The sequence below is a fragment of the Mya arenaria genome, chromosome 12 (genome assembly GCF_026914265.1).
Source record: "Mya arenaria isolate MELC-2E11 chromosome 12, ASM2691426v1".
Taxonomy (NCBI): Eukaryota; Metazoa; Mollusca; class Bivalvia; order Myida; family Myidae; genus Mya; species Mya arenaria.
In genome coordinates this window covers 42,315,431-42,444,445 of record NC_069133.1, presented here as the reverse complement: position 1 = coordinate 42,444,445, position 129,015 = coordinate 42,315,431, and the positions used below count along the sequence as shown (strand labels likewise).

Here is a 129,015-nt window from a genome sequence, read left to right as displayed (position 1 = left end):
TAGGACCTTGAAACTTCACAGGTATTTTGTCTGGATCAGTAGATCACAGCCAATAATGCTTTGAAAACTCTGCTTGTATAATATATTTTCACTTCATATGTTTGATGAAATGGATCAGTAGATGGCATCTATCATTTCCAATGTCAGAGGGTTAAAGGTCAAAGTCAAAGCCACTGTTGCTTTTCACAATTTTATTCAAACAGTAACTTTAGAACAGTTTGATGCAGAAGGTCGCAGTTACCCTTATGTTCATGAATTCTCATGTAATCAATCACATGTTTCTGTCATAACACTAACTTGTTTTTCTCGAAGACATCCTATCGCATTTGCGGATCTAGCCTCCCCCCCACCATTTCGAGTTTGAAATGGCTAATCATTTCTTAGGGGAGTACCCCCCAAACCCTCTTCTCAACCCTTTTAACCATATAAATTTGGTTCTGAGGGAGCGGGGCAAGTCGAAAGGATACTCACCTACTTTGCCTCCTCTCACGCCAAATCCTGGACTCACCCCCGCATCGTGTGAGTGGTATGCAGCCGTTTAGTGGACACACAAACTGTCGATACTAGGTGTTACGTGATCATTCTGGTGCCCAGTTGACTTTTGCATGTAATTGCGCTTCAAGCCAACGTCTTATGGTCCCTGTCAAAAGTTTTATTTCATTTGTGTACTCATGTAGCCCTGTGGACGGAGCGACAGGAGACATCTCCGTGCGCAGCGGCGCTCGACCGGAAGTTGTTCTCCATCAGCAACCAGTGCTCGGTGGTCCTCGAGTCGCCCGGCACCATTGCCAATTTAACCGGAAATAAGTGCACGTACGTTAATCTTTCGGATTTGTTATGTTTTTATTCAGTACATGTATATCACAAGTTGTATCTCGAATTAATTTTCAAACGAAGTTAGAATGTGGTATATTGGAGTCATTATAAGATTGGTTGATGAGTCGGTCTTCGGGTTGGTTGGTTGGTTGATGGGTCGGGCAGTTGGTCAGTCGGTCGTGGAGCAAACTACTTCCACATTGCTTTGGTTCGAGGTACATATGACTATGAATTCAATTAGAACTTAGCCATTTTTTTTCCTGATCGATTGTCATCGTTTCAAAGAGTTACCGTGCGTGTATGTATTATGTTTGTATGTACGGCTATGATACACTTTTTTGTGATGCATGTTCAAGAGGGATTGCTCTAATACTTGTTAATTCGTCTGTTGTTTTTTTTTTAGAGAAAACTATTGAGCTATTGTAAAAGCCTTGGTGTGCTTGTTGGTGTCGAGCAGAACCTTTAATTTTGGGTATACCTTAAAAACGGTCAAGATATTCAAGAGATTATAACTTTGGACTCCAATACACTTGTTCACAGTGCCCCGTTTGTTTACCCAAATGGGCTATTTTGGGCTGGCGGCCTTTCATAACAAATAAACATTTGTATTTGTATTCGTATAGAAGGAAATGAAATTAAGAGACACAGTTTTGTTAACCCATAACATATCAATAGAACTTTTACGATCATTTGACACCTGCTATAATATGTTTTTTTCAGCATGTTTGAAGTGTTTTACCAGTGCAGCTATAACTATATACCATCAAGTTTGCGGTATACTGAGTGTGAACGTCAACACACGGAATTACGTAAAGTAGCGTACAATAACGTCGCGAACGTGGCGAGCAACGTCAACAACGTCCCCTTACTGTCAGACTTCACAGACTGCGTGGGTAAGGAAGTTTTTCATTCTTTAATTTGTTGAAATAAGAAGATATCTGTATCTGGGGGTTTTGCCATGATTTTAGATCGCCTGTTGTTGTTGTTTTGTTTAATTTTCGAGGTTTGTCATATGACGTCATCGTAACATTGATCGTAACTAAAATCGTAAAATCGGCATAGTGTTCTTAGTACTAGTGTATTTTCAACATATGTACAACACAGCCAATAAACCTGACTTTAAGAAGTGTCGTTGCTATGCCTCGGTCTTGACCAGCTTGAATAATGGGCGAGTGTTTTTATTCGTTAGCGGTGCTCTTGCTAAGTTTTAAATATACAAGTTTGTTGATTTTAAGAAATGAATCTGCAAGATGACGCTGAAAATGATGTTTGATTATAAAAAAAGTAATTTACAAATATATATCTGTAAATGTTTTAATCAAATTGTTGATTGCCACCAATAACCAAAACAGTGACTAGTGTGTGTATTCGCGATTCGGTCCACCAAAACTGTATTTGGCTTTGTGTATGTTTAGATCGGCCGGTGGTGACTCCTGGTGACGTTTGTAACAGCCCCGATAAGCTGCTGGCTATCGTGGACACGCGCTGCTACCGGAAGTTCCGTCTCCTTACTGATTCCAACGTCTGTCAGTAAGTTGTCTTGCATAGGGGATTCCAACGTTGGCTCATCCTTAGAGGTTTATATGGGACATATTACATCCACAATAGTATTTCTTCTACTATCAACGCTATATATTATAATGTTAATAATTAGGTAATTTCATATTGGCCTAGTTATTTGTCCGAGGTTAGCTGTATTTGCCTGAGCCCGATGACTTTGCTGATTTTGACATGCATCCTTAAAGTGACATAGCACATACTTATGAATAATGCACTGTACATTGTAAGGAAGCATGTCTTTTCGTCTTAATTTCGTAAATCGTTTGCTAAAACGTCAAATGTTTCACCTTCGTCGTCCATTTTGTTGGTGTACAAAATCATAATAGTCGAAATATCCACCAACGGGTTAAATACAACTGTAATATCAAACCGTACAATGTGGTTCAATCATTCAATAGGTTCAAGTATTCCAAATAGAGTTATACGAAGCACAATTTTTTTAAAACGGAAAACAAAATGGCTACCTTGAAAAATAATTTCTAGCATATTTCTCATATTAGGCGAGTTTCGACAGCCAATGAAAATGGCCGATTTCTCAAATCCTATATTAGGCGAGTTTTGTAGTCAATCAAAACGGAGGAAACCCATATTAGGCGAGTTTTGTTGATATTGGCCGAGTTTGGTCGATATTGAGCGAGTTCTGGCATATTATATTGTCTTCAATTGTCTGGTATTGGTACAACAATTGTCTCTGTATCTCGTCAAATACGTAAACATTTCATATTTATAACCCTAGACGATGCATCTTGGTGTATGTCATTCTTATTCATCAGATGTTTGATAATGATCAATCAGTGTCACGGATAGCACCATCCCTCTGGTGAACGAGAATGGGTGTATGTGAGCATTTGGATTACCTCGGCCATTTCCCATCGAAAACAACCGATGATGTATGCCGGTACATCAGTAGAAGTAGTCCGTCAATTTTTATATAATAGTATTAATACTTCTAGTGTATTCACGTGTATTTTGTATAACTTAGTTTAAATTGATTGCCAGTGCAGTGTATTATTCAATAAATAGTTAAGGTTCCAAGGGTAAAATCATTAAGTTTAACTGCTAAATTGATTTTTTTAATTGCTACGCGATCTACTTGCAGCGTACTTAAATATAAAGATTTCTGACATTGAAAACCGTCTATAAACATCCGAGGTTGATATCGATAGAAAATGGCCGAGGTGTTCCGAATGGTCTTTGAGAAGTAGTAAAACTAAGTTACTGGAAGCCTGCGCTGTGATGTTTTTACGATTATTTTAGATATATACACATGTACTAGTCTAGTGCTCTAGACGGGATTTGATAAGGGCAGGGTGCTAGGTCAGAAAGGGCACTTTTGATGCGCATTGAATGAGCCATGATGGGGCACTTGCAAGGGCCAATGTTCATTTCATACAAAGTGTGTATTTGTTGTAACTACTTTAAATGCTAATACATGTAGTTTGTTATGAATACTTTAGCTGTTATCTTTACCTAAATGTCAAAATTATGTATATATTTTATTTTTATACTTATTTCTGTAAAATTGACTTGACAATATGTCGAATAAATATCAAATATAGTTAATAATAATCAAAGAGGGCTCTGTCAAACATAAGGGCACAGCAGGGCATAGTAAAAAGGCAGCAGGATGCCGGAAAAGGGAAGCAATGTGCTCCCTCTGCTATATAGGCCGAGCTGGAGCACTTCTAGTAGAATGCCGAATATTATCGCATTTGTTTTTTAACGTTACTGCGTATCTCGACGTCGACGTCAAAACGTACGAAGTTTGAAAAAAAACAAGGTGATGACTACTTCTGAGTGTCAAATTTATAATTATATACATATTTTTTTCTGCAGAATTCTCAGTGAGTTTGTATACGAGTGCAGTCCGTTGGTTCTCGGCCAGCTAGGAATTACATGCGCAGACGACAGTGTTATGCACGCACTGACAACGCTCTCTGACGTCATCAAACAAGCATACTACTTAGATGTTGAAAAGTTGCAAGCAGAGAACGAAGGGAAATGTATAGGTAATAAAACTGACTTTAAAGGGACTAGACACCAGATGATAGAGGGAAACTAATGTAAAGAAATCACAAGTATTTTGATAAAGAGAGTGCGCTGTGTATCTTTAAACCACCATGTCAGCTTTGGTCAGTATATTTGTGTAATCACGAAAAAAAAATGCTGGTCGTATAAGGCCTCTTGGGCGCTTCGTTTTAACCTTCGGTTTGATAACGAAAAGTGTCGACAAAAAGATTATGCACCAGTCAATTGTAACCACGGCCCGTTCAGGTGCGGGGTATACCGAGGATAGCCGGGGAATTGGGCCGTATTTTTACCGCTTCCAAGTGGACCCGCAGTACCGGGTGAATGCGGGGTTTTGTCTTCGCCCCCAAAATAGCAGGGAATGGGCCTTACTAGAGTCCCTGGGGTGCGGGGGCATTTGGCGGGGATTTTACCAGCAGTTCGTCCCCGCAGGGCGGGGATTTTACCCGGGCTTGGCTGGACCGATAGTCAAAGTCCCCGCTATTCCCCGGACCTTTGGGGGCCGTTGTTACAATTGACTGGTGCATTACTTCGTTTAAAAACAAATTCATATCAGCACCTGTGAACATTAACAAACATTCAAACTATGCGTTGTAGAGTTGAACAAAAACCGATGTAATAATTAATTTTTATAACACCGGTAACATATCGACGCCTCAATGGTCCAGCTATTAATACCTCGTCTAACAATCCAGAGGGCCCGGAATCGGATCCTGCTTTCGATCTTATTAAATTCTTCCTTATTATTATATTTCTTTCTGAATTTTATGTATTAAATTTCATTTATTTCTAACTTTCATGCTTGCAAGTGTATTTCGAAAAAGAAATGAAACCTGTTATATATTTGATTACATTTAAGCTGATAATTGACATTTGGTTGGTTTAGGAGTAATGATGGTTTTTTGACGTTATACACACATGTTTGACCCTTGAACTACGTACGTATTTAAAACATTTAAAATAAACTTTTACGGTATATTGACGCCAGCTTTAATTCACTACTTTTGACGTTGTACAAACATGTTTGACCCTTGAACTACGTACGTATTTAAAACATTCAAAACATACTTTGACGGTATATTGACGCCAGCTTTAATTCACTACTTTTGACGTTGTACAAACATGTTTGACCCTTGAACTACGTACGTATTTAAAACATTCAAAACATACTTTGACGGTATATTGACGCCAGCTTTAATTCACTACTTTTGACGTTGAACAAACATGTTTGACCCTTGAACTACGTACGTATTTAAAACATTACAAACATACTTTTACGGTATATTAACGCCAGCTTTAATTCACTACTTTTGACGTTGTACAAACATGTTTGACCCTTAAACTACGTACGTATTTAAAACATTCAAAACATACTTTTACGGTATATTGACGCCAGCTTTAATTCACTACTTTTGACGTTGAACAAACATGTTTGACCCTTGAACTACGTACGTATTTAAAACATTTAAAATAAACTTTTACGGTATATTGACGCCAGCTTTACTTCACTACTTTTGACGTTGTACAAACATGTTTGACCCTTAAACTACGTACGTATTTAAAACATTCAAAACATACTTTTACGGTATATTGACGCCAGCTTTAATTCACTACTTTTGACGTTGTACAAACATGTTTGACCCTTAAACTACGTACGTATTTAAAACATTTAAAACATACTTTTACGGTATATTGACGCCAGCTTTAATTCACTACTTTTGACGTTATACAAACATGTTTGACCCTTGAACTACATACGTATTTAAAACATTTAAAACCAACTCTTACGGTACATTGACGCCAGCTTTAATTCATTTTCAGATAAATCACGATTGCAGCAGGCAGGAACGTTGTGAACGGATGACATACTGTGACTTGCTAGAAGCATGAAGCATTTACATTTGCTCAAAAATAGTGCCCATCTTCTCCATGTATCGACGTGTTCATATTATAACTACATTCAAACCCCGTTGGCTCGAACTCCCAGGGATCGGCGATAATACCTCGAGCCTCGGAAAAATCGAGCCAAGCGGGAATGCTTACATTTAGTATAAAGAAATCGGTCCTTTACATAAAGTTCGAGCCAACAAGGAATTCGAGCCAAGCGAGTTCGAGCCAACGGTGTTCGACTGTATTGAGATGTACCTCTGTGACACTGTTGGAAGTGTATCAGCATTAGACCATATCAATGTTATTTATCCTTGTCGTAATGTCCTATATATAGCATGTTATAAGTAATAGTTACCGCAAACACTGCTCGTGTTATTCAAATGATACACGAGCGCGAAGCGGGAAGGTGAACTCTTAATCACGAGGGTTGTTGATGGAGTTGTAATTATTTTGTTCCATATGTTTATGGACAGCATTTAGTAAGTAGTGTGCGTATAAGTGAATAGCGTTGGGGGTTTTCCGCACGTTAGTTATTGCACGGTTAAGCTCCGCCTACTTGGTTACCGTTCCGATAAGGGGGATTATGTATAAATATTTAACTATAAAACACCACCCAATTAACTTATTATAGGCATTGGTTATTCGTAATTTACGATACGTTATAAGCATGGTGTAGCATTTAGCTTAAACGAAACGCATGAGTATTTAAATGTATGAAGTGTACGTCCAGGCGGTTCGTACATAAGCATTAAAGATGTCCGAATTTTACTCGTGGCAATCGGTCATGGGCTCAAACACTTCATTTTCATATCCTCCCGAAATAGTCACCATTTGTTTCATCCAACACAGGACACGGACTAGATGGTGATTGTTATTCTCTCGTGTTATTGTGAGGATCTTACTCCACCATGCTTAACAAATACTTCTTTATTTGACGTATAAACACATTATACTGACCTGCATTTGTGTATTTACATATTCCATACCGCCCTCTTTAAGTGCCGAGTTCTCTTTAGAAAGCCGCGTAGCAAAAGGAGGGAGTTTAATTCTCACAGTGTGCCTGTATCGGTATATAATAATTAATTGTCTCCGTCTCTCTATATGGAATACTCATTAAGTGCTATAAAGTTAAAAACTTTTTTAAAAACCGTTTGGCCTAAAATAATATGTTTGTTTCCGGTTTCAATCCCCCAAAAAAGATTATTATATAAGTCGGAAAATCTTTTTTTATAAGCCATTTTTTTCGGGATGTTTTTCTGTTACCAAAACTAAAGATATAGATGCGATAGATCATTCAGTATTGGCATCGCTGGTATTATTAAACCCCGAAAATACTTCATTATTAAATTGTAATTGATTAAAATCAACCAAATGAAAAAAAAAGACTTCTCATTGACAAACTAATAAAAACGTCCAGGGTCGGGGCAAAACTAGGGTAGGTCGGGAAACCGGAAACAAACATATTATTTCTTTACGCCTTAGTTGTATACTGACTGTATACTATATAATAATATTGTTCATAGTATCGTTGCATTTGTAATATTTTATATCTAGAATGTTTAAATTATGCTTCATACTTAAACGGATTCAAATGTGTGTTTTTTGTATACATGTACTCATAATAACCATTCTTGCAAATTGTCTTACCGAATTGTATTTTTGAAAATGTACATATTTAAACCATATGAAACTCATGTAAGCTTGTAGCTAAATACAAGTTGTCTTCTTTTAAAGTTTGCATGCCGTACTGTTTACCGTGTCGACACAACAATATGTTCGTTGTACACTAAGATTTACAGGGGCACACTATAGGTTGGTGCACTTTTTCAGTTTTAATGTATTATATTGTTTATCTCATTTAACTTGAATGATTAAAATAAAACAAAGTGTGTGATAAGTGTACAAATATCAAAATATTAGCGATATTTTGGCGTTTCATTGTCTAGTGACCACGTAGCTATTAATTGTTATTTTTTTTAAAGACTTATACTTTTAATCTGTACACAACTCGTATGTTGTTGTTTTGATTGTTTAGGTTAAATGAGTTATAGATGCAGTCTCACAAATTGACCGATTCGACTTTTTTTGTGTCTCAGAATCAGCTGATTTGGGCAGCAATCCATTCAATTCAGTCATATAAGATAACTTACAATAAAACATATCACATTGTTTGGTAAATGCTAAATATGTCATTTTTCTTAAACGTTAGCAAAGCTAAAAGCCATAAAACATTAGGTTTCGATGGCAAATATGAAAAACTGCTATCTGATCTTTTGTGAGCAGTCTTATATCACTGGTTTCCTGACTTTTACGCAATTATTGGCTCATTCCAAGAATATTATATCAGAACGGTCAGTCTGTGAAACTGCAGCTTTAAACATATTAAATGCATTAAAATTAAAAAAAAGTATTGTTTTGCTCCACTGATTGATTAAACAAGAGAAATTCAACAAAGTAATTTTATTGACAAAGCTTAAATAACAGCGAGAAATTATATCAGGTTACGTATCATCAGATAATTGCATAGGTTACATTCAACTAAACATATTACTGGCGTTGCATCAACCTATAATGTGCCCCTTTAAGTGTTGAATGGAATGCTCGTTCAAGTCTACAAACCTACAAACCATGTAACATATATTTCTAATTGAATAAAAAAAAAACTGAGTATGCCAAAATGTACCTGTTCTGAAATGACCCCAGCAACAGCAATTGCAGATAACATAATTCTGGAAATTGTTATAAGCTTTGAGGTAGAACCTCTCTGTATTACATATTAATTTATGTCTCAAAACATTCAGGTAAACTTCATGCAATCATCGAAAAACTTATCGTTATTTTAGTCAAATTTCGTGTTAAGAGTTTCTTTGTTCTGCTAGTACATTTCTCTTATTGTATTGTATTGTATTGTATTGTTATACATTGTATTATGACTCTCGTATTTTATATTATTTTCTATATACAGATTTACAATTATTTACAGTATTTTTATTGTTATAAATAAATTATTGTAAATTAAATACTATCTATTCCCTCATTTAACATGAGGCTGAAATAAACATGATTAATGATTTATTACGCCTAAAAAGATTCGTCAACATGTATGGATTTCAATAAAAAAAAACCTGCTCGAAACTGTTTTTCTTTCTTGCTTTTCGGTTTAATGTCGAGTTGAATCAGTGAAATCAGTAATTTGGCCCATATTCAGACCCTTTTATGGTGCGGATGCCTTAAAAAACGAGCAAGGGGACCAATGACACTGTATCCAAGGGTTACCTGGAGGTGTGATACATTCGGGGAAACTGTTAATACTACGAGGATTTTAGTCTGGCCCCGTCCTTAGCCCAACATTATGCGTATATGGGCAATATAAGCCCTATTGACCTCTACCATACATGTAAGACTCGTTCTCGCAGAAACGAGCAAGGGGACCATAGGGACCTATGTCACTGTGTGGCCGAATCCTGGCCCTAGGTGATGGCACATGTGAATACCCAAGGATTTTAGACAGGCTATGCCGGATAGGGACGAACTGACCCGAAACATTTACCTAGGGGACATAACGAGTAAGTGTAGGGATGAACTAGGTCACGAGGCTTACTGTATGATATATTTATATCGCTGTAGCTGTTGTACTGAGTAGCCGAAAATAGAGCTCGAAAATCAAACTTTGCTGCTGCAAAAGCCATTTTGGGGACGGACTGACCCGATTATTGGACTAAGGGGACCATAACAAAAAGTGTAGTTATAAACTAGGTACAGGGCCTATATTATGAACTATAGAGATCTGAGGAGCGTTTTTCTTGAGTAGTCGAAAATAAAACATGAGAATTCGACTAAGGGGACAATAACGAAAAGTGTCATGTTGAGCATGACTCGCTAAATACGCTCTCATGGCTCATGTTCTAGACATTGACACGTTCGCTTAAAATTATCATGGCTATTGCCACTATACTAAAGTGGTCGGCATTTGGAATCACTTCAACCTCAAACAGACCATTGTATTCGGAAAAGTCTGGTTTGAGCACATTTAGCACGTGAACATTGCGTCATGCCTCAATATGCTGTGATGGCTCATGTTCGAGGCATTCACGAGTGTATGTTCAATAACCATGAGTATTGCCAGAGTGGTAGGAATATGGAATCATTTCAACCTCACATAGGCCATTGATCTGGGAAAACTCTGGTCTGAGCATATTGAACGAACATATGGACATTCCTTTATACATCGCTAAGGTTGTTTGAGCACACAACATGAAAATCCCGTGTCAATAGAAAAAACGTTATTTTGGTAAAAAAAAATGTAAATCATTTGTAAATAAAGAATTTTGTTGTATTTTAACAAAAGTTTTTAAAAGTTTGGTCAAAACTACCAAAACGAGAGGGAAGAAAACGCTCTTAGATATATATATATATATATATATATATATATATATATATATATATATATATATATATATATATATATATATATATATATATATATATATATAACTGCATTCCAGGCATATGCAGTGATCTTATTCTGCTTGTTAATGGAGAACACTGTGTTGGAGATTGATTAACACCGGCTTGCAGACATCAGGTTTAAAGCTTAGCATCAGATTTGAAATTGAGGGTGTTTCTAGCACAGTTTCGAATTAAAATTGGCCCTATATAAGAAACAGTCGGAACATAGTACCTGTTCAACAAAAACAATAGCTTTATATTTTTTAGAGACAGATATTGCCGAAATTTACCTTCAATGCCTTATAGATAGAAATTTGGGATCCCCGATTCGCATCTTACGATCAACAATCGAATGATGACCAAACGATTGACTGCTACCGAACATCCGTATTAACGGAGGGTACACAGGGGTAACATTTTGGATGGTATAACAAGTACAGGAGAGTAAACAGTGATTATTTACATGGGAAAAGAGGGGTTTTCGTTAAGCAGTGTTGTTGAGTATCCAATATGTTTACTATGAAACTTCAGTGATAGTTTGCTATTTGCCCTATTTTTTTTGGGGTCAGTAGGTCAAAGTTCAAGCTCACAGTCAACAGTGTTATGAACTATTTGCCCGCACAACAACTTAAGAACGGCTGAGGTAGGACCTTGACACTTGAATAGTAGGTTGCCATGACCCATATAGGTATCAGTAGGTCCCTTGTCTACATCACAACCAATGCTATTTTGACAACTTTGCTGCTAAAATAACATTTTAATTCCTTGAACTAGGACCTTGAAACTTCACAGGTATGTTATACTGGATCAGTAGATGAAACATAATTTTTCACTGTCAAATTATTATAGGTCAATGCCACAGTCAATGCTGTTTTGACAACTTTAATTGTACAATCATTAGATAACCACTTGAACTAGGACCTTGAAACTTCACAGGTATTTTGTCTGGATCAGTAGATCACAGCCAATAATGCTTTGAAAACTCTGCTTGTATAATATATTTACACTTCATATGTTTGATGAAATGGATCAGTAGATGGCATCTATCATTTCCAATGTCAGAGGGTTAAAGGTCAAAGTCAAAGCCACTGTTGCTTTTCACAATTTTATTCAAACAGTTACTTTAGAACAGTTTGATGCAGAAGGTCGCAGTGACCCTTATGTTCATGAATTCTCATGTAATCAATCACATGTTTCTGTCATAACACTAACTTGTTTTTCTCGAAGACGTCCTATCGCATTTGCGGATCTAGCCTCCCCCCACCATTTCGAGTTTGAAATGGCTAATCATTTCTTAGGGGAGTACCCCCAAACCCTCTTGCCAACTTTTTAAACCATATAAATTTGGTTCTGAGGGAGGGGTGCAAGTCGAAAGGATACTCACCTACTTTGCCTCCTCTCACGTCAAATCCTGGACTCACCCCCGCATCGTGTGAGTGGTATGCAGCCGTTTAGTGGACACACAAAATGTCGATACTAGGTGTTACGTGATCATTCTGGTGCCCAGTTGACTTTTGCATGTAATTGCGCTTCAAGCCAACGTCTTATGGTCCCTGTCAAAAGTTTTATTTCATTTGTGTACTCATGTAGCCCTGTGGACGGAGCGACAGGAGACATCTCCGTGCGCAGCGGCGCTCGACCGGAAGTTGTTCTCCATCAGCAACCAGTGCTCGGTGGTCCTCGAGTCTCCCGGCACCCTTGCCAATTTAACCGGAAATAAGTGCACGTACGTTAATCTTTCGGATTTGTTATGTCTTTATTCAGTATATGTATATCACAAGTTGTATCTCGAATTAATTTTCAAACGAAGTTAGAATGGGGTATATTGGAGTCATTATAAGATTGGTTGATGAGTCGGTCTTCGGGTTGGTTGGTTGGTTGATGGGTCGGGCAGTTGGTTAGTCGGTCGTGGAGCAAACTACTTCCACATTGCTTTGGTGCGAGGTACATATGACTATGAATTGAATTAGAACTTAGCCATTTTTTTCCTGATCGATTGTCATCGTTTCAAAGACTTACCGTGCGTGTATGTATTATGTTTGTGTGTACGGCTATGATACACTTTATGATGCATGTTTAAGAGGGATTGCTCTAATACTTGTTAATTCGTCTGTTGTTGTTTTTTTAGAGAAAACTATTGAGCTATTGTAAAAGCCTTGGTGTCCTTATTGGTGTCGAGCAGAACCTTTAATATTGGGTATACCTTAAAAACGATCAAGATATTCAAGAGATTATAACTTTGGACTCCAATACACTTGTTCACAGTGCCCCGTTTGTTTACCCAAATGGGACGCTATTGTTTATTTTTGCGATTGTAAATTGAAACTTTAAATACCTTTATCCCGTGTCAAAGCCTCTTATGGGGGTAGTAACCATTCTTTTATAGCTCTAGTTACCATATTTACCATCCTGTAAACAGCAAGTGATTTTTTTTATCAGGTATATACAATATATAGGGGTTGATAAATAATATTGAGTCTTTTTGTGATAATGTTGGTATGAAAGTGAAACTTGAAAAATCTAAAATTATGTTTTTTAGAAATGGTGGGCCTTTAAGGCAGTATGAACATTGGACATACAAAGGTGATAGAATAAAAGTGGTCTCCTTTTACAAATACCTTGGGGCATATTTACACCGAAGATATCGTGGTCGATGACAAAGGTCACGATGGCGAAGCAGGCAACAAAAGCTTTAATGAGCATCTTTTCATGTCAGAAGCACTTTTTTTATGCCAAAACAGGCATTTAAGCTCTTTAATAGCATGATATTGCCAATCTTGTGTTATTCTGCAGAAATTTGGGGATACCAATACGCAGAGAACATCGAACGTGTTCATTTTAAGTTTTGTAATGATGTGTGTGGACTTAATAAAAATGTGTCAAACTTCTTTGCACTGAGCGAAAGTGGACGATTACCCATTTCAATTACTTATAACCATAGATGCATATCGTATTTGGAAAAACTTGTTCAAATGCTTCCAAACAGATATCCAAGACAGATGTACCTTCTGTTACGAAGTCAAGACTCGAACGGCAGAACAAATTTGGCCTCCCACGTAAAAAGACTGTTGTTTGAGTATGGTTTTGGATATGCATGGCTGGCAAATGACATTGGGAATACAAAGTTGTTCTTGCAAACATTCAAAACCGGATTAAAGACTGTGCGTTACAAAAACTTCAAGCACAAATAAACAATTCGCCAAGGGTATTTTACTACCGTGAATTAAAAACGCTTTTAAATGGCGAACGTTATTTGTTTGTTGATATGCCAAGTATGTATAAACGATGTTTCTCTAATTTTCGCTGTTCTGGGCATCAACTTATGATTGAAAAAGGGCGTCATATGGATATTAGCCGTGAATATAGATATTGTCAATTTTGTTTAAACATGCGACATGTTTATTCAGTAGAAGATAAGTTCCACATGTTTTTGATATGTCCTTTGTATGATACAATAAGAAGAAATATGTTTCCTCCTTCCTTATTGGCTAAATCATTCAGAAACTGTACATTTATTCACCAGAATTATGGCTACTGAAAATGATAGAGAGATTTTCATTGTAGCAAAATTTGTATATGAATGCAGCAAAGTACGAGAAGAGTTCATGAAGGGGTTGATTTCCTAAAATTGTACTTCCAGTTTGTGTTCTCTAACTGTTGTATATACCATAAGATTTATACAATATCATATGTTTTGTGTCTTATTTGCCATTGTATTATATTTACCACTTTTCACATACGTTTGATCAATTATTGTTAATGCCATGTAAAATATTAATCTCATGATAATAGTTTAAACGCTTCAATAATTTCATATATTTTACTCTTGAAATTACATTGTAAGTGTTATTTTCTTTGTGATGTGATTTGTTATTATCATGGATAAACATGTTATTATTATGTATTTTTAACACAAATCTGTCTGTATTTTTGGCTGGCGGCCTTTCATTACAAATAAACATTTGTATTCGTATTCGTATAGAAGGAAATGAAATTAAGAGACACAGTTTTGTTAACCCATAACATATCAATAAAACTTTTACGGTCATTTGACACCTGCTATAATATGTTTTTTTCAGCATGTTTGAAGTGTTTTACCAGTGCAGCTATAACTATATACCATCAAGTTTGCGGTATACTGAGTGTGAACGTCAACACACGGAATTACGTAAAGTAGCGTACAATAACGTCGCGAACGTGGCGAGCAACGTCAACAACGTCCCCTTACTGTCAGACTTCACAGACTGCGTGGGTAAGGAAGTTTTTCATTCTTTAATTTGTAGAAATAAGAAGATATCTGTATCTGGGGGTTTTGCCATGATTTTAGCTCGCCTGTTGTTGTTGTTTTGTTTAATTTTCGAGGTTTGTCATATGACGTCATCGTCGGTGATGCAAACAGCAAGACATTGATCGTAACTAAAATCGTAAAATCGGCATAGTGTTCTTAGTACTAGTGTATTTCCAACATATGTACAACACAGCCAATAAACCTGACTTTAAGAAGTGTCGTTGCTCTGCCTCGGTCTTGACCAGCTTGAATAATGGGCGAGTGTTTTATTCGTTAGCGGTGCTCTTGCTAAGTTTTAAATATACAAGTTTGTTGATTTTAAGATATGAATCTGCAAGATGACGCTGAAAATGATGTTTGATTATAAAAAAAGTATTTTACAAATATATATCTGTAAATGTTTAAATCAAATTGTTGATTGCCACCAATAACCAAAACAGTGAATAGATTGTGTATTCGCGATTCGGTCCACCAAAACTGTATTTGGCTTTGTGTATGTTTAGATCGGCCGGTGATGACTCCTGGTGACGTTTGTAACAGCCCCGATAAGCTGCTGGCTATCGTGGACACGCGCTGCTACCGGAAGTTCCGTCTCCTTACTGATTCCAACGTCTGTCAGTAAGTAGTCTCGCATATGGGATTCCAACGTTGGCTCATCCTTAGAGGTTTATATGGGACATATTACATCCACAATAGTATTTCATCTACTATCAAAGCTTTATATAAGGTTTATTTTCATATTTGGTCAATTTAATATTTTTACCCTATACGATGCACCATGGCGTGTGTCATTCCCATTCATCAGAGGTTTGATTATGATAAATATGTGTCACGGATAGCACCATCACTCTGGTGAACGAGAATGGGTGTGTGTGAGCATTTGGATTACCTCGGCCATTTCCCATCGAAAACAACCGATGATTTATGCCGGTACATCAGTAGAAGAAGTTCGTAAAATTTTAAATATAATTATTAATAATTATTGTGTGTTAAAGTGAGTTTTATACTACTTAGTTTTAAATGATTGCCAGTGCAGTGTAGTAGTTCAATAAATAATTAAGATTCCCAAGAGTAAAATCATTAAGTTTTAACTGCTAAATTGAAATTACTACGCCATCTACTTGCAGCGTACTTAAATATAAAGATTTCTGACATTAAAAACCGTCTATAAACATCCGAGGTTGATATCGATAGAAAATGGCCGAGGTGTTCCGAATGGTCTTTGAGAAGTAGTAAAACTAAGTTACTGGAAGCCTGCGCTGTGATGTTTTTACGATCATTTTAAATATGTACACATGTACTAGTCTATTGCTCTAGACGGGATTTGATAAGGGCAGGGTGCTAGGTCAGAAAGGGCACTTTTGATGCGCATTGAATGAGCCTTAATGGGGCACTTGCAAGGGGCAATGTTCATTTCATACGTAGTGTGTATGTGTTGTAATTACTTTAAATACTAATAGTTTGTATAAATACCTGAGCTGTTATCTTTACCTAAGTGTCAAAAGTATGTATATATTTTATTTTTATACTTATTTCTGTAAAATTGACTTGACAATATGTCGAATAAATATCAAATATAGTTAATAATAATCAAAGAGGGCTCTATCAAACAAAAGGGCACAGCAGGGCATAGTAAAAAGGCAGCAGGATGCCGGAAAAGGGAAGCAATGTGCTCCCTCTGCTATATAGGCCGAGCTGGAGCACTTCTAGTAGAATGCCGAATATTATCGCATTTGTTTCTAACGTTACTGCGTATCTCGACGTCGACGTCAAAACGTACGAAGTTTGAAAAAAAACACAAGGTGATGATTACTTCTGAGTGTCAAATTTATAAGTATATACATATTTTTTTCTGCAGAATTCTCAGTGAGTTTGTATACGAGTGCAGTCCGTTGGTTCTCGGCCAGCTAGGAATTACATGCGCAGACGACAGTGTTATGCACGCACTGACAACGCTCTCTGACGTCATCAAACAAGCATACTACTTGGATGTTGGAAAGTTGCAAGCAGAGAACGAAGGGAAATGTATAGGTAATAAAACTGACTTTGGCGGGGATTTTACCAGCAGTTCGTCCCCGCAGGGCGGGGATTTTACCCGGGCTTGGCTGGACCGAAAGTCAAAGTACCCGCTATTACCCGGACCTTTGGGGGCCGTTGTTACAATTGACTGGTGCATTACTTCGTTTAAAAACAAATTCATATCAGCACCTGTGAACATTAACAAACATTCAAACTATGCGTTGTAGAGTTGAACAAAAACCGATGTAATAATTAATTTTTATAACACCGGTAACATATCGACGCCTCAATGGTCCAGCTATTAATACCTCGTCTAACAATCCAGAGGGCCCGGAATCGGATCCTGCTTTCGATCTTATTAAATTCTTCCTTATTATTATATTTCTTTCTGAATTTTATGTATTAAATTTCATTTATTTCTAACTTTCATGCTTGCAAGTGTATTTCGAAAAAGAAATGAAACCTGTTATATATTTGATTACATTTAAGCTGATAATTGACATTTGGTTGGTTTAGGAGTAATGATGGTTTTTTTGACGTTATACACACATGTTTGACTCTTGAACTACGTACGTATTTAAAACATTTAAAATAAACTTTTACGGTATATTGACGCCAGCTTTAATTCACTACTTTTGACGTTATACACACATGTTTGACCCTTGAACTACGTACGTATTTAAAACATTTAAAACATACTTTTACGGTATATTGACGCCAGCTTTAATTTGCCCCTTTTGACGTTATACACACATGTTTGACCCTTGAATTACGTACGTATTTAAAACATTTAAAACATACTTTTACGGTATATTGACGCCAGCTTTAATTTGCCCCTTTTGACGTTATACACACATGTTTGACCCTTGAACTACGTACGTATTTAAAACATTTAAAACATACTTTTACGGTATATTGACGCCAGCTTTAATTTGCCCCTTTTGACGTTATACACACATGTTTGACCCTTGAATTACGTACGTATTTAAAACATTTAAAACCAACTCTTACAGTATATTGACGCCAGCTTTAATTCACTACTTTTGACGTTGTACACACATGTTTGACCCTTGAATTACGTACGTATTTAAAACATTTAAAACCAACTCTTACAGTATATTGACGCCAGCTTTAATTCACTACTTTTGACGTTATACACACATGTTTGACCCTTGAATTACGTACGTATTTAAAACATTTAAAACCAACTCTTACAGTATATTGACGCCAGCTTTAATTCATTTTCAGATAAATCACGATTGCAGCAGGCAGGAACGTTGTGAACGGATGACATACTGTGACTTGCTAGAAGCATGAAGCATTTACATTTGCTCAAAAATAGTGCCCATCTACTCCATGTATCAACGTGTTCATATTATAATTACATTCGAACCCCGTTGGCTCGAACTCCCAGGGATCGGCGATAATACTTCGAGCCTCGGAAAAATCGAGCCAAGCGGGAATGCTTACATTTAGTATAAAGAAATCGGTCCTTTACATAAAGTTCGAGCCAACAAGGAATTCGAGCCAATCGAGTTCGAGCCAACGGTGTTCGACTGTATTGAGATGTACCTCTGTGACACTGTTGGAAGTGTATCAGCATTAGACCATATCAATGTTATTTATCCTTGTCGTTATGTCCAATATATAGCATGTTATAAGTAATAGTTACCGCAAACACTGCTCGTGTTATTCAAATGATACACGAGCGCGAAGCGGGAAGGTGAACTCTTAATCACGAGGGTTGTTGATGGAGTTGTAATTATTTTGTTCCATTTGTTTATGGACAGCATTTAGTAAGTAGTGTGCGTATAAGTGAATAGCGTTGGGGGTTTTCCGCACGTTAGTTATTGGACGGTTAAGCTCCGCCTACTTGGTTACCGTTCCGATAAGGGGGATTATGTATAAATATTTAACTATAAAACACCACCAAATTAACTTATTATAGGCATTGGTTATTCGTAATTTACGATTCGTTATAAGCATGGTGTAGCATTTAGCTTAAACGAAACGCATGAGTATTTAAATGTATGAAGTGTACGTCCAGGCGGTTCGTACATAAGCGTTAAAGATGTCCGAATTTTACTCGTGGCAATCGGTCATGGGCTCAAACACTTCATTTTCATATCCTCCCGAAATAGTCACCATTTGTTTCATCCAACACAGGACACGGACTAGATGGTGATTGTTATTCTCTCGTGTTATTGTGAGGATCATACTACACCATGCTTAACAAATATTTCTTTATTTGACGTATAAACACATTATACTGACCTGCATTTGTGTATTTACATATTCCATACCGCCCTCTTCAAGTGCCGAGTTCTCTTTAGAAAGCCGCGTAGCAAAAGGAGGGAGTTTAATTCTCACAGTATGCCTGTATCGGTATATAATAATTAATTGTCTCCGTCTCTCTATATGAAATACTCATTAAGTGCTATAAAGTTAAAAACTTTTTTAAAAACCTTTTGGCTTAAAATAATATGTTTGTTTCCGGTTTCAATCCCCAAGAGGATTATTATATAAGTCGGAAAATCTTTTCTTTTTTGAACATTTTTTTATAAGCCATTTTTTTCGGGATGTTTTTCTGTTACCAAAAACTAAAGATATAGATGCTATAGATCATTCAGTATTGGCATCGCTGGTATTATTAAACCCCGAAAATACTTCATTATTAAATTGTAATTGATTAAAATCAACCAAATGAAAAAAAAAGACTTCTCATTGACAAACTAATAAAAACGTCCAGGGTCGGGGCAAAAATAGGGTAGGTCGGGAAACCGGAAACAAACATATTATTTCTTTACGCCTTAGTTGTATACTGACTGTATATAATAATATTGTTCATAGTATCGTTGCATTTGTAATATATTTATATCTAGAATGTTTAAATTATGCTTCATACTTAAACGGATTCAAATGTGTGTTTTTTGTATACATGTACTCATAATAACCATTCTTGCAAATTGTCTTACCGAATTGTATTTTTGAAAATGTACATATTTAAACCATATGAAACTCATGTAAGCTTGTAGCTAAATACAAGTTGTCTTCTTTTAAAGTTTGTATGCCGTACTGTTTACCGTGTCGACACAACAATATGTTCGTTGTACACTAAGATTTACAGGGGCACACTATAGGTTGGTGCACTTTTTCAGTTTTAATGTATTATATTGTTTATCTCCTTTAACTTTATTGATTAAAATAAAACAAAGTGTGTGATAAGTGTACAAATATCAAAATATTAGCGATATTTTGGCGTTTCATTGTCTAGTGACCACGTAGCTATTAATTGTTATTTTTTTTTAAAAACTTATACTTTTAATCTGTACACAACTCGTATGTTGTTGTTTTGATTGTTTAGGTTAAATGAGTTATAGATGCAGTCTCACAAATTGACCGATTCGACTTTTTTGTGTCTCAGAATCAGCTGATTTGGGCAGCAATCCATTCAATTCAGTCATATAAGATAACTTACAATAAAACATATCACATTGTTTGGTAAATGCTAAATATCTCATTTTTCTTAAACGTTAGCAAAGCTAAAAGCCATAAAACATTAGGTTTCGATGGTAAATATGAAAAACTGCTATCTGATCTTTTGTGAGCAGTCTTATATCACTGGTTTCCTGACCTTTACGCAATAATTGGCTCATTCCAAGAATATTATATCAGAACGGTCAGTCTGTGAGAGTGCAAAACGGTAGATCTGTGAAACTGCAGCTTTAAACATATTAAATGCATTAAAATTAAAAAAAATAATATTGTTTTGCGCCACTGATTGATTAAACAAGAGAAATTCAACAAAGTAACTTTATTGACAAAGCTTAAATAACAGCGAGAAATTATATCAGGTTACGTATCATCAGATAATTCCATAGGTTACATTCAACTAAACATATTACTGGCGTTGCATCAACCTATAATGTGCCCCTTTAAGTGTTGAATGGAATGCTCGTTCAAGTCTACAAACCTACAAACCATGTAACATATATTTCTAATTGAATAAAAAAAAACTGAGTATGCCAAAATGTACCTGTTCTGAAATGACCCCAGCAACAGTAATTGCAGATAACATAATTCTGGAAATTGTTATAAGCTTTGAGGTAGAACCTCTCTGTATTACATATTAATTTATTTCTCAAAACATTCAGGTAAACTTCATGCAATCATCGAAAAACTTATCGTTATTTTAGTCAAATTTCGTGTTAAGAGTTTCTTTGTTCTGCTAGTACATTTCTCTTATTGTATTGTATTGTATTGTATTTTTATACATTGTATTATGACTCTCGTATTTTATATTATTTTCTATATACAGATTTACAATTATTTACAGTATTTTTATTGTTATAAATAAATTATTGTAAATTAAATACTATCTATTCCCTCATTTAACATGAGGCTGAAATAAACATGATTAATGATTTATTACGCATAAAAAGATTCGTCAACATGTATGGATTTCAATAAAAAAAACCCTGCTCGAAACTGTTTTTCTTTCTTGCTTTTCGGTTTAATGTCGAGTTGAATCCGTGAAATCAGTAATTTGGCCCATATTCAGACACTTTTATGGTGCGGATGCCTTAAAAAACGAGCAAGGGGACCAATGACACTGTATCCAAGGGTTACCTGGAGGTGTGATACATTCGGGGAAACTGTTAATACTACGAGGATTTTAGTCTGGCCCCGTCCTTAGCCCAACATTATGCGTATATGGGCAATATAAGCCCTATTGACCTCTACCATACATGTAAGACTCGTTCTCGCAGAAACGAGCAAGGGGACCATAGGGACCTATGTCACTGTGTGGCCGAATCCTGGCCCTAGGTGATGGCACATGTGAATACCCAAGGATTTTAGACAGGCTATGCCGGATAGGGACGAACTGACCCGAAACATTTACCTAGGGGACATAACGATAAGTGTAGGGATGAACTAGGTCACGAGGCTTACTGTATGATATATTTATATCGCTGTAGCTGTTGTACTGAGTAGCCGAAAATAGAGCTCGAAAATCAAACTTTGCTGCTGCAAAAGCCATTTTGGGGACGGACTGACCCGATTATTTAACTAAGGGGACCATAACAAAAAGTGTAGTGATAAACTAGGTACAGGGCCTATATTATGAACTATAGAGATCTGAGGAGCTTTTTTCTTGAGTAGTCGAAAATAAAACATGAGAATTCGACTAAGGGGACAATAACGAAAAGTGTCATGTTGAGCATGACTCGCTAAATACGCTCTCATGGCTCATGTTCTAGACATTGACACGTTCGCTTAAAATTATCATGGCTATTGCCACTATACTAAAGTGGTCGGCATTTGGAATCACTTCAACCTCAAACAGACCATTGTATTCGGAAAAGTCTGGTTTGAGCACATTTAGCACGTGAACATTGCGTTATGCCTCAATATGCTGTGATGGCTCATGTTCGAGGCATTCACGAGTGTATGTTCAATAACCATGAGTATTGCCAGAGTGGTAGGAATATGGAATCATTTCAACCTCACATAGGCCATTGATCTGGGAAAACTCTGGTCTGAGCATATTGAACGAACACATGAACATTCCTTTATACATCGCTAAGGTTGTTTGAGCACACAACATGCAAATCCCGTGTCAATAGAAAAAAAAACGTTATTTTGGTAAAAAAAAATGTAAATCATTTGTAAATAAAGAATTTTGTTGTATTTTAACAAAAGTTTTTAAAAGTTTGGTCAAAACTACCAAAACGAGAGGGAAGATAACGCTCTTAGAATACATATAAATATATATATATATATATATATATATATATATATATATATATATATATATATATATATATATATATATATATATATATATATATATAACTGCATTCCAGGCATATGCAGTGATCTTATTCTGCTTGTTAATGGAGAACACTGTGTTGGAGATTGATTAACACCGGCTTGCAGACATCAGGTTTAAAGCTTAGCTTCAGATTTGAAATTGAGGGTGTTTCTAGCACAGTTTCGAATTAAAATTGGCCCTATATAAAAAACAGTCGGAACATAGTACCTGTTCAACAAAAACAATAGCTTTATATTTTTTAGAGACAGATATTGCCGAAATTTACCTTCAATGCCTTATAGATAGAAATTTGGGATCCCCGATTCGCATCTTACGATCAACAATCGAATGATGACCAAACGATTGACTGCTACCGAACATCCGTATTAACGGAGGGTACACAGGGGTAACATTTTGGATGGTATAACAGGTACAGGAGAGTAAACAGTGATTATTTACATGGGAAAAGAGGGGTTTTCGTTAAGCAGTGTTGTTGAGTATCCAATATGTTTACTATGAAACTTCAGTGATAGTTTGCTATTTGCCCTATTTTTTATGGGGTCAGTAGGTCAAAGTTCAAGCTCACAGTCAACAGTGTTATGAACTATTTGCCCGCACAACAACTTAAGAACGGCTGAGGTAGGACCTTGACACTTGAATAGTAGGTTGCCATGACCAATATAGGTATCAGTAGGTCCCTTGTCTACATCACAACCAATGCTATTTTGACAACTTTGCTGCTAAAATAACATTTTAATTCCTTGAACTAGGACCTTGAAACTTCACAGGTATGTTATACTGGATCAGTAGATGAAACATATTTTTTCACTGTCAAATTATTATAGGTCAAGGCCACAGTCAATGCTGTTTTGACAACTTTAATTGTACAATCATTAGATAACCACTTGAACTAGGACCTTGAAACTTCACAGGTATTTTGTCTGGATCAGTAGATCACAGCCAATAATGCTTTGAAAACTCTGCTTGTATAATATATTTACACTTCATATGTTTGATGAAATGGATCAGTAGATGGCATCTATCATTTCCAATGTCAGAGGGTTAAAGGTCAAAGTCAAAGCCACTGTTGCTTTTCACAATTTTATTCAAACAGTTACTTTAGAACAGTTTGATGCAGAAGGTCGCAGTGACCCTTATGTTCATGAATTCTCATGTAATCAATCACATGTTTCTGTCATAACACTAACTTGTTTTTCTCGAAGACATCCTATCGCATTTGCGGATCTAGCCTCCCCCCACCATTTCGAGTTTGAAATGGCTAATCATTTCTTAGGGGAGTACCCCCAAACCCTCTTCTCAACCCTTTTAACCATATAGATTTGGTTCTGAGGGAGCGGGGCAAGTCGAAAGGATACTCACCTACTTTGCCTCCTCTCACGCCAAATCCTGGACTCACCCCCGCATCGTGTGAGTGGTATGCAGCCGTTTAGTGGACACACAAAATGTCGATACTAGGTGTTACGTGATCATTCTGGTGCCCAGTTGACTTTTGCATGTAATTGCGCTTCAAGCCAACGTCTTATGGTCCCTGTCAAAAGTTTTATTTCATTTGTGTACTCATGTAGCCCTGTGGACGGAGCGACAGGAGACATCTCCGTGCGCAGCGGCGCTCGACCGGAAGTTGTTCTCCATCAGCAACCAGTGCTCGGTGGTCCTCGAGTCTCCCGGCACCCTTGCCAATTTAACCGGAAATAAGTGCACGTACGTTAATCTTTCGGATTTGTTATGTTTTTATTCAGTATATGTATATCACAAGTTGTATCTCGAATTAATTTTCAAACGAAGTTAGAATGGGGTATATTGGAGTCATTATAAGATTGGTTGATGAGTCGGTCTTCGGGTTGGTTGGTTGGTTGATGGGTCGGGCAGTTGGTCAGTCGGTCGTGGAGCAAACTACTTCCACATTGCTTTGGTTCGAGGTACATATGACTATGAATTCAATTAGAACTTAGCCATTTTTTTTCCTGATCGATTGTCATCGTTTCAAAGAGTTACCGTGCGTGTATGTATTATGTTTGTATGTACGGCTATGATACACTTTGTGATGCATGTTCAAGAGGGATTCTAATACTTGTTAATTCGTCTGTTGTTGTTTTTTTAGAGAAAACTATTGAGCTATTGTAAAAGCCTTGGTGTCCTTGTTGGTGTCGAGCAGAACCTTTAATTTTGGGTATACCTTAAAAACGATCAAGATATTCAAGAGATTATAACTTTGGACTCCAATACACTTGTTCACAGTGCCCCGTTTGTTTACCCAAATGGGACGCTATTGTTTATTTTTGCGATTGTAAATTGAAACTTTAAATACCTTTATCCCGTGTCAAAGCCTCTTATGGGGGTAGTAACCATTCTTTTATAGCTCTAGTTACCATATTTACCATCCTGTAAACAGCAAGTGATTTTTTTTTATCAGGTATATACAAATGGATATAGGGGTTGATAAATAATATTGAGTCTTTTTGTGATAATGTTGGTATGAAAGTGAACCTTGAAAAATCTAAAATTATGGTTTTTAGAAATGGTGGGCCTTTAAGGCAGTATGAACATTGGACATACAAAGGTGATAGAATAAAAGTGGTATCCTTTTACAAATACCTTGGGGCATATTTACACCGAAGATATCGTGGTCGATGACAAAGGACACGATGGCGAAGCAGGCAACAAAAGCTTTAATGAGCATATTTTCATGTCAGAAGCACTTCGGATTTTTTTTTATGCCAAAACAGGCATTTAAGCTCTTTAATAGCATGATATTGCCAATCTTGTGTTATTCTGCAGAAATTTGGGGATTCCAATACGCAGAGAACATCGAACGTGTTTATTTTAAGTTTTGTAAAGATGTATGTGGACTTAATAAAAATGTGTCAAACTTCTTTGCACTGAGCGAAAGTGGACGATTACCCATTTCAATTACTTATAACCTTAGATGCATATCGTATTGGGAAAAACTTGTTCAAATGCTTCCAAACAGATATCCAAGACAGATGTACCTTCTGTTACGTAGTCAAGACTCGAACGGCAGAACAAATTGGGCCTCCCACGTAAAAAGACTGTTGTTTGAAAATGGGTTTGGATATGCATGGCTGGCAAATGACATTGGGAAAACAAAATTGTTCTTGCAAACTTTGAAACCCCGGATTAAAGACTGTGCGTTTCAAAAACTTCAAGCACAAATAAACAATTCGCCAAAGGCATTTTACTACCGTGAATTTAAAACGCTTTTAAATGGCGAACGTAATTTGTTTGTTGATATGTCAAGTATGTATAAACGATATTACTCTAATTTTCGCTGTTCTGGGCATCAACTTATGATTGAAAAAGGGCGTCATATGGATATTAGCCGTGAATATAGATATTGTCAATTTTGTTTAAACATGCGACATGTTTATTCAGTAGAAGATGAGTTCCACATGTTTTTGATATGTCCTTTGTATGATACAATAAGACGAAATATGTTTCCTCCTTATTGGCTAAATCATTCAGAAACTGTACATTTATTCACCAGAATTATGGCTATTGAAAATGATAGAGAGATTTTCATTGTAGCAAAATTTGTATATGAATGCAGCAAAGTACGAGAAGAGTTCATGAAGAGGTTGATTTCCTAAAATTGTACTTCCAGTTTGTGTTCTATAACTGTTGTATATACCATAAGATTTATACAATATCATATGTTTTGTGTCTTATTTGCCATTGTATTATATTTACCACTTTTCACATATGTTTGATCAATTATTGTTAATGCCATGTAAAATATTAATCTCATGATAATAGTTTAAACGCTTCAATAATTTCATATATTTTACTCTTGAAATTACATTGTAAGTGTAATTTTCTTTGTGATATGATTTGTTATTATCATAGATAAACATGATATTATTATGTATTTATAACACAAATCTGTCTGTATTTTGGGCTGGCGGCCTTTCATAACAAATAAACATTTGTATTCGTATTCGTATAGAAGGAAATGAAATTAAGAGACACAGTTTTGTTAACCCATAACATATCAATAAAACTTTTACGGTCATTTGACACCTGCTATAATATGTTTTTTGCAGCATGTTTGAAGTGTTTTACCAGTGCAGCTATAACTATATACCATCAAGTTTGCGGTATACTGAGTGTGAAAGTCAACACACGGAATTACGTAAAGTAGCGTACAATAACGTCGCGAACGTGGCGAGCAACGTCAACAACGTTCCCTTACTGTCAGACTTCACAGACTGCGTGGGTAAGGATGTTTTTTCATTTTTTAATTTGTAGAAATAAGAAGATATCTGTATCTGGGGGTTTTGCCATGATTTTAGATCGCCTGTTGTTGTTGTTTTGTTTAATTTTCGAGGTTTGTCATATGACGTCATCGTCGGTGATGCAAACAGCAAGACATTGATCGTAACTAAAATCGTAAAATCGGCATAGTGTTCTTAGTACTAGTGTATTTTCAACATATGTACAACACAGCCAATAAACCTGACTTTAAGAAGTGTCGTTGCTATGCCTCGGTCTTGACCAGCTTGAATAATGGGCGAGTGTTTTTATTCGTTAGCGGTGCTCTTGCTAAGTTTTAAATATACAAGTTGGTTGATTTTAAGAAATGAATCTGCAAGATGACGCTGAAAATGATGTTTGATTATAAAAAAAGTAATTTACAAATATATATCTGTAAATGTTTTAATCAAATTGTTGATTGCCACCAATAACCAAAACAGTGAATAGTGTGTGTATGCGCGATTCGGTCCACCAAAACTTTATTTGGCTTTGTGTATGTTTAGATCGGCCGGTGATGACTCCTGGTGACGTTTGTAACAGCCCCGATAAGCTGCTGGCTATCGTGGACACGCGCTGCTACCGGAAGTTCCGTCTCCTTACTGATTCCAACGTCTGTCAGTAAGTAGTCTTGCATAGGGGATTCAAACGTAGGCTCATCCTTAGAGGTGTATATGGGACATCGTACATCCACAATAGTATTTCATCTACTACCAAAGCTATATATATAAGGTTTATTTTCATATTTGGTCATTTAATATTTATACCCTATACGATGCACCATGTTGCATGTCATTCTCATTCATCCGAGGTTTGATAATGATAAGTATGTGTCACGGATAGCACCATCACTCTGGTGAACGAGAATGGGTGTATGTGAACATTTGGATTACCTCGGCCATTTCCCATCGAAAACAACCGATGATTTATGCCGGTACATCAGTAGAAGTTCGTAAAATTTTAAATATAATTATTAATAATTATTGTGTGTTAAAGTGAGTTTTATACTACTTAGTTTTAAACGATTGCCAGTGCAGTGTAGTAGTTCAATAAATAATTAAGATTCCCAAGAGTAAAATCATTAAGTTTAACTGCTAAATTGAAATTACTACGCCATCTACTTGCAGCGTACTTAAATATAAAGATTTCTGACATTAAAAACCGTCTATAAACATCCGAGGTTGATATCGATAGAAAATGGCCAAGGTGTTCCGAATGGTCTTTGAGAAGTAGTAAAACTAAGTTACTGGAAGCCTGCGCTGTGATGTTTTTACGATCATTTTTAATATATACACATGTACTAGTCTAGTGCTCTAGACGGGATATGATAAGGGCAGGGTGCTAGGTCAGAAAGGGCACTTTTGATGCGCATTGAATGAGCCATAATGGGGCACTTGCAAGGGCCAATGTTCATTTCATACGTAGTGTGTATTTGTTGTAACTACTTTAAATGCTAATAGTTTGTTATAAATACCTGAGCTGTTATCTTTACCTAAGTGTCAAAATTATGTATATATTTTATTTTTATACTTATTTCTGTAAAATTGACTTGACAATATGTCGAATAAATATCAAATATAGTTAATAATAATCAAAGAAGGCTCTGTCAAACAAAAGGGCACAGCAGGGCATAGTAAAAAGGCAGCAGGATGCCGGAAAAGGGAAGCAGTGTGCTCCCTCTGCTATATAGGCCGAGCTGGAGCACTTCTAGTAGAATGCCGAATATTATCGCATTTGTTTCTAACGTTACTGCGTATCTCGACGTCGACGTCAAAACGTACGAAGTTTGAAAAAAAAACAAGGTGATGATTACTTCTGAGTGTCAAATTTATAATTATATACATATTTTTTTCTGCAGAATTCTCAGTGAGTTTGTATACGAGTGCAGTCCGTTAGTTCTCGGCCAGCTAGGAATTACATGCGCAGACGACAGTGTTATGCACGCACTGACAACGCTCTCTGACGTCATCAAACAAGCATACTACTTGGATGTTGGAAAGTTGCAAGCAGAGAACGAAGGGAAATGTATAGGTTATAAAACTGACTTTGGCGGGGATTTTACCAGCAGTTCGTCCCCGCAGGGCGGGGATTTTACCCGGGCTTGGCTGGACCGAAAGTCAAAGTCCCCGCTATTCCCCGGACCTTTGGGGGCCGTTGTTACAATTGACTGGTGCATTTCTTCGTTTAAAAACAAATTCATATCAGAACCTGTGAACATTAACAAAAATTCAAACTATGCGTTGTAGAGTTGAACAAAAACCGATGTAATAATTAATTTTTATAACACCGGTAACATATCGACGCCTCAATGGTCCAGCTGTTAATACCTCGTCTAACAATCCAGAGGGCCCGGAATCGGATCCTGCTTTCGATCTTATTAAATTATTCCTTATTATTATATTTCTTTCTGAATTTTATGTATTAAATTTCATTTATTTCTAACTTTCATGCTTGCAAGTGTATTTCGAAAAAGAAATGAAACCTGTCATATATTTGATTACATTTAAGCTGATAATTGACATTTGGTTGGTTTAGGAGTAATGATGGTTTTTTGACGTTATACACACATGTTTGACCCTTGAACTACGTACGTATTTAAAACATTTAAAATAAACTTTTATGGTATATTGACGCCAGCTTTAATTCACTACTTTTGACGTTGTACAAACATGTTTGACCCTTGAACTACGTACGTATTCAAAACATTTAAAACATACTTTTACGGTATATTGACGCCAGCTTTAATTCACTACTTTTGACGTTATACACACATGTTTGACCCTTGAACTACGTACGTATTTAAAACATTTAAAATAAACTTTTACGGTATATTGACGCCAGCTTTAATTCACTACTTTTGACGTTGTACAAACATGTTTGACCCTTGAACTACGTACGTATTTAAAACATTTAAAATAAACTTTTACGGTATATTGACGCCAGCTTTAATTCACTACTTTTGACGTTATACACACATGTTTGACCCTTGAACTACGTACGTATTTAAAACATTTAAAATAAACTTTTACGGTATATTGACGCCAGCTTTAATTCACTACTTTTGACGTTGAACAAACATGTTTGACCCTTGAACTACGTACGTATTTAAAACATTTAAAACATACTTTTACGGTATATTGACGCCAGCTTTAATTTGCCCCTTTTGACGTTATACACACATGTTTGACCCTTGAATTACGTACGTATTTAAAACATTTAAAACCAACTCTTACGGTATATTGACGCCAGCTTTAATTCATTTTCAGATAAATCACGATTGCAGCAGGCAGGCACGTTGTGAACGGATGACATACTGTGACTTGCTAGAAGCATGAAGCATTTACATTTGCTCAAAAATAGTGCCCATCTTCTCCATGTATCGACGTGTTCATACTATAACTACATTCAAACCCCGTTGGCTCGAACTCCCAGGGATCGGCGATAATACTTCGAGCCTCGGAAAAATCGAGCCAAGCGGGAATGCTTACATTTAGTATAAAGAAATCGGTCCTTTACATAAAGTTCGAGCCAACAAGGAATTCGAGCCAAGCGAGTTCGAGCCAACGTTGTTCGACTGTATTGAGATGTACCTCTGTGACACTGTTGGAAGTGTATCAGCATTAGACCATATCAATGTTATTTATCCTTGTCGTTATGTCCAATATATAGCATGTTATAAGTAATAGTTACCGCAAACACTGCTCGTGTTATTCAAATGATACACGAGCGCGAAGCGGGAAGGTGAACTCTTAATCACGAGGGTTGTTGATGGAGTTGTAATTATTTTGTTCCATATGTTTATGGACAGCATTTAGTAAGTAGTGTGCGTATAAGTGAATAGCGTTTGGAGTTTTCCGCACGTTAGTTATTGCACGGTTAAGCTCCGCCTACTTGGTTACCGTTCCGATAAGGGGGATTATGTATAAATATTTAACTATAAAACACCACCCAATTAACTTATTATAGGCATTGGTTATTCGTAATTTACGATTCGTTATAAGCATGGTGTAGCATTTAGCTTAAACGAAACGCATGAGTATTTAAATGTATGAAGTGTACGTCCAGGCGGTTCGTACATAAGCGTTAAAGATGTCCGAATTTTACTCGTGGCAATCGGTCATGGGCTCAAACACTTCATTTTCATATCCTCCCGAAATAGTCACCATTTGTTTCATCCAACATAGGACACGGACTAGATGGTGATTGTTATTCTCTCGTGTTATTGTGAGGATCTTACTCCACCATGCTTAACAAATACTTCTTTATTTGACGTATAAACACATTATACTGACCTGCATTTGTGTATTTACATATTCCATACCGCCCTCTTTAAGTGCCGAGTTCTCTTTAGAAAGCCGCGTAGCAAAAGGAGGGTGTTTAATTCTCACAGTGTGCCTGTATCGGTATATAATAATTAATTGTCTCCGTCTCTCTATATGAAATACTCATTAAGTGCTATAAAGTTAAAAACTTTTTTAAAAACCGTTTGGCCTAAAATAATATGTTTGTTTCCGGTTTCAATCCCCCAGAGGATTATTATATAAGTCGGAAAATCTTTTCTTTTTTGAACATTTTTTTATAAGCCATTTTTTTCGGGATGTTTTTCTGTTACCAAAAACTAAAGATATAGATGCTATAGATCATTCAGTATTGGCATCGCTGGTATTATTAAACCCCGAAAATACTTCATTATTAAATTGTAATTGATTAAAATCAACCAAATGAAAAAAAGACTTCTCATTGACAAACTAATAAAAACGTCCAGGGTCGGGGCAAAAAATAGGGTAGGTCGGGAAACCGGAAACAAACATATTATTTCTTTACGCCTTAGTTGTATACTGACTGTATATTATATAATAATATTGTTCATAGTATCGTTGCATTTGTAATATATTTATGTCTAGAATGTTTAAATTATGCTTCATACTTAAACGGATTCAAATGTGTGTTTTTCGTATACATGTTCTCATAATAACCATTCTTGCAAATTGTCTTACCGAATTGTATTTTTGAAAATGTACATATTTAAACCATATGAAACTCATGTAAGCTTGTAGCTAAATACAAGTTGTCTTCTTTTAAAGTTTGCATGCCGTACTGTTTACCGTGTCGACACAACAATATGTTCGTTGTACACTAAGATTTACAGGGGCACACTATAGGTTGGTGCACTTTTTCAGTTTTAATGTATTATATTGTTTATCTCCTTTAACTTTAATAATTAAAATAAAACAAAGTGTGTGATAAGTGTACAAATATCAAAATATTAGCGATATTTTGGCGTTTCATTGTCTAGTGACCACGTAGCTATTAATTGTTATTTTTTTTAAAGACTTATACTTTTAATCTGTACACAACTCGTATGTTGTTGTTTTGATTGTTTAGGTTAAATGAGTTATAGATGCAGTCTCACAAATTGACCAATTCGACTTTTTTTGTGTCTCAGAATCAGCTGATTTGGGCAGCAATCCATTCAATTCAGTCATATAAGATAACTTACAATAAAACATATCTCATTGTTTGGTAAATGCTAAATATTTCATTTTTCTTAAACGTTAGCAAAGCTAAAAGCCATAAAACATTAGGTTTCGATGGCAAATATGAAAAACTGCTATCTGATCTTTTGTGAGCAGTCTTATATCACTGGTTTCCTGACTTTTACGCAATTATTGGCTCATTCCAAGAATATTATATCAGAACGGTCAGTCTGTGAAACTGCAGCTTTAAACATATTAAATGCATTAAAATTAAAAAAAAATATATTGTTTTGCGCCACTGATTGATTAAACAAGAGAAATTCAACAAAGTAACTTTATTGACAAAGCTTAAATAACAGCGAGAAATTATATCAGGTTACGTATCATCAGATAATTGCATAGGTTACATTCAACTAAACATATTACTGGCGTTGCATCAACCTATAATGTGCCCCTTTAAGTGTTGAATGGAATGCTCGTTCAAGTCTACAAACCTACAAACCATGTAACATATATTTCTAATTGAATAAAAAAAACTGAGTATGCCAAAATGTACCTGTTCTGAAATGACCCCAGCAACAGTAATTGCTGATAACATAATTCTGGAAATTGTTATAAGCTTTGAGGTAGAACCTCTCTGTATTACATATTAATTTATGTCTCAAAACATTCAGGTAAACTTCATGCAATCATCGAAAAACTTAACGTTATTTTAGTCAAATTTCGTGTTAACAGTTTCTTTGTTCTGCTAGTACATTTCTCTTATTGTATTGTATTGTATTGTATTGTATTGTATTATATTGTTATACATTGTATTATGACTCTCGTATTTTATATTATTTTCTATATACAGATTTACAATTATTTACAGTATTTTTATTGTTATAAATAAATTATTGTAAATCAAATACTATCTATTCCCTCATTAAACATGAGGCTGAAATAAACATGATTAATGATTTATTACGCATAAAAAGATTCGTCAACATGTATGGATTTCAATAAAAAAAACCTGCTCGAAACTGTTTTTCTTTCTTGCTTTTCGGTTTAATATCGAGTTGAATCAGTGAAATATCAACAGTGATATTTTCATGTTAACAAAGCAGTGAAAATATGAACTTCTTTTAAAAGTATTTGTAGTTACTTCCCTTAATTAAAAAACTGAATAATTCACTCTCGAAACAGCAAAGTTTGTCAAAATTTATTTAAAAAACTTAGGAATACATTCTTATTTATTATAAGATAAACACATCTTACCATTTAAGTGAAATTAGACTGATTTCTGACAGTGAGTGTGATTGACTGCCGTCAGAAGATGGCGTAAACTCTGACATTGTCGACACATTCAACTATCGGAACTCCTCGGCCAATTTCCATCGAGAACATCCTCGGATGAATAAGGCACATTACACCAATCCGGAAGTGCCTCCTCATTGATACACGCCTTATTTCTGTTAATTAACATACTGTATGACAGTGGACCAAAGCATGGTTTTACCGTCTCAAACCATTGGCTACCTTCCTTATCTATAGGTTTTGAAGCTGAATGGTTTGTGATTTCAAAAACAGGCTGAATATGCTGGATCTACTTCATCTATTGTTTATAGTTAAAACCAATGGTGAATTGCTTACGAAAAGACAGATCTTCTTTTAGCAGCCAGACGTATTTTGCGGATAATTATAGTATTTCAAATCATCAAGAAAAAAAACGCTGGAAGGAGAAATATTCCGAAGAGCTGAAGGTAACCTGCAGTATCCTCAAGGTAATTTATATAATATGCGTTCTGAGCTTGGCTTGATCCTCCGATATTATCTATTTCTGAACTATTTTCCATGTAGTCTGGTATGGTCATTCCTTTCAAGTAATGCGAGTGTAACATAGCAACACATGTTCCACTCCAAATCAAGGAAATCGTCGCGGTACGCTGTGATTAAAGTGCCCTCGCCCTATGTGGTATGACGAACAACAGGACTCTTAACCGTGAGGGAAACCAGAATCCAGTGGAGCCAATTTGTTTGAAATGCTTTTAAAAAGATGTGCGTGAAGTTAGTATCGTAGCACCGTATCACCATATCACCGAGGCGGTGCGGTGCTAGCACCGTATCACCATCAAAATCAAGAGCATTAATCTCAAGAAAACATGTAAGACTCGTTCTCGCAGAAACGAGCAAGGGGACCATAGGGACCTATGTCACTGTGTAGCCGAGACCTGGCCCTAGCTGATGGCACATGTGAATACCCTAGGATTTTAGGCAGGCTATGCGGGATACGGACATGAACTCGATTCCCTATGCCAATTTGGCCCATATTCAGACACTGTTATGGTGCGGATGCCTTAAGAACGAGCAAGGGGACCAATGGCACTGTATCCAAGGGTTACCTGGCGGTGTGATACATTCGGGGAAACTGTTAATACTAGGAGGATTTTAGTCTGGCCCCGTCCTTAGCCCAACATTATGCGTATATGGGCAATATAAGCCCTATTGACCCCTACCATTCATGTAAGACTCGTTCTCGCAGAAACGAGCAAGGGGACCATAGGGACCTATGTCACTGTGTAGCCGAGACCTGGCCCTAGGTGATGGCACGTGTGAATACCCTAGGATTTTAGGCAGGCTATGCGGAATACGGACATGAACTCGATTCCCAATGCCAATTTGGCCCATATTCAGACACTGTTATGGTGCGGATGCCTTAAGAACGAGCAAGGGGACCAATGACACTGTATCCAAGGGTTATCTGGCGGTGTGATACATTCGGGGAAACTGTTAATACTAGGAGGATTTAGTCTGGCCCCGTCCTTAGCCCAACATTATGCGTATATGGGCAATATAAGCCCTATTGACCCCTACCATTCATGTAAGATTCGTTCTCGCAGAAACGAGCAAGGGGACCATAGGGACCTATGTCACTGTGTGGCCGAATCCTGGCCCTAGGTGATGGCACATGTGAATACCCAAGGATTTTAGACAGGCTATGCCGGATAGGGACGAACTGACCCGAAACATTTACCTAGGGGACATAACGATAAGTTTAGGGATGAACTAGGTCACGAGGCTTACTGTATGATATATTTATATCGCTTGAGCTGTTGTACTGATTAGCCGAAAATAGAGCTCGAAAAACTTTGCTGCTGCAAACGCCATTTTGGGGACGGACTGACCCGATTATTGGACTAAGGGGACCATAACAAAAAGTGTAGTTATAAACTAGGTACAGGGCCTATAATATCAACTATAGAGATCTGAGGAGCTTTTTTCTTGAGTAGTCGAAAATAAAACATGAGAATTCGACTAAGGGGACAATAACGAAAAGTGTCATGTTGAGCATGACTCGCTTAATGCGCTCTCATGGCTCATGTTCTAGGCATTGACACGTTCGCTTAAACTTATCATGGCTATTGCCACTATGCTAGAGTGGTCGGCATTTGGAATCACTTCAACCTCAAACAGACCATTGTATTCGGAAAAGTCTGGTTTGAGCACATTTAGCACGTGAACATTGCCTTATGCCTCAATATGCTGTGATGGCTCATGTTCGAGGCATTCACGAGTGTATGTTCAATAACCATGAGTATTGCCAGAGTGGTAGGAATATGGAATCATTTCAACCTCACATAGGCCATTGATCTGGGAAAACTCTGGTCTGAGCATATTGAACGAACACATGAACATTCCTTTATACATCGCTAAGGTTTTTTGAGCACACAACATGCAAATCCCGTGTCAATGGAAAAAACGTTATTTTGGTAAAAAAAAATGTAAATCATTTGTAAATAAAAAAATTTGTTGTATTTTAACAAAAGTTTTGAAAAGTTATATATAACTGCATTCCAGGCATATGCAGTGATCTTATTCTGCTTGTTAATGGAGAACACTGCGTTGGAGATTGATTAACACCGGCTTGCAGACATCAGGTAGCTTAGCTTCAGATTTGAAATTGAGGGTGTTTCTAGCACAGTTTCGAATTAAATTTGGCCCTATATAAGAAACAGTCGGAACATAGTACCTGTTCAACAAAAACAATAGCTTTATATTTTTTAGAGACAGATATTGCCGAAATTTACCTTCAATGCCTTATAGATAGAAATTTGGGATCCCCGATTCGCATCTTACGATCAACAATCGAATGATGACCAAACGATTGACTGCTACCGAACATCCGTATTAACGGAGGGTACACAGGGGTAACATTTTGGATGGTATAACAGGTACAGGAGAGTAAACAGTGATTATTTACATGGGAAAAGAGGGGTTTTCGTTAAGCAGTGTTGTTGAGTATCCAATATGTTTACTATGAAACTTCAGTGATAGTTTGCTATTTGCCCTAATTTTTTTTGGGTCAGTAGGTCAAAGTTCAAGCTCACAGTCAACAGTGTTATGAACTATTTGCCCGCACAACAACTTAAGAACGGCTGAGGTAGGACCTTGACACTTGAATAGTAGGTTGCCATGACCCATATAGGTATCAGTAGGTCCCTTGTCTACATCACAACCAATGCTATTTTGACAACTTTGCTGCTAAAATAACATTTTAATTCCTTGAACTAGGACCTTGAAACTTCACAGGTATGTTATACTGGATCAGTAGATGAAACATATTTTTTCACTGTCAAATTATTATAGGTCAAGGCCACAGTCAATGCTGTTTTGACAACTTTAATTGTACAATCATTAGATAACCACTTGAACTAGGACCTTGAAACTTCACAGGTATTTTGTCTGGATCAGTAGATCACAGCCAATAATGCTTTGAAAACTCTGCTTGTATAATATATTTACACTTCATATGTTTGATGAAATGGATCAGTAGATGGCATCTATCATTTCCAATGTCAGAGGGTTAAAGGTCAAAGTCAAAGCCACTGTTGCTTTTCACAATTTTATTCAAACAGTTACTTTAGAACAGTTTGATGCAGAAGGTCGCAGTGACCCTTATGTTCATGAATTCTCATGTAATCAATTACATGTTTCTGTCATAACACTAACTTGTTTTTCTCGAAGACATCCTATCGCATTTGCGGATCTAGACTCCCCCCACCATTTCGAGTTTGAAATGGCTAATCATTTCTTAGGGGAGTACCCCCAAACCCTCTTGCCAACTTTTTAAACCATATAAATTTGGTTCTGAGGGAGGGGTGCAAGTCGAAAGGATACTCACCTACTTTGCCTCCTCTCACGTCAAATCCTGGACTCACCCCCGCATCGTGTGAGTGGTATGCAGCCGTTTAGTGGACACACAAAATGTCGATACTAGGTGTTACGTGATCATTCTGGTGCCCAGTTGACTTTTGCATGTAATTGCGCTTCAAGCCAACGTCTTATGGTCCCTGTCAAAAGTTTTATTTCATTTGTGTACTCATGTAGCCCTGTTGACGGAGCGACAGGAGACATCTCCGTGCGCAGCGGCGCTCGACCGGAAGTTGTTCTCTATCAGCAACCAGTGCTCGGTGGTCCTCGAGTCTCCCGGCACCCTTGCCAATTTAACCGGAAATAAGTGCACGTACGTTAATCTTTCGGATTTGTAATGTTTTTATTCAGTACATGTATATCACAAGTTGTATCTCGAATTAATTTTCAAACGAAGTTAGAATGGGGTATATTGGAGTCATTATAAGATTGGTTGATGAGTCGGTCTTCGGGTTGGTTGGTTGGTTGATGGGTCGGGCAGTTGGTCAGTCGGTCGTGGAGCAAACTACTTCCACATTGCTTTGGTGCGAGGTACATATGACTATGAATTCAATTAGAACTTAGCCATTTTTTTCCTGATCGATTGTCAACGTTTCAAAGAGTTACCGTGCGTGTATGTATTATGTTTGTATGTACGGCTATGATACACTTTGTGATGCATGTTCAAGAGGGATTCTAATACTTGTTAATTCGTCTGTTGTTGTTTTTTTAGAGAAAACTATTGAGCTATTGTAAAAGCCTTGGTGTCCTTGTTGGTGTCGAGCAGAACCTTTAATTTTGGGTATACCTTAAAAACGATCAAGATATTCAAGAGATTATAACTTTGGACTCCAATACACTTGTTCACAGTGTCCCGTTTGTTTACCCAAATGGGACGCTATTGTTTATTTTTTGCGATTGTAAATTGAAACTTTAAATACCTTTATCCCGTGTCAAAGCCTCTTATGGGGGTAGTAACCATTCTTTTATAGCTCTAGTTACCATATTTACCATCCTGTAAACAGCAAGTGATTTTTTTTATCAGGTATATACAAATGGATATAGGGGTTGATAAATAATATTGAGTCTTTTTGTGATAATGTTGGTATGAAAGTGAACCTTGAAAAATCTAAAATTATGGTTTTTAGAAATGGTGGGCCTTTAAGGCAGTATGAACATTGGACATACAAAGGTGATAGAATAAAAGTGGTCTCCTTTTACAAATACCTTGGGGCATATTTACACCGAAGATATCGTGGTCGATGACAAAGGTCACGATGGCGAAGCAGGCAACAAATGCTTTAATGAGCATCTTTTCATGTCAGAAGCACTTCGGATTTTTTATGCCAAAACAGGCATTTAAGCTCTTTAATAGCATGATATTGCCAATCTTGTGTTATTCTGCAGAAATTTGGGGACTCCAATACGCAGAGAACATCGAACGTGTTCATTTTAAGTTTTGTAAAGATGTATGTGGACTTAATAAAAATGTGTCAAACTTCTTTGCACTGAGCGAAAGTGGACGATTACCCATTTCAATTACTTATAACCTTAGATGCATATCGTATTGGGAAAAACTTGTTCAAATGCTTCCAAACAGATATCCAAGACAGATGTACCTTCTGTTACGAAGTCAAGACTCGAACGGCAGAACAAATTTGGCCCCCACGTAAAAAGACTGTTGTTTGAAAATGGTTTTGGATATGCATGGCTGGCAAATGACATTGGGAATACAAAGTTGTTCTTGCAAACATTCAAAACCCGGATTAAAGACTGTGCGTTACAAAAACTTCAAGCACAAATAAACAATTCGCCAAAGGTTTTTTACTACCGTGAATTAAAAACGCTTTTAAATGGCGAACGTTATTTGTTTGTTGATATGCCAAGTATGTATAAACGATGTTTCTCTAATTTTCGCTGTTCTGGGCATCAACTTATGATTGAAAAAGGGCCGTGAATATAGATATTGTCAATTTTGTTTAAACATGCGACATGTTTATTCAGTAGAAGATAAGTTCCACATGTTTTTGATATGTCCTTTGTATGATACAATAAGAAGAAATATGTTTCCTCCTTCCTTATTGGCTAAATCATTCAGAAACTGTACATTTATTCACCAGAATTATGGCTACTGAAAATTATAGAGAGATTTTCATTGTAGCAAAATTTGTATATGAATGCAGCAAAGTACGAGAAGAGTTCATGAAGGGGTTGATTTCCTAAAATTGTACTTCCAGTTTGTGTTCTCTAACTGTTGTATATACCATAAGATTTATACAATATCATATGTTTTGTGTATTATTTGCCATTGTATTATATTTACCACTTTTCACATATGTTTGATCAATTATTGTTAATGCCATGTAAAATATTAATCTCATGATAATAGTTTAAACGCTTCAATAATTTCATATATTTTACTCTTGAAATTACATTGTAAGTCTAATTTTCTTTGTGATGTGATTTGTTATTATCATGGATGAACATGTTATTATTATGTATTTTTAACACAAATCTGTCTGTATTTTTGGCTGGCGGCCTTTCATTACAAATAATCATTTGTATTCGTATTCGTATAGAAGGAAATGAAATTAAGAGACACAGTTTTGTTAACCCATAACATATCAATAAAACTTTTACGGTCATTTGACACCTGCTATAATATGTTTTTTTCAGCATGTTTGAAGTGTTTTACCAGTGCAGCTATAACTATATACCATCAAGTTTGCGGTATACTGAGTGTGAACGTCAACACACGGAATTACGTAAAGTAGCGTACAATAACGTCGCGAACGTGGCGAGCAACGTCAACAACGTCCCCTTACTGTCAGACTTCACAGACTGCGTGGGTAAGGAAGTTTTTCATTCTTTAATTTGTAGAAATAAGAAGATATCTGTATCTGGGGGTTTTGCCATGATTTTAGATCGCCTGTTGTTGTTGTTTTGTTTAATTTTCGAGGTTTGTCATATGACGTCATCGTCGGTGATGCAAACAGCAAGACATTGATCGTAACTAAAATCGTAAAATCAACATAGTGTTCTTAGTACTAGTGTATTTTCAACATATGTACAACACAGCCAATAAACCTGACTTTAAGAAGTATCGTTGCTATGCCTCGGTCTTGACTTGCTTTAATAATGGGCGAGTGTTTTTATTCGTTAGCGGTGCTCTTGCTAAGTTTTAAATATACAAGTTTGTTGATTTTAAGAAATGAATCTGCAAGATGACGCTGAAAATGATGTTTGATTATAAAAAAGTAATTTACAAATATATATCTGTAAATGTTTTAATCAAATTGTTGATTGCCACCAATAACCAAAACAGTGACTAGTTTGTGTATGCGCGATTCTGTCCACCAAAACTGTATTTGGCTTTGTGTATGTTTAGATCGGCCGGTGGTGACTCCTGGTGACGTTTGTAACAGCCCCGATAAGCTGCTGGCTATCGTGGACACGCGCTGCTACCGGAAGTTCCGTCTCCTTACTGATTCCAACGTCTGTCAGTAAGTAGTCTTGCATAGGGGATTCCAACGTTGGCTCATCCTTAGAGGTTTATATGGGACATATTACATCCACAATAGTATTTCATCTACTATCAAAGCTTTATATAAGGTTTATTTTCCTATTTGGTCATTTAATATTTTTACCCTAGACGATGCACCATGGCGTGTGTCATTCCCATTCATCAGAGGTTTGATTATGATAAATATGTGTCACGGATGCACCATCACTCTGGTGAACGAGAATGGGTGTGTGTGAGCATTTGGATTACCTCGGCCATTTCCCATCGAAAACAACCGATGATTTATGCCGGTACATCAGTAGAAGAAGTTCGTAAAATTTTAAATATAATTATTAATAATTATTGTGTGTTAAAGTGAGGTTTATACTACTTAGTTTTAAATGATTGCCAGTGCAGTGTAGTAGTTCAATAAATAATTAAGATTCCCAAGAGTAAAATCATTAAGTTTTAACTGTTAAATTGAAATTACTACGCCATCTACTTGCAGCGTACTTAAATATAAAGATTTCTGACATTAAAAACCGTCTATAAACATCCGAGGTTGATATCGATAGAAAATGGCCAAGGTGTTCCGAATGGTCTTTGAGAAGTAGTAACACTAAGTTACTGGAAGCCTGCGCAGTGATGTTTTTACGATCATTTTAAATATATACACATGTACTAGTCTAGTGCTCTAGACGGGATTTGATAAGGGCAGGGTGCTAGGTCAGAAAGGGCACTTTTGATGCGCATTGAATGAGCCTTAATGGGGCACTTGCAAGGGCCAATGTTCATTTCATACAAAGTGTGTATTTGTTGTGACTACTTTAAATGCTAATACATGTAGTTTGTTATGAATACCTGAGCTGTTATCTTTACCTAAGTGTCAAAATTATGTATATATTTTACTTTTATACTTATTTCTGTAAAATTGACTTGACAATATGTCGAATAAATATCAAATATAGTTAATAATAATCAAAGAAGGCTCTGTCAAACAAAAGGGCACAGCAGGGCATAGTAAAAAGGCAGCAGGTTGCCGGAAAAGGGAAGCAGTGTGCTCCCTCTGCTATATAGGCCGAGCTGGAGCACTTCTAGTAGAATGCCGAATATTATCGCATTTGTTTCTAACGTTACTGCGTATCTCGACGTCGACGTCAAAACGTACGAAGTTTGAAAAAAACCACAAGGTGATGATTACTTCTGAGTGTCAAATTTATAATTATATACATATTTTTTTCTGCAGAATTCTCAGTGAGTTTGTATACGAGTGCAGTCCGTTGGTTCTCGGCCAGCTAGGAATTACATGCGCAGACGACAGTGTTATGCACGCACTGACAACGCTCTCTGACGTCATCAAACAAGCATACTACTTGGATGTTGGAAAGTTGCAAGCAGAGAACGAAGGGAAATGTATAGGTAATAAAACTGACTTTGGCGGGGATTTTACCAGCAGTTCGTCCCCGCAGGGCGGGGATTTTACCCGGGCTTGGCTGGACCGAAAGTCAAAGTCCCCGCTATTACCCGGACCTTTGGGGGCCGTTGTTACAATTGACTGGTGCATTACTTCGTTTAAAAACAAATTCATATCAGCACCTGTGAACATTAACAAACATTCAAACTATGCGTTGTAGAGTTGAACAAAAACCGATGTAATAATTAATTTTTATAACACCGGTAACATATCGACGCCTCAATGGTCCAGCTGTTAATACCTCGTCTAACAATCCAGAGGGCCCGGAATCGGATCCTGCTTTCGATCTTATTAAATTCTTCCTTATTATTATATTTCTTTCTGAATTTTATGTATTAAATTTCATTTATTTCTAACTTTCATGCTTGCAAGTGTATTTCGAAAAAGAAATGAAACCTGTTATATATTTGATTACATTTAAGCTGATAATTGACATTTGGTTGGTTTAGGAGTAATGATGGTTTTTTGACGTTATACACACATGTTTGACCCTTGAACTACGTACGTATTTAAAACATTTAAAATAAACTTTTACGGTATATTGACGCCAGCTTTAATTCACTACTTTTGACGTTGAACAAACATGTTTGACCCTTGAACTACGTACGTATTTAAAACATTTAAAATAAACTTTTACGGTATATTGACGCCAGCTTTAATTCACTACTTTTGACGTTATACACACATGTTTGACCCTTGAACTACGTACGTATTTAAAACATTTAAAACATACTTTTACGGTATATTGACGCCAGCTTTAATTCACTACTTTTGACGTTATACACACATGTTTGACCCTTGAACTACGTACGTATTTAAAACATTTAAAACATACTTTTACGGTATATTGACGCCAGCTTTAATTCACTACTTTTGACGTTATACACACATGTTTGACCCTTGAACTACGTACGTATTTAAAACATTTAAAACATACTTTTACGGTATATTGACGCCAGCTTTAATTTGCCCCTTTTGACGTTATACACACATGTTTGACCCTTGAATTACGTACGTATTTAAAACATTTAAAACCAACTCTTACAGTATATTGACGCCAGCTTTAATTCATTTTCAGATAAATCACAATTGCAGCAGGCAGGAACGTTGTGAACGGATGACATACTGTGACTTGCTAGAAGCATGAAGCATTTACATTTGCTCAAAAATAGTGCCCATCTTCTCCATGTATCGACGTGTTCATATTATAATTACATTCGAACCCCGTTGGCTCGAACTCCCAGGGATCGGCGATAATACCTCGAGCCTCGGAAAAATCGAGCCAAGCGGGAATGCTTACATTTAGTATAAAGAAATCGGTCCTTTACATAAAGTTCGAGCCAACAAGGAATTCGAGCCAAGCGAGTTCGAGCCAACGGTGTTCGACTGTATTGAGATGTACCTCTGTGACACTGTTGGAAGTGTATCAGCATAAGACCATATCAATGTTATTTATCCTTGTCGCTATGTCTAATATATAGCATGTTATAAGTAATAGTTACCGCAAACACTGCTCGTGTTATTCAAATGATACACGAGCGCGAAGCGGGAAGGTGAACTCTTAATCACGAGGGTTGTTGATGGAGTTGTAATTATTTTGTTCCATATGTTTATGGACAGCATTTAGTAAGTAGTGTGCGTATAAGTGAATAGCGTTGGGGGTTTTCCGCACGTTAGTTATTGCACGGTTAAGCTCCGCCTACTTGGTTACCGTTCCGATAAGGGGGATTATGTATAAATATTTAACTATAAAACACCACCCAATTAACTTATTATAGGCATTGGTTATTCGTAATTTACGATTCGTTATAAGCATGGTGTAGCATTTAGCTTAAACGAAACGCATGAGTATTTAAATGTATGAAGTGTACGTCCAGGCGGTTCGTACATAAGCGTTAAAGATGTCCGAATTTTACTCGTGGCAATCGGTCATGGGCTCAAACACTTCATTTTCATATCCTCCCGAAATAGTCACCATTTGTTTCATCCAACACAGCACACGGACTAGATGGTGATTGTTATTCTCTCGTGTTATTGTGAGGATCTTACTCCACCATGCTTAACAAATATTTCTTTATTTGACGTATAAACACATTATACTGACCTGCATGTGTGTATTTACATATTCCATACCGCCCTCTTTAAGTGCCGAGTTCTCTTTAGAAAGCCGCGTAGCAAAAGGAGGGAGTTTAATTCTCACAGTGTGCCTGTATCGGTATATAATAATTAATTGTCTCCGTCTCTCTATATGGAATACTCATTAAGTGCTATAAAGTTAAAAACTTTTTTAAAAACCGTTTGGCCTAAAATAATATGTTTGTTTCCGGTTTCAATCCCCCAAAAAGGATTATTATATAAGTCGGAAAATCTTTTCTTTTTTGAACATTTTTTTATAAGCCATTTTTTTCGGGATGTTTTTCTGTTACCAAAAACTAAAGATATAGATGCTATAGATCATTCAGTATTGGCATCGCTGGTATTATTAAACCCCGAAAATACTTCATTATTAAATTGTAATTGATTAAAATCAACCAAATGAAAAAAAAGACTTCTCATTGACAAACTAATAAAAACGTCCAGGGTCGGGGCAAAAAATAGGGTAGGTCTGGAAACCGGAAACAAACATATTATTTCTTTACGCCTTAGTTGTATACTGACTGTATATAATAATATTGTTCATAGTATCGTTGCATTTGTAATATATTTATGTCTAGAATGTTTAAATTATGCTTCATACTTAAACGGATTCAAATGTGTGTTTTTTGTATACATGTACTCATAATAACCATTCTTGCAAATTGTCTTACCGAATTGTATTTTTGAAAATGTACATATTTAAACCATATGAAACTCATGTAAGCTTGTAGCTAAATACAAGTTGTCTTCTTTTAAAGTTTGCATGCCGTACTGTTTACCGTGTCGACACAACAATATGTTCGTTGTACACTAAGATTTACAGGGGCACACTATAGGTTGGTGCACTTTTTCAGTTTTAATGTATTATATTGTTTATCTCCTTTAACTTTAATGATTAAAATAAAACAAAGTGTGTGATAAGTGTACAAATATCAAAATATTAGCGATATTTTGGCGTTTCATTGTCTAGTGACCACGTAGCTATTAATTGTTATTTTTTTTAAAAACTTATACTTTTAATCTGTACACAACTCGTATGTTGTTGTTTTGATTGTTTAGGTTAAATGAGTTATAGATGCAGTCTCACAAATTGACCGATTCGACTTTTTTGTGTCTCAGAATCAGCTGATTTGGGCAGCAATCCATTCAATTCAGTCATATAAGATAACTTACAATAAAACATATCACATTGTTTGGTAAATGCTAAATATGTCATTTTTCTTAAACGTTAGCAAAGCTAAAAGCCATAAAACATTAGGTTTCGATGGTAAATATGAAAAACTGCTATCTGATCTTTTGTGAGCAGTCTTATATCACTGGTTTCCTGACCTTTACGCAATAATTGGCTCATTCCAAGAATATTATATCAGAACGGTCAGTCTGTGAGAGTGCAAAACGGTAGATCTGTGAAACTGCAGCTTTAAACATATTAAATGCATTAAAATTAAAAAAAATTATTGTTTTGCGCCACTGATTGATTAAACAAGAGAAATTCAACAAAGTAACTTTATTGACAAAGCTTAAATAACAGCGAGAAATTATATCAGGTTACGTATCATCAGATAATTGCATAGGTTACATTCAACTAAACATATTACTGGTGTTGCATCAACCTATAATGTGCCCCTTTAAGTGTTGAATGGAATGCTCGTTCAAGTCTACAAACCTACAAACCATGTAACATATATTTCTAATTGAATAAAAAAAAACTGAGTATGCCAAAATGTACCTGTTCTGAAATGACCCCAGCAACAGTAATTGCAGATAACATAATTCTGGAAATTGTTATAAGCTTTGAGGTAGAACCTCTCTGTATTACATATTAATTTATGTCTCAAAACATTCAGGTAAACTTCATGCAATCATCGAAAAAACTTAACGTTATTTTAGTCAAATTTCGTGTTAAGAGTTTCTTTGTTCTGCTAGTACATTTCTCTTATTGTATTGTTTTGTATTGTATTGTTATACATTGTATTATGACTTTCGTATTTTATATTATTTTCTATATACAGATTTACAATTATTTACAGTATTTTTATTGTTATAAATAAATTATTGTAAATTAAAAACTATCTATTCCCTCATTAAACATGAGGCTGAATAAACATGATTAATGATTTATTACGCATAAAAAGATTCGTCAACATGTATGGATTTCAATAAAAAAAAAACCTGCTCGAAACTGTTTTTCTTTCTTGCTTTTCGGTTTAATATCGAGTTGAATCAGTGAAATATCAACAGTGATATTTTCATGTTAACAAAGCAGTGAAAATATGAACTTCTTTTAAAAGTATTTGTAGTTACTTCCCTTAATTAAACAAAACTGAATAATTCACTCTCGAAACAGCAAAGTTTTGTCAAAATTTATTTAAAAACTTAAGAATACATTCTTATTTATTATAAAATAAACACATCTTACCATTTAAGTGAAATTAGACTGATCTCTGACAGTGAGTGTGATTGACTGCCGTCAGAAGATGGCGTAAACTCTGACATTGTCGACACATTCAACTATCGGAACTCCTCGGCCAATTTCCATCGAGAACATCCTCGGATGAATAAGGCAAATTACACCAATCCGGAAGTGCCTCCTCATTGATACACGCCTTATATCTGTTAATTAACATACTGTATGACAGTGGACCAAAGCATGGTTTTACCGTCTCAAACCATTGGCTACCTTCCTTATCTATAAGTTTTGAAGCTGAATGGTTTGTGATTTCAAAAACAGGCTGAATATGCTGGATCTACTTCATCTATAGTTAAAACCAATGGTGAATTGCTTACGAAAAGACAGATCTTCTTTTAGCAGCCAGACGTATTTTGCGGATAATTATAGTATTTCAAATCATCAAGAAAAAAACGCAGGAAGGAGAAATATTCCGAAGAGCTGAAGGTAACCTGCAGTATCCTCAGGGTCATTTATATATTCTGCGTTCTTAGCTTGGCTTGATTCTCCGATATAATCTATTTCTGAACTATTTTCCATGTAGTCTGGTATGGTCATTCCTTTCAAGTAATCCGAGGGTAACATAGCAACACATGTTCCACTCCCAATCAAGGAAATCGTCGCGGTACGCTGTGTTTAAAGTGCCCTCGTCCTATGTGGTATGACTACCAACAGGACTCTTAACCGTGAGGGAAACCAGAATCCAGTGGAGCCAATTTGTTGGAAATGCTTCTAAAAAGATGTGCGTGAAGTTAGCACCGTAGGACCGTATCACCATATCACCGCGGCGATGCGGTGCTAGCACCGTATCACTATCAAAATCAATACAATAAGAGCATTAATCTCAAGAAAACATGTAAGACTCGTTCTCGCAGAAACGAGCAAGCGGACCATAGGGACCTATGTCACTGTGTAGCCGAGACCTGGCCCTAGGTGATGGCACATGTGAATACCCTAGGATTTTAGGCAGGCTATGCCGGATAGGGACATGAACTCGATTCCCAATGCCAATTTGGCCCATATTCAGACACTGTTATGGTGCGGATGCCTTAAAAAACGAGCAAGGGGACCAATGACACTGTATCCAAGGGTTACCTGGAGGTGTGATACATTCGGGGAAACTGTTAATACTACGAGGATTTTAGTCTGGCCCCGTCCTTAGCCCAACATTATGCGTATATGGGCAATATAAGCCCTGTTGACCTCTACCATACATGTATGACTCGTTCTCGCAGAAACGAGCAAGGGGACCATAGGGACCTATGTCACTGTGTGGCCAAATCCTGGCCCTAGGTGATGGCACATGTGAATACCCAAGGATTTTAGAAAGGCTATGCCGGATAGGGACGAACTGACCCGAAACATTTACCTAGGGGACATAACAATAACTGTAGGGATGAACTAGGTCACGAGGCTTACTGTATGATGTATTTATATCGCTGGAGCTGTTGTACTGAGAAGCCGAAAATAGAGCTCGAAAATCGAACTTTGCTGCTGCAAAAGCCATTTTGGGGACGGACTGATCCGATTATTGGACTAAGGGGACCATAACAAAAAGTGTAGTTATAAACTAGGTACAGGGCCTATAATATGAACTTTAGAGATCTGGGGAGCTTTTTTCTTGAGTAGTCGAAAATGAAACATGGGGACAATAACGAAAAGTGTCATGTTGAGCATGACTCGCTAAATACGCTCTCATGGCTCATGTTCTAGGCATTGACACGTTCGCTTAAAATTATCATGGCTATTGCCACTATGCTAGAGTGGTCGGCATTTGGAATCACTTCAACCTCAAACAGACCATTGTATTCGGAAAAGTCTGGTTTGAGCACATTTAGCACGTGAACATTGCCTTATGCCTCAATATGCTGTGATGGCTCATGTTCGAGGCATTCACGAGTGTATGTTAAATAACCATGAGTATTGCCAGAGTGGTAGGAATATGGAATCATTTCAACCTCACATAGGCCATTGATCTGGGAAAACTCTGGTCTGAGCATATTGAACGAACACATGAACATTCCTTTATACATCGCTAAGGTTTTTTGAGCACACAACATGCAAATCCCGTGTCAATAGAAAAAAAAACGTTATTTTGGTAAAAAAAAATGTAAATCATTTGTAAATAATTTTGCCAATATTTTGTTGTATTTTAACAAAAGTTTTGAAAAGTTTGGTCAAAACTACCAAAACGAGAGGGAAGAAAACGCTCTTAGAATATATATATATATATATATATATATATATAACTGCATTCCAGGCATATGCAGTGATCTTATTCTGATTGTTAATGGAGAACACTGCGTTGGAGATTGATTAACACCGGCTTGCAGACATCATGTTTAAAGCTTAGCTTCAGATTTGAAATTGAGGGTGTTTCTAGCACAGTTTCGAATTAAAATTGGCCCTATATAAGAAACAGTCGGAACATAGTACCTGTTCAACAAAAACAATAGCTTTATATTTTTTAGAGACAGATATTGCCGAAATTTACCTTCAATGCCTTATATTTAGAAATTTGGGATCCCCGATTCGCATCTTACGATCAACAATCGAATGATGACCAAACGATTGACTGCTACCGAACATCCGTATTAACGGAGGGTACACAGGGGTAACATTTTGGATGGTTACAGGTACAGGAGAGTAAACAGTGATTATTTACAGGGGAAAAGAGGGTTTTTCGTTAAGCAGTGTTGTTGAGTATCCAATATATTTACTATGAAACTTCAGTGATAGTTTGCCATTTGCCCTATTTTTGTTTTGGGGTCAGTAGGTCAAAGTTCAAGCTCACAGTCAACAGTGTTATGAACTATTTGCTCGCACAACAACTTAAGAACGGCTGACGTAGGACCTTGACACTTGAATAGTAGGTTGCCATGACCCATATAGGTATCAGTAGGTCCCTTGTCTACATCACAACCATTGCTATTTTGACAACTTTGCTGCTATAATAACATTATAATTCCTTGAACTAGGACGTTGAAACTTCACAGGTATGTTATACTGGATCAGTAGATGAAACATATTTTTTCACTTTCAAATTATTATAGGTCAAGGCCACAGTCAATGCTGTTTTGACAACTTTGATTGTACAATCATTAGATAACCACTTGAACTAGGACCTTGAAACTTCACAGGTATTTTGTCTGGATCAGTAGATCACAGCCAATAATGCTTTGAAAACTCTGCTTGTATAATATATTTACACTTCATATGTTTGATGAAATGGATCAGTAGATGGCATCTATCATTTCCAATGTCAGAGGGTTATAGGTCAAAGTCAAAGCCACTGTTGCTTTTCACAATTTTATTCAAACAGTAACTTTAGAACAGTTTGATGCAGAAGGTCGCAGTGACCCTTATGTTCATGAATTCTCATGTTATCAATCACATGTTTCTGTCATAACACTAACTTGTTTTTCTCGAAAACAACCTATCGCATTTGCGGGTCCAGCCTCCCCCCACCATTTCGAGTTTGAAATGGCTAATAATTTCTTAGGGGAGTACCCCCAAACCCTCTTGCCAACCTTTTAAACCATATAAATTTGGTTCTGAGGGAGGGGTGCAAGTCGAAAGGATACTCACCTACTTTGCCTCCTCTCACGTCAAATCCTGGACTCACCCCCGCATCGTGTGAGTGGTATGCAGCCGTTTAGTGGACACACAAAATGTCGATACTAGGTGTTACGTGATCATTCTGGTGCCCAGTTGACTTTTGCATGTAATTGCGCTTCAAGCCAACGTCTTATGGTCCCTGTCAAAAGTTTTATTTCATTTGTGTACTCATGTAGCCCTGTGGACGGAGCGACAGGAGACATCTCCGTGCGCAGCGGCGCTCGACCGGAAGTTGTTCTCCATCAGCAACCAGTGCTCGGTGGTCCTCGAGTCGCCCGGCACCATTGCCAATTTAACCGGAAATAAGTGCACGTACGTTAATCTTTCGGATTTGTTATGTTTTTATTCAGTATATGTATATCACAAGTTGTATCTCGAATTAATTTTCAAACGAAGTTAGAATGGGGTATATTGGAGTCATTATAAGATTGGATGACAAAGGACACCATGGCGAAGCAGGCAACAAAAGCTTTAATGAGCATCTTTTCATGTCAGAAGCACTTCGGATTTTTTATGCCAAAACAGGCATTTAAGCTCTTTAATAGCATGATATTGCCAATCTTGTGTTATATTCAGAAATTTGGGGATTCCAATACGCAGAGAACATCGAACGTGTTCATTTTAAGTTTTGTAAAGATGTATGTGGACTTAATAAAAATGTGTCAAACTTCTTTGCACTGAGCGAAAGTGGACGATCACCCATTTCAATTACTTATAACCTTAGATGCATATCGTATTGGGAAAAACTTGTTCAAATGCTTCCAAACAGATATCCAAGACAGATGTACCTTCTGTTACGAAGTCAAGACTTGAACGGCAGAACAAATTTGGCCTCCCACGTAAAAAGACTGTTGTTTGAAAATGGTTTTGGATATGCATGGCTAGCAAATGACATTGGGAATACAAAGTTGTTCTTGCAAACATTCAAAACCCGGATTAAAGACTGTGCGTTACAAAAACTTCAAGCACAAATAAACAATTCGCCAAGGGTATTTTACTACCGTGAATTAAAAACGCTTTTAAATGGCGAACGTTATTTGTTTGTTGATATGCCAAGTATGTATAAACGATGTTGCCATTGTATTATATTTACCACTTTTCACATACGTTTGATCAATTATTGTTAATGCCATGTAAAATATTAATCTCATGATAATAGTTAAACGCTTCAATAATTTCATATATTTTACTCTTGAAATTACATTGTAAGTGTAATTTTCTTTGTGATGTGATTTGTTATTATCATGGATAAACATGTTATTTTTATGTATTTTTAACACAAATCTGTCTGTATTTTTGGCTGGCGGCCTTTCATTACAAATAAACATTTGTATTCGTATTCGTATAGAAGGAAATGAAATTAAGAGACACAGTTTTGTTAACCCATAACATATCAATAAAACTTTTACGGTCATTTGACACCTGCTATAATATGTTTTTTTCAGCATGTTTGAAGTGTTTTACCAGTGCAGCTATAACTATATACCATCAAGTTTGCGGTATATTGAGTGTGAACGTCAACACACGGAATTACGTAAAGTAGCGTACAATAACGTCGCGAACGTGGCGAGCAACGTCAACAACGTTCCCTTACTGTCAGACTTCACAGACTGCGTGGGTAAGGATGTTTTTTCATTCTTTAATTTGTAGAAATAAGAAGATATCTGTATCTGGGGGTTTTGCCATGATTTTAGCTCGCCTGTTGTTGTTGTTTTGTTTAATTTTCGAGGTTTGTCATATGACGTCACGTCGGTGATGCAAACAGCAAGACATTGATCGTAACTTAAATCGTAAAATCGGCATAGTGTTCTTAGTACTAGTGTATTTTCAACATATGTACAACACAGCCAATAAACCTGACTTTAAGAAGTGTCGTTGCTATGCCTCGGTCTTGACCAGCTTGAATAATGGGCGAGTGTTTTTATTCGTTAGCGGTGCTCTTGCTAAGTTTTAAATATACAAGTTTGTTGATTTTAAGAAATGAATCTGCAAGATGACGCTGAAAATGATGTTTGATTATAAAAAAAGTAATTTACATATATATATATCTGTAAATGTTTTAATCAAATTGTTGATTGCCACCAATAACCAAAACAGTGACTAGTTTGTGTATGCGCGATTCGGTCCACCAAAACTGTATTTGGCTTTGTGTATGTTTAGATCGGCCGGTGGTGACTCCTGGTGACGTTTGTAACAGCCCCGATAAGCTGCTGGCTATCGTGGACACGCGCTGCTACCGGAAGTTCCGTCTCCTTACTGATTCCAACGTCTGTCAGTAAGTAGTCTCGCATATGGGATTCAAACGTAGGCTCATCCTTAGAGGTGTATATGGGACATCGTACATCCACAATAGTATTTCATCTACTACCAAAGCTATATATATATATATATATATAAGGTTTATTTTCATATTTGGTCATTTAATATTTTTACCCTATACGATGCACCATGGCGTGTGTCATTCTCATTCATCAGAGGTTTGATAATGAAAAATATGTGTCACGGATAGCACCATCACTCTGGTGAACGAGAATGGGTGTATGTGAAGATTTGGATTACCTCGGCCATTTCCCATCGAAAACAACCGATGATTTATGCCGGTACATCAGTAGAAGAAGTTCGTAAAATTTTAAATACAATTATTAATAATTATTGTGTGTTAGAGTGAGTTTAGTACTACTTAGTTTTAATTGATTGCCAGTGCAGTGTAGTAGTTCAATAAATAATTAAGATTCCCAAGAGTAAAATCATTAAGTTTAACTGCTAAATTGAAATTACTACGCGATCTACTTGCAGCGTACTTAAATATAAAGATTTCTGACATTAAAACCGTCTATAAACATACGAGGTTGATATCGATAGAAAATGGCCGAGGTGTTCCGAATGGTCTTTGAGAAGTAGTAAAACTAAGTTACTGGAAACCTGCGCTGTGATGTTTTTACGATCATTTAAAATATGTACACATGTACTAGTCTAGTGCTCTAGACGGGATTTGATAAGGGCAGGGTGCTAGGTCAGAAAGGGCACTTTTGATGCGCATTGAATGAGCCTTAATGGGGCACTTGCAAGGGCCAATGTTCATTTCATACGTAGTGTGTATGTGTTGTAATTACTTTAAATGCTAATACATGTAGTTTGTTATGAATACCTTAGCTATTATCTTTACCTAAATGTCAAAATTATGTATATATTTTATTTTTATACTTATTTCTGTAAAATTGACTTGACAATATGTCGAATAAATATCAAATATAGTTAATAATAATCAAAGAAGGCTCTGTCAAACGAAAGGGCACAGCAGGGCATAGTAAAAAGGCAGCAGGATGCCGGAAAAGGGAAGCAATGTGCTCCCTCTGCTATATAGGCCGAGCTGGAGCACTTCTAGTAGAATGCCGAATATTATCGCATTTGTTTCTAACGTTACTGCGTATCTCGACGTCGACGTCAAAAACGTACGAAGTTTGAAAAAAACAAGGTGATGATTACTTCTGAGTGTCAAATTTATAATTATATACATATTTTTTTCTGCAGAATTCTCAGTGAGTTTGTATACGAGTGCAGTCCGTTGGTTCTCGGCCAGCTAGGAATTACATGCGCAGACGACAGTGTTATGCACGCACTGACAACGCTCTCTGACGTCATCAAACAAGCATACTACTTGGATGTTGGAAAGTTGCAAGCAGAGAACGAAGGGAAATGTATAGGTAATAAAACTGACTTTGGCGGGGATTTTACCAGCAGTTCGTCCCCGCAGGGCGGGGATTTTACCCGGGCTTGGCTGGACCGAAAGTCAAAGTACCCGCTATTCCCCGGACCTTTGGGGGCCGTTGTTACAATTGACTGGTACATTTCTTCGTTTAAAAACAAATTCATATCAGCACCTGTGAACATTAACAAACATTCAAACTATGCGTTGTAGAGTTGAACAAAAACCGATGTAATAATTAATTTTTATAACACCGGTAACATATCGACACCTCAATGGTCCAGCTGTTAATACCTCGTCTAACAATCCAGAGGGCCCGGAATCGGATCCTGCTTTCGATCTTATTAAATTCTTCCTTATTATTATATTTCTTTCTGAATTTGTATGTATTAAATTTCATTTATTTCTAACTTTCATGCTTGCAAGTGTATTTCGAAAAAGAAATGAAACCTGTTATATATTTGATTACATTTAAGCTGATAACTGACATTTGGTTGGTTTAGGAGTAATGATGGTTTTTTGACGCTATACAAACATGTTTGACCCTTGAACTACGTACGTATTTAAAACATTTAAAATAAACTTTTACGGTATATTGACGCCAGCTTTAATTCACTACTTATGACGTTGTACAAAAATGTTTGACCCTTGAACTACGTACGTATTTAAAACATTTAAAACATACTTTTACGGTATATTGACGCCAGCTTTAATTTGCCCCTTTTGACGTTATACACACATGTTTGACCCTTGAATTACGTACGTATTTAAAACATTTAAAACCAACTCTTACAGTATATTGACGCCAGCTTTAATTCATTTTCAGATAAATCACGATTGCAGCAGGCAGGAACGTTGTGAACGGATGACATACTGTGACTTGCTAGAAGCATAAAGCATTTACATTTGCTCAAAAATAGTGCCCATCTACTCCATGTATCGACGTGTTCATATTATAACTACATTCGAACCCCGTTGGCTCGAACTCCCAGGGATCGGCGATAATACTTCGATCCTCGGAAAAATCGAGCCAAGCGGAAATGCTTAAATTAAGTATAAAGAAATCGGTCCTTTACATAAAGTTCGAGCCAACAAGGAATTCTAGCCAAGCGAGTTCGAGCCAACGGTGTTCGACTGTATTGAGATGTACCTCTGTGACACTGTTGGAAGTGTATCAGCATTAGACCATATCAATGTTATTTATCATTGTCGTTATGTCCAATATATAGCATGTTATAAGTAATAGTTACCGCAAACACTGCTCGTGTTATTCAAATGATACACGAGCGCGAAGCGGGAAGGTGAACTCTTAATCACGAGGGTTGTTGATGGAGTTGTAATTATTTTGTTTCATATGTTTATGGACAGCATTTAGTAAGTAGTGTGCGTATAAGTGAATAGCGTTGGGGGTTTTCCGCACGTTAGTTATTGCACGGTTAAGCTCCGCCTACTTGGTTACCGTTCCGATAAGGGGGATTATGTATAAATATTTAACTATAAAACACCACCAAATTAACTTATTATAGGCATTGGTTATTCGTAATTTACGATTCGTTATAAGCATGGTGTAGCATTTAGCTTAAACGAAACGCATGAGTATTTAAATGTATGAAGTGTACGTCCAGGCGGTTCGTACATAAGCGTTAAAGATGTCCGAATTTTACTCGTGGCAATCGGTCATGGCTCAACACTTCATTTTCATATCCTCCCGAAATAGTCACCATTTGTTTCATCCAACACAGGACACGGACTAGATGGTGATTGTTATTCTCTCGTGTTATTGTGAGGATCTTACTCCACCATGCTTAACAAATACTTCTTTATTTGACGTATAAACACATTATACTGACCTGCATTTGTGTATTTACATATTCCATACCGCCCTCTTTAAGTGCCGAGTTCTCTTTAGAAAGCCGCGTAGCAAAAGGAGGGAGTTTAATTCTCACAGTGTGCCTGTATCGGTATATAATAATTAATTGTCTCCGTCTCTCTATATGAAATACTCATTAAGTGCTATAAAGTTAAAAACTTTTTTAAAAACCGTTTGGCCTAAAATAATATGTTTGTTTCCGGTTTCAATCCCCCAAAAGGATTATTATATAAGTCGGAAAATCTTTTCTTTTTGAACATTTTTTTATAAGCCATTTTTTTCGGGATGTTTTTCTGTTACCAAAAACTAAAGATATAGATGCTATAGATCATTCAGTATTGGCATCGCTGGTATTATTAAACCCCGAAAATACTTCATTATAAATTGTAATTGATTAAAATCAACCAAATGAAAAAAAGACTTCTCATTGACAAACTAATAAAAACGTCCAGGGTCGGGGCAAAAATAGGGTAGGTCGGGAAACCGGAAACAAACATATTATTTCTTTACGCCTTAGTTGTATACTGACTGTATATATATAATAATATTGTTCATAGTATCGTTGCATTTGTAATATATTTATGTCTAGAATGTTTAAATTATGCTTCATACTTAAACGGATTCAAATGTGTGTTTTTTGTATACATGTTCTCATAATAACCATTCTTGCAAATTGTCTTACCGAATTGTATTTTTGAAAATGTACATATTTAAACCATATGAAACTCATGTAAGCTTGTAGCTAAATACAAGTTGTCTTCTTTTAAAGTTTGCATGCCGTACTGTTTACCGTGTCGACACAACAATATGTTCGTTGTACACTAAGATTTACAGGGGCACACTATAGGTTGGTGCACTTTTCAGTTTTAATGTATTATATTGTTTATCTCCTTTAACTTTAAATTAAAATAAAACAAAGTGTGTGATAAGTGTACAAATATCAAAATATTAGCGATATTTTGGCGTTTCATTGTCTAGTGACCACGTAGCTATTAATTGTTTTTTTTTTAAAGACTTATACTTTTAATCTGTACACAACTCGTATGTTGTTGTTTTGATTGTTTAGGTTAAATGAGTTATAGATGCAGTCTCACAAATTGACCGATTCGACTTTTTTGTGTCTCAGAATCAGCTGATTTGGGCAGCAATCCATTCAATTCAGTCATATAAGATAACTTACAATAAAACATATCTCATTGTTTGGTAAATGCTAAATATTTCATTTTTCTTAAACGTTAGCAAAGCTAAAAGCCATAAAACATTAGGTTTCGATGGCAAATATGAAAAACTGCTATCTGATCTTTTGTGAGCAGTCTTATATCACTGGTTTCCTGACTTTACGCAATTATTGGCTCATTCCAAGAATATTATATCAGAACGGTCAGTCTGTGAGAGTGCAAAACTAGCGAAACTGCAGCTTTAAACATATTAAATGCATTAAAATTAAAAAAAAATATTGTTTTGCGCCACTGATTGATTAAACAAGAGAAATTCAACAAAGTAACTTTATTGACAAAGCTTAAATAACAGCGAGAAATTATATCAGGTTACGTATCATCAGATAATTGCATAGGTTACATTCAACTAAACATATTACTGGCGTTGCATCAACCTATAATGTGCCCCTTTAAGTGTTGAATGGAATGCTCGTTCAAGTCTACAAACCTACAAACCATGTAACATATATTTCTAATTGAATAAAAAAAACTGAGTATGCCAAAATGTACCTGTTCTGAAATGACCCCAGCAACAGTAATTGCTGATAACATAATTCTGGAAATTGTTATAAGCTTTGAGGTAGAACCTCTCTGTATTACATATTAATTTATGTCTCAAAACATTCAGGTAAACTTCATGCAATCATCGAAAAACTTAACGTTATTTTAGTCAAATTTCGTGTTAACAGTTTCTTTGTTCTGCTAGTACATTTCTCTTATTGTATTGTATTATATTGTATATTGTATGACTCTCGTATTTTATATTATTTTCTATATACAGATTTACAATTATTTACAGTATTTTTTTGTTATAAATAAATTATTGTAAATCAAATACTATCTATTCCCTCATTAAACATGAGGCTGAAATAAACATGATTAATGATTTATTACGCATAAAAAGATTCGTCAACATGTATGGATTTCAATAAAAAAAACCTGCTCGAAACTGTTTTTCTTTCTTGCTTTTCGGTTTAATATCGAGTTGAATCAGTGAAATATCAACAGTGATATTTTCATGTTAACAAAGCAGTGAAAATATGAACTTCTTTTAAAAGTATTTGTAGTTACTTCCCTTAATTAAAAAACTGAATAATTCACTCTCGAAACAGCAAAGTTTGTCAAAATTTATTTAAAAAACTTAGGAATACATTCTTATTTATTATAAGATAAACACATCTTACCATTTAAGTGAAATTAGACTGATTTCTGACAGTGAGTGTGATTGACTGCCGTCAGAAGATGGCGTAAACTCTGACATTGTCGACACATTCAACTATCGGAACTCCTCGGCCAATTTCCATCTGTTTAATTAACATCTGTATGACAGTGGACCAAAGCATGGTTTTACCGTCTCAAACCATTGGCTACCTTCCTTATCTATAGGTTTTGAAGCTGAATGGTTTGTGATTTCAAAAACAGGCTGAATATGCTGGATCTACTTCATCTACTGTTTATAGTTAAAACCAATGGTGAATTGCTTACGAAAAGACAGATCTTCTTTTAGCAGCCAGACGTATTTTGCGGATAATTATAGTATTTCAAATCATCAAGAAAAAAAACGCTGGAAGGAGAAATATTCCGAAGAGCTGAAGGTAACCTGCAGTATCCTCAAGGTAATTTATATAATATGCGTTCTGAGCTTGGCTTGATCCTCCGATATTATCTATTTCTGAACTATTTTCCATGTAGTCTGGTATGGTCATTCCTTTCAAGTAATGCGAGTGTAACATAGCAACACATGTTCCACTCCAAATCAAGGAAATCGTCGCGGTACGCTGTGATTAAAGTGCCCTCGCCCTATGTGGTATGACGAACAACAGGACTCTTAACCGTGAGGGAAACCAGAATCCAGTGGAGCCAATTTGTTTGAAATGCTTTTAAAAAGATGTGCGTGAAGTTAGTATCGTAGCACCGTATCACCATATCACCGAGGCGATGCGGTGCTAGCACCGTATCACCATCAAATCAATACAATAAGAGCATTAATCTCAAGAAAACATGTAAGACTCGTTCTCGCAGAAACGAGCAAGGGGACCATAGGGACCTATGTCACTGTGTAGCCGAGACCTGGCCCTAGCTGATGGCACATGTGAATACCCTAGGATTTTAGGCAGGCTATGCGGGATACGGACATGAACTCGATTCCCTATGCCAATTTGGCCCATATTCAGACACTGTTATGGTGCGGATGCCTTAAGAACGAGCAAGGGGACCAATGGCACTGTATCCAAGGGTTACCTGGCGGTGTGATACATTCGGGGAAACTGTTAATACTAGGAGGATTTTAGTCTGGCCCCGTCCTTAGCCCAACATTATGCGTATATGGGCAATATAAGCCCTATTGACCCCTACCATTCATGTAAGACTCGTTCTCGCAGAAACGAGCAAGGGGACCATAGGGACCTATGTCACTGTGTAGCCGAGACCTGGCCCTAGGTGATGGCACGTGTGAATACCCTAGGATTTTAGGCAGGCTATGCGGGAACGGACATGAACTCGATTCCCAATGCCAATTTGGCCCATATTCAGACACTGTTATGGTGCGGATGCCTTAAGAACGAGCAAGGGGACCAATGACACTGTATCCAAGGGTTATCTGGCGGTGTGATACATTCGGGGAAACTGTTAATACTAGGAGGATTTAGTCTGGCCCCGTCCTTAGCCCAACATTATGCGTATATGGGCAATATAAGCCCTATTGACCCCTACCATTCATGTAAGATTCGTTCTCGCAGAAACGAGCAAGGGGACCATAGGGACCTATGTCACTGTGTGGCCGAATCCTGGCCCTAGGTGATGGCACATGTGAATACCCAAGGATTTTAGACAGGCTATGCCGGATAGGGACGAACTGACCCGAAACATTTACCTAGGGGACATAACGATAAGTTTAGGGATGAACTAGGTCACGAGGCTTACTGTATGATATATTTATATCGCTTGAGCTGTTGTACTGATAGCCGAAAATAGAGCTCGAAAAACTTTGCTGCTGCAAACGCCATTTTGGGGACGGACTGACCCGATTATTGGACTAAGGGGACCATATCAAAAAGTGTAGTTATAAACTAGGTACAGGGCCTATAATATCAACTATAGAGATCTGAGGAGCTTTTTTCTTGAGTAGTCGAAAATAAAACATGAGAATTCGACTAAGGGGACAATAACGAAAAGTGTCATGTTGAGCATGACTCGCTTAATGCGCTCTCATGGCTCATGTTCTAGGCATTGACACGTTCGCTTAAACTTATCATGGCTATTGCCACTATGCTAGAGTGGTCGGCATTTGGAATCACTTCAACCTCAAACAGACCATTGTATTCGGAAAAGTCTGGTTTGAGCACATTTAGCACGTGAACATTGCCTTATGCCTCAATATGCTGTGATGGCTCATGTTCGAGGCATTCACGAGTGTATGTTCAATAACCATGAGTATTGCCAGAGTGGTAGGAATATGGAATCATTTCAACCTCACATAGGCCATTGATCTGGGAAAACTCTGGTCTGAGCATATTGAACGAACACATGAACATTCCTTTATACATCGCTAAGGTTTTTTGAGCACACAACATGCAAATCCCGTGTCAATGGAAAAAACGTTATTTTGGTAAAAAAAAATGTAAATCATTTGTAAATAAAAAAATTTGTTGTATTTTAACAAAAGTTTTGAAAAGTTATATATAACTGCATTCCAGGCATATGCAGTGATCTTATTCTGCTTGTTAATGGAGAACACTGCGTTGGAGATTGATTAACACCGGCTTGCAGACATCAGGTAGCTTAGCTTCAGATTTGAAATTGAGGGTGTTTCTAGCACAGTTTCGAATTAAATTTGGCCCTATATAAGAAACAGTCGGAACATAGTACCTGTTCAACAAAAACAATAGCTTTATATTTTTTAGAGACAGATATTGCCGAAATTTACCTTCAATGCCTTATAGATAGAAATTTGGGATCCCCGATTCGCATCTTACGATCAACAATCGAATGATGACCAAACGATTGACTGCTACCGAACATCCGTATTAACGGAGGGTACACAGGGGTAACATTTTGGATGGTATAACAGGTACAGGAGAGTAAACAGTGATTATTTACATGGGAAAAGAGGGGTTTTCGTTAAGCAGTGTTGTTGAGTATCCAATATGTTTACTATGAAACTTCAGTGATAGTTTGCTATTTGCCCTATTTTTTTGGGTCAGTAGGTCAAAGTTCAAGCTCACAGTCAACAGTGTTATGAACTATTTGCCCGCACAACAACTTAAGAACGGCTGAGGTAGGACCTTGACACTTGAATAGTAGGTTGCCATGACCCATATAGGTATCAGTAGGTCCCTTGTCTACATCACAACCAATGCTATTTTGACAACTTTGCTGCTAAAATAACATTTTAATTCCTTGAACTAGGACCTTGAAACTTCACAGGTATGTTATACTGGATCAGTAGATGAAACATATTTTTTCACTGTCAAATTATTATAGGTCAAGGCCACAGTCAATGCTGTTTTGACAACTTTAATGTACAATCATTAGATAACCACTTGAACTAGGACCTTGAAACTTCACAGGTATTTTGTCTGGATCAGTAGATCACAGCCAATAATGCTTTGAAAACTCTGCTTGTATAATATATTTACACTTCATATGTTTGATGAAATGGATCAGTAGATGGCATCTATCATTTCCAATGTCAGAGGGTTAAAGGTCAAAGTCAAAGCCACTGTTGCTTTTCACAATTTTATTCAAACAGTTACTTTAGAACAGTTTGATGCAGAAGGTCGCAGTGACCCTTATGTTCATGAATTCTCATGTAATCAATCACATGTTTCTGTCATAACACTAACTTGTTTTTCTCGAAGACATCCTATCGCATTTGCGGATCTAGCCTCCCCCCACCATTTCGAGTTTGAAATGGCTAATCATTTCTTAGGGGAGTACCCCAAACCCTCTTGCCAACTTTTTAAACCATATAAATTTGGTTCTGAGGGAGGGGTGCAAGTCGAAAGGATACTCACCTACTTTGCCTCCTCTCACGTCAAATCTGGACTCACCCCCGCATCGTGTGAGTGGTATGCAGCCGTTTAGTGGACACACAAAATGTCGATACTAGGTGTTACGTGATCATTCTGGTGCCCAGTTGACTTTTGCATGTAATTGCGCTTCAAGCCAACGTCTTATGGTCCCTGTCAAAAGTTTTATTTCATTTGTGTACTCATGTAGCCCTGTGGACGGAGCGACAGGAGACATCTCCGTGCGCAGCGGCGCTCGACCGGAAGTTGTTCTCCATCAGCAACCAGTGCTCGGTGGTCCTCGAGTCTCCCGGCACCCTTGCCAATTTAACCGGAAATAAGTGCACGTACGTTAATCTTTCGGATTTGTTATGTCTTTATTCAGTATATGTATATCACAAGTTGTATCTCGAATTAATTTTCAAACGAAGTTAGAATGGGGTATATTGGAGTCATTATAAGATTGGTTGATGAGTCGGTCTTCGGGTTGGTTGGTTGGTTGATGGGTCGGGCAGTTGGTTAGTCGGTCGTGGAGCAAACTACTTCCACATTGCTTTGGTGCGAGGTACATATGACTATGAATTGAATTAGAACTTAGCCATTTTTTTCCTGATCGATTGTCATCGTTTCAAAGACTTACCGTGCGTGTATGTATTATGTTGTGTGTACGGCTATGATACACTTTATGATGCATGTTTAAGAGGGATTGCTCTAATACTTGTTAATTCGTCTGTTGTTGTTTTTTTAGAGAAAACTATTGAGCTATTGTAAAAGCCTTGGTGTCCTTATTGGTGTCGAGCAGAACCTTTAATATTGGGTATACCTTAAAAACGATCAAGATATTCAAGAGATTATAACTTTGGACTCCAATACACTTGTTCACAGTGCCCCGTTTGTTTACCCAAATGGGACGCTATTGTTTATTTTTGCGATTGTAAATTGAAACTTTAAATACCTTTATCCCGTGGCAAAGCCTCTTATGGGGGTAGTAACCATTCTTTTATAGCTCTAGTTACCATATTTACCATCCTGTAAACAGCAAGTGATTTTTTTATCAGGTATATACAATGGATATAGGGGTTGATAAATAATATTGAGTCTTTTTGTGATAATGTTGGTATGAAAGTGAACCTTGAAAAATCTAAAATTATGGTTTTTAAAATGGTGGGCCTTTAAGGCAGTATGAACATTGGACATACAAAGGTGATAGAATAAAAGTGGTCTCCTTTTACAAATACCTTGGGGCATATTTACACCGAAGATATCGTGGTCGATGACAAAGGTCACGATGGCGAAGCAGGCAACAAAAGCTTTAATGAGCATCTTTTCATGTCAGAAGCACTTTTTTTTATGCCAAAACAGGCATTTAAGCTCTTTAATAGCATGATATTGCCAATCTTGTGTTATTCTGCAGAAATTTGGGGATTCCAATACGCAGAGAACATCGAACGTGTTCATTTTAAGTTTTGTAAAGATGTATGTGGACTTAATAAAAATGTGTCAAACTTCTTTGCACTGAGCGAAAGTGGACGATTACCCATTTCAATTACTTATAACCTTAGATGCATATCGTATTGGGAAAAACTTGTTCAAATGCTTCCAAACAGATATCCAAGACAGATGTACCTTCTGTTACGAAGTCAAGACTCGAACGGCAGAACAAATTTGGCCTCCCACGTAAAAAGACTGTTGTTTGAAAATGGTTTTGGATATGCATGGCTGGCAAATGACATTGGGAATACAAAGTTGTTCTTGCAAACATTCAAAACCCGGATTAAAGACTGTGCGTTACAAAAACTTCAAGCACAATAAACAATTCGCCAAGGTATTTTACTACCGTGAATTAAAAACGCTTTTAAATGGCGAACGTTATTTGTTTGTTGATATGCCAAGTATGTATAAACGATGTTTCTCTAATTTTCGCTGTTCTGGGCATCAACTTATGATTGAAAAAGGGCGTCATATGGATATTAGCCGTGAATATAGATATTGTCAATTTTGTTTAAACATGCGACATGTTTATTCAGTAGAAGATAAGTTCCACATGTTTTTGATATGTCCTTTGTATGATACAATAAGAAGAATATGTTTCCTCCTTCCTTATTGGCTAAATCATTCAGAAACTGTACATTTATTCACCAGAATTATGGCTACTGAAAATGATAGAGAGATTTTCATTGTAGCAAAATTGTATATGAATGCAGCAAAGTACGAGAAGAGTTCATGAAGGGGTTGATTTCCTAAAATTGTACTTCCAGTTTGTGTTCTATAACTGTTGTATATACCATAAGATTTATACAATATCATATGTTTTGTGTCTTATTTGCCATTGTATTATATTTACCACTTTTCACATACGTTTGATCAATTATTGTTAATGCCATGTAAAATATTAATCTCATGATAATAGTTTAAACGCTTCAATAATTTCATATATTTTACTCTTGAAATTACATTGTAAGTGTTATTTTCTTTGTGATGTGATTTGTTATTATCATGGATAAACATGTTATTATTATGTATTTTTAACACAAATCTGTCTGTATTTTTGGCTGGCGGCCTTTCATTACAAATAAACATTTGTATTCGTATTCGTATAGAAGGAAATGAAATTAAGAGACACAGTTTTGTTAACCCATAACATATCAATAAAACTTTTACGGTCATTTGACACCTGCTATAATATGTTTTTTTCAGCATGTTTGAAGTGTTTTACCAGTGCAGCTATAACTATATACCATCAAGTTTGCGGTATACTGAGTGTGAACGTCAACACACGGAATTACGTAAAGTAGCGTACAATAACGTCGCGAACGTGGCGAGCAACGTCAACAACGTCCCCTTACTGTCAGACTTCACAGACTGCGTGGGTAAGGAAGTTTTTCATTCTTTAATTTGTAGAAATAAGAAGATATCTGTATCTGGGGGTTTTGCCATGATTTTAGCTCGCCTGTTGTTGTTGTTTTGTTTAATTTTCGAGGTTTGTCATATGACGTCATCGTCGGTGATGCAAACAGCAAGACATTGATCGTAACTAAAATCGTAAAATCGGCATAGTGTTCTTAGTACTAGTGTATTTCCAACATATGTACAACACAGCCAATAAACCTGACTTTAAGAAGTGTCGTTGCTCTGCCTCGGTCTTGACCAGCTTGAATAATGGGCGAGTGTTTTATTCGTTAGCGGTGCTCTTGCTAAGTTTTAAATATACAAGTTTGTTGATTTTAAGATATGAATCTGCAAGATGACGCTGAAAATGATGTTTGATTATAAAAAAAGTATTTTACAAATATATATCTGTAAATGTTTAAATCAAATTGTTGATTGCCACCAATAACCAAAACAGTGAATAGATTGTGTATTCGCGATTCGGTCCACCAAAACTGTATTTGGCTTTGTGTATGTTTAGATCGGCCGGTGATGACTCCTGGTGACGTTTGTAACAGCCCCGATAAGCTGCTGGCTATCGTGGACACGCGCTGCTACCGGAAGTTCCGTCTCCTTACTGATTCCAACGTCTGTCAGTAAGTAGTCTCGCATATGGGATTCCAACGTTGGCTCATCCTTAGAGGTTTATATGGGACATATTACATCCACAATAGTATTTCATCTACTATCAAAGCTTTATATAAGGTTTATTTTCATATTTGGTCAATTTAATATTTTTACCCTATACGATGCACCATGGCGTGTGTCATTCCCATTCATCAGAGGTTTGATTATGATAAATATGTGTCACGGATAGCACCATCACTCTGGTGAACGAGAATGGGTGTGTGTGAGCATTTGGATTACCTCGGCCATTTCCCATCGAAAACAACCGATGATTTATGCCGGTACATCAGTAGAAGAAGTTCGTAAAATTTTAAATATAATTATTAATAATTATTGTGTGTTAAAGTGAGTTTTATACTACTTAGTTTTAAATGATTGCCAGTGCAGTGTAGTAGTTCAATAAATAATTAAGATTCCCAAGAGTAAAATCATTAAGTTTTAACTGCTAAATTGAAATTACTACGCCATCTACTTGCAGCGTACTTAAATATAAAGATTTCTGACATTAAAAACCGTCTATAAACATCCGAGGTTGATATCGATAGAAAATGGCCGAGGTGTTCCGAATGGTCTTTGAGAAGTAGTAAAACTAAGTTACTGGAAGCCTGCGCTGTGATGTTTTTACGATCATTTTAAATATGTACACATGTACTAGTCTATTGCTCTAGACGGGATTTGATAAGGGCAGGGTGCTAGGTCAGAAAGGGCACTTTTGATGCGCATTGAATGAGCCTTAATGGGGCACTTGCAAGGGCCAATGTTCATTTCATACGTAGTGTGTATGTGTTGTAATTACTTTAAATACTAATAGTTTGTATAAATACCTGAGCTGTTATCTTTACCTAAGTGTCAAAAGTATGTATATATTTTATTTTATACTTATTTCTGTAAAATTGACTTGACAATATGTCGAATAAATATCAAATATAGTTAATAATAATCAAAGAGGGCTCTGTCAAACAAAGGGCACAGCAGGGCATAGTAAAAAGGCAGCAGGATGCCGGAAAAGGGAAGCAATGTGCTCCCTCTGCTATATAGGCCGAGCTGGAGCACTTCTAGTAGAATGCCGAATATTATCGCATTTGTTTCTAACGTTACTGCGTATCTCGACGTCGACGTCAAAACGTACGAAGTTTGAAAAAAAACACAAGGTGATGATTACTTCTGAGTGTCAAATTTATAAGTATATACATATTTTTTTCTGCAGAATTCTCAGTGAGTTTGTATACGAGTGCAGTCCGTTGGTTCTCGGCCAGCTAGGAATTACATGCGCAGACGACAGTGTTATGCACGCACTGACAACGCTCTCTGACGTCATCAAACAAGCATACTACTTGGATGTTGGAAAGTTGCAAGCAGAGAACGAAGGGAAATGTATAGGTAATAAAACTGACTTTGGCGGGATTTTACCAGCAGTTCGTCCCCGCAGGGCGGGGATTTTACCCGGGCTTGGCTGGACCGAAAGTCAAAGTACCCGCTATTACCCGGACCTTTGGGGGCCGTTGTTACAATTGACTGGTGCATTACTTCGTTTAAAACAAATTCATATCAGCACCTGTGAACATTAACAAACATTCAAACTATGCGTTGTAGAGTTGAACAAAAACCGATGTAATAATTAATTTTTATAACACCGGTAACATATCGACGCCTCAATGGTCCAGCTATTAATACCTCGTCTAACAATCCAGAGGGCCCGGAATCGGATCCTGCTTTCGATCTTATTAAATTATTCCTTATTATTATATTTCTTTCTGAATTTTATGTATTAAATTTCATTTATTTCTAACTTTCATGCTTGCAAGTGTATTTCGAAAAAGAAATGAAACCTGTTATATATTTGATTACATTTAAGCTGATAATTGACATTTGGTTGGTTTAGGAGTAATGATGGTTTTTTGACGTTATACACACATGTTTGACTCTTGAACTACGTACGTATTTAAAACATTTAAAATAAACTTTTACGGTATATTGACGCCAGCTTTAATTCACTACTTTTGACGTTATACACACATGTTTGACCCTTGAACTACGTACGTATTTAAAACATACTTTTACGGTATATTGACGCCAGCTTTAATTTGCCCCTTTTGACGTTATACACACATGTTTGACCCTTGAATTACGTACGTATTTAAAACATTTAAAACATACTTTTACGGTATATTGACGCCAGCTTTAATTTGCCCCTTTTGACGTTATACACACATGTTTGACCCTTGAACTACGTACGTATTTAAAACATTTAAAACATACTTTTACGGTATATTGACGCCAGCTTTAATTTGCCCCTTTTGACGTTATACACACATGTTTGACCCTTGAATTACGTACGTATTTAAAACATTTAAAACCAACTCTTACAGTATATTGACGCCAGCTTTAATTCACTACTTTTGACGTTGTACACACATGTTTGACCCTTGAATTACGTACGTATTTAAAACATTTAAAACCAACTCTTACAGTATATTGACGCCAGCTTTAATTCACTACTTTTGACGTTATACACACATGTTTGACCCTTGAATTACGTACGTATTTAAAACATTTAAAACCAACTCTTACAGTATATTGACGCCAGCTTTAATTCACTACTTTTGACGTTATACACACATGTTTGACCCTTGAATTACGTACTTATTTAAATATTTAAAACCACTCTTACAGTATATTGACGCCAGCTTTAATTCATTTTCAGATAAATCACGATTGCAGCAGGCAGGAACGTTGTGAACGGATGACATACTGTGACTTGCTAGAAGCATGAAGCATTTACATTTGCTCAAAAATAGTGCCCATCTACTCCATGTATCAACGTGTTCATATTATAATTACATTCGAACCCCGTTGGCTCGAACTCCCAGGGATCGGCGATAATACTTCGAGCCTCGGAAAAATCGAGCCAAGCGGGAATGCTTACATTTAGTATAAAGAAATCGGTCCTTTACATAAAGTTCGAGCCAACAAGGAATTCGAGCCAATCGAGTTCGAGCCAACGGTGTTCGACTGTATTGAGATGTACCTCTGTGACACTGTTGGAAGTGTATCAGCATTAGACCATATCAATGTTATTTATCCTTGTCGTTATGTCCAATATATAGCATGTTATAAGTAATAGTTACCGCAAACACTGCTCGTGTTATTCAAATGATACACGAGCGCGAAGCGGGAAGGTGAACTCTTAATCACGAGGGTTGTTGATGGAGTTGTAATTATTTTGTTCCATATGTTTATGGACAGCATTTAGTAAGTAGTGTGCGTATAAGTGAATAGCGTTGGGGGTTTTCCGCACGTTAGTTATTGCACGGTTAAGCTCCGCCTACTTGGTTACCGTTCCGATAAGGGGGATTATGTATAAATATTTAACTATAAAACACCACCAATTAACTTATTATAGGCATTGGTTATTCGTAATTTACGATTCGTTATAAGCATGGTGTAGCATTTAGCTTAAACGAAACGCATGAGTATTTAAATGTATGAAGTGTACGTCCAGGCGGTTCGTACATAAGCGTTAAAGATGTCCGAATTTTACTCGTGGCAATCGGTCATGGGCTCAAACACTTCATTTTCATATCCTCCCGAAATAGTCACCATTTGTTTCATCCAACAGGACACGGACTAGATGGTGATTGTTATTCTCTCGTGTTTATTGTGAGGATCATACTACACCATGCTTAACAATATTTCTTTATTTGACGTATAACACATTATACTGACGTGCATTTGTGTATTTACATATTCCATACCGCCCTCTTCAAGTGCCGAGTTCTCTTTAGAAAGCCGCGTAGCAAAGGAGGGAGTTTAATTCTCACAGTGTGCCTGTATCGGTATATAATAATTAATTGTCTCCGTCTCTCTATATGGAATACCATTAAGTGCTATAAAGTTAAAAACTTTTTTAAAAACCGTTTGGCCTAAATAATATGTTTGTTTCCGGTTTTCAATCCCCAAAAAGGATTATTATATAAGTCGGAAAATCTTTTCTTTTTTGAACATTTTTTTATAAGCCATTTTTTTCGGGATGTTTTTCTGTTACCAAAAACTAAAGATATATATGCTATAGATCATTCAGTATTGGCATCGCTGGTATTATTAAACCCCGAAAATACTTCATTATAAAATTGTAATTGATTAAAATCAACCAAATGAAAAAAAAGACTTCTCATTGACAACTAATAAAAACGTCCAGGGTCGGGGCAAAAATAGGGTAGGTCGGGAACCGGAAACAAACATATTATTTCTTTACGCCTTAGTTTGTATACTGACTATATATATATAATAATATTGTTCATAGTATCGTTGCATTTGTAATATATTTGTCTAGAATGTTTAAATTATGCTTCATACTTAAACGGATTCAAATGTGTGTTTTTTGTATACATGTTCATAATAACCATTCTTGCAAATTGTCTTACCGAATTGTATTTTTGAAAATGTACATATTTAAACCATATGAACTCATGTAAGCTTGTAGCTAAATACAGTTGTCTTCTTTAAAGTTTGCATGCCGTACTGTTTACCGTGTCGACACAACAATATGTTCGTTGTACACTAAGATTTACAGGGCACACTATAGGTTGGTGCACTTTTTCAGTTTTAATGTATTATATTGTTTATCTCCTTTAACTTGAATGATTAAATAAAACAAAGTGTGTGATAAGTGTACAAATATCAAATAATTAGCGATATTTTGGCGTTTCATTGTCTAGTGACCACGTAGCTATTAATTGTTATTTTTTTTAAAGACTTGTACTTTTAATCTGTACACAACTCGTATGTTGTTGTTTTGATTGTTTAGGTTAAATGAGTTATAGATGCAGTCTCACAAATTGACCGATTCGACTTTTTTGTGTCTCAGAATCAGCTGATTTGGGCAGCAATCCATTCAATTCAGTCATATAGATAACTTACAATAAACATATCATTGTCTGGTAAATGCTAATATCTCATTTTTCTTAAACGTTAGCAAAGCTAAAAGCCATAAACATTAGGTTTCGATGGTAAATATGAAAACTGCTATCTGATCTTTTGTGAGCAGTCTTATCACTGGTTTCCTGACCTTTACGCATAATTGGCTCATTCCAAGAATATTATATCAGAACGGTCAGTCTGTGAGAGTGCAAAACGTAGATCTGTGAACTGCAGCTTTAAACATATTAAATGCATTAAAATTAAAAAAAATATATGTTTCGCCACTGATTGATTAAACAAGAGAAATTCAACAAAGTAACTTTATTGACAAAGCTTAAATAACAGCGAGAAATTATATCGGTTACGTATCATCAGATAATTCCATAGGTTACATTCAACTAACATATTACTGGCGTTGCATCAACCTATAATGTGCCCCTTTAAGTGTTGAATGGAATGCTCGTTCAAGTCTACAAACCTACAAACCATGTAACATATATTTCTAATTGAATAAAAAAAAACTGAGTATGCCAAAATGTACGTGTTCTGAAATGACCCCAGCAATAGTAATTGCTGATAACATAATTCTGGAAATTGTATAAAGCTTTGAGGTAGAACCTCTCTGTATTACATATTAATTTATGTCTCAAAACATTCAGGTAAACTCATGCAATCATCGAAAAACTTAACGTTATTTTAGTCAAATTTCGTGTTAACAGTTTCTTTGTTCTGCTAGTACTATTTCTCTATTGTATTGTATTGTATTGTATTGTATATATATTTATCATTGTATTATGACTCTCGTATTTCATATTATTTTCTATATACAGATTTACAATTATTTACAGTATTTTTATTGTTATAAATAAATTATTGTTAAATTAAATACTATCTATTCCCTCATTAAACATGAGGCTGAAATAAACATGATTAATGATTTATTACGCATAAAAAATTCGTCAACATGTATGGATTTCAATAAAAAAAACCTGCTCGAAACTGTTTTTCTTTCTTCTTGCTTTTCGGTTTAATATCGAGTTGAATCAGTGAAATATCAACAGTGATATTTTCATGTTAACAAAGCAGTGAAATATGAACTTCTTTTAAAAGTATTTGTAGTTACTTCCCTTAATTAAAAAACTGAATAATTCACTCTCGAAACAGCAAAGTTTGTCAAAATTTATTTAAAAAACTTAGGAATACATTCTTATTTATTATAAGATAAACACATCTTACCATTTAAGTGAAATTAGACTGATTTCTGACAGTGAGTGTGATTGACTGCCGTCAGAAGATGGCGTAAACTCTGACATTGTCGACACATTCAACTATCGGAACTCCTCGGCCAATTTCCATCGAGAACATCCTCGGATGAATAAGGCACATTACACCAATCCGGAAGTGCCTCCTCATTGATACACGCCTTATTTCTGTTAATTAACATACTGTATGACAGTGGACCAAAGCATGGTTTTACCGTCTCAAACCATTGGCTACCTTCCTTATCTATAGGTTTTGAAGCTGAATGGTTTGTGATTTCAAAAACAGGCTGAATATGCTGGATCTACTTCATCTATTGTTTATAGTTAAAACCAATGGTGAATTGCTTACGAAAAGACAGATCTTCTTTTAGCAGCCAGACGTATTTTGCGGATAATTATAGTATTTCAAATCATCAAGAAAAAAAACGCTGGAAGGAGAAATATTCCGAAGAGCTGAAGGTAACCTGCAGTATCCTCAAGGTAATTTATATAATATGCGTTCTGAGCTTGGCTTGATCCTCCGATATTATCTATTTCTGAACTATTTTCCATGTAGTCTGGTATGGTCATTCCTTTCAAGTAATGCGAGTGTAACATAGCAACACATGTTCCACTCCAAATCAAGGAAATCGTCGCGGTACGCTGTGATTAAAGTGCCCTCGCCCTATGTGGTATGACGAACAACAGGACTCTTAACCGTGAGGGAAACCAGAATCCAGTGGAGCCAATTTGTTTGAAATGCTTTTAAAAAGATGTGCGTGAAGTTAGTATCGTAGCACCGTATCACCATATCACCGAGGCGATGCGGTGCTAGCACCGTATCACCATCAATCAATACAATAAGAGAATTAATCTCAAGAAAACATGTAAGACTCGTTCTCGCAGAAACGAGCAAGGGGACCATAGGGACCTATGTCACTGTGTAGCCGAGACCTGGCCCTAGCTGATGGCACATGTGAATACCCTAGGATTTTAGGCAGGCTATGCGGGATACGGACATGAACTCGATTCCCAATGCCAATTTGGCCCATATTCAGACACTGTTATGGTGCGGATGCCTTAAGAACGAGCAAGGGGACCAATGGCACTGTATCCAAGGGTTACCTGGCGGTGTGATACATTCGGGGAAACTGTTAATACTAGGAGGATTTTAGTCTGGCCCCGTCCTTAGCCCAACATTATGCGTATATGGGCAATATAAGCCCTATTGACCCCTACCATTCATGTAAGACTCGTTCTCGCAGAAACGAGCAAGGGGACCATAGGGACCTATGTCACTGTGTAGCCGAGACCTGGCCCTAGGTGATGGCACGTGTGAATACCCTAGGATTTTAGGCAGGCTATGCGGAATACGGACATGAACTCGATTCCCTATGCCAATTTGGCCCATATTCAGACACTGTTATGGTGCGGATGCCTTAAGAACGAGCAAGGGGACCAATGACACTGTATCCAAGGGTTATCTGGCGGTGTGATACATTCGGGGAAACTGTTAATACTAGGAGGATTTAGTCTGGCCCCGTCCTTAGCCCAACATTATGCGTATATGGGCAATATAAGCCCTATTGACCCCTACCATTCATGTAAGATTCGTTCTCGCAGAAACGAGCAAGGGGACCATAGGGACCTATGTCACTGTGTGGCCGAATCCTGGCCCTAGGTGATGGCACATGTGAATACCCAAGGATTTTAGACAGGCTATGCCGGATAGGGACGAACTGACCCGAAACATTTACCTAGGGGACATAACGATAAGTTTAGGGATGAACTAGGTCACGAGGCTTACTGTATGATATATTTATATCGCTTGAGCTGTTGTACTGATTAGCCGAAAATAGAGCTCGAAAAACTTTGCTGCTGCAAACGCCATTTTGGGGACGGACTGACCCGATTATTGGACTAAGGGGACCATACAAAAAGTGTAGTTATAAACTAGGTACAGGGCCTATAATATCAACTATAGAGATCTGAGGAGCTTTTTTCTTGAGTAGTCGAAAATAAAACATGAGAATTCGACTAAGGGGACAATAACGAAAAGTGTCATGTTGAGCATGACTCGCTTAATGCGCTCTCATGGCTCATGTTCTAGGCATTGACACGTTCGCTTAAACTTATCATGGCTATTGCCACTATGCTAGAGTGGTCGGCATTTGGAATCACTTCAACCTCAAACAGACCATTGTATTCGGAAAAGTCTGGTTTGAGCACATTTAGCACGTGAACATTGCCTTATGCCTCAATATGCTGTGATGGCTCATGTTCGAGGCATTCACGAGTGTATGTTCAATAACCATGAGTATTGCCAGAGTGGTAGGAGTATGGAATCATTTCAACCTCACATAGGCCATTGATCTGGGAAAACTCTGGTCTGAGCATATTGAACGAACACATGAACATTCCTTTATACATCGCTAAGGTTTTTTGAGCACACAACATGCAAATCCCGTGTCAATGGAAAAAACGTTATTTTGGTAAAAAAAAATGTAAATCATTTGTAAATAAAAAAATTGTTGTATTTTAACAAAAGTTTTGAAAAGTTATATATAACTGCATTCCAGGCATATGCAGTGATCTTATTCTGCTTGTTAATGGAGAACACTGCGTTGGAGATTGATTAACACCGGCTTGCAGACATCAGGTAGCTTAGCTTCAGATTTGAAATTGAGGGTGTTTCTAGCACAGTTTCGAATTAAATTTGGCCCTATATAAGAAACAGTCGGAACATAGTACCTGTTCAACAAAAACAATAGCTTTATATTTTTTAGAGACAGATATTGCCGAAATTTACCTTCAATGCCTTATAGATAGAAATTTGGGATCCCCGATTCGCATCTTACGATCAACAATCGAATGATGACCAAACGATTGACTGCTACCGAACATCCGTATTAACGGAGGGTACACAGGGGTAACATTTTGGATGGTATAACAGGTACAGGAGAGTAAACAGTGATTATTTACATGGGAAAAGAGGGGTTTTCGTTAAGCAGTGTTGTTGAGTATCCAATATGTTTACTATGAAACTTCAGTGATAGTTTGCTATTTGCCCTATTTTTTTTGGGTCAGTAGGTCAAAGTTCAAGCTCACAGTCAACAGTGTTATGAACTATTTGCCCGCACAACAACTTAAGAACGGCTGAGGTAGGACCTTGACACTTGAATAGTAGGTTGCCATGACCCATATAGGTATCAGTAGGTCCCTTGTCTACATCACAACCAATGCTATTTTGACAACTTTGCTGCTAAAATAACAATTTTAATTCCTTGAACTAGGACCTTGAACTTCACAGGTATGTTATACTGGATCAGTAGATGAAACATATTTTTTCACTGTCAAATTATTATAGGTCAAGGCCACAGTCAATGCTGTTTTGACAACTTTAATTGTACAATCATTAGATAACCACTTGAACTAGGACCTTGAAACTTCACAGGTATTTTGTCTGGATCAGTAGATCACAGCCAATAATGCTTTGAAAACTCTGCTTGTATAATATATTTACACTTCATATGTTTGATGAAATGGATCAGTAGATGGCATCTATCATTTCCAATGTCAGAGGGTTAAAGGTCAAAGTCAAAGCCACTGTTGCTTTTCACAATTTTATTCAAACAGTTACTTTAGAACAGTTTGATGCAGAAGGTCGCAGTGACCCTTATGTTCATGAATTCTCATGTAATCAATCACATGTTTCTGTCATAACACTAACTTGTTTTTCTCGAAGACATCCTATCGCATTTGCGGATCTAGCCTCCCCCCACCATTTCGAGTTTGAAATGGCTAATCATTTCTTAGGGGAGTACCCCCAAACCCTCTTGCCAACTTTTTAAACCATATAAATTTGGTTCTGAGGGAGGGGTGCAAGTCGAAAGGATACTCACCTACTTTGCCTCCTCTCACGTCAAATCCTGGACTCACCCCCGCATCGTGTGAGTGGTATGCAGCCGTTTAGTGGACACACAAAATGTCGATACTAGGTGTTACGTGATCATTCTGGTGCCCAGTTGACTTTTGCATGTAATTGCGCTTCAAGCCAACGTCTTATGGTCCCTGTCAAAAGTTTTATTTCATTTGTGTACTCATGTAGCCCTGTGGACGGAGCGACAGGAGACATCTCCGTGCGCAGCGGCGCTCGACCGGAAGTTGTTCTCTCAGCAACCAGTGCTCGGTGGTCCTCGAGTCTCCCGGCACCCTTGCCAATTTAACCGGAAATAAGTGCACGTACGTTAATCTTTCGGATTTGTTATGTTTTTTTCAGTATATGTATATCACAAGTTGTATCTCGAATTAATTTTCAAACGAAGTTAGAATGGGTATATTGGAGTCATTATAAGATTGGTTGATGAGTCGGTCTTCGGGTTGGTTGGTTGGTTGATGGGTCGGGCAGTTGGTCAGTCGGTCGTGGAGCAAACTACTTCCACATTGCTTTGGTGCGAGGTACATATGACTATGAATTCAATTAGAACTTAGCCATTTTTTTCCTGATCGATTGTCATCGTTTCAAAGACTTACCGTGCGTGTATGTATTATGTTTGTGTACGGCTATGATACACTTTGTGATGCATGTTCAAGAGGGATTCTAATACTTGTTAATTCGTCTGTTGTTGTTTTTTTAGAGAAAACTATTGAGCTATTGTAAAAGCCTTGGTGTCCTTGTTGGTGTCGAGCAGAACCTTTAATTTTGGGTATACCTTAAAAACGATCAAGATATTCAAGAGATTATAACTTTGGACTCCAATACACTTGTTCACAGTGCCCGTTTGTTTACCCAAATGGGACGCTATTGTTTATTTTTGCGATTGTAAATTGAAACTTTAAATACCTTTATCCCGTGTCAAGCCTCTTATGGGGGTAGTAACCATTCTTTTATAGCTCTAGTTACCATATTTACCATCCTGTAAACAGCAAGTGATTTTTTTTATCAGGTATATACAAATGGATATAGGGGTTGATAATAATATTGAGTCTTTTTGTGATAATGTTGGTATGAAAGTGAACCTTGAAAAATCTAAAATTATGGTTTTTAGAAATGGTGGGCCTTTAAGGCAGTATGAACATTGGACATACAAAGGTGATAGAATAAAAGTGGTCTCCTTTTACAAATACCTTGGGGCATATTTACACCGAAGATATCGTGGTCGATGACAAAGGTCACGATGGCGAAGCAGGCAACAAAGCTTTAATGAGCATCTTTTCATGTCAGAAGCACTTCGGATTTTTTATGCCAAAACAGGCATTTAAGCTCTTTAATAGCATGATATTGCCAATCTTGTGTTATTCTGCAGAAATTTGGGGATTCCAATACGCAGAGAACATCGAACGTGTTCATTTTAAGTTTTGTAAAGATGTATGTGGACTTAATAAAAATGTGTCAAACTTCTTTGCACTGAGCGAAAGTGGACGATTACCCATTTCAATTACTTATAACCTTAGATGCATATCGTATTGGAAAAACTTGTTCAAATGCTTCCAAACAGATATCCAAGACAGATGTACCTTCTGTTACGAAGTCAAGACTCGAACGGCAGAACAAATTTGGCCCCCACGTAAAAAGACTGTTGTTTGAAAATGGTTTTGGATATGCATGGCTGGCAAATGACATTGGGAATACAAAGTTGTTCTTGCAAACATTCAAAACCCGGATTAAAGACTGTGCGTTACAAAAACTTCAAGCACAAATAACAATTCGCCAAAGGTTTTTACTACCGTGAATTAAAAACGCTTTTAAATGGCGAACGTTATTTGTTTGTTGATATGCCAAGTATGTATAAACGATGTTTCTCTAATTTTCGCTGTTCTGGGCATCAACTTATGATTGAAATATGGCCGTGAATATAGATATTGTCAATTTTGTTTAAACATGCGACATGTTTATTCAGTAGAAGATAAGTTCCACATGTTTTTGATATGTCCTTTGTATGATACAATAAGAAAATATGTTTCCTCCTTCCTTATTGGCTAAATCATTCAGAAACTGTACATTTATTCACCAGAATTATGGCTACTGAAATGATAGAGAGATTTTCATTGTAGCAAAATTTGTATATGAATGCAGCAAAGTACGAGAAGAGTTCATGAAGGGGTTGATTTCCTAAAATTGTACTTCCAGTTTGTGTTCTCTAACTGTTGTATATACCATAAGATTTATACAATATCATATGTTTTTGTGTCTTATTTGCCATTGTATTATATTTACCACTTTTCACATATGTTTGATCAATTATTGTTAATGCCATGTAAAATATTAATCTCATGATAATAGTTTAAACGCTTCAATAATTTCATATATTTTACTCTTGAAATTACATTGTAAGTTAATTTTCTTTGTGATGTGATTTGTTATTATCATGGATAACATGTTATTATTATGTATTTTTAACACAAATCTGTCTGTATTTTGGCTGGCGGCCTTTCATTACAAATAACATTTGTATTCGTATTCGTATAGAAGGAAATGAAATTAAGAGACACAGTTTTGTTAACCCATAACATATCAATAAAACTTTTACGGTCATTTGACACCTGCTATAATATGTTTTTTTCAGCATGTTTGAAGTGTTTTACCAGTGCAGCTATAACTATATACCATCAAGTTTGCGGTATACTGAGTGTGAACGTCAACACACGGAATTACGTAAAGTAGCGTACAATAACGTCGCGAACGTGGCGAGCAACGTCAACAACGTCCCCTTACTGTCAGACTTCACAGACTGCGTGGGTAAGGAAGTTTTTCATTCTTTAATTTGTAGAAATAAGAAGATATCTGTATCTGGGGTTTTGCCATGATTTTAGATCGCCTGTTGTTGTTGTTTTGTTTAATTTTCGAGGTTTGTCATATGACGTCATCGTCGGTGATGCAAACAGCAAGACATTGATCGTAACTAAAATCGTAAAATCAACATAGTGTTCTTAGTACTAGTGTATTTTCAACATATGTACAACACAGCCAATAAACCTGACTTTAAGAAGTATCGTTGCTATGCCTCGGTCTTGACTTGCTTTAATATGGGCGAGTGTTTTATTCGTTAGCGGTGCTCTTGCTAAGTTTTAAATATACAAGTTTGTTGATTTTAAGAAATGAATCTGCAAGATGACGCTGAAAATGATGTTTGATTATAAAAAAGTATTTACAAATATATATCTGTAAATGTTTTCAAATTGTTGATTGCCACCAATAACCAAAACAGTGAATAGTTGTGTATGCGCGATTCGTCCACCAAACTGTATTTGGCTTTGTGTATGTTTAGATCGGCCGGTGGTGACTCCTGGTGACGTTTGTAACAGCCCCGATAAGCTGCTGGCTATCGTGGACACGCGCTGCTACCGGAAGTTCCGTCTCCTTACTGATTCCAACGTCTGTCAGTAAGTAGTCTTGCATAGGGGATTCCAACGTTGGCTCATCCTTAGAGGTTTATATGGCATATTACATCCACAATAGTATTTCATCTACTATCAAAGCTTTATATAAGGTTTATTTTCCTATTTGGTCATTTAATATTTTTACCCTAGACGATGCACCATGGCGTGTGTCATTCCCATTCATCAGAGGTTTGATTATGATAAATATGTGTCACGGATAGCACCATCACTCTGGTGAACGAGAATGGGTGTGTGTGAGCATTTGGATTACCTCGGCCATTTCCCATCGAAAACAACCGATGATTTATGCCGGTACATCAGTAGAAGAAGTTCGTAAAATTTTAAATATAATTATTAATAATTATTGTGTGTTAAAGTGAGTTTATACTACTTAGTTTTAAATGATTGCCAGTGCAGTGTAGTAGTTCAATAAATAATTAAGATTCCCAAGAGTAAAATCATTAAGTTTTAACTGTTAAATTGAAATTACTACGCCATCTACTTGCAGCGTACTTAAATATAAAGATTTCTGACATTAAAAACCGTCTATAAACATCCGAGGTTGATATCGATAGAAAATGGCCAAGGTGTTCCGAATGGTCTTTGAGAAGTAGTAAACTAAGTTACTGGAAGCCTGCGCTGTGATGTTTTTACGATCATTTTAAATATATACACATGTACTAGTCTAGTGCTCTAGACGGGATTTGATAAGGGCAGGGTGCTAGGTCAGAAAGGGCACTTTTGATGCGCATTGAATGAGCCTTAATGGGGCACTTGCAAGGGCCAATGTTCATTTCATACAAAGTGTGTATTTGTTGTACTACTTTAAATGCTAATACATGTAGTTTGTTATAATACCTGAGCTGTTATCTTTACCTAAGTGTCAAAATTATGTATATATTTTACTTTTATACTTATTTCTGTAAAATTGACTTGACAATATGTCGAATAAATATCAAATATAGTTAATAATAATCAAAGAGGCTCTGTCAAACAAAAGGGCACAGCAGGGCATAGTAAAAAGGCAGCAGGTTGCCGGAAAAGGGAAGCAGTGTGCTCCCCTGCTATATAGGCCGAGCTGGAGCACTTCTAGTAGAATGCCGAATATTATCGCATTTGTTTCTAACGTTACTGCGTATCTCGACGTCGACGTCAAAACGTACGAAGTTTGAAAAAAACACAAGGTGATGATTACTTCTGAGTGTCAAATTTATAATTATATACATATTTTTTTCTGCAGAATTCTCAGTGAGTTTGTATACGAGTGCAGTCCGTTGGTTCTCGGCCAGCTAGGAATTACATGCGCAGACGACAGTGTTATGCACGCACTGACAACGCTCTCTGACGTCATCAAACAAGCATACTACTTGGATGTTGGAAAGTTGCAAGCAGAGAACGAAGGAAATGTATAGGTAATAAAACTGACTTTGGCGGGGATTTTACCAGCAGTTCGTCCCCGCAGGGCGGGATTTTACCCGGGCTTGGCTGGACCGAAAGTCAAAGTCCCCGCTATTACCCGGACCTTTGGGGGCCGTTGTTACAATTGACTGGTGCATTACTTCGTTTAAAAACAAATTCATATCAGCACCTGTGAACATTAACAAACATTCAAACTATGCGTTGTAGAGTTGAACAAAAACCGATGTAATAATTAATTTTTATAACACCGGTAACATATCGACGCCTCAATGGTCCAGCTGTTAATACCTCGTCTAACAATCCAGAGGGCCCGGAATCGGATCCTGCTTTCGATCTTATTAAATTCTTCCTTATTATTATATTTCTTTCTGAATTTTATGTATTAAATTTCATTTATTTCTAACTTTCATGCTTGCAAGTGTATTTCGAAAAAGAAATGAAACCTGTATATATTTGATTACATTTAAGCTGATAATTGACATTTGGTTGGTTTAGGAGTAATGATGGTTTTTTGACGTTATACACACATGTTTGACCCTTGAACTACGTACGTATTTAAAACATTTAAATAAACTTTTACGGTATATTGACGCCAGCTTTAATTCACTACTTTTGACGTTAACAAACATGTTTGACCCTTGAACTACGTACGTATTTAAAACATTTAAAATAAACTTTTACGGTATATTGACGCCAGCTTTAATTCACTACTTTTGACGTTATACACATGTTTGACCCTTGAACTACGTACGTATTTAAAACATTTAAAACATACTTTTACGGTATATTGACGCCAGCTTTAATTCACTACTTTTGACGTTATACACACATGTTTGACCCTTGAACTACGTACGTATTTAAAACATTTAAAATACTTTTACGGTATATTGACGCCAGCTTTAATTCACTACTTTTGACGTTATACACACATGTTTGACCCTTGAACTACGTACGTATTTAAAACATTTAAAACATACTTTTACGGTATATTGACGCCAGCTTTAATTTGCCCTTTTGACGTTATACACACATGTTTGACCCTTGAATTACGTACGTATTTAAAACATTTAAAACCAACTCTTACAGTATATTGACGCCAGCTTTAATTCATTTTCATAAATCACGATTGCACAGGCAGGAACGTTGTGAACGGATGACATACTGTGACTTGCTAGAAGCATGAAGCATTTACATTTGCTCAAAATAGTGCCCATCTTCTCCATGTATCGACGTGTTCATATTTAATACATTCAACCCCGTTGGCTCGAACTCCCAGGGATCGGCGATAATACTTCGAGCCTCGGAAAAATCGAGCCAAGCGGGAATGCTTACATTTAGTATAAAGAAATCGGTCCTTTACATAAAGTTCGAGCCAACAAGGAATTCGAGCCAAGCGAGTTCGAGCCAACGGTGTTCGACTGTATTGAGATGTACCTCTGTGACACTGTTGGAAGTGTATCAGCATTAGACCATATCAATGTTATTTATCCTTGTCGTATGTCCAATATATAGCATGTTATAAGTAATAGTTACCGCAAACACTGCTCGTGTTATTCAAATGATACACGAGCGCGAAGCGGGAAGGTGAACTCTTAATCACGAGGGTTGTTGATGGAGTTGTAATTATTTTGTTCCATATGTTTATGGACAGCATTTAGTAAGTAGTGTGCGTATAAGTGAATAGCGTTGGGTTTTCCGCACGTTAGTTATTGCACGGTTAAGCTCCGCCTACTTGGTTACCGTTCCGATAAGGGGGATTATGTATAAATATTTAACTATAAAACACCACCCAATTAACTTATTATAGGCATTGGTTATTCGTAATTTACGATTCGTTATAAGCATGGTGTAGCATTTAGCTTAAACGAAACGCATGAGTATTTAAATGTATGAAGTGTACGTCCAGGCGGTTCGTACATAAGCGTTAAAGATGTCCGAATTTTACTCGTGGCAATCGGTCATGGGCTCAAACACTTCATTTTCATATCCTCCCGAAATAGTCACCATTTGTTTCATCCAACACAGGACACGGACTAGATGGTGATTGTTATTCTCTCGTGTTATTGTGAGGATCTTACTCCACCATGCTTAACAAATACTTCTTTATTTGACGTATAAACACATTATACTGACCTGCATTTGTGTATTTACATATTCCATACCGCCCTCTTTAAGTGCCGAGTTCTCTTTAGAAAGCCGCGTAGCAAAAGGAGGGAGTTTAATTCTCACAGTGTGCCTGTATCGGTATATAATAATTAATTGTCTCCGTCTCTCTATATGGAATACTCATTAAGTGCTATAAAGTTAAAAACTTTTTTAAAAACCGTTTGGCCTAAAATAATATGTTTGTTTCCGGTTTCAATCCCCCAAAAAGGATTATTATATAAGTCGGAAAATCTTTTCTTTTTTGAACATTTTTTTATAAGCCATTTTTTTCGGGATGTTTTTCTGTTACCAAAAACTAAAGATATAGATGCTATAGATCATTCAGTATTGGCATCGCTGGTATTATTAAACCCCGAAAATACTTCATTATTAAATTGTAATTGATTAAAATCAACCAAATGAAAAAAAGACTTCTCATTGACAAACTAATAAAAACGTCCAGGGTCGGGGCAAAAATAGGGTAGGTCGGGAAACCGGAAACAAACATATTATTTCTTTACGCCTTAGTTGTATACTGACTGTATATATATAATATTGTTCATAGTATCGTTGCATTTGTAATATATTTATGTCTAGAATGTTTAAATTATGCTTCATACTTAAACGGATTCAAATGTGTGTTTTTGTATACATGTACTCATAATAACCATTCTTGCAAATTGTCTTACCGAATTGTATTTTTGAAAATGTACATATTTAAACCATATGAAACTCATGTAAGCTTGTAGCTAAATACAAGTTGTCTTCTTTTAAAGTTTGCATGCCGTACTGTTTACCGTGTCGACACAACAATATGTTCGTTGTACACTAAGATTTACAGGGGCACACTATAGGTTGGTGCACTTTTTCAGTTTTAATGTATTATATTGTTTATCTCCTTTAACTTTAATGATTAAAATAAAACAAAGTGTGTGATAAGTGTACAAATATCAAAATATTAGCGATATTTTGGCGTTTCATTGTCTAGTGACCACGTAGCTATTAATTGTTATTTTTTTTAAAGACTTATACTTTTAATCTGTACACAACTCGTATGTTGTTGTTTTGATTGTTTAGGTTAAATGAGTTATAGATGCAGTCTCACAAATTGACCGATTCGACTTTTTTGTGTCTCAGAATCAGCTGATTTGGGCAGCAATCCATTCAATTCAGTCATATAAGATAACTTACAATAAACATATCACATTGTTTGGTAAATGCTAAATATTCATTTTTCTTAAACGTTAGCAAAGCTAAAAGCCATAAAACATTAGGTTTCGATGGTAAATATGAAAAACTGCTATCTGATCTTTTGTGAGCAGTCTTATATCACTGGTTTCCTGACCTTTACGCAATATTGGCTCATTCCAAGAATATTATATCAGAACGGTCAGTCTGTGAGAGTGCAAAACGGTAGATCTGTGAAACTGCAGCTTTAAACATATTAAATGCATTAAATTAAAAAAAATTATTGTTTTGCGCCACTGATTGATTAAACAAGAGAAATTCAACAAAGTAACTTTATTGACAAAGCTTAAATAACAGCGAGAAATTATATCAGGTTACGTATCATCAGATAATTGCATAGGTTACATTCAACTAAACATATTACTGGTGTTGCATCAACCTATAATGTGCCCCTTTAAGTGTTGAATGGAATGCTCGTTCAAGTCTACAAACCTACAAACCATGTAACATATATTTCTAATTGAATAAAAAAACTGAGTATGCCAAAATGTACCTGTTCTGAAATGACCCCAGCAACAGTAATTGCAGATAACATAATTCTGGAAATTGTTATAAGCTTTGAGGTAGAACCTCTCTGTATTACATATTAATTTATGTCTCAAAACATTCAGGTAAACTTCATGCAATCATCGAAAAAACTTAACGTTATTTTAGTCAAATTTCGTGTTAAGAGTTTCTTTGTTCTGCTAGTACATTTCTCTTATTGTATTTGTATTTGTATTGTATTGTTATACATTGTATTATGACTCTCGTATTTTATATTATTTTCTATATACAGATTTACAATTATTTACAGTATTTTTATTGTTATAAATAAATTATTGTAAATTAAAAACTATCTATTCCCTCATTAAACATGAGGCTGAAATAAACATGATTAATGATTTATTACGCATAAAAAGATTCGTCAACATGTATGGATTTCAATAAAAAAAAACCTGCTCGAAACTGTTTTTCTTTCTTGCTTTTCGGTTTAATATCGAGTTGAATCAGTGAAATATCAACAGTGATATTTTCATGTTAACAAAGCAGTGAAAATATGAACTTCTTTTAAAAGTATTTGTAGTTACTTCCCTTAATTAAAAAAACTGAATAATTCACTCTCGAAACAGCAAAGTTTTGTCAAAATTTATTTAAAAACTTAGAATACATTCTTATTTATTATAAAATAAACACATCTTACCATTTAAGTGAAATTAGACTGATCTCTGACAGTGAGTGTGATTGACTGCCGTCAGAAGATGGCGTAAACTCTGACATTGTCGACACATTCAACTATCGGAACTCCTCGGCCAATTTCCATCGAGAACATCCTCGGATGAATAAGGCAAATTACACCAATCCGGAAGTGCCTCCTCATTGATACACGCCTTATATCTGTTAATTAACATACTGTATGACAGTGGACCAAAGCATGGTTTTACCGTCTCAAACCATTGGCTACCTTCCTTATCTATAAGTTTTGAAGCTGAATGGTTTGTGATTTCAAAAACAGGCTGAATATGCTGGATCTACTTCATCTATAGTTAAAACCAATGGTGAATTGCTTACGAAAAGACAGATCTTCTTTTAGCAGCCAGACGTATTTTGCGGATAATTATAGTATTTCAAATCATCAAGAAAAAAACGCAGGAAGGAGAAATATTCCGAAGAGCTGAAGGTAACCTGCAGTATCCTCAGGTCATTTATATATTCTGCGTTCTTAGCTTGGCTTGATTCTCCGATATAATCTATTTCTGAACTATTTTCCATGTAGTCTGGTATGGTCATTCCTTTCAAGTAATCCGAGGGTAACATAGCAACACATGTTCCACTCCAATCAAGGAAATCGTCGCGGTACGCTGTGTTTAAAGTGCCCTCGTCCTATGTGGTATGACTACAACAGGACTCTTAACCGTGAGGGAAACCAGAATCCAGTGGAGCCAATTTGTTGAAATGCTTCTAAAAAGATGTGCGTGAAGTTAGCACCGTAGGACCGTATCACCATATCACCGCGGCGATGCGGTGCTAGCACCGTATCACTATCAAAATCAATACATAAGAGCATTAATCTCAAGAAAACATGTAAGACTCGTTCTCGCAGAAACGAGCAAGCGGACCATAGGGACCTATGTCACTGTGTAGCCGAGACCTGGCCCTAGTGATGGCACATGTGAATACCCTAGGATTTTAGGCAGGCTATGCCGGATAGGACATGAACTCGATTCCCAATGCCAATTTGGCCCATATTCAGACACTGTTATGGTGCGGATGCCTTAAAAAACGAGCAAGGGGACCAATGACACTGTATCCAAGGGTTACCTGGAGGTGTGATACATTCGGGGAAACTGTTAATACTACGAGGATTTTAGTCTGGCCCCGTCCTTAGCCCAACATTATGCGTATATGGGCAATATAAGCCCTGTTGACCTCTACCATACATGTATGACTCGTTCTCGCAGAAACGAGCAAGGGGACCATAGGGACCTATGTCACTGTGTGGCCAAATCCTGGCCCTAGGTGATGGCACATGTGAATACCCAAGGATTTTAGAAAGGCTATGCCGGATAGGGACGAACTGACCCGAAACATTTACCTAGGGGCATAACAATAACTGTAGGGATGAACTAGGTCACGAGGCTTACTGTATGATATTTTATATCGCTGGAGCTGTTGTACTGAGTAGCCGAAAATAGAGCTCGAAAATCGAACTTTGCTGCTGCAAAAGCCATTTTGGGGACGGACTGATCCGATTATTGGACTAAGGGGACCATAACAAAAAGTGTAGTTATAAACTAGGTACAGGGCCTATAATATGAACTTTAGAGATCTGGGGAGCTTTTTTCTTGAGTAGTCGAAAATGAAACATGGGACAATAACGAAAAGTGTCATGTTGAGCATGACTCGCTAAATACGCTCTCATGGCTCATGTTCTAGGCATTGACACGTTCGCTTAAAATTATCATGGCTATTGCCACTATGCTAGAGTGGTCGGCATTTGGAATCACTTCAACCTCAAACAGACCATTGTATTCGGAAAAGTCTGGTTTGAGCACATTTAGCACGTGAACATTGCCTTATGCCTCAATATGCTGTGATGGCTCATGTTCGAGGCATTCACGAGTGTATGTTAATAACCATGAGTATTGCCAGAGTGGTAGGAATATGGAATCATTTCAACCTCACATAGGCCATTGATCTGGGAAAACTCTGGTCTGAGCATATTGAACGAACACATGAACATTCCTTTATACATCGCTAGGTTTTTTGAGCACACAACATGCAAATCCCGTGTCAATAGAAAAAAAAACGTTATTTTGGTAAAAAAAAATGTAAATCATTTGTAAATAATTTTGCCAATATTTTGTTGTATTTTAACAAAAGTTTTGAAAAGTTTGGTCAAAACTACCAAAACGAGAGGAAGAAACGCTCTTAGAATAATATATATATATTATATATATATATAACTGCATTCCAGGCATATGCAGTGATCTTATTCTGATTGTTAATGGAGAACACTGCGTTGGAGATTGATTAACACCGGCTTGCAGACATCATGTTTAAAGCTTAGCTTCAGATTTGAAATTGAGGGTGTTTCTAGCACAGTTTCGAATTAAAATTGGCCCTATATAAGAAAACAGTCGGAACATAGTACCTGTTCAACAAAAACAATAGCTTTATATTTTTTAGAGACAGATATTGCCGAAATTTACCTTCAATGCCTTATATTTAGAAATTTGGGATCCCCGATTCGCATCTTACGATCAACAATCGAATGATGACCAAACGATTGACTGCTACCGAACATCCGTATTAACGGAGGGTACACAGGGGTAACATTTTGGATGGTTACAGGTACAGGAGAGTAAACAGTGATTATTTACAGGGGAAAAGAGGGTTTTTCGTTAAGCAGTGTTGTTGAGTATCCAATATATTTACTATGAAACTTCAGTGATAGTTTGCCATTTGCCCTATTTTTGTTTTGGGGTCAGTAGGTCAAAGTTCAAGCTCACAGTCAACAGTGTTATGAACTATTTGCTCGCACAACAACTTAAGAACGGCTGACGTAGGACCTTGACACTTGAATAGTAGGTTGCCATGACCCATATAGGTATCAGTAGGTCCCTTGTCTACATCACAACCATTGCTATTTTGACAACTTTGCTGCTATAATAACATTATAATTCCTTGAACTAGGACGTTGAAACTTCACAGGTATGTTATACTGGATCAGTAGATGAAACATATTTTTTCACTTTCAAATTATTATAGGTCAAGGCCACAGTCAATGCTGTTTTGACAACTTTGATTGTACAATCATTAGATAACCACTTGAACTAGGACCTTGAAACTTCACAGGTATTTTGTCTGGATCAGTAGATCACAGCCAATAATGCTTTGAAAACTCTGCTTGTATAATATATTTACACTTCATATGTTTGATGAAATGGATCAGTAGATGGCATCTATCATTTCCAATGTCAGAGGGTTATAGGTCAAAGTCAAGCCACTGTTGCTTTTCACAATTTTATTCAAACAGTAACTTTAGAACAGTTTGATGCAGAAGGTCGCAGTGACCCTTATGTTCATGAATTCTCATGTTATCAATCACATGTTTCTGTCATAACACTAACTTGTTTTTCTCGAAAACAACCTATCGCATTTGCGGGTCCAGCCTCCCCCCACCATTTCGAGTTTGAAATGGCTAATAATTTCTTAGGGGAGTACCCCCAAACCCTCTTGCCAACCTTTTAAACCATATAAATTTGGTTCTGAGGGAGGGGTGCAAGTCGAAAGGATACTCACCTACTTTGCCTCCTCTCACGTCAAATCCTGGACTCACCCCCGCATCGTGTGAGTGGTATGCAGCCGTTTAGTGGACACACAAAATGTCGATACTAGGTGTTACGTGATCATTCTGGTGCCCAGTTGACTTTTGCATGTAATTGCGCTTCAAGCCAACGTCTTATGGTCCCTGTCAAAAGTTTTATTTCATTTGTGTACTCATGTAGCCCTGTGGACGGAGCGACAGGAGACATCTCCGTGCGCAGCGGCGCTCGACCGGAAGTTGTTCTCCATCAGCAACCAGTGCTCGGTGGTCCTCGAGTCGCCCGGCACCATTGCCAATTTAACCGGAAATAAGTGCACGTACGTTAATCTTTCGGATTTGTTATGTTTTTATTCAGTATATGTATATCACAAGTTGTATCTCGAATTAATTTTCAAACGAAGTTAGAATGGGGTATATTGGAGTCATTATAAGATTGGATGACAAAGGACACCATGGCGAAGCAGGCAACAAAAGCTTTAATGAGCATCTTTTCATGTCAGAAGCACTTCGGATTTTTTATGCCAAAACAGGCATTTAAGCTCTTTAATAGCATGATATTGCCAATCTTGTGTTATATTCAGAAATTTGGGGATTCCAATACGCAGAGAACATCGAACGTGTTCATTTTAAGTTTTGTAAAGATGTATGTGGACTTAATAAAAATGTGTCAAACTTCTTTGCACTGAGCGAAAGTGGACGATCACCCATTTCAATTACTTATAACCTTAGATGCATATCGTATTGGGAAAATTGTTCAAATGCTTCCAAACAGATATCCAAGACAGATGTACCTTCTGTTACGAAGTCAAGACTTGAACGGCAGAACAAATTTGGCCTCCCACGTAAAAAGACTGTTGTTTGAAAATGGTTTTGGATATGCATGGCTAGCAAATGACATTGGGAATACAAAGTTGTTCTTGCAAACATTCAAAACCCGGATTAAAGACTGTGCGTTACAAAAACTTCAAGCACAAATAAACAATTCGCCAAGGGTATTTTACTACCGTGAATTAAAAACGCTTTTAAATGGCGAACGTTATTTGTTTGTTGATATGCCAAGTATGTATAAACGATGTTGCCATTGTATTATATTTACCACTTTTCACATACGTTTGATCAATTATTGTTAATGCCATGTAAAATATTAATCTCATGATAATAGTTAAACGCTTCAATAATTTCATATATTTTACTCTTGAAATTACATTGTAAGTGTAATTTTCTTTGTGATGTGATTTGTTATTATCATGGATAAACATGTTATTTTTATGTATTTTTAACACAAATCTGTCTGTATTTTTGGCTGGCGGCCTTTCATTACAAATAAACATTTGTATTCGTATTCGTATAGAAGGAAATGAAATTAAGAGACACAGTTTTGTTAACCCATAACATATCAATAAAACTTTTACGGTCATTTGACACCTGCTATAATATGTTTTTTCAGCATGTTTGAAGTGTTTTACCAGTGCAGCTATAACTATATACCATCAAGTTTGCGGTATATTGAGTGTGAACGTCAACACACGGAATTACGTAAAGTAGCGTACAATAACGTCGCGAACGTGGCGAGCAACGTCAACAACGTTCCCTTACTGTCAGACTTCACAGACTGCGTGGGTAAGGATGTTTTTTCATTCTTTAATTTGTAGAAATAAGAAGATATCTGTATCTGGGGGTTTTGCCATGATTTTAGCTCGCCTGTTGTTGTTGTTTTGTTTAATTTTCGAGGTTTGTCATATGACGTCACGTCGGTGATGCAAACAGCAAGACATTGATCGTAACTTAAATCGTAAAATCGGCATAGTGTTCTTAGTACTAGTGTATTTTCAACATATGTACAACACAGCCAATAAACCTGACTTTAAGAAGTGTCGTTGCTATGCCTCGGTCTTGACCAGCTTGAATAATGGGCGAGTGTTTTTATTCGTTAGCGGTGCTCTTGCTAAGTTTTAAATATACAAGTTTGTTGATTTTAAGAAATGAATCTGCAAGATGACGCTGAAAATGATGTTTGATTATAAAAAAAGTAATTTACATATATATATATCTGTAAATGTTTTAATCAAATTGTTGATTGCCACCAATAACCAAAACAGTGACTAGTTTGTGTATGCGCGATTCGGTCCACCAAAACTGTATTTGGCTTTGTGTATGTTTAGATCGGCCGGTGGTGACTCCTGGTGACGTTTGTAACAGCCCCGATAAGCTGCTGGCTATCGTGGACACGCGCTGCTACCGGAAGTTCCGTCTCCTTACTGATTCCAACGTCTGTCAGTAAGTAGTCTCGCATATGGGATTCAAACGTAGGCTCATCCTTAGAGGTGTATATGGGACATCGTACATCCACAATAGTATTTCATCTACTACCAAAGCTATATATATATATATATATATAAGGTTTATTTTCATATTTGGTCATTTAATATTTTTACCCTATACGATGCACCATGGCGTGTGTCATTCTCATTCATCAGAGGTTTGATAATGAAAAATATGTGTCACGGATAGCACCATCACTCTGGTGAACGAGAATGGGTGTATGTGAAGATTTGGATTACCTCGGCCATTTCCCATCGAAAACAACCGATGATTTATGCCGGTACATCAGTAGAAGAAGTTCGTAAAATTTTAAATACAATTATTAATAATTATTGTGTGTTAGAGTGAGTTTAGTACTACTTAGTTTTAATTGATTGCCAGTGCAGTGTAGTAGTTCAATAAATAATTAAGATTCCCAAGAGTAAAATCATTAAGTTTAACTGCTAAATTGAAATTACTACGCGATCTACTTGCAGCGTACTTAAATATAAAGATTTCTGACATTAAAACCGTCTATAAACATACGAGGTTGATATCGATAGAAAATGGCCGAGGTGTTCCGAATGGTCTTTGAGAAGTAGTAAAACTAAGTTACTGGAAACCTGCGCTGTGATGTTTTTACGATCATTTAAAATATGTACACATGTACTAGTCTAGTGCTCTAGACGGGATTTGATAAGGGCAGGGTGCTAGGTCAGAAAGGGCACTTTTGATGCGCATTGAATGAGCCTTAATGGGGCACTTGCAAGGGCCAATGTTCATTTCATACGTAGTGTGTATGTGTTGTAATTACTTTAAATGCTAATACATGTAGTTTGTTATGAATACCTTAGCTATTATCTTTACCTAAATGTCAAAATTATGTATATATTTTATTTTTATACTTATTTCTGTAAAATTGACTTGACAATATGTCGAATAAATATCAAATATAGTTAATAATAATCAAAGAAGGCTCTGTCAAACGAAAGGGCACAGCAGGGCATAGTAAAAAGGCAGCAGGATGCCGGAAAAGGGAAGCAATGTGCTCCCTCTGCTATATAGGCCGAGCTGGAGCACTTCTAGTAGAATGCCGAATATTATCGCATTTGTTTCTAACGTTACTGCGTATCTCGACGTCGACGTCAAAACGTACGAAGTTTGAAAAAAACAAGGTGATGATTACTTCTGAGTGTCAAATTTATAATTATATACATATTTTTTTCTGCAGAATTCTCAGTGAGTTTGTATACGAGTGCAGTCCGTTGGTTCTCGGCCAGCTAGGAATTACATGCGCAGACGACAGTGTTATGCACGCACTGACAACGCTCTCTGACGTCATCAAACAAGCATACTACTTGGATGTTGGAAAGTTGCAAGCAGAGAACGAAGGGAAATGTATAGGTAATAAAACTGACTTTGGCGGGGATTTTACCAGCAGTTCGTCCCCGCAGGGCGGGGATTTTACCCGGGCTTGGCTGGACCGAAAGTCAAAGTACCCGCTATTCCCCGGACCTTTGGGGGCCGTTGTTACAATTGACTGGTACATTTCTTCGTTTAAAAACAAATTCATATCAGCACCTGTGAACATTAACAAACATTCAAACTATGCGTTGTAGAGTTGAACAAAAACCGATGTAATAATTAATTTTTATAACACCGGTAACATATCGACACCTCAATGGTCCAGCTGTTAATACCTCGTCTAACAATCCAGAGGGCCCGGAATCGGATCCTGCTTTCGATCTTATTAAATTCTTCCTTATTATTATATTTCTTTCTGAATTTGTATGTATTAAATTTCATTTATTTCTAACTTTCATGCTTGCAAGTGTATTTCGAAAAAGAAATGAAACCTGTTATATATTTGATTACATTTAAGCTGATAACTGACATTTGGTTGGTTTAGGAGTAATGATGGTTTTTTGACGCTATACAAACATGTTTGACCCTTGAACTACGTACGTATTTAAAACATTTAAAATAAACTTTTACGGTATATTGACGCCAGCTTTAATTCACTACTTATGACGTTGTACAAAAATGTTTGACCCTTGAACTACGTACGTATTTAAAACATTTAAAACATACTTTTACGGTATATTGACGCCAGCTTTAATTTGCCCCTTTTGACGTTATACACACATGTTTGACCCTTGAATTACGTACGTATTTAAAACATTTAAAACCAACTCTTACAGTATATTGACGCCAGCTTTAATTCATTTTCAGATAAATCACGATTGCAGCAGGCAGGAACGTTGTGAACGGATGACATACTGTGACTTGCTAGAAGCATAAAGCATTTACATTTGCTCAAAAATAGTGCCCATCTACTCCATGTATCGACGTGTTCATATTATAACTACATTCGAACCCCGTTGGCTCGAACTCCCAGGGATCGGCGATAATACTTCGATCCTCGGAAAAATCGAGCCAAGCGGAAATGCTTAAATTAAGTATAAAGAAATCGGTCCTTTACATAAAGTTCGAGCCAACAAGGAATTCTAGCCAAGCGAGTTCGAGCCAACGGTGTTCGACTGTATTGAGATGTACCTCTGTGACACTGTTGGAAGTGTATCAGCATTAGACCATATCAATGTTATTTATCATTGTCGTTATGTCCAATATATAGCATGTTATAAGTAATAGTTACCGCAAACACTGCTCGTGTTATTCAAATGATACACGAGCGCGAAGCGGGAAGGTGAACTCTTAATCACGAGGGTTGTTGATGGAGTTGTAATTATTTTGTTTCATATGTTTATGGACAGCATTTAGTAAGTAGTGTGCGTATAAGTGAATAGCGTTGGGGGTTTTCCGCACGTTAGTTATTGCACGGTTAAGCTCCGCCTACTTGGTTACCGTTCCGATAAGGGGGATTATGTATAAATATTTAACTATAAAACACCACCAAATTAACTTATTATAGGCATTGGTTATTCGTAATTTACGATTCGTTATAAGCATGGTGTAGCATTTAGCTTAAACGAAACGCATGAGTATTTAAATGTATGAAGTGTACGTCCAGGCGGTTCGTACATAAGCGTTAAAGATGTCCGAATTTTACTCGTGGCAATCGGTCATGGGCTCAAACACTTCATTTTCATATCCTCCCGAAATAGTCACCATTTGTTTCATCCAACACAGGACACGGACTAGATGGTGATTGTTATTCTCTCGTGTTATTGTGAGGATCTTACTCCACAATGCTTAACAAATACTTCTTTATTTGACGTATAAACACATTATACTGACCTGCATTTGTGTATTTACATATTCCATACCGCCCTCTTTAAGTGCCGAGTTCTCTTTAGAAAGCCGCGTAGCAAAAGGAGGGAGTTTAATTCTCACAGTGTGCCTGTATCGGTATATAATAATTAATTGTCTCCGTCTCTCTATATGGAATACTCATTAAGTGCTATAAAGTTAAAAACTTTTTTAAAAACCGTTTGGCCTAAAATAATATGTTTGTTTCCGGTTTCAATCCCCCAAAAAGGATTATTATATAATTCGGAAAATCTTTTCTTTTTTGAACATTTTTTTATAAGCCATTTTTTTTCGGGATGTTTTTCTGTTACCAAAAACTAAAGATATAGATGCTATAGATCATTCAGTATTGGCATCGCTGGTATTATTAAACCCCGAAAATACTTCATTATAAAATTGTAATTGATTAAAATCAACCAAATGAAAAAAAAGACTTCTCATTGACAAACTAATAAAAACGTCCAGGGTCGGGGCAAAAATAGGGTAGGTCGGGAAACCGGAAACAAACATATTATTTCTTTACGCCTTAGTTGTATACTGACTGTATACTATATAATAATATTGTTCATAGTATCGTTGCATTTGTAATATATTTATGTCTAGAATGTTTAAATTATGCTTCATACTTAAACGGATTCAAATGTGTGTTTTTTGTATACATGTACTCATAATAACCATTCTTGCAAATTGTCTTACCGAATTGTATTTTTGAAAATGTACATATTTAAACCATATGAAACTCATGTAAGCTTGTAGCTAAATACAAGTTGTCTTCTTTTAAAGTTTGCATGCCGTACTGTTTACCGTGTCGACACAACAATATGTTCGTTGTACACTAAGATTTACAGGGGCACACTATAGGTTGGTGCACTTTTTCAGTTTTAATGTATTATATTGTTAATCTCATTTAACTTTAAAGATTAAAATAAAACAAAGTGTGTGATAAGTGTACAAATATCAAAATATTAGCGATATTTTGGCGTTTCATTGTCTAGTGACCACGTAGCTATTAATTGTTTTTTTTTTAAAGACTTGTACTTTTAATCTGTACACAACTCGTATGTTGTTGTTTTGATTGTTTAGGTTAAATGAGTTATAGATGCAGTCTCACAAATTGACCGATTCGACTTTTTTGTGTCTCAGAATCAGCTGATTTGGGCAGCAATCCATTCAATTCAGTCATATAAGATAACTTACAATAAAACATATCTCGTTGTTTGGTAAATGCTAAATATTTCATTTTTCTTAAACGTTAGCAAAGCTAAAAGCCATAAAACATTAGGTTTCGATGGTAAATATGAAAAACTGCTATCTGATCTTTTGTGAGCAGTCTTATATCACTGGTTTCCTGACCTTTACGCAATTATTGGCTCATTCCAAGAATATTATATCAGAACGGTCAGTCTGTGAGAGTGCAAAACGGTAGATCTGTGAAACTGCAGCTTTAAACATATTAAATGCATAAAAATTAAAAAAAAGTATTGTTTTGCGCCACTGATTGATTAAACAAGAGAAATTCAACAAAGTAACTTTATTGACAAAGCTTAAATAACAGCGAGAAATTATATCAGGTTACGTATCATCAGATAATTGCATAGGTTACATTCAACTAAACATATTACTGGCGTTGCATCAACCTATAATGTGCCCCTTTAAGTGTTGAATGGAATGCTCGTTCAAGTCTACAAACCTACAAACCATGTAACATATATTTCTAATTGAATAAAAAAAACTGAGTATGCCAAAATGTACCTGTTCTGAAATGACCCCAGCAACAGTAATTGCTGATAACATAATTCTGGAAATTGTTATAAGCTTTGAGGTAGAACCTCTCTGTATTACATATTAATTTATGTCTCAAAACATTCAGGTAAACTTCATGCAATCATCGAAAAACTTAACGTTATTTTAGTCAAATTTCGTGTTAACAGTTTCTTTGTTCTGCTAGTACATTTCTCTTATTGTATTGTTATACATTGTATTATGACTCTCGTATTTTATATTATTTTCTATATACAGATTTACAATTATTTACAGTATTTTTATTGTTATAAATAAATTATTGTAAATCAAATACTATCTATTCCCTCATTAAACATGAGGCTGAAATAAACATGATTAATGATTTATTACGCATAAAAAGATTCGTCAACATGTATGGATTTCAATAAAAAAAAACCTGCTCGAAACTGTTTTTCTTTCTTGCTTTTCGGTTTAATATCGAGTTGAATCAGTGAAATATCAACAGTGATATTTTCATGTTAACAAAGCAGTGAAAATATGAACTTCTTTTAAAAGTATTTGTAGTTACTTCCCTTAATTAAAAAACTGAATAATTCACTCTCGAAACAGCAAAGTTTGTCAAAATTTATTTAAAAAACTTAGGAATACATTCTTATTTATTATAAGATAAACACATCTTACCATTTAAGTGAAATTAGACTGATTTCTGACAGTGAGTGTGATTGACTGCCGTCAGAAGATGGCGTAAACTCTGACATTGTCGACACATTCAACTATCGGAACTCCTCGGCCAATTTCCATCTGTTAATTAACATACTGTATGACAGTGGACCAAAGCATGGTTTTACCGTCTCAAACCATTGGCTACCTTCCTTATCTATAGGTTTTGAAGCTGAATGGTTTGTGATTTCAAAAACAGGCTGAATATGCTGGATCTACTTCATCTACTGTTTATAGTTAAAACCAATGGTGAATTGCTTACGAAAAGACAGATCTTCTTTTAGCAGCCAGACGTATTTTGCGGATAATTATAGTATTTCAAATCATCAAGAAAAAAAACGCTGGAAGGAGAAATATTCCGAAGAGCTGAAGGTAACCTGCAGTATCCTCAAGGTAATTTATATAATATGCGTTCTGAGCTTGGCTTGATCCTCCGATATTATCTATTTCTGAACTATTTTCCATGTAGTCTGGTATGGTCATTCCTTTCAAGTAATGCGAGTGTAACATAGCAACACATGTTCCACTCCAAATCAAGGAAATCGTCGCGGTACGCTGTGATTAAAGTGCCCTCGCCCTATGTGGTATGACGAACAACAGGACTCTTAACCGTGAGGGAAACCAGAATCCAGTGGAGCCAATTTGTTTGAAATGCTTTTAAAAAGATGTGCGTGAAGTTAGTATCGTAGCACCGTATCACCATATCACCGAGGCGATGCGGTGCTAGCACCGTATCACCATCAAAATCAATACAATAAGAGCATTAATCTCAAGAAAACATGTAAGACTCGTTCTCGCAGAAACGAGCAAGGGGACCATAGGGACCTATGTCACTGTGTAGCCGAGACCTGGCCCTAGCTGATGGCACATGTGAATACCCTAGGATTTTAGGCAGGCTATGCGGGATACGGACATGAACTCGATTCCCTATGCCAATTTGGCCCATATTCAGACACTGTTATGGTGCGGATGCCTTAAGAACGAGCAAGGGGACCAATGGCACTGTATCCAAGGGTTACCTGGCGGTGTGATACATTCGGGGAAACTGTTAATACTAGGAGGATTTTAGTCTGGCCCCGTCCTTAGCCCAACATTATGCGTATATGGGCAATATAAGCCCTATTGACCCCTACCATTCATGTAAGACTCGTTCTCGCAGAAACGAGCAAGGGGACCATAGGGACCTATGTCACTGTGTAGCCGAGACCTGGCCCTAGGTGATGGCACGTGTGAATACCCTAGGATTTTAGGCAGGCTATGCGGGATACGGACATGAACTCGATTCCCAATGCCAATTTGGCCCATATTCAGACACTGTTATGGTGCGGATGCCTTAAGAACGAGCAAGGGGACCAATGACACTGTATCCAAGGGTTATCTGGCGGTGTGATACATTCGGGGAAACTGTTAATACTAGGAGGATTTAGTCTGGCCCCGTCCTTAGCCCAACATTATGCGTATATGGGCAATATAAGCCCTATTGACCCCTACCATTCATGTAAGATTCGTTCTCGCAGAAACGAGCAAGGGGACTATAGGGACCTATGTCACTGTGTGGCCGAATCCTGGCCCTAGGTGATGGCACATGTGAATACCCAAGGATTTTAGACAGGCTATGCCGGATAGGGACGAACTGACCCGAAACATTTACCTAGGGGACATAACGATAAGTTTAGGGATGAACTAGGTCACGAGGCTTACTGTATGATATATTTATATCGCTTGAGCTGTTGTACTGAGTAGCCGAAAATAGAGCTCGAAAAACTTTGCTGCTGCAAACGCCATTTTGGGGACGGACTGACCCGATTATTGGACTAAGGGGACCATATCAAAAAGTGTAGTTATAAACTAGGTACAGGGCCTATAATATCAACTATAGAGATCTGAGGAGCTTTTTTCTTGAGTAGTCGAAAATAAAACATGAGAATTCGACTAAGGGGACAATAACGAAAAGTGTCATGTTGAGCATGACTCGCTTAATGCGCTCTCATGGCTCATGTTCTAGGCATTGACACGTTCGCTTAAACTTATCATGGCTATTGCCACTATGCTAGAGTGGTCGGCATTTGGAATCACTTCAACCTCAAACAGACCATTGTATTCGGAAAAGTCTGGTTTGAGCACATTTAGCACGTGAACATTGCCTTATGCCTCAATATGCTGTGATGGCTCATGTTCGAGGCATTCACGAGTGTATGTTCAATAACCATGAGTATTGCCAGAGTGGTAGGAATATGGAATCATTTCAACCTCACATAGGCCATTGATCTGGGAAAACTCTGGTCTGAGCATATTGAACGAACACATGAACATTCCTTTATACATCGCTAAGGTTTTTTGAGCACACAACATGCAAATCCCGTGTCAATGGAAAAAACGTTATTTTGGTAAAAAAAAATGTAAATCATTTGTAAATAAAAATTTTTGTTGTATTTTAACAAAAGTTTTGAAAAGTTATATATAACTGCATTCCAGGCATATGCAGTGATCTTATTCTGCTTGTTAATGGAGAACACTGCGTTGGAGATTGATTAACACCGGCTTGCAGACATCAGGTAGCTTAGCTTCAGATTTGAAATTGAGGGTGTTTCTAGCTCAGTTTCGAATTAAATTTGGCCCTATATAAGAAACAGTCGGAACATAGTACCTGTTCAACAAAAACAATAGCTTTATATTTTTTAGAGACAGATATTGCCGAAATTTACCTTCAATGCCTTATAGATAGAAATTTGGGATCCCCGATTCGCATCTTACGATCAACAATCGAATGATGACCAAACGATTGACTGCTACCGAACATCCGTATTAACGGAGGGTACACAGGGGTAACATTTTGGATGGTATAACAGGTACAGGAGAGTAAACAGTGATTATTTACATGGGAAAAGAGGGGTTTTCGTTAAGCAGTGTTGTTGAGTATCCAATATGTTTACTATGAAACTTCAGTGATAGTTTGCTATTTGCCCTATTTTTTTGGGGGTCAGTAGGTCAAAGTTCAAGCTCACAGTCAACAGTGTTATGAACTATTTGCCCGCACAACAACTTAAGAACGGCTGAGGTAGGACCTTGACACTTGAATAGTAGGTTGCCATGACCCATATAGGTATCAGTAGGTCCCTTGTCTACATCACAGCCAATGCTATTTTGACAACTTTGCTGCTAAAATAACATTTTAATTCCTTGAACTAGGACCTTGAAACTTCACAGGTATGTTATACTGGATCAGTAGATGAAACATATTTTTTCACTGTCAAATTATTATAGGTCAAGGCCACAGTCAATGCTGTTTTGACAACTTTAATTGTACAATCATTAGATAACCACTTGAACTAGGACCTTGAAACTTCACAGGTATTTTGTCTGGATCAGTAGATCACAGCCAATAATGCCTTGAAAACTCTGCTTGTATAATATATTTACACTTCATATGTTTGATGAAATGGATCAGTAGATGGCATCTATCATTTCCAATGTCAGAGGGTTAAAGGTCAAAGTCAAAGCCACTGTTGCTTTTCACAATTTTATTCAAACAGTTACTTTAGAACAGTTTGATGCAGAAGGTCGCAGTGACCCTTATGTTCATGAATTCTCATGTAATCAATCACATGTTTCTGTCATAACACTAACTTGTTTTTCTCGAAGACATCCTATCGCATTTGCGGATCTAGCCTCCCCCCACCATTTCGAGTTTGAAATGGCTAATCATTTCTTAGGGGAGTACCCCCAAACCCTCTTGCCAACTTTTTAAACCATATAAATTTGGTTCTGAGGGAGGGGTGCAAGTCGAAAGGATACTCACCTACTTTGCCTCCTCTCACGTCAAATTCTGGACTCACCCCCGCATCGTGTGAGTGGTATGCAGCCGTTTAGTGGACACACAAAATGTCGATACTAGGTGTTACGTGATCATTCTGGTGCCCACTTGACTTTTGCATGTAATTGCGCTTCAAGCCAACGTCTTATGGTCCCTGTCAAAAGTTTTATTTCATTTGTGTACTCATGTAGCCCTGTGGACGGAGCGACAGGAGACATCTCCGTGCGCAGCGGCGCTCGACCGGAAGTTGTTCTCCATCAGCAACCAGTGCTCGGTGGTCCTCGAGTCTCCCGGCACCCTTGCCAATTTAACCGGAAATAAGTGCACGTACGTTAATCTTTCGGATTTGTTATGTCTTTATTCAGTATATGTATATCACAAGTTGTATCTCGAATTAATTTTCAAACGAAGTTAGAATGGGGTATATTGGAGTCATTATAAGATTGGTTGATGAGTCGGTCTTCGGGTTGGTTGGTTGGTTGATGGGTCGGGCAGTTGGTTAGTCGGTCGTGGAGCAAACTACTTCCACATTGCTTTGGTGCGAGGTACATATGACTATGAATTGAATTAGAACTTAGCCATTTTTTTCCTGATCGATTGTCATCGTTTCAAAGACTTACCGTGCGTGTATGTATTATGTTTGTGTGTACGGCTATGATACACTTTATGATGCATGTTTAAGAGGGATTGCTCTAATACTTGTTAATTCGTCTGTTGTTGTTTTTTTAGAGAAAACTATTGAGCTATTGTAAAAGCCTTGGTGTCCTTATTGGTGTCGAGCAGAACCTTTAATATTGGGTATACCTTAAAAACGATCAAGATATTCAAGAGATTATAACTTTGGACTCCAATACACTTGTTCACAGTGCCCCGTTTGTTTACCCAAATGGGACGCTATTGTTTATTTTTGCGATTGTAAATTGAAACTTTAAATACCTTTATCCCGTGTCAAAGCCTCTTATGGGGGTAGTAACCATTCTTTTATAGCTCTAGTTACCATATTTACCATCCTGTAAACAGCAAGTGATTTTTTTTATCAGGTATATACAATATATAGGGGTTGATAAATAATATTGAGTCTTTTTGTGATAATGTTGGTATGAAAGTGAAACTTGAAAAATCTAAAATTATGTTTTTTAGAAATGGTGGGCCTTTAAGGCAGTATGAACATTGGACATACAAAGGTGATAGAATAAAAGTGGTCTCCTTTTACAAATACCTTGGGGCATATTTACACCGAAGATATCGTGGTCGATGACAAAGATCACGATGGCGAAGCAGGCAACAAAAGCTTTAATGAGCATCTTTTCATGTCAGAAGCACTTTTTTTATGCCAAAACAGGCATTTAAGCTCTTTAATAGCATGATATTGCCAATCTTGTGTTATTCTGCAGAAATTTGGGGATACCAATACGCAGAGAACATCGAACGTGTTCATTTTAAGTTTTGTAATGATGTATGTGGACTTAATAAAAATGTGTCAAACTTCTTTGCACTGAGCGAAAGTGGACGATTACCCATTTCAATTACTTATAACCATAGATGCATATCGTATTGGGAAAAACTTGTTCAAATGCTTCCAAACAGATATCCAAGACAGATGTACCTTCTGTTACGAAGTCAAGACTCGAACGGCAGAACAAATTTGGCCTCCCACGTAAAAAGACTGTTGTTTGAGTATGGTTTTGGATATGCATGGCTGGCAAATGACATTGGGAATACAAAGTTGTTCTTGCAAACATTCAAAACCCGGATTAAAGACTGTGCGTTACAAAAACTTCAAGCACAAATAAACAATTCGCCAAGGGTATTTTACTACCGTGAATTAAAAACGCTTTTAAATGGCGAACGTTATTTGTTTGTTGATATGCCAAGTATGTATAAACGATGTTTCTCTAATTTTCGCTGTTCTGGGCATCAACTTATGATTGAAAAAGGGCGTCATATGGATATTAGCCGTGAATATAGATATTGTCAATTTTGTTTAAACATGCGACATGTTTATTCAGTAGAAGATAAGTTCCACATGTTTTTGATATGTCCTTTGTATGATACAATAAGAAGAAATATGTTTCCCCCTTCCTTATTGGCTAAATCATTCAGAAACTGTACATTTATTCACCAGAATTATGGCTACTGAAAATGATAGAGAGATTTTCATTGTAGCAAAATTTGTATATGAATGCAGCAAAGTACGAGAAGAGTTCATGAAGGGGTTGATTTCCTAAAATTGTACTTCCAGTTTGTGTTCTATAACTGTTGTATATACCATAAGATTTATACAATCTCATATGTTTTGTGTCTTATTTGCCATTGTATTATATTTACCACTTTTCACATACGTTTGATCAATTATTGTTAATGCCATGTAAAATATTAATCTCATGATAATAGTTTAAACGCTTCAATAATTTCATATATTTTACTCTTGAAATTACATTGTAAGTGTTATTTTCTTTGTGATGTGATTTGTTATTATCATGGATAAACATGTTATTATTATGTATTTTTAACACAAATCTGTCTGTATTTTTGGCTGGCGGCCTTTCATTACAAATAAACATTTGTATTCGTATTCGTATAGAAGGAAATGAAATTAAGAGACACAGTTTTGTTAACCCATAACATATCAATAAAACTTTTACGGTCATTTGACACCTGCTATAATATGTTTTTTTCAGCATGTTTGAAGTGTTTTACCAGTGCAGCTATAACTATATACCATCAAGTTTGCGGTATACTGAGTGTGAACGTCAACACACGGAATTACGTAAAGTAGCGTACAATAACGTCGCGAACGTGGCGAGCAACGTCAACAACGTCCCCTTACTGTCAGACTTCACAGACTGCGTGGGTAAGGAAGTTTTTCATTCTTTAATTTGTAGAAATAAGAAGATATCTGTATCTGGGGGTTTTGCCATGATTTTAGCTCGCCTGTTGTTGTTGTTTTGTTTAATTTTCGAGGTTTGTCATATGACGTCATCGTCGGTGATGCAAACAGCAAGACATTGATCGTAACTAAAATCGTAAAATCGGCATAGTGTTCTTAGTACTAGTGTATTTCCAACATATGTACAACACAGCCAATAAACCTGACTTTAAGAAGTGTCGTTGCTCTGCCTCGGTCTTGACCAGCTTGAATAATGGGCGAGTGTTTTATTCGTTAGCGGTGCTCTTGCTAAGTTTTAAATATACAAGTTTGTTGATTTTAAGATATGAATCTGCAAGATGACGCTGAAAATGATGTTTGATTATAAAAAAAGTATTTTACAAATATATATCTGTAAATGTTTAAATCAAATTGTTGATTGCCACCAATAACCAAAACAGTGAATAGATTGTGTATTCGCGATTCGGTCCACCAAAACTGTATTTGGCTTTGTGTATGTTTAGATCGGCCGGTGATGACTCCTGGTGACGTTTGTAACAGCCCCGATAAGCTGCTGGCTATCGTGGACACGCGCTGCTACCGGAAGTTCCGTCTCCTTACTGATTCCAACGTCTGTCAGTAAGTAGTCTCGCATATGGGATTCCAACGTTGGCTCATCCTTAGAGGTTTATATGGGACATATTACATCCACAATAGTATTTCATCTACTATCAAAGCTTTATATAAGGTTTATTTTCATATTTGGTCAATTTAATATTTTTACCCTATACGATGCACCATGGCGTGTGTCATTCCCATTCATCAGAGGTTTGATTATGATAAATATGTGTCACGGATAGCACCATCACTCTGGTGAACGAGAATGGGTGTGTGTGAGCATTTGGATTACCTCGGCCATTTCCCATCGAAAACAACCGATGATTTATGCCGGTACATCAGTAGAAGAAGTTCGTAAAATTTTAAATATAATTATTAATAATTATTGTGTGTTAAAGTGAGTTTTATACTACTTAGTTTTAAATGATTGCCAGTGCAGTGTAGTAGTTCAATAAATAATTAAGATTCCCAAGAGTAAAATCATTAAGTTTTAACTGCTAAATTGAAATTACTACGCCATCTACTTGCAGCGTACTTAAATATAAAGATTTCTGACATTAAAAACCGTCTATAAACATCCGAGGTTGATATCGATAGAAAATGGCCGAGGTGTTCCGAATGGTCTTTGAGAAGTAGTAAAACTAAGTTACTGGAAGCCTGCGCTGTGATGTTTTTACGATCATTTTAAATATGTACACATGTACTAGTCTATTGCTCTAGACGGGATTTGATAAGGGCAGGGTGCTAGGTCAGAAAGGGCACTTTTGATGCGCATTGAATGAGCCTTAATGGGGCACTTGCAAGGGCCAATGTTCATTTCATACGTAGTGTGTATGTGTTGTAATTACTTTAAATACTAATAGTTTGTATAAATACCTGAGCTGTTATCTTTACCTAAGTGTCAAAAGTATGTATATATTTTATTTTTATACTTATTTCTGTAAAATTGACTTGACAATATGTCGAATAAATATCAAATATAGTTAATAATAATCAAAGAGGGCTCTGTCAAACAAAAGGGCACAGCAGGGCATAGTAAAAAGGCAGCAGGATGCCGGAAAAGGGAAGCAATGTGCTCCCTCTGCTATATAGGCCGAGCTGGAGCACTTCTAGTAGAATGCCGAATATTATCGCATTTGTTTCTAACGTTACTGCGTATCTCGACGTCGACGTCAAAACGTACGAAGTTTGAAAAAAAAACACAAGGTGATGATTACTTCTGAGTGTCAAATTTATAAGTATATACATATTTTTTTCTGCAGAATTCTCAGTGAGTTTGTATACGAGTGCAGTCCGTTGGTTCTCGGCCAGCTAGGAATTACATGCGCAGACGACAGTGTTATGCACGCACTGACAACGCTCTCTGACGTCATCAAACAAGCATACTACTTGGATGTTGGAAAGTTGCAAGCAGAGAACGAAGGGAAATGTATAGGTAATAAAACTGACTTTGGCGGGGATTTTACCAGCAGTTCGTCCCCGCAGGGCGGGGATTTTACCCGGGCTTGGCTGGACCGAAAGTCAAAGTACCCGCTATTACCCGGACCTTTGGGGGCCGTTGTTACAATTGACTGGTGCATTACTTCGTTTAAAAACAAATTCATATCAGCACCTGTGAACATTAACAAACATTCAAACTATGCGTTGTAGAGTTGAACAAAAACCGATGTAATAATTAATTTTTATAACACCGGTAACATATCGACGCCTCAATGGTCCAGCTATTAATACCTCGTCTAACAATCCAGAGGGCCCGGAATCGGATCCTGCTTTCGATCTTATTAAATTATTCCTTATTATTATATTTCTTTCTGAATTTTATGTATTAAATTTCATTTATTTCTAACTTTCATGCTTGCAAGTGTATTTCGAAAAAGAAATGAAACCTGTTATATATTTGATTACATTTAAGCTGATAATTGACATTTGGTTGGTTTAGGAGTAATGATGGTTTTTTGACGTTATACACACATGTTTGACTCTTGAACTACGTACGTATTTAAAACATTTAAAATAAACTTTTACGGTATATTGACGCCAGCTTTAATTCACTACTTTTGACGTTATACACACATGTTTGACCCTTGAACTACGTACGTATTTAAAACATACTTTTACGGTACATTGACGCCAGCTTTAATTTGCCCCTTTTGACGTTATACACACATGTTTGACCCTTGAATTACGTACGTATTTAAAACATTTAAAACATACTTTTACGGTATATTGACGCCAGCTTTAATTTGCCCCTTTTGACGTTATACACACATGTTTGACCCTTGAACTACGTACGTATTTAAAACATTTAAAACATACTTTTACGGTATATTGACGCCAGCTTTAATTTGCCCCTTTTGACGTTATACACACATGTTTGACCCTTGAATTACGTACGTATTTAAAACATTTAAAACCAACTCTTACAGTATATTGACGCCAGCTTTAATTCACTACTTTTGACGTTGTACACACATGTTTGACCCTTGAATTACGTACGTATTTAAAACATTTAAAACCAACTCTTACAGTATATTGACGCCAGCTTTAATTCACTACTTTTGACGTTATACACACATGTTTGACCCTTGAATTACGTACGTATTTAAAACATTTAAAACCAACTCTTACAGTATATTGACGCCAGCTTTAATTCACTACTTTTGACGTTATACACACATGTTTGACCCTTGAATTACGTACGTATTTAAAATATTTAAAACCAACTCTTACAGTATATTGACGCCAGCTTTAATTCATTTTCAGATAAATCACGATTGCAGCAGGCAGGAACGCTGTGAACGGATGACATACTGTGACTTGCTAGAAGCATGAAGCATTTACATTTGCTCAAAAATAGTGCCCATCTACTCCATGTATCAACGTGTTCATATTATAATTACATTCGAACCCCGTTGGCTCGAACTCCCAGGGATCGGCGATAATACTTCGAGCCTCGGAAAAATCGAGCCAAGCGGGAATGCTTACATTTAGTATAAAGAAATCGGTCCTTTACATAAAGTTCGAGCCAACAAGGAATTCGAGCCAATCGAGTTCGAGCCAACGGTGTTCGACTGTATTGAGATGTACCTCTGTGACACTGTTGGAAGTGTATCAGCATTAGACCATATCAATGTTATTTATCCTTGTCGTTATGTCCAATATATAGCATGTTATAAGTAATAGTTACCGCAAACACTGCTCGTGTTATTCAAATGATACACGAGCGCGAAGCGGGAAGGTGAACTCTTAATCACGAGGGTTGTTGATGGAGTTGTAATTATTTTGTTCCATATGTTTATGGACAGCATTTAGTAAGTAGTGTGCGTATAAGTGAATAGCGTTGGGGGTTTTCCGCACGTTAGTTATTGCACGGTTAAGCTCCGCCTACTTGGTTACCGTTCCGATAAGGGGGATTATGTATAAATATTTAACTATAAAACACCACCAAATTAACTTATTATAGGCATTGGTTATTCGTAATTTACGATTCGTTATAAGCATGGTGTAGCATTTAGCTTAAACGAAACGCATGAGTATTTAAATGTATGAAGTGTACGTCCAGGCGGTTCGTACATAAGCGTTAAAGATGTCCGAATTTTACTCGTGGCAATCGGTCATGGGCTCAAACACTTCATTTTCATATCCTCCCGAAATAGTCACCATTTGTTTCATCCAACACAGGACACGGACTAGATGGTGATTGTTATTCTCTCGTGTTATTGTGAGGATCATACTACACCATGCTTAACAAATATTTCTTTATTTGACGTATAAACACATTATACTGACGTGCATTTGTGTATTTACATATTCCATACCGCCCTCTTCAAGTGCCGAGTTCTCTTTAGAAAGCCGCGTAGCAAAAGGAGGGAGTTTAATTCTCACAGTATGCCTGTATCGGTATATAATAATTAATTGTCTCCGTCTCTCTATATGGAATACTCATTAAGTGCTATAAAGTTAAAAACTTTTTTAAAAACCGTTTGGCCTAAAATAATATGTTTGTTTCCGGTTTCAATCCCCCAAAAAGGATTATTATATAAGTCGGAAAATCTTTTCTTTTTTGAACATTTTTTTATAAGCCATTTTTTTCGGGATGTTTTTCTGTTACCAAAAACTAAAGATATAGATGCTATAGATCATTCAGTATTGGCATCGCTGGTATTATTAAACCCCGAAAATACTTCATTATTAAATTGTAATTGATTAAAATCAACCAAATGAAAAAAAGACTTCTCATTGACAAACTAATAAAAACGTCCAGGGTCGGGGCAAAAAATAGGGTAGGTCGGGAAACCGGAAACAAACATATTATTTCTTTACGCCTTAGTTGTATACTGACTATATATTATATAATAATATTGTTCATAGTATCGTTGCATTTGTAATATATTTATGTCTAGAATGTTTAAATTATGCTTCATACTTAAACGGATTCAAATGTGTGTTTTTCGTATACATGTTCTCATAATAACCATTCTTGCAAATTGTCTTACCGAATTGTATTTTTGAAAATGTACATATTTAAACCATATGAAACTCATGTAAGCTTGTAGCTAAATACAAGTTGTCTTCTTTTAAAGTTTGCATGCCGTACTGTTTACCGTGTCGACACAACAATATGTTCGTTGTACACTAAGATTTACAGGGGCACACTATAGGTTGGTGCACTTTTTCAGTTTTAATGTATTATATTGTTTATCTCCTTTAACTTTAATAATTAAAATAAAACAAAGTGTGTGATAAGTGTACAAATATCAAAATATTAGCGATATTTTGGAGTTTCATTGTCTAGTGACCACGTAGCTATTAATTGTTATTTTTTTTAAAGACTTATACTTTTAATCTGTAAACAATTCGTATGTTGTTGTTTTGATTGTTTAGGTTAAATGAGTTATAGATGCAGTCTCACAAATTGACCGATTCGACTTTTTTGTGTCTCAGAATCAGCTGATTTGGGCAGCAATCCATTCAATTCAGTCATATAAGATAACTTACAATAAAACATATCACATTGTTTGGTAAATGCTAAATATTTCATTTTTCTTAAACGTTAGCAAAGCTAAAAGCCATAAAACATTAGGTTTCGATGGTAAATATGAAAAACTGCTATCTGATCTTTTGTGAGCAGTCTTATATCACTGGTTTCCTGACCTTTACGCAATTATTGGCTCATTCCAAGAATATTATATCAGAACGGTCAGTCTGTGAGAGTGCAAAACGGTAGATCTGTGAAACTGCAGCTTTAAACATATTAAATGCATTAAAATTAAAAAAAAGTATTGTTATGCGCCACTGATTGATTAAACAAGAGAAATTCAACAAAGTAACTTTATTGACAAAGCTTAAATAACAGCGAGAAATTATATCAGGTTACGTATCATCAGATAATTGCATAGGTTACATTCAACTAAACATATTACTGGCGTTGCATCAACCTATAATGTGCCCCTTTAAGTGTTGAATGGAATGCTCGTTCAAGTCTACAAACCTACAAACCATGTAACATATATTTCTAATTGAATAAAAAAAACTGAGTATGCCAAAATGTACCTGTTCTGAAATGACCCCAGCAACAGTAATTGCTGATAACATAATTCTGGAAATTGTTATAAGCTTTGAGGTAGAACCTCTCTGTATTACATATTAATTTATGTCTCAAAACATTCAGGTAAACTTCATGCAATCATCGAAAAACTTAACGTTATTTTAGTCAAATTTCGTGTTAACAGTTTCTTTGTTCTGCTAGTACATTTCTCTTATTGTATTGTATTGTATTGTATTGTATTGTATTATATTGTTATACATTGTATTATGACTCTCGTATTTTATATTATTTTCTATATACAGATTTACAATTATTTACAGTATTTTTATTGTTATAAATAAATTATTGTAAATTAAATACTATCTATTCCCTCATTAAACATGAGGCTGAAATAAACATGATTAATGATTTATTACGCATAAAAAGATTCGTCAACATGTATGGATTTCAATAAAAAAAACCTGCTCGAAACTGTTTTTCTTTCTTGCTTTTCGGTTTAATATCGAGTTGAATCAGTGAAATATCAACAGTGATATTTTCATGTTAACAAAGCAGTGAAAATATGAACTTCTTTTAAAAGTATTTGTAGTTACTTCCCTTAATTAAAAAACTGAATAATTCACTCTCGAAACAGCAAAGTTTGTCAAAATTTATTTAAAAAACTTAGGAATACATTCTTATTTATTATAAGATAAACACATCTTACCATTTAAGTGAAATTAGACTGATTTCTGACAGTGAGTGTGATTGACTGCCGTCAGAAGATGGCGTAAACTCTGACATTGTCGACACATTCAACTATCGGAACTCCTCGGCCAATTTCCATCGAGAACATCCTCGGATGAATAAGGCACATTACACCAATCCGGAAGTGCCTCCTCATTGATACACGCCTTATTTCTGTTAATTAACATACTGTATGACAGTGGACCAAAGCATGGTTTTACCGTCTCAAACCATTGGCTACCTTCCTTATCTATAGGTTTTGAAGCTGAATGGTTTGTGATTTCAAAAACAGGCTGAATATGCTGGATCTACTTCATCTACTGTTTATAGTTAAAACCAATGGTGAATTGCTTACGAAAAGACAGATCTTCTTTTAGCAGCCAGACGTATTTTGCGGATAATTATAGTATTTCAAATCATCAAGAAAAAAAACGCTGGAAGGAGAAATATTCCGAAGAGCTGAAGGTAACCTGCAGTATCCTCAAGGTAATTTATATAATATGCGTTCTGAGCTTGGCTTGATCCTCCGATATTATCTATTTCTGAACTATTTTCCATGTAGTCTGGTATGGTCATTCCTTTCAAGTAATGCGAGTGTAACATAGCAACACATGTTCCACTCCAAATCAAGGAAATCGTCGCGGTACGCTGTGATTAAAGTGCCCTCGCCCTATGTGGTATGACGAACAACAGGACTCTTAACCGTGAGGGAAACCAGAATCCAGTGGAGCCAATTTGTTTGAAATGCTTTTAAAAAGATGTGCGTGAAGTTAGTATCGTAGCACCGTATCACCATATCACCGAGGCGATGCGGTGCTAGCACCGTATCACCATCAAAATCAATACAATAAGAGAATTAATCTCAAGAAAACATGTAAGACTCGTTCTCGCAGAAACGAGCAAGGGGACCATAGGGACCTATGTCACTGTGTAGCCGAGACCTGGCCCTAGCTGATGGCACATGTGAATACCCTAGGATTTTAGGCAGGCTATGCGGGATACGGACATGAACTCGATTCCCAATGCCAATTTGGCCCATATTCAGACACTGTTATGGTGCGGATGCCTTAAGAACGAGCAAGGGGACCAATGGCACTGTATCCAAGGGTTACCTGGCGGTGTGATACATTCGGGGAAACTGTTAATACTAGGAGGATTTTAGTCTGGCCCCGTCCTTAGCCCAACATTATGCGTATATGGGCAATATAAGCCCTATTGACCCCTACCATTCATGTAAGACTCGTTCTCGCAGAAACGAGCAAGGGGACCATAGGGACCTATGTCACTGTGTAGCCGAGACCTGGCCCTAGGTGATGGCACGTGTGAATACCCTAGGATTTTAGGCAGGCTATGCGGGATACGGACATGAACTCGATTCCCTATGCCAATTTGGCCCATATTCAGACACTGTTATGGTGCGGATGCCTTAAGAACGAGCAAGGGGACCAATGACACTGTATCCAAGGGTTATCTGGCGGTGTGATACATTCGGGGAAACTGTTAATACTAGGAGGATTTAGTCTGGCCCCGTCCTTAGCCCAACATTATGCGTATATGGGCAATATAAGCCCTATTGACCCCTACCATTCATGTAAGATTCGTTCTCGCAGAAACGAGCAAGGGGACCATAGGGACCTATGTCACTGTGTGGCCGAATCCTGGCCCTAGGTGATGGCACATGTGAATACCCAAGGATTTTAGACAGGCTATGCCGGATAGGGACGAACTGACCCGAAACATTTACCTAGGGGACATAACGATAAGTTTAGGGATGAACTAGGTCACGAGGCTTACTGTATGATATATTTATATCGCTTGAGCTGTTGTACTGAGTAGCCGAAAATAGAGCTCGAAAAACTTTGCTGCTGCAAACGCCATTTTGGGGACGGACTGACCCGATTATTGGACTAAGGGGACCATATCAAAAAGTGTAGTTATAAACTAGGTACAGGGCCTATAATATCAACTATAGAGATCTGAGGAGCTTTTTTCTTGAGTAGTCGAAAATAAAACATGAGAATTCGACTAAGGGGACAATAACGAAAAGTGTCATGTTGAGCATGACTCGCTTAATGCGCTCTCATGGCTCATGTTCTAGGCATTGACACGTTCGCTTAAACTTATCATGGCTATTGCCACTATGCTAGAGTGGTCGGCATTTGGAATCACTTCAACCTCAAACAGACCATTGTATTCGGAAAAGTCTGGTTTGAGCACATTTAGCACGTGAACATTGCCTTATGCCTCAATATGCTGTGATGGCTCATGTTCGAGGCATTCACGAGTGTATGTTCAATAACCATGAGTATTGCCAGAGTGGTAGGAGTATGGAATCATTTCAACCTCACATAGGCCATTGATCTGGGAAAACTCTGGTCTGAGCATATTGAACGAACACATGAACATTCCTTTATACATCGCTAAGGTTTTTTGAGCACACAACATGCAAATCCCGTGTCAATGGAAAAAACGTTATTTTGGTAAAAAAAAATGTAAATCATTTGTAAATAAAAAAAATTGTTGTATTTTAACAAAAGTTTTGAAAAGTTATATATAACTGCATTCCAGGCATATGCAGTGATCTTATTCTGCTTGTTAATGGAGAACACTGCGTTGGAGATTGATTAACACCGGCTTGCAGACATCAGGTAGCTTAGCTTCAGATTTGAAATTGAGGGTGTTTCTAGCACAGTTTCGAATTAAATTTGGCCCTATATAAGAAACAGTCGGAACATAGTACCTGTTCAACAAAAACAATAGCTTTATATTTTTTAGAGACAGATATTGCCGAAATTTACCTTCAATGCCTTATAGATAGAAATTTGGGATCCCCGATTCGCATCTTACGATCAACAATCGAATGATGACCAAACGATTGACTGCTACCGAACATCCGTATTAACGGAGGGTACACAGGGGTAACATTTTGGATGGTATAACAGGTACAGGAGAGTAAACAGTGATTATTTACATGGGAAAAGAGGGGTTTTCGTTAAGCAGTGTTGTTGAGTATCCAATATGTTTACTATGAAACTTCAGTGATAGTTTGCTATTTGCCCTATTTGTTTTTGGGTCAGTAGGTCAAAGTTCAAGCTCACAGTCAACAGTGTTATGAACTATTTGCCCGCACAACAACTTAAGAACGGCTGAGGTAGGACCTTGACACTTGAATAGTAGGTTGCCATGACCCATATAGGTATCAGTAGGTCCCTTGTCTACATCACAACCAATGCTATTTTGACAACTTTGCTGCTAAAATAACAATTTAATTCCTTGAACTAGGACCTTGATACTTCACAGGTATGTTATACTGGATCAGTAGATGAAACATATTTTTTCACTGTCAAATTATTATAGGTCAAGGCCACAGTCAATGCTGTTTTGACAACTTTAATTGTACAATCATTAGATAACCACTTGAACTAGGACCTTGAAACTTCACAGGTATTTTGTCTGGATCAGTAGATCACAGCCAATAATGCTTTGAAAACTCTGCTTGTATAATATATTTACACTTCATATGTTTGATGAAATGGATCAGTAGATGGCATCTATCATTTCCAATGTCAGAGGGTTAAAGGTCAAAGTCAAAGCCACTGTTGCTTTTCACAATTTTATTCAAACAGTTACTTAAGAACAGTTTGATGCAGAAGGTCGCAGTGACCCTTATGTTCATGAATTCTCATGTAATCAATCACATGTTTCTGTCATAACACTAACTTGTTTTTCTCGAAGACATCCTATCGCATTTGCGGATCTAGCCTCCCCCCACCATTTCGAGTTTGAAATGGCTAATCATTTCTTAGGGGAGTACCCCCAAACCCTCTTGCCAACTTTTTAAACCATATAAATTTGGTTCTGAGGGAGGGGTGCAAGTCGAAAGGATACTCACCTACTTTGCCTCCTCTCACGTCAAATCCTGGACTCACCCCCGCATCGTGTGAGTGGTATGCAGCCGTTTAGTGGACACACAAAATGTCGATACTAGGTGTTACGTGATCATTCTGGTGCCCAGTTGACTTTTGCATGTAATTGCGCTTCAAGCCAACGTCTTATGGTCCCTGTCAAAAGTTTTATTTCATTTGTGTACTCATGTAGCCCTGTGGACGGAGCGACAGGAGACATCTCCGTGCGCAGCGGCGCTCGACCGGAAGTTGTTCTCCATCAGCAACCAGTGCTCGGTGGTCCTCGAGTCTCCCGGCACCCTTGCCAATTTAACCGGAAATAAGTGCACGTACGTTAATCTTTCGGATTTGTTATGTCTTTATTCAGTATATGTATATCACAAGTTGTATCTCGAATTAATTTTCAAACGAAGTTAGAATGGGGTATATTGGAGTCATTATAAGATTGGTTGATGAGTCGGTCTTCGGGTTGGTTGGTTGGTTGATGGGTCGGGCAGTTGGTTAGTCGGTCGTGGAGCAAACTACTTCCACATTGCTTTGGTGCGAGGTACATATGACTATGAATTGAATTAGAACTTAGCCATTTTTTTCCTGATCGATTGTCATCGTTTCAAAGACTTACCGTGCGTGTATGTATTATGTTTGTGTGTACGGCTATGATACACTTTATGATGCATGTTTAAGAGGGATTGCTCTAATACTTGTTAATTCGTCTGTTGTTGTTTTTTTAGAGAAAACTATTGAGCTATTGTAAAAGCCTTGGTGTCCTTATTGGTGTCGAGCAGAACCTTTAATATTGGGTATACCTTAAAAACGATCAAGATATTCAAGAGATTATAACTTTGGACTCCAATACACTTGTTCACAGTGCCCCGTTTGTTTACCCAAATGGGACGCTATTGTTTATTTTTGCGATTGTAAATTGAAACTTTAAATACCTTTATCCCGTGGCAAACCCTCTTATGGGGGTAGTAACCATTCTTTTATAGCTCTAGTTACCATATTTACCATCCTGTAAACAGCAAGTGATTTTTTTATCAGGTATATACAAATGGATATAGGGGTTGATAAATAATATTGAGTCTTTTTGTGATAATGTTGGTATGAAAGTGAACCTTGAAAAATCTAAAATTATGGTTTTTAAAAATGGTGGGCCTTTAAGGCAGTATGAACATTGGACATACAAAGGTGATAGAATAAAAGTGGTCTCCTTTTACAAATACCTTGGGGCATATTTACACCGAAGATATCGTGGTCGATGACAAAGGTCACGATGGCGAAGCAGGCAACAAAAGCTTTAATGAGCATCTTTTCATGTCAGAAGCATTTCGGATTTTTTTTATGCCAAAACAGGCATTTAAGCTCTTTAATAGCATGATATTGCCAATCTTGTGTTATTCTGCAGAAATTTGGGGATTCCAATACGCAGAGAACATCGAACGTGTTCATTTTAAGTTTTGTAAAGATGTATGTGGACTTAATAAAAATGTGTCAAACTTCTTTGCACTGAGCGAAAGTGGACGATTACCCATTTCAATTACTTATAACCTTAGATGCATATTGGGAAAAACTTGTTCAAATGCTTCCAAACAGATATCCAAGACAGATGTACCTTCTGTTACGAAGTCAAGACTCGAACGGCAGAACAAATTTGGCCTCCCACGTAAAAAGAATGTTGTTTGAAAACGGTTTTGGATATGCATGGCTGGCAAATGACATTGGGAATACAAAGTTGTTCTTGCAAACATTCAAAACCCGGATTAAAGACTGTGCGTTACAAAAACTTCAAGCACAAATAAACAATTCGCCAAAGGTATTTTACTACCGTGAATTAAAAACGCTTTTAAATGGCGAACGTTATTTGTTTGTTGATATGCCAAGTATGTATAAACGATGTTTCTCTAATTTTCGCTGTTCTGGGCATCAACTTATGATTGAAAAAGGGCGTCATATGGATATTAGCCGTGAATATAGATATTGTCAATTTTGTTTAAACATGCGACATGCTTATTCAGTAGAAGATAAGTTCCACATGTTTTTGATATGTCCTTTGTATGATACAATAAGAAGAAATATGTTTCCTCCTTCCTTATTTGCTAAATCATTCAGAAACTGTACATTTATTCACAAGAATTATGGCTACTGAAAATGATAGAGAGATTTTCATTGTAGCAAAATATGTATATGAATGCAGCAAAGTACGAGAAGAGTTCATGAAGGGGTTGATTTCCTAAAATTGTACTTCCAGTTTGTGTTCTATAACTGTTGTATATACCATAAGATTTATACAATATCATATGTTTTGTGTCTTATTTGCCATTGTATTATATTTACCACTTTTCACATACGTTTGATCAATTATTGTTAATGCCATGTAAAATATTAATCTCATGATAATAGTTTAAACGCTTCAATAATTTCATATATTTTACTCTTGAAATTACATTGTAAGTGTTATTTTCTTTGTGATGTGATTTGTTATTATCATGGATAAACATGTTATTATTATGTATTTTTAACACAAATCTGTCTGTATTTTTGGCTGGCGGCCTTTCATTACAAATAAACATTTGTATTCGTATTCGTATAGAAGGAAATGAAATTAAGAGACACAGTTTTGTTAACCCATAACATATCAATAAAACTTTTACGGTCATTTGACACCTGCTATAATATGTTTTTTTCAGCATGTTTGAAGTGTTTTACCAGTGCAGCTATAACTATATACCATCAAGTTTGCGGTATACTGAGTGTGAACGTCAACACACGGAATTACGTAAAGTAGCGTACAATAACGTCGCGAACGTGGCGAGCAACGTCAACAACGTCCCCTTACTGTCAGACTTCACAGACTGCGTGGGTAAGGAAGTTTTTCATTCTTTAATTTGTAGAAATAAGAAGATATCTGTATCTGGGGGTTTTGCCATGATTTTAGCTCGCCTGTTGTTGTTGTTTTGTTTAATTTTCGAGGTTTGTCATATGACGTCATCGTCGGTGATGCAAACAGCAAGACATTGATCGTAACTAAAATCGTAAAATCGGCATAGTGTTCTTAGTACTAGTGTATTTCCAACATATGTACAACACAGCCAATAAACCTGACTTTAAGAAGTGTCGTTGCTCTGCCTCGGTCTTGACCAGCTTGAATAATGGGCGAGTGTTTTATTCGTTAGCGGTGCTCTTGCTAAGTTTTAAATATACAAGTTTGTTGATTTTAAGATATGAATCTGCAAGATGACGCTGAAAATGATGTTTGATTATAAAAAAAAGTATTTTACAAATATATATCTGTAAATGTTTAAATCAAATTGTTGATTGCCACCAATAACCAAAACAGTGAATAGATTGTGTATTCGCGATTCGGTCCACCAAAACTGTATTTGGCTTTGTGTATGTTTAGATCGGCCGGTGATGACTCCTGGTGACGTTTGTAACAGCCCCGATAAGCTGCTGGCTATCGTGGACACGCGCTGCTACCGGAAGTTCCGTCTCCTTACTGATTCCAACGTCTGTCAGTAAGTAGTCTCGCATATGGGATTCCAACGTTGGCTCATCCTTAGAGGTTTATATGGGACATATTACATCCACAATAGTATTTCATCTACTATCAAAGCTTTATATAAGGTTTATTTTCATATTTGGTCAATTTAATATTTTTACCCTATACGATGCACCATGGCGTGTGTCATTCCCATTCATCAGAGGTTTGATTATGATAAATATGTGTCACGGATAGCACCATCACTCTGGTGAACGAGAATGGGTGTGTGTGAGCATTTGGATTACCTCGGCCATTTCCCATCGAAAACAACCGATGATTTATGCCGGTACATCAGTAGAAGAAGTTCGTAAAATTTTAAATATAATTATTAATAATTATTGTGTGTTAAAGTGAGTTTTATACTACTTAGTTTTAAATGATTGCCAGTGCAGTGTAGTAGTTCAATAAATAATTAAGATTCCCAAGAGTAAAATCATTAAGTTTTAACTGCTAAATTGAAATTACTACGCCATCTACTTGCAGCGTACTTAAATATAAAGATTTCTGACATTAAAAACCGTCTATAAACATCCGAGGTTGATATCGATAGAAAATGGCCGAGGTGTTCCGAATGGTCTTTGAGAAGTAGTAAAACTAAGTTACTGGAAGCCTGCGCTGTGATGTTTTTACGATCATTTTAAATATGTACACATGTACTAGTCTATTGCTCTAGACGGGATTTGATAAGGGCAGGGTGCTAGGTCAGAAAGGGCACTTTTGATGCGCATTGAATGAGCCATTAATGGGGCACTTGCAAGGGCCAATGTTCATTTCATACGTAGTGTGTATGTGTTGTAATTACTTTAAATACTAATAGTTTGTTATAAATACCTGAGCTGTTATCTTTACCTAAGTGTCAAAAGTATGTATATATTTTATTTTTATACTTATTTCTGTAAAATTGACTTGACAATATGTCGAATAAATATCAAATATAGTTAATAATAATCAAAGAGGGCTCTGTCAAACAAAAGGGCACAGCAGGGCATAGTAAAAAGGCAGCAGGATGCCGGAAAAGGGAAGCAATGTGCTCCCTCTGCTATATAGGCCGAGCTGGAGCACTTCTAGTAGAATGCCGAATATTATCGCATTTGTTTCTAACGTTACTGCGTATCTCGACGTCGACGTCAAAACGTACGAAGTTTGAAAAAAAACAACAAGGTGATGATTACTTCTGAGTGTCAAATTTATAATTATATACATATTTTTTTCTGCAGAATTCTCAGTGAGTTTGTATACGAGTGCAGTCCGTTGGTTCTCGGCCAGCTAGGAATTACATGCGCAGACGACAGTGTTATGCACGCACTGACAACGCTCTCTGACGTCATCAAACAAGCATACTACTTGGATGTTGGAAAGTTGCAAGCAGAGAACGAAGGGAAATGTATAGGTAATAAAACTGACTTTGGCGGGGATTTTACCAGCAGTTCGTCCCCGCAGGGCGGGGATTTTACCCGGGCTTGGCTGGACCGAAAGTCAAAGTACCCGCTATTACCCGGACCTTTGGGGGCCGTTGTTACAATTGACTGGTGCATTACTTCGTTTAAAAACAAATTCATATCAGCACCTGTGAACATTAACAAACATTCAAACTATGCGTTGTAGAGTTGAACAAAAACCGATGTAATAATTAATTTTTATAACACCGGTAACATATCGACGCCTCAATGGTCCAGCTATTAATACCTCGTCTAACAATCCAGAGGGCCCGGAATCGGATCCTGCTTTCGATCTTATTAAATTATTCCTTATTATTATATTTCTTTCTGAATTTTATGTATTAAATTTCATTTATTTCTAACTTTCATGCTTGCAAGTGTATTTCGAAAAAGAAATGAAACCTGTTATATATTTGATTACATTTAAGCTGATAATTGACATTTGGTTGGTTTAGGAGTAATGATGGTTTTTTGACGTTATACACACATGTTTGACTCTTGAACTACGTACGTATTTAAAACATTTAAAATAAACTTTTACGGTATATTGACGCCAGCTTTAATTCACTACTTTTGACGTTATACACACATGTTTGACCCTTGAACTACGTACGTATTTAAAACATTTAAAACATACTTTTACGGTATATTGACGCCAGCTTTAATTTGCCCCTTTTGACGTTATACACACATGTTTGACCCTTGAATTACGTACGTATTTAAAACATTTAAAACATACTTTTACGGTATATTGACGCCAGCTTTAATTTGCCCCTTTTGACGTTATACACACATGTTTGACCCTTGAACTACGTACGTATTTAAAACATTTAAAACATACTTTTACGGTATATTGACGCCAGCTTTAATTTGCCCCTTTTGACGTTATACACACATGTTTGACCCTTGAATTACGTACGTATTTAAAACATTTAAAACCAACTCTTACAGTATATTGACGCCAGCTTTAATTCACTACTTTTGACGTTGTACACACATGTTTGACCCTTGAATTACGTACGTATTTAAAACATTTAAAACCAACTCTTACAGTATATTGACGCCAGCTTTAATTCACTACTTTTGACGTTATACACACATGTTTGACCCTTGAATTACGTACGTATTTAAAACATTTAAAACCAACTCTTACAGTATATTGACGCCAGCTTTAATTCACTACTTTTGACGTTATACACACATGTTTGACCCTTGAATTACGTACGTATTTAAAATATTTAAAACCAACTCTTACAGTATATTGACGCCAGCTTTAATTCATTTTCAGATAAATCACGATTGCAGCAGGCAGGAACGTTGTGAACGGATGACATACTGTGACTTGCTAGAAGCATGAAGCATTTACATTTGCTCAAAAATAGTGCCCATCTACTCCATGTATCGACGTGTTCATACTTATAACTTACATTCGAACCCCGTTGGCTCGAACTCCCAGGGATCGGCGATAATACTTCGAGCCTCGGAAAAATCGAGCCAAGCGGGAATGCTTACATTTAGTATAAAGAAATCGGTCCTTTACATAAAGTTCGAGCCAACAAGGAATTCGAGCCAATCGAGTTCGAGCCAACGGTGTTCGACTGTATTGAGATGTACCTCTGTGACACTGTTGGAAGTGTATCAGCATTAGACCATATCAATGTTATTTATCCTTGTCGTTATGTCCATATATATAGCATGTTATAAGTAAATAGTTACCGCAAACACTGCTCGTGTTATTCAAATGATACACGAGCGCGAAGCGGGAAGGTGAACTCTTAATCACGAGGGTTGTTGATGGAGTTGTAATTATTTTGTTCCATATGTTTATGGACAGCATTTAGTAAGTAGTGTGCGTATAAGTGAATAGCGTTGGGGGTTTTCCGCACGTTAGTTATTGCACGGTTAAGCTCCGCCTACTTGGTTACCGTTCCGATAAGGGGGATTATGTATAAATATTTAACTATAAAACACCACCAAATTAACTTATTATAGGCATTGGTTATTCGTAATTTACGATTCGTTATAAGCATGGTGTAGCATTTAGCTTAAACGAAACGCATGAGTATTTAAATGTATGAAGTGTACGTCCAGGCGGTTCGTACATAAGCGTTAAAGATGTCCGAATTTTACTCGTGGCAATCGGTCATGGGCTCAAACACTTCATTTTCATATCCTCCCGAAATAGTCACCATTTGTTTCATCCAACACAGGACACGGACTAGATGGTGATTGTTATTCTCTCGTGTTATTGTGAGGATCATACTACACCATGCTTAACAAATACTTCTTTATTTGACGTATAAACACATTATACTGACCGTGCATTTGTGTATTTACATATTCCATACCGCCCTCTTCAAGTGCCGAGTTCTCTTTAGAAAGCCGCGTAGCAAAAGGAGGGAGTTTAATTCTCACAGTGTGCCTGTATCGGTATATAATAATTAATTGTCTCCGTCTCTCTATATGGAATACTCATTAAGTGCTATAAAGTTAAAAACTTTTTTAAAAACCGTTTGGCCTAAAATAATATGTTTGTTTCCGGTTTCAATCCCCCAAAAAGGATTATTATATAAGTCGGAAAATCTTTTCTTTTTTGAACATTTTTTTATAAGCCATTTTTTTCGGGATGTTTTTCTGTTACCAAAAACTAAAGATATAGATGCTATAGATCATTCAGTATTGGCATCGCTGGTATTATTAAACCCCGAAAATACTTCATTATAAAATTGTAATTGATTAAAATCAACCAAATGAAAAAAAAAGACTTCTCATTGACAAACTAATAAAAACGTCCAGGGTCGGGGCAAAAATAGGGTAGGTCGGGAAACCGGAAACAAACATATTATTTCTTTACGCCTTAGTTGTATACTGACTGTATACTATATAATAATATTGTTCATAGTATCGTTGCATTTGTAATATATTTATGTCTAGAATGTTTAAATTATGCTTCATACTTAAACGGATTCGAATGTGTGTTTTTCGTATACATGTTACTCATAATAACCATTCTTGCAAATTGTCTTACCGAATTGTATTTTTGAAAATGTACATATTTAAACCATATGAAACTCATGTAAGCTTGTAGCTAAATACAAGTTGTCTTCTTTTAAAGTTTGCATGCCGTACTGTTTACCGTGTCGACACAACAATATGTTCGTTGTACACTAAGATTTACAGGGGCACACTATAGGTTGGTGCACTTTTTCAGTTTTAATGTATTATATTGTTTATCTCATTTAACTTGAATGATTAAAATAAAACAAAGTGTGTGATAAGTGTACAAATATCAAAATATTAGCGATATTTTGGCGTTTCATTGTCTAGTGACCACGTAGCTATTAATTGTTATTTTTTTTAAAGACTTGTACTTTTAATCTGTACACAACTCGTATGTTGTTGTTTTGATTGTTTAGGTTAAATGAGTTATAGATGCAGTCTCACAAATTGACCGATTCGACTTTTTTGTGTCTCAGAATCAGCTGATTTGGGCAGCAATCCATTCAATTCAGTCATATAAGATAACTTACAATAAAACATATCTCATTGTCTGGTAAATGCTAAATATCTCATTTTTCTTAAACGTTAGCAAAGCTAAAAGCCATAAAACATTAGGTTTCGATGGTAAATATGAAAAACTGCTATCTGATCTTTTGTGAGCAGTCTTATATCACTGGTTTCCTGACCTTTACGCAATAATTGGCTCATTCCAAGAATATTATATCAGAACGGTCAGTCTGTGAGAGTGCAAAACGGTAGATCTGTGAAACTGCAGCTTTAAACATATTAAATGCATTAAAATTAAAAAAAATAATATTGTTTTGCGCCACTGATTGATTAAACAAGAGAAATTCAACAAAGTAACTTTATTGACAAAGCTTAAATAACAGCGAGAAATTATATCAGGTTACGTATCATCAGATAATTGCATAGGTTACATTCAACTAAACATATTACTGGCGTTGCATCAACCTATAATGTGCCCCTTTAAGTGTTGAATGGAATGCTCGTTACAAGTCTACTAAACCTACAAACCATGTAACATATATTTCTAATTGAATAAAAAAAACTGAGTATGCCAAAATGTACGTGTTCTGAAATGACCCCAGCAATAGTAATTGCTGATAACATAATTCTGGAAATTGTTATAAGCTTTGAGGTAGAACCTCTCTGTATTACATATTAATTTATGTCTCAAAACATTCAGGTAAACATCATGCAATCATCGAAAAACTTAACGTTATTTTAGTCAAATTTCGTGTTAACAGTTTCTTTGTTCTGCTAGTACTATTTCTCCTATTGTATTGTATTCTATTGTTATACATTTATATTATGACTCTCGTATTTCATATTATTTTCTATATACAGATTTACAATTATTTACAGTATTTTTATTGTTATAAATAAATTATTGTTAATTAAATACTATCTATTCCCTCATTAAACATGAGGCTGAAATAAACATGATTGATGATTTATTACGCATAAAAAGATTCGTCAACATGTATGGATTTCAATAAAAAAAAAACCTGCTCGAAACTGTTTTTCTTTCTTGCTTTTCGGTTTAATATCAAGTTGAATCAGTGAAATAACAACAGTGATATTTTCATATTAACAAACCAGTGAGAATATGGACTACTTTTAAAAGTAATTGTAGTTACTTCCCTTAATTCAAAAACTGAATAAGTCACTCTCGAAACAGCAACATTTTGTCAAAATTTATATAAAAACTTCAGAATACATTCTTATTTATTATAAGATAACCATTACCATTTACACTTACCATTTAAGTGAATTGACTGATCTCTGACAGTGATTGTGATTGAGTGCCGTCAGAAGATGGCGTAAACTCTGGCAAAGTCAACACATTCAACTATCGGAACTCCTCGGCCATTTTCCATCGAGAACATCCTCGTATGTATAGGGCAAATTACACCGATTCGGAAGTGCCACCTCATTGATACATACCTTGTTTCCGTTAATAAACATATGACAGTGAATCAAAGCATGGTTAATCCATCTTAAACCATTGGCTACCTTCCATATTTATAGGTTTTGAAGCTAAATGGTTTGTTATTTCAAAAACAGGCCAAACAGGCTGGATCTACTTGATCTAATTTTTATTGTTTACACCAAAGGTAATTGCTTACGAAAAAGACAGGGGAGAGAAAAACAAGTAATCTAGTTGTCGCTTTCGATTTGTCTTGCTTGGATGCCGCTACTCTAATAGCATGAAGAGTAGATCTTCTTTTAGCAGCCAAGGGTATTTTGCGGATAATTATAGTATTTCCAATCAGCAAGAAAAAAAACGCAGGAAGGAAAAATATTAAGAAGAGCTGAAGGTAACCTGCAGTATCCTCAAGGTAACATGAACGAGTCCCTCTAGTCACAGTTTTTCTGTTTCAACGTTTAGTGCGTGTGTACTCACTTTAAACCTGGTAAATGCAGTGCGGAATTGTTTTTGTTTTTTTAATGTCACCCAAATATTTCACAAAGTTCAACACGTTTTATATAAGCTGTTCGAATCGAGTTTATTTGAGCTGTTTATTTTGGCATACCAAATATGCTTATAAATGTCATAAATTCGTTGAGTAATAAGTTCCATTGGGATATCTGTTTTTTATACTCTGAATTTCCCAAATGAAACACATGCATCATTGAAACATGTTTTCGTGTAAAAAGGAGTTGGGCAAGTTCTAAGAAGGAATTTTAAACCATATTGGTTCATTTTCCGTTTGCATTTTTAATGAAATGTCTTTCAACAATATGAATTTGTATTAGTTTCAAAATTTCCAGACGATTTGGTGAACATTGAATTTTGACTTCTGGTGATATCTTTCAAAAAAAATAATAATGAGCACAAAAAGGGAAAACAGTGCCTATAAATCATTTCCTGGTGTCAAAAAATGCAAATAAAGCCACAATACATTGTTGTTCATTGGATGGTGTCGAACATTATGGATATTTAAAACAATCCCTAATCTTGTTAGCTCAGTATTAAAATCATTGATAATAATCTTAAAAAAGGTAAAATAAATTTAACATTTAATGTATAAAACATATCAGAATTTTTGTTTTTAAAACCGAAAACTGAAAAATGTTTGGCGTTCCATCTACAACTGAGCATATAAAATCACATCCTCGGCACCCAGTGTATTATAACCTATATAATATGTTATAATATTATACTGGGTGCCGAGGATGATAAAATCATCTCAACGTATTCTATGAGGCATTATAATAACTATATATTTATAAAAAACATTTTTTGCTTGTGCTTGTTTATACAATTATCAAAATAGAAGACTAAAATGATGAAACAACAAAATTTGTTTATTTGCTTCCATATTTATAAATGACATAGTCATCAAGCTTATTGACCACGTGGAAAACAGTGATTACGTCATCATTTGTGTCCCACGCGGTATGATATTATTTGACAATAAATCACGTGACAATGTAGGACACAAAATATGAACACCACGTGGTAAACAAGAGAATGACGCAATATATTTGTACCACGTGATCTACAGTAATGGAAACAAAACGTGTATATTTCTTAAACTCCGTGTGATAAGATTTAAAGGCCCAGTTTGAGGAATGTTTGGCATGACAATCCACTGCTGTGCATCTCCTGCTAATTGCACTGGTGTCACAGTAGGAGCCAATTTCCTGAGTATTCGTTTATTGGCTCAGGGCCATTTAGGGTCAATTTCTATTATAAAACCTCCTTAACTGCACAGCAGGATACTCAGATCAGAGATCTGATAAGACAATTAGGCAATAAAATTAAGATTAATACACAGAGGTTGTTTACTATACACGAGTCTTTTAATTTTAATATTATATATTTATTTTATTTTTTTTTATTATTTTTTTTGGGGTGGGGGGGTGGGAGGGTCTCTTATAGAAGGATTAAACAAGGCCTTTAACATAAACAATACGTATTTGTGTATCGCTTGACTACCATCATACTTTTATAAAATATGCATACCACGTGATATATATATGAGAACGTATGCGGTTTACCATATGCTCAACACAGCTATTGTTTATAGAAATATATTATCCGAGACGGAAGTATACCATTTTGAGTCTTCTTTGAATTCTAATGTTGGTCACTTTCATAATCACTTCCTCAACAACTTCCTTGTGGTTTAAATTGCGTGGTTTGAATTGCAATATTTCGCCGAAGAAGTTGATGTCAGAGAGGTACTTCGGAAGAAAGATTGGGCTTGTTATTCGATCTGGCAGGATGTGCGGTGTTCACACCTGCATATGAAGTAAAAGTGTCAAACATGGATGTAGCAAGCAAACCATGTTGTGATGAAGCTGTTGATGGTTGAAGAGGACCCAGCAAACTGGTGAACGGCGGCTGTGGTTTGAACTTAGGGTTCACGTACTGGTTCTGCCCAAACTGATAATATTGGTCCTTAGTGTGCATGCTGTGTGGGCTGAACAGGAGGCTGAGCAGCAGAAAGGTTGAGTGGATGCAAGCTACGATAATTCGAAATCGTCTCTGTAGAAGCCATTCACCAACCTTTCATCAATCTGACCACCAAGTCTGCCCAGGAAGTAAACCAAAGTCGACCAGGGCTGAAGCTTCATCCCTTTCCAACAACCTGGTAATCTGCTTCTGGATTGTGCCTGCCTTAATCTACTGGCATTGAATCCGGTTAGCGATGGCGACAGCCTCATCATCATCATCGGTGCCAGGAGCCCGTCGACATGCCATTTTCTTGGTGGACTTTCTCTATTCACCTTTCGACGATGTTTGGACAGAAAATGTTGCAGTTTGAGCGGTAGCTGTTGCAGGCACTGTATGTTAGCTGGCTAGTATGGAGGCAGGGTAGTCGACGAAATATTCTTCCGTTTCCGAAGCTATAGACCCTTGGGCAGCGACCTATTACTCGATCTGGTACTTCAACTGTGAGGAGAGTTCGCTTCTGTTTAAGACGAGGTAATAATAACATACGGCAAATGTGTCAAAATGATGGGTTTTATGACTGCCAGGACATAGTTGCGCATTTTTCAATATGCCATTACTTAAAAAAAACGCACGATTTCGGCTTCGGAGTGCGATATAAATGGATGGAACTGTTGGCAAGAAAAAGATATAATTATTTATTTTGCATCTTATCATTGCATTAAACACGTAAGACAAGTTATTTGAACGTAACAAATACTCAAGGCTTTGTCCAAGCCGGGTGACAATATCTTAGTGCGTTTCTGCCCCACGCTGTTAAAAACGTTATTTCGCCTAGATCTGGTTTTACACATTCTAGTATCTTTTTAGCTAACGTCCATTCGTTTTGGATAGGCAAGATGGACTGGAGCTGAGGTGGGTTTTTTATTTGGTCAAAGTTAGCAAAATATTTATTGATCGGTCAATATGCATCCAATACTTTCTATGAACCAGCCAAAGCTTTCATAAGCGCAAACTAGTCCAAAGATATTCTGTAGGAAACTTAAACACTGTTACTGTGGAGAATTGTTTTTCTGACATACTCAGGAAACAATGTGCATTAGGGACTTTCATTAGGTCAGTAGTTGTCAACAGTACGTTAATCATTAGGCACTCTATTTTTTTCTTTAATTGCACTCTCAGCGCTTTGATCAACCACGCCCGTCAAAGCAGCAGTATCGAGATACTAAAGCGAACGCGTACCCAGGAGAAAATGCTGCTAATTCCAATATTGTGCTTCGGTGGGAAATCTCTGTCAATTAAGGACCAGGCTAACACATATATAAACGTGACCAGAGATGTATGATCTCAGATAAAATTATTTCGATGTGAATTAAGGCATTGTCTGACCCAAACAAACTAGATACGTGGTTAAAGAGGACGTGTCCATAACAAAAACGCATATTAACGATAACGATCTACATTATATGACTTGAGGCTTATATGAGGATTTTAACAAAAAAACTGAGATTAACGATACACATCCATATTTTATTATTTAAGGCGTGTGGTGACTAAAACATAAACATAGATTTAGCGATAAGGATCTATATTAT

General features: G+C 36.6%; 7 protein-coding genes across 7 annotated transcripts in view; all 7 read left to right on the top strand.

Moving 5' to 3' along the window:
- Positions 1 to 9,429, top strand: part of LOC128212309 (uncharacterized) — a 23,827-nt gene extending 14,398 nt beyond the window's left edge. Inside the window, exons 9-13 of the mRNA XM_052917699.1 lie at positions 678 to 813; positions 1,537 to 1,709; positions 2,232 to 2,346; positions 4,213 to 4,385; positions 6,226 to 9,429. Of these exons, the coding sequence (XP_052773659.1) occupies positions 678 to 813; positions 1,537 to 1,709; positions 2,232 to 2,346; positions 4,213 to 4,385; positions 6,226 to 6,260 (632 nt within the window). The 3' untranslated portion in view covers positions 6,261 to 9,429. The remainder of the gene's footprint in view (positions 1 to 677; positions 814 to 1,536; positions 1,710 to 2,231; positions 2,347 to 4,212; positions 4,386 to 6,225) is intronic.
- A 379-nt stretch (positions 9,430 to 9,808) lies between these two features.
- On the top strand, positions 9,809 to 18,798 carry LOC128210712 (uncharacterized). Its single transcript, XM_052915065.1, has 6 exons — positions 9,809 to 9,860; positions 12,334 to 12,469; positions 14,823 to 14,995; positions 15,535 to 15,649; positions 16,890 to 17,062; positions 18,299 to 18,798. The coding sequence occupies exons 1-6, from the start codon at positions 9,809 to 9,811 to the stop codon at positions 18,331 to 18,333; spliced, it is 684 nt and encodes a 227-aa protein (XP_052771025.1). The 3' UTR covers positions 18,334 to 18,798.
- Positions 18,799 to 22,471: 3,673 nt separating this feature from the next.
- On the top strand, positions 22,472 to 44,254 carry LOC128210711 (uncharacterized). The gene is made up of 10 exons (XM_052915064.1): positions 22,472 to 22,532; positions 24,452 to 24,587; positions 26,948 to 27,120; positions 27,662 to 27,776; positions 29,014 to 29,180; positions 38,000 to 38,135; positions 40,478 to 40,650; positions 41,190 to 41,304; positions 42,550 to 42,722; positions 43,856 to 44,254. The coding sequence occupies exons 1-10, from the start codon at positions 22,472 to 22,474 to the stop codon at positions 43,888 to 43,890; spliced, it is 1,284 nt and encodes a 427-aa protein (XP_052771024.1). The 3' UTR covers positions 43,891 to 44,254.
- A 4,981-nt stretch (positions 44,255 to 49,235) lies between these two features.
- LOC128210710 (uncharacterized) lies at positions 49,236 to 55,636 on the top strand. The gene is made up of 6 exons (XM_052915063.1): positions 49,236 to 49,263; positions 51,157 to 51,292; positions 52,426 to 52,598; positions 53,141 to 53,255; positions 54,512 to 54,684; positions 55,513 to 55,636. Exons 1-6 carry the CDS (start codon positions 49,236 to 49,238, stop codon positions 55,545 to 55,547), a joined length of 660 nt encoding a protein of 219 aa, XP_052771023.1. The 3' UTR covers positions 55,548 to 55,636.
- Positions 55,637 to 62,684: 7,048 nt separating this feature from the next.
- LOC128210709 (uncharacterized) lies at positions 62,685 to 69,714 on the top strand. Its single transcript, XM_052915062.1, has 6 exons — positions 62,685 to 62,835; positions 62,994 to 63,129; positions 65,480 to 65,652; positions 66,192 to 66,306; positions 67,545 to 67,717; positions 69,042 to 69,714. The coding sequence occupies exons 1-6, from the start codon at positions 62,685 to 62,687 to the stop codon at positions 69,074 to 69,076; spliced, it is 783 nt and encodes a 260-aa protein (XP_052771022.1). The 3' UTR covers positions 69,077 to 69,714.
- A 6,971-nt stretch (positions 69,715 to 76,685) lies between these two features.
- On the top strand, positions 76,686 to 94,157 carry LOC128210708 (uncharacterized). Its single transcript, XM_052915061.1, has 10 exons — positions 76,686 to 76,740; positions 79,065 to 79,237; positions 79,767 to 79,881; positions 81,119 to 81,284; positions 86,447 to 86,450; positions 89,682 to 89,817; positions 90,948 to 91,120; positions 91,663 to 91,777; positions 93,033 to 93,205; positions 94,034 to 94,157. The coding sequence occupies exons 2-10, from the start codon at positions 79,066 to 79,068 to the stop codon at positions 94,066 to 94,068; spliced, it is 1,089 nt and encodes a 362-aa protein (XP_052771021.1). The 5' UTR covers positions 76,686 to 76,740; position 79,065; the 3' UTR covers positions 94,069 to 94,157.
- A 5,542-nt stretch (positions 94,158 to 99,699) lies between these two features.
- On the top strand, positions 99,700 to 121,407 carry LOC128210707 (uncharacterized). Its single transcript, XM_052915059.1, has 10 exons — positions 99,700 to 99,760; positions 101,540 to 101,675; positions 104,030 to 104,202; positions 104,742 to 104,856; positions 106,098 to 106,270; positions 115,208 to 115,343; positions 117,702 to 117,874; positions 118,415 to 118,529; positions 119,773 to 119,945; positions 121,283 to 121,407. Exons 1-10 carry the CDS (start codon positions 99,700 to 99,702, stop codon positions 121,315 to 121,317), a joined length of 1,290 nt encoding a protein of 429 aa, XP_052771019.1. The 3' UTR covers positions 121,318 to 121,407.
- Positions 121,408 to 129,015: the final 7,608 nt, after the last annotated feature.

What these genes read in the sequence shown, in the direction of transcription:
- LOC128210712 (XM_052915065.1), top strand. Translation starts at nt 9,809, where the DNA reads ATGCCGGATAGGGACGAACTGACCCGAAACATTTACCTAGGGGACATA. An exon ending in TTAACCGGAAATAAGTGCAC is followed by an intron (nt 12,470 to 14,822) that starts GTACGTTAATCT and finishes TGTTTTTTTCAG; the next exon opens with CATGTTTGAAGTGTTTTACC. An exon ending in ACTGATTCCAACGTCTGTCA is followed by an intron (nt 15,650 to 16,889) that starts GTAAGTAGTCTC and finishes TTTTTTCTGCAG; the next exon opens with AATTCTCAGTGAGTTTGTAT.
- LOC128210711 (XM_052915064.1), top strand. Translation starts at nt 22,472, where the DNA reads ATGGCTCATGTTCGAGGCATTCACGAGTGTATGTTCAATAACCATGAG. An exon ending in TTAACCGGAAATAAGTGCAC is followed by an intron (nt 38,136 to 40,477) that starts GTACGTTAATCT and finishes TGTTTTTTTCAG; the next exon opens with CATGTTTGAAGTGTTTTACC. An exon ending in AGACTTCACAGACTGCGTGG is followed by an intron (nt 40,651 to 41,189) that starts GTAAGGAAGTTT and finishes GTGTATGTTTAG; the next exon opens with ATCGGCCGGTGGTGACTCCT.
- LOC128210710 (XM_052915063.1), top strand. Translation starts at nt 49,236, where the DNA reads ATGGCTCATGTTCGAGGCATTCACGAGT. An exon ending in TGTTCGAGGCATTCACGAGT is followed by an intron (nt 49,264 to 51,156) that starts GTATGTTAAATA and finishes GTACTCATGTAG; the next exon opens with CCCTGTGGACGGAGCGACAG. An exon ending in ACTGATTCCAACGTCTGTCA is followed by an intron (nt 53,256 to 54,511) that starts GTAAGTAGTCTC and finishes TTTTTTCTGCAG; the next exon opens with AATTCTCAGTGAGTTTGTAT.
- LOC128210709 (XM_052915062.1), top strand. Translation starts at nt 62,685, where the DNA reads ATGGCTAATCATTTCTTAGGGGAGTACCCCAAACCCTCTTGCCAACTT. An exon ending in TGGACTCACCCCCGCATCGT is followed by an intron (nt 62,836 to 62,993) that starts GTGAGTGGTATG and finishes GTACTCATGTAG; the next exon opens with CCCTGTGGACGGAGCGACAG. An exon ending in TTAACCGGAAATAAGTGCAC is followed by an intron (nt 63,130 to 65,479) that starts GTACGTTAATCT and finishes TGTTTTTTTCAG; the next exon opens with CATGTTTGAAGTGTTTTACC.
- LOC128210708 (XM_052915061.1), top strand. Translation starts at nt 79,066, where the DNA reads ATGTTTGAAGTGTTTTACCAGTGCAGCTATAACTATATACCATCAAGT. An exon ending in ACTGATTCCAACGTCTGTCA is followed by an intron (nt 79,882 to 81,118) that starts GTAAGTAGTCTT and finishes TTTTTTCTGCAG; the next exon opens with AATTCTCAGTGAGTTTGTAT. An exon ending in GAACGAAGGGAAATGTATAG is followed by an intron (nt 93,206 to 94,033) that starts GTAATAAAACTG and finishes ATTCATTTTCAG; the next exon opens with ATAAATCACGATTGCAGCAG.
- LOC128210707 (XM_052915059.1), top strand. Translation starts at nt 99,700, where the DNA reads ATGGCTCATGTTCGAGGCATTCACGAGTGTATGTTCAATAACCATGAG. An exon ending in CCATGAGTATTGCCAGAGTG is followed by an intron (nt 99,761 to 101,539) that starts GTAGGAATATGG and finishes GTACTCATGTAG; the next exon opens with CCCTGTGGACGGAGCGACAG. An exon ending in ACTGATTCCAACGTCTGTCA is followed by an intron (nt 118,530 to 119,772) that starts GTAAGTAGTCTC and finishes TTTTTTCTGCAG; the next exon opens with AATTCTCAGTGAGTTTGTAT.